Raw genomic sequence first — 144179 nt, 5'->3', positions numbered from 1 at the left:
ATTAGTCATATATATGCAAATTTTAGTCGTCATTTAAAACAAATTAATGACCAAAGAAATATAACTAAATTTTAGTCGTGTTATAAGATACTGTAAATTAGCTACTAATAGATGTATATATGTAAAATTTAGTGATCATTTTAATAAAAAATTTATCATTTGCAGTTGTCATTTATCTTTTTTTAGTATTTTCATATTCATTATGTAAACGGTTGATTTAGTAGTTTCTATTCACTTCATTTAAGTTCATTCATAATCATTATAAACACCTAATTCAATCATATATTCATTTTATTTGTGTTCATAATTAATCAATATAAACTACTAATTTAGTAGTTTTAGGTTGATTTTATGTCTTTATTATTAATCAACATAAATTAATTAGTATGATTTTGCGACTAAATTTTAAAAAAAATGTCATACAATGTGCATGTTCATCTAATATGATAATGCAAAGTTACATATGTTAATTACAAGACTAAATAATATCAAGTGCAAATAAAAATAATTTCAACCATATAAATTTTATTATATAAAATATCAAGTATTACAATATGAGTTTCCAACTTAATATCGGTTGGACTACAATTTACACATGAAATATTTTTTTATCATTTCAAAACATTATCACTGTGTTTCCAAAGCATTGCAAGTGAATTCAAAAAATTTGCAAGCTTGACCATCAATCTCTATGAGTGCATCTTATGCAAGATATTGGCTCTAAGGGTATCACTAGACAGATTCTCTTCTCTCTCTCATTTTTCATTTGTCACTCTAGTGTTATTGTTCTCCTCTTTCTTCAATTGCTGCTTCTTACCATCAATATTGAGTTCCTCTCCTGAAAATGAAAGAAGATACAATGCAGAGTATAAGACATGAAAGATGATGAATACTTGAATATAAAATAAAGTAGAATCTAAAATATTTATACAACATATACCTCAACATTCAATAGTGGCCACTATGTGGCTAGATGACTTGTATAATAAAAATAAATAAGATGTCACCTTAGAAAATAACACCTTAGGAACTTAGTATTCAACCTTCAACAAAACCTTAGGCACAATCATACCAACTAAGTTAGATGTTAAAATATCACAAAATAGATAACTTGTGAAAACAAATGGAAAAAAAAAGATCAGTATAAAAGATATCCTTATTGCTTGTTCTAAAACAGTCATGCTCCTTAAATTTGGATATTCTTTTTCCCATAGTAAAATTTCCTCACTATTATGACATGTGCTTTTAGGATAATGAGATTGATCCAACATCATATTGGATTGTGGAGACAAAGTGATTCAACTTTCCAAGATGAGTATCTCACTTGGTTGAATGAAGGTGCTAGCTGTGAGTAGTGTCAAAACATTAGGGAAGCAGAACACTAAGGCCTAAGAAAATATATCACCACTTTTCCATTGAAAGAAAAAATTTCAATCCCACAATGGCCTTTGGGAGTACATTTCGTTGGATGGATATCACACTCTGAGAGATGATTGTCTAATAGAATGAGAAGTGTACATATATTGTCAAAATGCCCATCATAGTCGAACCCTATAGTTTTGTCCAATAATATTAATCATATTATACTATTTAATTATAAATTATGCCTATCAGATAATTACTAGTTTTAATAATTATTATGAAATTTCATTTTTAGTATTTATGTATACATGAATATATTTGGAAAAACGATACTTTTTGTGACTAGTTAATTTCAAGTGAATCTAAATACACGGAAAATTATGGTGCCTCAGTATTTCTCTAACGTTATCCTCTCATTGTACCAATTTCTCCCATGTCCTCTACTGATTTTTCTGAATTCCTCTTTGATGATGTCCAATGCCATTGTAGTGGACATTTATACTCAATTTTTTTCTGTGCCAAAGGGAAGCTCCACATGTAACAACCAAAACATAACCTCAAATATATTATTGGGGGCCAAAATGCAGTAATTATACAACAAGCCAAGAAACATTGCATGTTAATCATCTTCCAATTAATATTGATTAATAATTTATTTGCATGATCATGTGATACTAAAGTGTCAAGTCGGGTCATTTAAAGTCAGTCATCCATTAATATCACCTTTGAGAGTGTTTAATATTTAATACTTCCTATTACACACACAGTAATTACCAAATTCAAGGAAAGCAATATAAACACAACAAAAATGAAATTAAAAGAAATTCTAGGAAGTCAAATGCGACTAATCTTGAGTCAAGAAAATACCAAGCCCTTCACATTAGCAAGGCATTCTTAGGCACTAAAACAAAAAATCCTTCCATTGCATCATTTCCACTTTTTCTTCAACTTCTTTAATTGAGAACACACTTTCAGAAAAAAATAAAAAAATAAAAAATAAAAAATAAATAAATAAAATAAAATAAAATAAATAAATAAATAAAATCAATAAATAAATAAATTAATTAAAAATAAAAAAATAAAAAATTAAAAATTAAAAATTAAAAATTAAAAATTAAGAAAATTAAAAATAAATAAATAAATAAAAATTAAAAATAAAATTAAAAATTAAAAAATTAAAAAATTAAAAAAAATTAAAAATAAATAAATAAATAAATATCATTGAAAAAGGTCTCAAAATCCTAACAAATTGTTGAGTGTTTGTCGTATCAATTAAATAAAAAAGCAATCATTCAATATGCTTTTAACTTGGGGAATATACTGAAGAATATGAAGCTTTGTCATCCCTTGCTCCTAATCAAATTGTAATCCGTGGGTTCCAATCAATTAGTAAATTTTTCTCCAAGATAGTTAAGAGTGTAGGTTTTAACCCCATACAAAAATTACCTGCATACGATTTCTAAACCATAGAAAATAAACAATGCGAGATCACAACGCATAAAACACATATATACAGATATTTTTTCCTGTGTCCCAAAACTGGGACTACCAGCTTGATTTTTCATTATGTTCCTTTCAATGTTACAATACATATTTAAACATGTTGAAGCATCCAATACCATAGACTGAAAAACCATCGCATCCAAAACCATGGACCGAAAACCATCCCGTCCAAAACCATGCACGAAAAACATGCACAAAACCATAGGTAGGTCCCAACCTAATATAGGGTCGAAACCAAAAATTTTCCAGGTTGTTGCCCCGAACCCCATAAATTGGGGTTACCTACACCCCTCAAACCCCCTTTGACTCCCTCTGCTACGCAATCGATGCAACGAAGGGGGGGCTCCGCCCCTTTCTAACCCCCCAATTAACTATGTGGGCTAGTCGTGGAAAGAATAGAACACAACCCAACATTCTCCCACTTGTTGTTTTCTTTCCACAAGGGGGCACAAGAGAGCTTAGTCATTTATCCAGCCTTGCAACACCCATTGTTTCTCTACACCAAGAGAACTCATCAGAGCTCAAATATTTTGTCAATGCATCGACAATATTCTTCAAAGTGTCCACCTTTACTAGCAACATATTTTTATCTTTTGTCATATCCCTCACAAAGTGATACTGAACATCAATGTGCTTTGTCTTTAAATGATATGCAGGGTTCTTTGACAAGAAAATTGCACTTTGGCTGTCACAGTCTACCCTTATGGCTCCCTGTACTAACCCCATATTTGAAGAAAATCTCTGTAACCAAATTGATTCCTTGCTTGCATGAGTGGCTGCCATGTATTGTAACTCTGTAGTTGATAGTGCCAAGACAAATTGTTTCTTACTCATCCAACTGACTGCATCTCCAAATAGGTTAAACAAATACCAACTTGTAGATCTTCTCTGATCCAAATCTACAGCCCAGTCTGCATCAACAAAGGAACGAATATCCAACACTTTGTCCAATTTTGGTCTTCCTTGGTAGCACAAACCATAATCACTAGTGCCATGAAAATACCTAAAAACCCGTTTCACTGTTGTCCAGTGCTCCTCCCTTGGTTTTGACGTAAACCTGCTCAATACTCCCACTGCATGTGCAATGTGTGGTCTCATCGCATACATCAAGCTACCAACTACACTTGTATATGGAACACGAGACATGTCCTCTTCCTCTTCTTGTGTCTTGGGACACTATTCAGCAGATAACTTTACACCTACAAGAATAGGAACCTTCATCGGTTTACTATCCTGCATATTAAACCTCTGGAATATTGTCTCGACATACTTCCTCTGGTTTAACCAGAGCTTCTTCTTTGTTCGATCTCTTTTAATTTCCATGCCCAAAATATAGTTTGTAGCACCAAGATCTTTCATGTCGAATTTGGATGATAAATGGGTCTTCAAATCTTGGATAATTTCTTTTTCATTTTCAACCAGCAACATATGATCCACATACAAGACCAGATAAATAACACGGTCACCAATTAATTTAAAATACACACAGTGATTTTCTTTTCTTCAGGTGAAGCCAAGTCCCCATATAAATGTATCAAATTTATGACACCACATCCTTGGTGTCTGTTTCAACCCATACAGAGACTTGTTTAACTTGTATATTAGTTCTTTCTTACCCTTCACCGCAAAGCCTTCAGGTTTCTTCATCTAGATCTCCTCTTCTAGATCCCTGTGAAGAAATTTTGTCTTCACATCCATCTATTATACCTCAAAGTAAAAAGTAGCAACAATAGATAAAAGTAATCTAATAGAATTTACCTTCGCAAAAGGAGAAAAAATATCAACAAAATCAATCCCTAGCACCTGGGAATAACCTTTGCTACCAACCGAGCTTTGTATTTCTCCACCTTTCCTTCTGCATTTGTCTTCTTCTTGAACACCCATTTGCTGCCAATGGGTTTCCTTCCAACCGACAACTCCACCAGATCCCAAGCCTCATTTTTGTGCAAAGGCTCCATTTCATCAACCGTGGCCTCTTTCCAGAGTTTTCCATCCTCTGAATCTACTGCTTCCTTCATAGTTCTGGGATCATCATCAGTAATAGATAAAGCAAAATTTGAACAGAAAGCAGATGGACTATACCTTTCTGGCTGCCTTCTTTCTCGAACTGATCTTCTCACACCCGAAGTTCATGGTTCTTCATACTCTGATTCCTCCTCTGTTGTAAAGTGTGATTCTTCCTCCTTTAGATCAAACTCTATCTTCTCAAGTTCCTGTGGTTGGACTTCATTTTTAATAACATCCTTCACCTCTCTGAACAACACTTCTCGGTTGTACACAACCTTCCCTTTTACTGGGTTCCAAAGCTTATAACCCTTTAAACCTTCCTTATACCCAATAAAGATGTACTTTTCAAATTTTCTATCCAAATTGGTTCGTTCCTCCTTTGGAACATGTACATATGCATCACATTCAAATACCCTCAAGTGTGAAATAGAGGGTTTCTTACCAGTCCATACCTCTTGTGGAGTCTTATCCCCCAACACTGATGAAGGTGATCTGTTGACCAGGTAGCATGTTGTCTCCACTGCCTCTGCCTAGAATTCCTGTCCTAACCCAGCACCACTGTGCATGCTTCTTTCCCTTTCCATCAACGTCTTGATCATTCTTTTTGCAACTCCATTTTTCTGAGGTGTATATGGAGTAGTCTTTTGTCATTTTATACCACACTTCTTACAAAATTCTTCAAATTCCTTACTACAAAACTCTCCACCATTATCTATCCTCAACACCTTTATCTTCTTCTTTTTCTGGCTTTCCACCAGAGCCTTAAATTCTTCAAACCTGTCAAAGACTTCAGGTTTCTTCTTAAGGAAATATATCCATATATTTCTTGAGAAGTCATCTATAAATGATACATAGTACACAGACTTACCCAGTGATGGAACCTTCACAGGTCCAAACACATCACTATGCACAAGCTCTAATATTTGTTTCGCCCTCTTACCACCAGAGGGGAAACTCACCCAATTCTGCTTCCCACATACACAATTTTCACAAAAATCAAAATCTAGAGAGCTATTGCTCATACCTTCTACCATACCTTTACTATGAAGTATTCGAAGGCCTTTCTCTCCAATATGTCCAAGCCTTTGATGCCATAACATGGTCTTCTCTCCAAAGACCACTAGATTTTCTGCTCCACTTTCAGGAACCACATAATTGTTCCACCCATCAACAAAAATGCTACCTTCCAGTTTGTACAGAGTTCCAGTCCGAACTCCCCGCATCAATACCAGTGCCCCCCAAACCATCTTGCAGGTATCCTTCTCAAACACTATTTTTACACGTGCATCATCCAGTTTGCTTATAGAAATCATATTTCTACCCAATGTAGGAATATGTAGAACACCCAGAAGTGTTCTAACCCTTCAACCTTGCAACTTCAACTTTACTTTTTCACAACCAACAATTCTAGCCTTCCTATCATCCCCTAAGAAGACATCACCACCATCGTATTTCTCATACTCGCAGAACCACTCTCTATGGGGAGTGAACTGAAAGGATGCACCTAAGTCAATCAACCATGACTCATGATCTACATGCGTACTTGAAGAAGCCAAGTACACATCCCCACCTTCATCTGGGGTGGTTTTCGCCTCTGCAGAAGGAGCATCATCAGATCCCTTTCCTCTATCATGAGCTTTAGATTTGTAGTCCCTTTTCTAGTGCCCTTCCTTTCCACATTTCCAGCACACCACCTTTATAGGTTTCCTAGAGATTTAGATCTCCCACTCGATGACTTATTTTTATTTCTATTTTGGGATTGTTCTCGTAAAGAAAAGGCATCACCATTCTGGCTATCCATATTTTTCCGTCTCATCTCCTTCATCGGCAAGGATGAGACTATTTCATCAAACTGCAAGGCAGTTGCATTGCTACCTATTGCAATAACCAAACTATCACACGAATCTAGAAGAGAACATGACAAACTAACACACTTATCTTCATTTGAAATTTTGATATCAACACATGATAAATGACTTACCATAGTATTAAATGCATTCAAATGCTCTGTCACCGAGTCTCCATCTTTCGTCCTCAGTTTATACAGCTTTTTCCCTAGGAACAATTTATTCACCAGAGACATAGATTGGTACAAAGTCCCTAACTTGTCCCACAAAGCCTTCATCATAGCTTCCCCTGATACATTCAACAATACTGAATTTGAGACACACAATCGTATTGTGCTCTTTGCCTTCTGATCCAACTTCTTCGATTCTTCATCGGACACTCCCATTGGTTTAGTACCTAAGACCTACCGCGATCCACTAATCTTTATCCACCAAAAGATCCTCCATCTTGAGTTTCCACAACTCAAAAGTATTACCATTAAATTTCTCGATCTCTATCTTTCCACTACTTGCCATCTTCCTTCACCACCAGAATCGATCGCGTAGATCTCTCACTGAATAAGGTCTACCATAGGTCCGAGTGAAACCCCTCAATAACAAAGGCATCCCTTTGAAGCCAAAACAACTCTGATACCAAATGTAGGTTTTAACCTTGTATATAAATTACCTGCATATGATTTCTAAACCATAGAAAATAAACAATGTGAGAGCATAACACATTAAACACATATACACAAAGATTTTTTCCTGGATCCCAAAACTAGTACTACTAGCTTGATTTTTCATTATGTTCCTTTCAATGTTACAATACATATTTATACATTCCAAAGCATCCAATACCATGGACCGAAAACCATCACATCCAAAACCATGTACTGAAAACCATCGCCTCCAAAACCATGTGCGAAAAACATGCACAAAACCATAGGTAGGTCTGCCCAACCTAATATAGGGTCCAAAACCAAAATTTTCCAGGGCGCTACCCTAGACCCCATAAAGTGGGGTTACATGCACCCCTCAAACCCCCTATGCTACATAATCAGTGCAACGAAGGGGGGGCTCTGCCCCCCTTCTAACCCACCGGTTAACTATGTGGGCTAGTCGTGGAAAGAATATAACACAACCCAACAAAGAGATCACTTTTGGAGAAGGACTTCTAGAAGCATTGGATAGTAGAAATGGAATTAACTAGGATGAAATTGGAGCACTTTAGTGGGTGCTCCAAAATATTTGAACGCAACTGAAAATGATTTTATACTCCCTCCACACATTTTAAAACAGAAACCATTCAGTTGCATCTGATTTATTTTCCACCTTTCTATAATATGTAGTTCTTTGAGAAAGAATAGAGCATTCATAAATATTTTCATGAAAGAGGACTCTTCATAATCCTAATAAGTTGGGATTTAACAGACAAACAATTTCATGTAGTCATTAAATTTTACATGGTATATTTGAGTGATTAAAATGATAACTCTATTCTTAATCTTATTACAACAAAAATAAATTCAACCCTAACTAGTTGGGATCTATCAAATCAAGAATTCCATGTATTAAAGTAAACTTACATGGTAGATCCAAATTATTTCCAATGAGAACTTTATTCTTGATCTTATGACAAGATAGATGAATTCAAGAGTATAGACATATTTCTGTATTGAACACATTCCGAAATTTCATAGAAATATAATGATACAATTTACTTGTAGGATTTTCCTCCATCACACAAACCTCTTCTCATAATAAAATTATAAATACCACGTCTAGATTCCTTGTACCTGACATGCCAATTATTTATAGTGGAATACTTTATCGTTGTTCCCTTGGTGCAATAGATATCCACTACTATGGCATGGACATGATTGGTGTCATAAAATGGTGCAATGCATCCTTCCATATTGTAGTAATTTACAGGGTAAGTTCATTAGATAGGACACCAAAGGACACTGCTCACAAACAGATCACAGATCAATACACTAGTATCGTTGACATGGATAAAACCCTCAAAGAGGGAAACAATCCATGGCTTGAGACAACGTGGCCACTTCATGCAATTTATTAATAAAAGAATGAAAATTTGCATAAGCTTCTCTCATGAATGGTTAACCTACAAATGACCCTCCATGCTGTTTAAATAGAGATCATGGAACAATCGAGTGTTAAGCCATGGATCAAGTGTCGGTAATACCGAGGAGAGAATGAACTATCTAATCACTTCATGTCTAGAACATATCATGACTATCTATTTGTAAGTTACAAAAGTACATAGTGAAGAAACACACTTTACCTAACTCTACACTAGACCAAGTTATACTTAACTATTTCCCATGTGTCAGAATATCCTAACATCCCCCCCTAAGAACAACTTGGGATATGATTGAAGGATGTACAAATATGACACAATAGGAGAAGTAAGGAGGCACTAGAGCCTATCCCCCCTTAGTGACAACTTCCTGAAATGCAACCATAAATCGAAGTTTAGTAAACTTCGCCTCTGTGAGAGCCTTTGTAAACATGTCTGCAACTTGATCATCTGTTGAACAATATTTAACTTCAAGAAAATGGTCATGAATGAGCTTTTTGATGAAGTGCATGTGTAGTTCAATGTGTTTTATACATTGATGTTGGACTCGATATTTGCATAGTTGAATGGCACTTTGATTATCACACTAAATTGTAGTCGGATGTTGCTGCTGAAATCCAAACTCTGACAAGATCTAACGAAGACACGAGGCCTCCTTACTAGCTTCTACGACACCAGGATATTATGATTTTGTTGAAGATAGAGAAATGGAACTTTGTTTCTTGCAAGCCCATGTAATAGGTCCTGAAACAAGAGTGAAAACATAACCTGCAGTAGACTTTTGATCATCAGGGTCACCAGCCGAATCGGAATTAGTGAAACCAACCAATAGAGGAGATGCTTTTGCACTGTAATGAATAGAAAACTGAATTGTACCTCAAACATAATGAAGTATTATTTTAGATACTTTCCAATGAATTTCATGTGGGTTTTGCATAAACTGAGCAATAAAGCCAACAACAAAGGAAAGGTCAGGACGAGTATGGGTCAGATACAAAATTTTTCCTACAAGTTGATGGTATAAGGTAGCATCAACTTTAGGGGAAGTACAAGTGACTGAAAGTTCAACTATAGACTAAAAGGGAGAAGGGGATAGCTTACAGTCTTCCATGTGAAAATATTGTAAAATATCACAGGCATACTTGGACTGGGAAAGGTAAATACCTTCCTTGGATTGCAAGACTTGAAGACCAAGAAAATAATACAAGTGTCCTAGGTCTGTCATTTCAAACTTATTTTTAAGGCTAGACTTCACATGGTTTATAAGGTTTGGATCACTACTAGTAAGGATAAGATCATCAACATAAAGAACAAAAATTATAAGAGACTTTCCCACTTTCTTGGTGTAGAGAGTATTGTCAGAATGACACCTAGAAAAGCCAGTTTCTAAAAGAAAGCTATACATTTTGGCTTACCAAGCTCGAGGGGCTTGCTTGAGACCATAAAGAGATTTCTTAAGCTGACATAGAAGGCTAGAGTATTTTTTTATAAAGCCAGTAGGTTGTTCAATATATATTTCTTCATGCAAGTATCCATGCAAGAAGGCATATTTAACATCCATCTGATGGACTTCCCATTTGAAAGAGGCAGCAAGGGAAAGAAAAAGGCGGATAGAGTTCATTTTGGCAATAGGGGAGAAGATTTCAGTATAGTAAATGTGTTCAACTTGTGAAAAAACCCTTAGCCACAAGACAGGCTTTATGTTTGTCAACTTTTCCATTTGGGCCATACTTGGTTCTGTAAACCCATTTTCATCTAACAACTTTTCGTCCCTTTGGAAGAGGAACAAGATCCCATTTATCATTTTCCAATAATGAACGATATTCTTCATTCATAGATGTGTCCCAATCTCGATGGCCTGAAGCTTCTGCAAAGGTGTTAGGATCATAATTCGTTGAAGCTTGAGCCAGTAAAGAAGAGGCTCTATCAAATTGAGAACATGTGCGATAATGATCTGTATGATCACCAGCAAGAGCACATGTTGCATCCTGAGTAGCATGGACCCACTTTGGAAGCTGAGGAGCTAAAGGAGGATCCTGAGAAGGTGGGGGAGGATTGTCATACTCGCTGTCATCACTTGAAGAAGAAATATTTTTAGAAGTAGAAGGGATAGAGAGAGGTGGCACATCCGCTACACTAGGCTCATAGGCCTATATATTTTAAACAAACTTTACATCTCTTCTAATGATAACTTTTTTGGACTTAAGTGGAATAAGTCTATATCCTTTGACATCTTCAGAATATCCAACAAAGATACATTTTTCACTCTTATGTTCTAAAGCTTTATGTTTCTCATCTGGAATATGGGCCCATGTTTCACTTCCAAAAAACGAAAGTGACTTACATCTGATTTAATTGAGCTCCATGCTTCTTCTTGAGTGATGTTCTTTAAAACCTTAGTAGGAGTGTGATTTACTATGTAATTTTCACAGTTAATTTCTTCTGCCCAAAAAATAAGACTAAGTCGTTTATAATGAAGCATACAATTAGCCATTTCCTTTAAGGTGTGATTCTTCCTTTTAGCTACACCATTTTGTTGGGGAGTATATGGAATAGTATGCTGCATTTGAATTCCATTCTCAATGCAAAAGTTGATGAATTTGTTAACGTATTCTCTGCCATTATCAGATCTTAGCTTAAGAATTTGATGTCCAGATTGTTTTTCAACAAAGGCCTTAAAGGCCAAGAACATGTTAAATACTTCACTCTTGAGTTTTAAGAAGTATACCCAAGTGCGTATGGAGAAATCATCAATGAAAGTTAAGAAATACTTGTAGCCAGAGAATGAAACAACTGGAATTGGACCACATTAATCACTATGCACAAGTTGTAAAGGGGCTGAGGTGTGCCAAGAGGCACGTTTTTCAAAACTATCCCGATGATGTTTTCCGAGTACACATCCAGAACAAACACCATCTCTGCAAGATACAATTGGAAGAACTGTCACCATATTTTCTTTACATAGATTCTGAAGGGAGCGATAGTTTAAGTGACCAAATCGATCATGCCAAAGTTTTCTCACTTCATCATTATGAGCAACAAATACCGAGGGAATATTTGATGACCCAAAGTTGTTAAACCTATACAACCTTGTAGAATCATCAGCAATGCGAGTAGCTAAAATCTGTCTAGGATCTCTTAGGTCCTTAATTACAACATTGTGAGGTGAAATTTCAATGATTTTACCTTCACTTGAATGAGTTATCTGATATACAAATAGAAGGTTACAGGATAAGGTTGGAACAAAAAATACATCATTAAATTTACCATTATCTATATGAACAGTTCCAGTCCCTACAACACTAAGAGATCTATCATCACCAACATATATATTTTTGGTGTTACAATCATTTAAAGGAGAAAACATGGCTTTGTTTTTGGCCATGTGATAAGAAGCTCCAGAATCAATGAGCCACTCATGAGAATGATAAGAAGAAGATACATTTAGTGCATAGCCAGACCGAGATGCTTGAAAACCACATGCAGAAAGTTCTATTCCTGAAGATGAAGTTGAATTTGAAGAGTGCTCCAAATGGATGTTATGCTTCTTCATTGCTACTTCCAAGGCTTCCATCTTCTTAAATAATTTGGATTTTAAGTGGCCATCTCGATTACAAAAGTGGCAATGTCTATCAATCTTCTTCCCTTCGTTTTTATTTTCCTTATCATTTTGTTGAAATGATTTTCCATTTTGAGACTGAAATTGCTTAGGACCATTCTTTTTAGGATATGGCTTCTTAGGATTCTTTGAATTTGGTTGCTACTGAGCGGCTAAGGCTTTCTTAGAAGAGTTTCCAAGATTAAGAAGACCATGTTGTAAGAGTTTTTCTTGCTCTCTTATTAAAAAAATCACAAAAGGCATCAAAGGAAGGGGACTTGTAGTCTTGTCATTAAGAAATGAAGGCTTCTCTTGTAGAATGGAAGGTGGAAACAAACACAGAGTAGACTGGTCCCAACTTAGTAAGAATGGAATAGATAAGGTTACCATCTTCTTTCTTAACCTTAATACCTTCCAAGAGAAGTCTAAGGGTCTTGAACTTGGAAAAAAAACTTCAATGGAAGAAAAATTATTGGGGTCCAATGTAAGCAACTCATTTTCGAGTTGATGGGCTCTAAGTTCATTTTTTAATTCCAAAAACTTTAGTGATCTGTTTCATTGCTTCATTGGGAATATCAAGTTCTGCGATATGGAATCTAAGGTCTGGAGAAATAGACATCCCTATCAACCCATGTGCTTGATCTTGCCTATTTTCCCATTTCGCTACCTTATCTTTATCTTTCAGTTTGATTTCTTGGCTTGAGGCTATTCTGTAAATACCTTTACTTCTAAGTAAATCCACAATGTAGGACCACAATTGGAAGTAGTTGGTGCTGTCAAGAATAACTTGGCATGGACTTTCCATTTAAACAGAAACTAAAGCTATAGGTGTTGAAACTAAGTGTTCCAATGGAAAAATCTTGAAAAAATAGGCTGATTAAAAAAAAGGCTCTAAAAATGACTTCCGGATGAAGAAGTTATGGATTTTTGAAGAAAAGTTGTTGAAGATGCTGACGAAGTGCGGGAATGTGCGGAAATGAATGATAATGTTATATTTAAAAAAATCCGCCCCCTTTTCAAGCTTAATCTAATTAGCTCAACAAAAAGAAAGACTTAAACTCAAGACCTCTACTCTCATAAAGTAGCTTTGGACCAAGTGAGCTAGATTAAAAGGTTAGTAACTTTTGGAAAAGAGGATAGGGTTTTTTATTTTGTATTTTTATTTATTTTTTTTGTCAGTGAAGCTTTGGGGTGCGTGCTTATTTGAGAAATGTCTTTTTTTTCCTACAAAACAAAAAGCACAAAACCCAACATGGACATACGAAAAAAAACAAACCTTACAACTTGAAGTTAACTTTAGCTAGAAAGTAATATTTTCCTCAATGTTCTTGATTTTCTGAGATCACACTAAGGCACGATAGAAAAGAGCATACGCATGAGAAAAATCCTTCCTTTCTATTTTTGATTTGCCCAGATCGCATAGAGTCACGGAGAAAAGAGCATACACAAAAATGAAAGGTGTATATCCGATCATAAAAAAAAAACAAAGATCTAAATAAACTGAAATAAACATAGAGAAAAGAACTAAAAACTGGAAATAAACACTGTATATCTCCACATCTTAAAAATGACGTAACTAGGGCTACCAAAAACCTTTTCACGTCAAACGAAAGGGGTTCCTCACTGGAACAAATGCTCCTAACTCAATAGAGTAGTCATCTCACCCTGGAAGTAGTTAGTAACAGTAGATCTAGGAAATGACAATGGATACAGTTCTACCGGCTTCAGATTTGGATCACCAATGGATGTAGCCCTCAAATAGCTCTGATACCATGTGGGAATTTATAGGGTAAGTTCCTCAAATGGAACACCGAAGGAAACCATTCACAAACAGATCACAGATCAATAAACCAGTATTGTTGATGTGGTTAAAACCCTCAAAGAGGGAAACAATCCACGGCTTGAGCCAATGCAACCTCTTTAAGAAATTTATTAATAAAATAATGAAAATTTACATAAGCTTCTCTCATGAATGATTAACCTAGAAATGAACCTCCATGCACTTCAAATAGAGATCATGGACCAATCGGGTGTTAAGCCACAGATCAAGTGTCGATAATATCGAGGAGAGAATGAACCATCGGATCACATCATGTCTAGAACATATCATGGCCATCGGATTGTAAGTTACAAAAGTACATAGTAAAGAAAAAAACTTTACCTAACTCTACACTAGACCAAGTTATACTTAACTATTTCATATGTGTCGGAATATCCTAACACATATATGTCATAGAACTCCTCTCTCTCACAGAACTCCTCTCATCTACAACTATAAGAATCCTCTCAAGATGCCTGGTCTCCATCTCATTCATCCTAAAATAAGTGGATATTTCCATGGGTGTCAAAGTGTGCTTGGGGATTTAATAGAAGGAACTATCACTAAAAAAAATACAATGCAGCATAATAGTTATCAGCAAGAGGAATAACCCTGCCAAGTTACTTCATAACTACATAAAGGTACTCTTGAATTACCTCTTATAAGGAACAAAAGATAACATCAACTACCTATGGAGTCTACCTATGCATGGTAGCAATGAAAAAAATATCAAAAAACACATCTACAATAACGCTGGTCAATCTCTTCTTCTAGTCAAGGGCATGCCCAACTTTTGAAAAGTATCAAGCAGGTCAGGGTCCACCTTATCCAGGATTCTCTTCTTCTTCTACTCTCTCTGTTTAGGTTTAGAAGAATAGGAAAGGTCTTGGAAATTTATGGGTGGGTAAAAGTTATCATACCATTTGGGTTCTTCTATTTTTAATCATTATCTGTAAGCATTGAATCTAAATTACAAAAGCCCTTCAGGTTCATTCTTTTTAGCTTAAATTAACCTAATCTTTGGAGATTTGTAAGGTTTAATGGATCTAAGTATATTCGACTTAAAATATAGTAACATGGTTTAAAACTGTAGGCATTGAGATCATAATCTAAGGATGAAACATAAAATATTTTATGTTCATGATTACAAGAAATTTTAATTTCATGTAACAAATTTTGATGGTCTACCATTTGCATCCTACAAGAAAATTTTCTTGCATCACTTGATCCCTTTGAATTTGGGCATGGTAGAGTCCATTACACAAACAATCAAACATTAAAATAAGGTGAAAATTAAAAAATAAAATTTCAAACATTCTGACCCTAGAAAAGTTAGGGAGGAGTGAACTAATCTGTACAATAAGGAGATGCAAAATGCTTACTTCTCCATTGTCCTTTGATGAATTGTTGGCCGCAATCAAGATCTACGTTATCATAATCATTAAACCCTTTGTACAATAAGGACATGCAAAATGCTTACTTGTGCATTGTCTTTTGATGAATTGTTGGCCGCAATCAAGATCTGCATTATCATAATCATTAAAACTTCAACTCTAGATAAAGTTTATGCTTTGATCATATAAACCATCGAAATTGTCTACCCATGATAACAAAAATTATCTTCAGTAAAAAGTAAGAACTCTTCATAGTCCAAATTCATGTCCATGTAAAAATTACCAAAATTTTAATAAGGGCATGCAAAATTCTTACTTGTGCATTGTCTTTTCATGAATTTCTTGCCGCAATCATTATCATAATCATTAAACCCCCAACTCTAGATAAAATTTATGCTTTGATATATAAACCCTTGAAATTGTTTACCCATAAGAACAAAAATCATCTTTAGTAAACAGGAAGAACTCTCGAGGGTCCAAATTCATACCCATGTAAAAATTACCAAAATCTTCAAGATCTGCATGATCATAATTATTAAACCCTCTTTTCATGAATTGTTCACCACAATCAAGATTTGCATTATCATAATCATTAAACTCTCAACTCTAGATAAAATTTATGCTTTGATCATATAAACATTCGAAATTGTTTACCCATAAGAACAAAAATCATCTTTAGTAAAATGGAAGAACTCTCCAGAGTCTAAATTCATACCCATGTAAAAATTACCAAAATCTTCAAGGTTTGCATTATCATAATCACTAAATGCTCAACTCATAAAATTTATGCTTTGATCATATAAACCCTTGAAATTGTTTACCCATAAGAACAAAAATCATCTTAAGTAAAAATGAAGAATTATCCAAAGTCCAAATTCATACCCATGTAAACATTAGCATAATATTCAAGATCTGCAATATCATAACCATTAAACTTGCAACTCTAGATAAAATCTATGCTTTGATAATATAAACCCTCGAAATTGTTTACCCATAATAACAAAAATCATTTGTTTACCCATAAGAACAAAAATCATCTTTAGTAAAAAGGAATAACTCTTAAAAATTACCAAATCTTCAAGATCTGCATTATCATAGTCATTAACCCTCAACTCTACATAAAATTTATGCTTTGATCATATAAACCCTCAAAATTGTTTACCCATAAGAACAAAAATCATCTTTAGTAAAAAGGAAGAACTCTCAAGAGTCCAAATTCATACCCATATAAAAATTACAAAAATATCCATGTCAAGTGACCTTGCCCTTATATAGATATATATATAGATATATATATATATATATATATATATATATATATATATATATATATATATATATATATATATATATATATATATATATATATATATAATACAAAATAAAATATATCAATTGAAATTGGGTTAAATGATTTAATTTTAAGAAGAATTTGTTATTTTTTGGTAAGATGCTAAGTTAAAAATTAAAAATGATATTGGGATGAGCGTAAACATTTAATATTGACCTCAATTAATAATAAAAAGTTAAATTAATAAAAATAACAAAATTCAATTTGTTATATTTTGATTTTTTTATTAACTCGTGAATAGGACTTGTTACAATACCATGGGCCAATATCATGACTTACCAATACTACAAGTCCAAACACCATAACTTATTTCACAACCAAAAAATATTTTATAACAATATGACAAGATTGTTAACCATGGATACTCACCCTCACTTTACCATGGATATTAACTTGTAAATAGGCTTTGTTACAATATCATGGGCCAATACCATGGCTTATCAATACCACATGCCAAAAAACCATAACTTATTTCATAGTAAAAATATTTTATCTAATTTAATTTTCCAACATTTTTTTAATTGAATCTAAAAGGGAAAACGTATTCCCATAGAAATTAAATTAAGGTTTTAATAAAATTAAGCTAAGATGGATCTATGTTGGTTATATATATATATATATATATATATATATATATATATATATATATATATATATATATATATATATATATATATATATATATATATATATATAGATATAGCACCAACTTATATACATCTTAGCTAAGGATCCAAGGGATGAGAGCAAGAAAATTGACTAATTTTAATAGATTAAATATGGTGCATGAATTTTTAAAGTTTTTCATTATTTTATTTTCTTTGACATGATTCATCCAAAATATAGGTTTAATATTTTACAACCAATTAAGCTTCTTTAATTTAGATAATTTCTTAAACAAAATACAATGTGATCAAATTTAAGAGAGAGTTGTGGAGGGGGTGGACAGACTGAGGAAGATAGTGAAAAGGTTGGAAGATAGAGAGAGATATAGAGAGAGTGATGGGGGGGAGAGAGGGGGAGGTGGGAGAGAGGGAGTAAGAGGAAATAAGAGAGAGAAGAGAGAGAGAGAAAAGTGGAGTTGGAGTGGGGGACAGAGGGAGGAAATAAAAAAGACATAGAGAGATAGAGGTGGAGAGATAGAGGAGTGAGAAGGGAGAGATGGAGAGAGAGTGAGGGAGAGAGGAGAGGAAGGAAGAGAAAGAAGAGGAGAGGATATAGAGAGGGAGATAATGGGAAAGGAGATACATGGAGACATAAATATGGAGAAGGGTAGGCAGGGGGGAGATAGTGATAGAGTTGGAAGGAAGAGAGAGAGGGGGGGGGGGGGGAGAATGATTTTGGGGCAGAGATAGAGGGAGGTCGAAGATAAGGGATAGAGAGGAAGGAAGAGAGAGATGGAATTGGAGGGGGTAGGAGATGGAGGGAACAAGAAAAATATAGAGGGAGAAAGGTGGAGCGAGAAAGGTGGTGAAAAGGGAGTCATGGAGAGAGAGTGAGGGAGAGAGGAGAGTAGGAGGGAATATAGAGAAGGATATAGATAGAGAGGGAGATAAGGGGAAGAGGGAGTTAGACAGAGCAGGGGAAGAGAGGGAGAGAGAGTATGTGTATGTTTGGGGCATGATATAGAAAGAGGGAATAACAAAGAGACACAAATACAAATATAGATATTATATAGTATTATATAACCAACCTAGATCCATATTAATTCTATAACTATCAAGTGTCGAGAGAGATCCAATCTCTCGAGGTGCAAACATTTCCTCCAGTTTTGCACTAAAAAAAAATTTGCACCTCAAGAGAATGGACCCCTCTCGGCACTTGATAGACCTGAGGTTAATATGGATATAGGTTGGTTAATATGAAATTAATGTAGTTTTTATTTGATATTATAGTCTTAAAAATTAAAATTTCCCTTCAAATTAATTTCAAATTGGAACTAGATGCAAGTAGATTCAATGAATATATTTTTAAAAAATACCTTAAATATATATTTTTATTAAAAATATATATTTTTAAAATTACGAATTATTAGAGATAAATAATGCAAATTTGGCTCACCTATAGACCATGTGAGGATGAAGAAGTGTTTAAGGAAGGATAACCTTTCGACCAATCTTTAACAACCTTTCAATCCCCTATCACTTGTAAGTTTAGATTGCTTGACACAATTAAGATGACTAACATAGAAAACTAATTCATATTATTGTAGTACTTGTTAGGTAGTTGTATTTTTGTTCTTAGACTAAATTAGTCATTCATGTTAGTCATTTTTAGTTGTATTAGTTATTAGCTAGTCACATATTTTAACCCGCGACTAAATTAGTGATTTATGCTAGTCGTTTTTAGTTTGGTCACTTAAGATTGCTCATTTTTGGTATTATTTCAATTGGAAAAGCTATGGTGACTAACTTTCTTAGTCACCTAGTCACAGATTGCATATTTTCTACTAGTGCTTATTTGATCAGTTGAAGGGAGAAATAGTGTTCTCGAAGATTTATCTGAGATTATGATATCATTAGGTACGCATCAAAGAATAGGACATCCACAAGACTTATTTCGGGACTAGTTATGGGAATTATGAGTTTGTTGTAGTTTCATTCGATTTGATTAATTCTCCAAATACTTTTATGTTCTTGATGAATAACGTATTGCATCCTTATTTGTACAAGTTTTTTATTGTATTCGTTGATGACATCTTCATATATTATAAGAATGAGGAAGAGCATGTTGAGCATTTAGAAACAGTGTTGAGATTGCGAAGAGAGTATCAATTGTATGCCAAGCTTAGCAAGCGCAGTTTATTTTAGACATAGGGGAATTACATGGGACATGTTGTTTCCAAGGAAGGCATAGTAGTGGATCTCGAAAACATAAGAGTAATCAAGGAATGGGAAGCTCCTATAAATGTGGATGAGGTAATATCGTTGATGGGGTTATCAAGTTATTATAGGAGGTTCATTAGGAAATTCTCTTTGATTTCCTCTCCCATTACATCTTTGCAGAGAAAAGGGAAGAAATTTGAATGGACAAAGGAATGTGCAACAAGTTTTGAGCAGTTGAAATAATTGTTGATAAATGATCTAGTTCTTAAGATTTCATATCTAGAAAAAGAGTTTGTGGTGTGCACAAATTCTTGCAAAAGATGACTAGGTGTGGTCTTGATGCGGGAGGGATAGGTGGTGTGCTATGATTCCAGGAAACTGAATGAGAAGGAGTAGAACTATGTGACTAGAAGGAGAAGTCAATAACTATGAGTTAAGGAGTTTGATGATGTTATTGATTGGTCTATATTGTAGGTAGAATCAAAATGAGAATTCTAATTGTAAACTCAATGCATATTGCATTGGAAACAACTCATGCTCCAGAACAGAGAAATCAAGCAAGATAAAGTGCAATGGAAGCACTTTGAGCCTAATGAAGCTACATGGGAGATGACTGAGCATATGCAGGCTATGTGTCCTCACATATTTTCTAGTTGAGGAAAAGTAGTTTCGGTATATGTAAATATTCATGTGTGGTTGTTATTTTCAATACCACAATGAGATATGTTATAAATCTCGAATAAGTGGTATGGTTTTCATGTTTCTCATGATGGTTTTCTTTTGAGCAAGTTATTCATTGTAAATACTGCAACAAGCTACCTGATAAAGCTCCATGGATAGTATGTTTTTATTTTCAGTGGTTTTCCTAGTTGTATGAGTCATAGAACACCAAGGATGGTGTTCCCCTAAGGGGGAGTAGTCTATAACATCCCCAAGTTAAAATTTCATGTAATAATGGTAATAAAGGAAAAATAAGACCAAGGTCAAGAGAAACTTATTCCAAGCTGAATGTTGGGAAAAATATCCTAGCAAGCATCGCTTGGTATGTTTGTGGCTAAAGGGAAATTAGCAAAGGCAATGGTAAAGGATTTAAAAAGGAAAAGAGGCATTAATTTAGAATTTATTTATGAAAATAATGGAAATTAGGAGAAAAGGGAGGTGAAAGGTCATAGGTTTCATGTGAGGAGGAAATTGAAGGAAAATAATGGAAAAATTAAGAAAATAGAGGCATTAATAGTAAAAAGACATCAGAGCATCAGTTGGTAGCATTTTGTGAGTTTATTTTCATGATTAGTCTTGGAGAAGAGAAGAGCACCAAGAGGAGAAGGAAGGAAAGAAAGAAAAGGAAGGAAAAGGAAAGAAAAGGAAGGAAAAGGAAGGAAAAGGAAGGAAAGATCAAGCTATAAGAGGTTATGTTATGCAACTTCAATAGAAATACTTGCAGGTAACAGATTGCATCGATGATTTCCTAGTTGGTTTTGGCATGCATGACATATGCATCTGTGTATTTTGGTTTCTTAGATGTTAGCTGTATGGATTTTTTCGAGTTTTAACAATGGTTTCAGATTTTCCTTGCCATTTACGGATAACCATGGTGTGATGGGATTCTTTCTTATTTGAGCTATGGATTGCCAGAATTTTTGGATTAGAGTGAGGTGATATTAAGAAAATACAAAGGGTAGAGGGTGGAGATAGTTTTCTCGGGAAGCCCTAAACAGGTGGGTGGAGACAGGAAAATTCCTCCAGGGATGGTGAAGGAATTCTGAGGCATCCAAGCTTGGTTTGTTTTTCTGATCTTAGGATCGTTTTAGGTGAGATCATGGTATGGTGAGAGTGTAGGTGGTTTAACCTCTAGATTCCCTTGGGCTTTTATTGATGGCTTCATCCCATGAGGTCCCACATCCATGCTTGGAATATGGCACACAGGTAATTGGCTGAAAGAATGATTTCATTCAGCACAATCTACGATCAAGTGGTTCATGGAAGTCCCTGACTTGGTTGGATTTTTCATATGGTTAATAATAGTTAAGTTCCTCTTGTTTTGATGAGTAAATGTACTTGTTATTATGTGGCTTAAATGGTTTTTCTATCATTGTTATTTATTTTGTTATATGATGGTTATAAGCATGGTTAATTGACATATTTAAGTATGGTTCTTATCACATTTCATTCCATGAATGTATGTTTAATGAATGTATGACGTAACTAGTATTATGACAACTATTGTAAGAAGGCATAAACCCTTCTTGTTAAATCTCATACAAGATTTCATATCCTTCTCTTCAAATATGCATTCATGACTTGTAGGTTACATGTTCACCATGTGATTGAAGGAATATAGGTCCCATTTAGGAGAGGTCAGGTCAAGTCCTAGTTCTAGTTTTGGTTTATAAGGTCTTTTTCTATGTCATTTATCATTTCTAGAAGTTTCACTGTGTTCTGGGCAAAGGCTTGAGTCCTAACCCTGAAAAAGTGGCTCAAAATTCTGGGTCGTTGGCATAGAACTAATTGGAAAAGTCTACAATCACATGAAGGCAGGATTATCAATGCAACTAGAGGGCTATAGTCACTTGCATTCCTTGTAAAGGGAGTGGATGAGGCTCTAGGTCAATGAAAAATACAATTATCTCAGGGGTTGGACACCTAAAGGGGTTGGTTTTCTCCTGGAGGTCCTGTAGAACCCGAGGGAAGTCAATAAGGTATTAAGCTATCAAATCCCTTTCCTTAAGGTCATATAGGAGGTTGAGTCTTATGATAGTGACCCTCAGCTCATGTTTACCCAGGAATACTAATGAAAGTGGGTAAATGTGGAAGGAGGCGGGTAACATATTCATAGTTCCCAAGAGGGTAATACTTTTCCTTACCGAAATATTGGAAAGAGTCCTAAGAGGGTGCAGCTGAAAATAGTCATGTTTCCTCCTCAACCCTTATCTAACAGTAAGTTTCTCACAAGTCCTTTACATGAGGGATCACCTTAAGGAGTGCAATATTTTCTCTATCAAAAAATTTGTGGACTGAAAAATATCATTCTAGTAGATTTAAGCATTTATCTAGAGCATATATGTCTATGTGGTCTTCAAATATAGGAATGTCAAAATTAAATTACACCTTAAAGGAAACAGAGCCTTCAGAGTGGTTGCTGGATGAAGATGTGTTGACCATTAGTATCCGCCAAAGGATCTAGGAAAAATTATCGATCATTTCATTCCTTTGTTAATCGATGACATCCTCAAACAACAATTGATAGGATCTCCTACTCCCTCATCTTTCTTTTCTTCCACCATGGGGGGTCATTGGGGTTAGTGAGGGTGGTCTTGCAAGGCCTCAAGCAATTGGAGTCTCTATTGCTTATACCCAGACCTTGTTTGTTGGAAATAATACTGAGAGCGGGGGGTGAATCAGTATTATCAACTCATATACTTTTCAATTCCATACTCAGAATCATATACGCGGCTTCAGTTCAGTATATCAGCGTATATACGCGACTGTGTTAAATGCAACTAGCGTACATGCAGTAATCTTATGAATTAGTTAGCTTATTTTCAGTAAATCCATCAGAACATTATTAACCATAATAACAATAATCAGGTGCAGTAAAACAGAACAGATCATCACACATAAGAAGCACACATGAACACAAGATATAAGGTGGAAACCCAATGTGGGTGAAAACCACCTACTGCAATTCGTCTCTTTCTTCCTTTAATAAGGAACTTCTTTTACAATGTACTGGTGCAGTCCTTTACTAGTACGCAAGCTTCAACCTGCAGAGGACTACAACCCTCTCTCGTTTTCTAGCTACTTCTGGAAGGGAGCTACAACCCCCTCAGCTCTTTTACTAGCTAATATATTAGTATGTAGGTGCTGACCTACAGAAGGCTACAACCTTCTTTTCTTCAGGGACCATGTTTCATTAATTTTCAGACTGGATCCATGAGTACACAACAATCACTGCTGCAATATAATCATCAACTTATACTTTCATCATAAATCTCTAAATCACCCAATACTGAATCACTGAAACCCTGTCATAAAAAACACAGAACACAAACCAGAGCCCAGAACTCTGCAACAACCACCAGAATCAACAGCAACCTGAAACACCAAATCTCATAATGCATACGCTACTTGACTACATCAAAACCGCGTGTGTACGTGCTTTCACCAGAGACAACCCGCGTATAGATCTAAAGATAATTACTTATACCTTCGATGTCAGATCCAACCTTAGCCAAGCATCACACACAGATAACCAGCAATACTATATCTTCCCACTTCGTCAGACATCCATTCATTGCATCTCCCTTTGCCTAATGATCTTCTCCTCCTTTTATAGTCTTAGGCCTTGCTCAATACCACGGTCCAAAACCATAATAAATCAATACCAAGAGCCCAATACTTGCGTTCAACACACTTGTCGAGATACCATGGTCCAAAACCATAGGTTCAAATACCGAGGACTAACTACCACAAACCAAGACATAAGTTTTCCCACCTGTACACGCTTTTCCTTGCGTGAAAGTGAGTGTATACGCATACGCATCTTCGGCACGTCCAACCCATGTGTATATGTTGATTTGTCACAATGAAGCTGCGTATATCTCTTTCTTGACCTGTTGTACTAAGATCTGTCCTCTGATTAAGTTTCCATCACCTGTAACAACCTCTGAGTGAGTTGCCATCAAGGACAACACTTGTATTATAATGCCAACAATCTCCCCCTTTGGACTTGATGGCAACCACCACACCAAGTCACTCTCCCCCTTTGACATCAAGGGCAAAGGGCGGATCAAGATATTCTCTTCCTTGGTATACCATTTGCTGTCCATACTCCCCCTGAGTACATGCTGAAGTTTCTGATTGAGCTCCCCTTTGTATATGCCAAGTTGTATCAAGCCATCCATGCTCCCCCTGAGCAGATACAAGTTCTAAGACCAGCAATTCATTCAAGACCATGGCTATCATTCACCATAAGCATCAGCATCCAAACCTGCAATACCATTCCTTTGATCAAACAGCAAATTGTATCATTTAGCTTTATCAACAACTTCTAACCATAATGCCAACAATGCATTATTTGAAGTATATGCTCCCCCTGAGCCTGAGCCAACCATGACCGAACCATTTCCTGAGTCTGTTCTGCTGCCCTTTCTTCTGATCTCCATATACGCGACTCTGCAGCCTATAACTCGTGTATATACACGACTTATCTTCATTATATCAGCGTATGCAAGATGGAATACTGAATTTCTTCACTTTCAGATTCCCCTGTGTCTGTTATGTCAGCTAACTGAGTTATGTCACACCTTTCTGTCTCTAATTCTTTCTTCTTCAATTCCCGGGACTGTGATGATGTATGGTCCTCTTGTTTTGAATTTTAAAATTTGTTGTTGCATTCCCTTGCTTTATGTCCAAGTTTGTGGCATGTATAACATCTTACATATTTCATGTTCCTTCTATTGCAATCAATTGCTTTGTGTCCATATGCATTGCAGGCAAACCAATATCCTCTGAAATACCTGGGATGCGATGATATTTTGTGATGGTCTTGAACCATTCTACTTCTACATATGGCTGCAACATGTCCAAGATTATGACATACATAACATTCAACATTATTCAGTGGAGGAAATAATCGTCTATCACTTCCATAGTTAGGAGTAAAGGATTTCCCTTGAGGAATTTCTTTCCTTGGTTGTTCCTTGTTGAGCATTTCAGATTTCTCATTAGAGTTTCTTGCCTCACCTTGTGAGCTAGATTCACCTTCAACGGATTCATAAAAACGAAGACCAGTTTTGATAATAGGGTATCTTTGACTACCAAGAATGTCATCCAAAATCTTAGTACTATCTTGAAATCGCAACAATTTATCCTTTTCTTCTAATTTACCTTTTAAGATATTTACCTCAACCTGATGTTGTTCTTCCTTTTCCAGATACTGATTCCTTAGGTCTTCTTCAACTTTTCTTCCTTCTTCCACTTGTTGCTTTAATTTGATCACTTCATGTTCTTGATCTTCAAGAGCTTCTCTGTTCTGCTCTCTTGATTTTCCAAGATCTTCTTTTAGAGAGAGGATCTCTGATTCAAGTCTCTGAATTGTTATGCTCTAATCATTTACTATATCCTGCAATTTCTCCCTTACCCTGGTTACTGTCTCCAATTGTTCGTTTAATTTGGTAACTTCCTCAGTTTCTGCATTCTTCTTTTCATATGCCATGAGACTTCTAATGTCTTCACTACCATTGAATGAGTCATTACTTTTAACATGGGTATAATAGCTTCTATTACCTTCTTCAGACATCTTTCCTTTGTTATGAGGGCATCTAGCAGCATAGTGACCAACTCTACCACATGAAAAACATTTGAAAGGTAGCTTACCTTTGAACTGTCCAGTTCCCCATTTAAGATTCTTGACAAAATTTACCTCATCTTCTTCCTCTGACATGTATCCTGACGTTTCGAATGCGGCTTCTGATGGTCCCTCTTTTCGCATTTCAAAAGCAGTTAAGATTTCGTGAAGCTGTGACATGGTGATTTTCTGCAGATTCTCCTTTTCTTCTATGGTAGACACTTTGGAATCAAATTTAGCAGACAGAGATCTAAAAACCTTTTCAACTAAGACAACTTCCTTAAATTCTTCACCCGGATCCCTCATACAATTTACAATATCATCCATACGCAAGAAGTAATTAGTTATGCTTTCATTACTATGCATCTTAAGATTTTCATACCGGATTCTGAGAGTTTGAAGCTTTTCTCTTTTTACCTGATCATCTCCTTCGTAGCTCAGAATGATTTTGTCCCATATTTCCTTAGCTGATTTGAAATGCATGACCTTCATAAATTCTGATTGTGTCAAACTTCCCAATAAGACAGTAACAGCTTTGGCATTGAGCTCATATTGGTTTCTCTCTGCTGCATCTGTAGGAGTTGCTGATTGTTATAGACATTTTTGTGCCTAACAGCATGGAGCATGAAATTTCAATAATCTGAGGGATCCAAAGACCCTAAACATGTTGTTCTTACCCTTAGAGGAACAAGGTCAGCAAACCACAACACTGAAAATCAGTTCTCCACCTGAAAACACTCAAAAACAAGCTGTTTCTGGATCATGTCAACTGCTCCACTGAGCATCTGCGTTGAATGTCAACTGCTCCACTCTGTACCTGCGCTGAATGTCAAAAGCAATGAAGGCTACCTGCGCTGGGCGAGATTGGCCAAGTGGCACAGTCATTCTGCAAGGTGTCAATTGCCCAGGAAGCTTCCAAACTGACACTTGGGTCAAGGAATTCGCCTTGTGATGAGTAAGAGGGTCTTGATCTCCAAGTGGAAGCAAGAATCTCCAAGTGGACTCAAGAATTGAAGTTTAACTAAAGTGGGAGAGGACACTAGTCAGCTTCATGCCAGTCTCAAGATTACTCATCCTTTCTCCAAATATCCTATATATAGAGCTCTCTCATGAGGTCTAAGGGGGCTGGAATTTTGTGCAAGCAAGGAAGTGCTGTTGGTTTGTGTATAGAACTATTGGGTGATTGCTTGAAGGAGGTGAAGAGGAGATTTCTTTCTGCTGGGAGGTGTTGCTGGATTGGGCCTATTATGGTTGTAACCCTCTCAGAACATTACTTCTTCCATTAATAAAGTATTTGAGGTTCTTCTATATGCATGTGTCTTTATGGTGAATAGATGCTTGTATATTTGATTTATGCTAATCCCTGAATCAATTATGGATGTATGCTTCTTGTAGTTTCCTTTTCTTGTGCTTTTACAGGATCTTTGTGTAGCTGGGCCGGTGAAAGAGCAAGGAGCTAGGAGCAAGCAGCAAGGAGTGAAGACTGGATCGACTATTAGCGCAAGATAACGGTTAGTAGATCATCCTTCTCTTCTCTCTCTCATCTTATAAAGAAGTAATCTTGAATAGCTTTGCATTCAGTTGTTGCTGAGGTACTATCACCCTTAGAGTGGGATAGGGTCATTCCGTATTGGATAATTTGCCCAACAACAAATTGGTGACTCCGCTGGGGATCGTATCTTGTTGGTTGATTGTGTTTTTTGCTATTAATTTCATAAACAAAGGGAGTACCGAATCGAACTGTGTTTGAATCTCTCAAATACAAAGTAGAGGGTAGCTACTCTAGCTCAGTTTCTGGGCAAGTTTATGATTTGAAGAGCTGATCCACAAGGACTCTAATAAGCTCTTAGTGATAGATTTTCATCCTCCTTTCCATCCCTTAGTGTGTCCTTTACTAATAGCTTCTGATTTGAGCAAAAACTGTGAATTTTTGAGCAATCTGTGACCCAGAAACCACCAGAAACGAAAGTTTCGTTCTTCAGTGCAGGCTGTACAAAGGCTGTTTGCATTTCAGCGCAGTTCCCGAAGGGGCTACCTGCGCTGAAGGTCAAACAGGCAGTGTTCCACCTGCGCTGGACCAGTGTTGTCTTGTGCTGCTGGGGTTTCCTGCTGTTTCTTGCCTTGTTTTCACTCTTGTTTTTGCTGTTTGTTACCAGTCAGTGGGCCTATCTGAAACCAGCTTTCCTTGTCACTATTCCGCCTCAGTTGTATAAAGAAACTGTGTTTGTTCTTTGTGTATTTCTTATACATTTAGAGTTTCCCATAACGAAAAGTGAACTAGTCTTGTTGTGACCTCTTAGATCTAGACCTGTGATAAAGTGTCGTTTTGATCTTAAGAGTTAGTTTATTTGTTGTTCATAGCTGATTGAGCTTTTTCTTTTGTCATTTGGTTTGAGTTTATATATTTCTAGTGTCGAAACAAGTAAATCTTAAGGTGTCTTTTGATTTTGGACAAGCTTGTTTGCTTTCACTTGAAATTGAATTCAAAATTATACAACAGCTTTCTTTTTGCATTTCACCAACATTAAGAAAGAGAAAAGAAATACTTGCATTGTGCATGTGCATTATGACAGTTTGCATGCTGATTTAAGGAAAATGCATTAGTGTGTGCTCTATGATCTGTGTGAAAAGGTGTTATCTTTCTTTTCCCTCAGTAGTTAAGGTTTTCAAAGTTGAAAGTTTGAAAAGCTTGCTTATCATCTTAGACTGCATTTAGGAGTGTTACTATACATCTCGTGGTGATCCATAAAGGCAAACTGCTAAACAAGATCAACCTTAAAATAAATTGAATTTACATAACAACGCATTGAAACATAACGCAAACATCTAGAGGTCTAAGCTAGAGACGTGTTCCGGCGTCGTTAAACGTGATATCTTAGCGTTGAGTGGTTGGGTGATTCCTCCACGGTGAAGCGATAAGTATCAATACGGACTTGTGCTCCCACGTACCGTCGCATATATATTGGGAGACCCCTATAGGAACAAAGCCTTTATCCAATAGGAAACCGTGTCGGCCGCCCTACTGATCGCAATGCAGTGAACACAGCATTCACGAAGATCGACCACTCGTACCGTAAAACGTATTCTGTGGTTTTGCGAAAAGTTTGGCACACCCTCTACCTAGAACTCCAGAGCAGTTTCTTTTGGCCTTTTTCAAACTCTATAACTGAAAAAGTCCATCCGAGCATTTGTCACTTCGGGCTCGTTAAAACATCGAAGGAGACTAGAGTCATCTTTAGCTTTTTCTCGACTCTTAAAAAGTGAAAAAGCAAGTTGTGTCTAAGCGTCGTTATAAAATTTATTTTAAATGGAACATAATCACCTCCTATTCCCGCGTTGATCTTAAGTTGAGAACATGGAACGCCCCAACCAAGGAACTCCACATGATGGAATTCCTAGTCCATTCTCCTCTTGGGGAGAAGTTGGTGCGCCCCACATGGCCACATTGTCGCTTCCAGGACTGACAATTGGCCTGCCTATTTGGCTATTCTCAACTAATGTAGTTCAAGCCACCATGGTTCCTGAGCAGTCGAGTCAACAGTCAGACCAGTCAAGAGCTGCCCACCAGCCTTCTACTTCTTATAACTCTTCCTCCAATCCTTCATCTTCGCAGGGTAGAGCCGGCAAAAGCCAAGCTCCCATGGAGAAGAAGGAGAAGAAGAAGAAGGAGCCTAAGGCGATTGGGAGCAAGCAAAAGACATATGAAAAAAACCCACACACAGCACAGACCAGGCCTAAATCGCCATGTGTCATATGTAGAGGAGACCACTTCCATAGAGATTGTCCCTGTATTCCCCGGATACTAAGGGACTGGTCACCTCGTTTGCACAATTCGGGGGCATCAACCTCTGATAACCATGTTGATTGCGTACCATCAACCAGCGAAAGTGAAGGTTCAAGACAAAGAGGGGGAGTAAGATCCCCATGCAGGCTGTGTGAAGGCGGTCACGCCATCCACCGTTGTCCCTTCTTAGATGAAGCGAAGAGAGTTTTGGAAGATCATCCGGTTTCACTGGTAATACTTCCTCCTGGATACAAAAAACTCGTGCCGAGTCCTTCGTTGGTTGAAAATACAACTGGCCTGCTCAAGTGGTCAGCTGAAGCGTCAGTCATTGAAAATGAACCTACTGAATCTAGACCAGACGAAAGTCTAAAGGTCAATACGGCAGTTGACCCGGTTCTTCCTTCAGAGGTTTCATCCTCAAATGACATCGTCACTAAAGATTCATCTTCAAATGACACCCTCACTGAAGAGAATAAGGATGACACCATCCAGATTCTTTTCATCAACACAGATTCTGATGAGCATCAGGGCAATGCGCCCATTCCTTTATCGTAGGAAGGAAAATCATCAGGATCGTATCCGGCCTTGTATTTGGTCCCACCACCAAGCAACCTGGTTGTGTCCTTTGATTGGAATCAACTAGGCAGACCCCGGTTACCAGCCAGTATACCATTCAAAATCATAGTCCAAATCTACAGAATGGTAATGGCTGGAACTATCATTGATGAAGGGGCATCTGTGAGTATCCTTTCCTCTATTGCTTGGAAAGCACTGGGTTCCCCAGAGCTTTTGCCTGAGATAAGAAATCTCTCGGGTTTTGATAAAGGGACCAGTCAACCATTAGGGATCCTCCCCAATGTGCCTGTTACATTGAAAGGGAAGACCGTTCAAATGAACGTGATGGTCGTTGAAGGACCCTTGGATTATAACCTACTCCTTGGACGAGACTATATATATTGCATGGGAGCTATAGTCTCCTCACTCTTTAGAGTAATGTGTTTTCCACACGAAGGAAGAATGGTCAAGCTCGTAGGCCAACTTTCATTTCCGGGATCACGCATCGCAAATAGTCAAATACCAACCCTGAATGGTCTATTCACCCAAGAAATGTCTCCACCCCCAGTCCTCCTTCCCGATGAGTGCGAGTGATTCGGAAAGATGGGACTGGAACCCAGGGGGCATGCATCCTGGTCTGCTTCGGGCAGAGGAAACCTTGGGTATAAAGTAGAATTTCCGCGAAAGAATATGACTAGTCCGTACCTCGTCCGTGGAAGGAAAAGGGGTTGTTCTGGAACATGATTCTTTTGTCAAAGTTATGTGTTTGAGGATTTCTAGTCATTCACGTTTGTCTAAATAGGTAGGCAATACCAAAGAAAGAGATTCCTTTGCGGTAGCAAATTGTAACCATCTTTGGGTAAAAGGCAAGCCTCACCCATTAAAACAAATGTTTTAAAGGATAAGTAGGGGCAACCTCCAAAGAAAGAGATTCCTTTGCTACAACAAATTGTAACCATCTTTGAGTAACCTAATGATAGACATCGCCAGAAAAAGAGTTTCATTTGCGGCAGAAAATAAGACCATTTTTTTTGGATAACCTGAAAGAGGCAAGCCTCACCCATCAAAACAAATGTTTTGAAGGATAAGTAGGGGCAGCCTTGAAATTGTACCTTATACCTGGGGGCATGCAAACCTTTTGGAGTGTAAGCAAAGAGCGGTCATTGATCGTTTCCTAACTTAGATAAAGAAAGGATGGGGGGAAAAGGTCAAAATTTGCCAAATTATGGAGCATAGCTTATGTGAGGTGCAAGCTCTATAAAAATTGGAATCTTGCAGGAAGACATTTCTTATCCTATGAATTGTATATCGAGCAGTTTTACCGCGAAATTTATGCTCGTTAAAAAATAGAAAAGTGAGATCCGAGCAGTTTTAGCGTCATAGTTCATGCTCGTTAAAAAATAAACATAAGCTTTTGAGCAGTGTTTTGGCGTATTCAAGCTCTTTAAAAAAATGAACCCAGTACCGGTAAATAACCATTGTGATCGTAAATTTATTAGCCATAAAAGCCTTGGTCGTGTTTTACACCTACCACCTCCATTCCATTTGGCCAATCGTTCACCTCCATATGATTGTTTATCCATTTTGAGGAATAGCTGCAAAGAGTGATTTCACTTAGCCATCCTTGTGACACTGCCGTGATTGGAGAATTCCAACCTCTACCTGGAATCTGCTGCTATCCCTGTTTATCACTCATTCCTCAAAAGATGAGTCTTCTTTGAGCTCTTTTCTCCTGACTCGTAAAATATGAAAAGTTTGCCGAATTTTGGCCTTCCAGCTCGTTAAAAGGACCGGAAGAGCTATCCCTCCTCTAGATTTTAATCTTTTTGGACCTGAGGGATTATTGCACAAAAAGGTCGAGCGCTTGTTTTATTCGGCTAGTTAAAGTAATCGAAAACTCATCCCTTCTGTATTGTTTTATACCTTTTCAGACTTAAGGGATTAGATGACGAAAAAGGAATTTTGGAGTTAACTTTATGTACCTTTTCAGACTCTCTAAAAATGAAAAGGACCGAGTTTTCCTTGTCGTTAGACTCGTTAAAATGATTAAATAGTGACAAACTTGTCTTTAGACGAGAACGAGTTTCCCTATCGCTAGGCTCGTTAAAACATAGCGATGGGCTTGCCCGAAGGGCAGGTTATAGAACAAGCATATGTTATCCTCCTCAAGCTTGACAAAAATAAAGAGGTACTGGTCAGAAATGACTGGGGAAAAATTGGGAGAACCCCAAAACTTTAATGGTAGCAAGTCGCTCTTGAACATGACACTTTGTCCTCCGTATCACATCGGGTTGGGTTGTTTCATTCACCGGTCTCATCACCATGGTCCTCGCCAAATCATCCACATTTGGGGTAATGCTACCGATCCATCACATCAGTGTCGTTATATGTTCAAGAGATGTTGTTCAGAAAGAGTCAACCGTGTCCCATCCACTGCCATACATTATCCTTCGTCCACCCATGATCGCCACCCTGAATCATATTTCACAGATTGTTTTCACCTCCACTAAAATCATTAACTCCGTTCCATGTCACTGATGTGGGATTCATTAAGGCCCTCCTTTGACGGATCGCTTCTTGTCGACTTCAGCTCATTATCCAGGAAGTTGATCTAGGAGCAACCCCCCCAGTACTTTGAAGCTTGCATGCCTCAATGGCAAGTTTCTCACTTCCGGCGACAGGTATACATCAATGACCTTCGACCAGAAGATTTTGCGTGGTGTTCGATGCCAAGTCCTTTATTCACACCACGTGAATTGTACTGCAGTACCTTGAGGGTCATTATCATTATTGGTGATTCCTCTCGTGCTTGTTAACGGTTTACATTATTGACCGGTAATCAAGCGATGTCTTTGCATGTTAGACTTCAGCGTAATTCTCACATGGATCGACTTGTACTTAGAGTGAAGATCGAACGAGTTTGAAGACCCCGGATCTAGTTCCATCCATCCGGGCTGTGATATATATTCAGGATATAAAGACATTTGTTATGTACATCATTGCAACAGATGATCATCCTACTAAAAGGATGATAATTTCAGCAGAGAATTATCAGTCTACCACCAGACGATCGTTTGTTCTATGTACCAAAATGAATTTATAAAGCTGAGCATGGGAATGCCCGCCTCAGCTAGATCATGAAAGCAGAATGAAAAATAATGTATTGTATTGTATTTTTATTACAGGGCACCTCTCAGCGATTGAATGAACTTCAGATCCTCCTGATAAAGCATTTCACCCGATAAACGACCTCATACTTTAGGGGGCAACTGTTATAGACATTTTTGTGCCTAACAGCATGGAGCATGAAATGTCAATAATCTGAGGGATCCGAAGTCCCTAAACATGTTGTTCTTACCCTTAGAGGAACAAGGTCAGCAAACCACAGCACTGAAAATCAGTTCTCCACCTAAAAACAATCAAAAACAAGTTGTTTCTGGATCATGTCAACTGCTCCACTAAGCATCTGCGCTGAATGTCAACTGCTCCACTCTGTACCTGCGCTGAATGTCAAAAGCAATGAAGACTACCTGCGCTGGGTGAGATTGGCCAAGTGGCACAGTCATTCTGCAAGGTGTCAATTGCCCAGGAAGCTTCCAAACTGACACTTGGGTCAAGGAATTCGCCTTGTGATGAGTAAGAGGGTCTTGATCTCCAAGTGGACTCAAGAACTGAAGTTTAACTAAAGTGGGAGAGGACACTAGTCAGCTTCATGCCAGTCTCAAGATGACTCATCCTTTCTCCAAATATCCTATATATAGAGCTCTCTCATGAGGTCTAAGGGGGCTAGAATTTTGTGCAAGCAAGGAAGTGCTGTTGGTTTGTGTATAGAACTATTGGGTGATTGCTTGAAGGAGGTGAAGAGGAGATTTCTTTCTGCTGGGAGGTGTTGCTGGATTGGGCCTATTATGGTTGTAACCCTCTCAGAACTTTACTTCTTCCATTAATAAAGTATTTGAGGTTCTTCTATATGCATGTGTCTTTATGGTGAATAGATGCTTGTATATTTGATTTATGCTAATCCCTGAATCGATTATGGATGTATGCTTCTTGTAGTTTCCTTTTCTTGTGCTTTTACAGGATCTTTGTGTAGCTGGGCCGGTGAAAGAGCAAGGAGCTAGGAGCAAGCAGCAAGGAGTGAAGACTGGATCGACTATTAGCGCAAGATAACGGTTAGTAGATCATCCTTCTCTTCTCTCTCTCATCTTATAAAGAAGTAATCTTGAATAGCTTTGCATTCAGTTGTTGCTTAGGTACTATCACCCTTAGAGTGGGATAGGGTCATTCCGTATTGGATACTTTTCCCAACAACACTGATGGGAATTTGTATCCTCCTTCTACGATTCCCCAAACTTCTGCTCCTAGAGATTGTAGATATGCAGTGGTTCTTATCTTCCAGTGGAAAAAAATTGTTCCCGTCAAAGATTGGTGGCCTGATGTGTGCCTCTCTTTCTGGATTAGTCATTTTGATGGATCCTTTCCTTCAAGCGATCAAGCTACCTCTAAAGGACCTGCTCTGATACCAATTGTTGGAAATAATACTGAGGGGGGGGGGGGTGAATCAGTATTATCAACTCAGATACTTTTCAATTTCATACTCAAAATCATATACGCGGCTTCAGTTGAGTATATCAGTGTATATACGCGACTGTGTTAAATGCAACTAGAGTACATGCAGTAATCTTGTGAATCAGTTAGCTTATCTTCAGTAAATTCATCAGAACATTATTAACCATAATAACAATAATCAGGTGCAGTAAAACAGAACGGATCATCACACATAAGAAGCACACATGAACACAAGATATAAGTTGGAAACCCAATGTGGGTGAAAACCACCTGCTGCAATTCATCTCTTTCTTCCTTTAATAAGAAACTTCTTTTACAATGTACTGGTGCAGTCCTTTACTAGTACGCAGGCTTCAACCTGCAGAGGGCTACAACCCTCTCTCATTTTCCATCTACTTCTAGAAGGGAGCTACAACCCCCTCAGCTCTTGTACTACCTAGTATACTAGTACGTAGGTGCTGAGCTACAGAAGGCTACAACCTTCTTTTCTTCAAGGACCACGTTTCATTATTTTTCAGATTGGATCCATGAATACAAAACAATCACTGCTGCAATACAATCATCAACTTATACTTGCATCATAAATCTCTAAATCACCCAATACTGAATCACTGAAACCCTGTCATCAAAAACAGAGAACACAAACCAGAGCCCAGAACTCTGCAAGAACCACTAGAATCAACATCAACTTGAAACACCAAATCTCATAATGCATACGCTACTTGACTACATCAAAACCGCGTGTGTACGCGATTTCACCAGAGACAACCCGCGTACAGATCTAAAGATAATTACTTATACCTTCGCTGTCAAATCCAACCTTAGCCAAGCGTCACACATAGATAACCAGCAATACTAGATCTTCCCACTTCGTCAGACATCCATTCCTTGCATCTCCCTTTACCTAATGATCTTCTCCTCCTTTTATAGTCTTATGCCTTGCTCAATACCATGGTCCAAAACCATAATAAATCAATACCAAGAGCCCAATACTTGGGTTCAACACACTTGTCGAGATACCATGGTCCAAAACCACAGGTTCAAATACCGAGGACTAACTACCACGGACCAAGACATAAGTTTTCCAACCTGTACGCGCTTTTCCTTGCGTGAAAGTGCGTGTATACGCATACGCATCTTCGGCACGTCCAAACCACGTGTATACGCTGATTTGTCACACTGAACCTGTGTATATCTCTTTCTTGACCTGTTGTACTAAGATTTGTCCTCTGATTAAGTTGCCATCACCTGTAACAACCTCTGAGTGAGTTGCCATCAAGGACAACACTTGTATTATAATGCCAACATTGTTGGGAACATGCATAGGAAAATAGAGAAAGAGAAAATCACTCTCATACCAATCATATATTTTTATGTTGGAATGAAATTAAATACAAATTTAAACAGAAACATAGAGTTCAAAGGAAATGAGACTTCAATTAATACATAGAAATTGCTGAAAATTGTTTAAATGTGGAATAAAAGAAAACTAGCATGGGTGATGGTAGCTTATCTCTAATAAGGTATGTGACAGTTATGTGCCTTCTCATATGTGTTACAATGACACTTTGAGGCAAATTTATCATGAAGAAAAAATGGGAAACACTAAGAATCCAAAACCCTAACCCTAGGAGATGAAGTGCAAAAAGCTTGTGGGCCCCGATGGGGTTAGTTGGAATGTCATATTTAAGGATTAGTAACTTTGGCATACGATCTCCGTTCAGCACACATGACAACCTATTAGGAAGGTTTATCCCAGGAAAACAACTTTTGACTTCAAAAATAAGACTTGTCTTTTGTTTTCACATTTCTCCAAAAAATGTCATTTAGGGCCTCAAAACGGCTCTAGAAGTTCAAGACGTGAAAAATTACCAAAAATAGAAAACTAATGAAATAATAAACTATGTTAAAAAATATGAAACTGAGAAAAAATAGGGAACTGAATGGTGGAGCGAAGGCGAATGGAAACCAGGAAATCGGCGGGCTAGGGTTTGCAGGTGGAATAGAAGGGAGCGCTGGAAGAAGCGAGTGAAGGGGAAAAGAGCAGGGGAAGTCGGGGCGGAGCGGTGGGAATAACAAGAAACCACACACAGGAACGGAAATTTCTCAAGCAGCTGGTGCTGAGCGCAAAAAAGGAAAACCGGCAAGGGAGGGGAGAGATCCCCTCCTATAAAAACATAGTTGCAGTAGAGGCAAGCGGCAGCGGCATCCAGAATGAGGCCAGGGAGAATAATAAAGAAGCACTAGTGATGGGCAAGCTGTGGAAAATGAAGACCGAAGGAAAGTGCTTACCTAGGGCACAGAAGAAACCCATATACGTCATACCCAACAACAAGCTGGAGGAGTACAACAGTTATATGAAAGATCATGCACTGATCTACAAGTTCGTCGGGTATTGGCCCACTGAAAAGAACTATACAGGTGGATTTACCAAAGGTGGAGACCAAAAGGGCATGTAGAGTTAAAATTGGGAGCATAAGGGTTTTTTACAGCAATATTTACGAATCTGGGGGATAAAGAAAGGGTTTTTGAGGAAGGGCCATATTTCATGAACAACATAGGACTGTTCATGAAATACTGGGAAGAAAGATACAATCCTGACAATGAAAAGATGCTGGAAGCCTCGATCTAGGTCAGATTGTTTGGATTACCAGTGGAATTTTGGGACCCTGAGATTATGGAAGGGATAGGTAATACGATTGGTGCCTTTGTCAAGGTAGCGGAAGCAACGAAGAAAGGTAAGTATACATCTTACGCAAGATTGTGTGTATACATGAATATAGCTGAACCTCTGCCGGAATTCATAGAACTGGAATACCACGATGAAGTTTGGCAACAACCATTAGATTATGAGCATATCCCCTTCAGATGCAGAAGATTTCATGAGTATGGCCATCTATATAGACAATGCCCTTTAATCAAGGAGGAAGAATACACAAGGAAAAGAGAAGAACAACAAAGGGAAGCAGAGAGAATCGAGGAGACGGACAAGGGCTTCCAACAGGTTACCAGAAAGAAGAAAGCAGGTAAAGAAGGAATAAGGGTGCAGACACAAACGGAATCACTGAGCATTGAAAGTAAAAACAAGTTCAAAATCCTCCAGGAAAACAGTGAAGAGGGCGAGGACAAAGTGGTAGAGGAAGAAGATCCAGAAAATGAACCCATGGAAATAATCAAGGAAACCAGAGAAAAAGATACAGGAACAAGAGAAATGAATGAAAGGAAAACAGCTGAAAAGATAGAAATACTAACGGACCAATCCCAAATGGAAACGGAAAGTCAGAAAGAAAACGAGGTAGAGGAAGAAAGAATTATGAGACAACTAATTCAGGAGTGGAAAAACTTAGACGAAAGATTCATACCAGACAACCAAAAACAACTATATAAGGAGACTTTTCAAAAATATAAAGAAAGGAATGGGGAGAATATGGAAAAACAGGATACCATATCAGGAGAATAGGAAAAAGGTCAGATTGGAATAGGCGGGACTGGCAAAAGCAGCAGGAAAAGAGGGAGGAAAACAATGAATGAAATGATACAAGCAGTTGGCGAAATATTGATAAACTCAGGTAAAGTGATACCACTTTCCGAGGTATTTTTCCACTCCTCTAAGAGTTTAAAATGATTATTATCAACTGGAATATTAGGGGTCTGAATAGTAAGGGTAAATAGAGATATATGAAAGAGAAACTAAAAAAAGACAGACCAAGCATCATGATCCTACAAGAAACAAAGATCACCATGCAGCAGATGGAAGGAATAATCAAAAATAGTAAACTCCAATACGAAGTCATGGGACAAGATGCAATCGGTTCAGCGGGAGGCATTGCAATATTGTGGAACCCAAACGAGATAATTTTTTAGAGTTGGACCAGTATGACCAGAATCCTTATAGGCATGGGAAGAATAGCGGGGACGAAGGAAAGGGTTATCATCTCAGGGGTGTATGGACCTCATACTTCGGGAGACAGAGAAAACTTCATTAAAAATTTGCAAGAAAATCGAAGACTACACCTGGAGACAACATGGATTGTAGGAGGGGATTTCAATGTAATCCGATCCCTAAAAGAGAAAAAGGGAGGTATAAGGAAAACAGGCCAAGATATGGAAATGTTCAATGATATGATAGATGGTCTGAGGCTGGTTGATTTACCAACTATCAATGGAGTCTACACATGGAACAATAGGAGAGGGGGAAAAAATCATATAGCATCTAGATTAGATCGGTTCTTAGTATCAAAAACAATTATGAACAAAGATGTATTCGTAGAAGCAAAGATCATGACATCTCTTGGCTCTGATCAATGGCCGATCATACTGGAAGTGGATATTAAGGCTAATCTTGGCAAGAAGCCCTTCAGATTTGAAGCCTTTTGGCTTAGACACCTGGAATTCTTAGAAAAAATGGAAGAATGGTGGTCGCAAAGCACAGTACAGGGAAAAGGAAAAATGCATACCTTCCAACTTAAACTTAAGGAACTAAAAGGAAGGATGAAGAAATGGAACAAGGAAGAATTTGGAAATATCATGGAGGAAAAGCAGAAGCTGGAAGAAGAAATGGAAGCTTTGCAACAAAGGATAATAAATGAAGGGAGAACAGAGGAAAGCAACAGAAAAGAAGGGATAATCTTCGGAAAACTTGAGGAGAGGAGAAAGCAGGAAGAAGTCTTATGGAGACAGAAATCTAGAATAAAATGGCTCAGGGAGGGGGAAAGGAACACTAGATTTTTTCATCAAGCAATGGTACAACACAGGCAAAGGAACAGAATATTTTCTATCAAAAACGAGAGTGGAGAGAGGATTATTGATCAGGAAGGGATTGAAAAAGTGTTGATGGAATATCACAAAGGAATATTGACTGAACCTCAAATAGACAGGTCTGAAGCTATAAAGGAAGTTTGCATGACAATTTCAAGAGTTGTAACTGAAGAATAGAATAGAGCCCTAATGAGAGCAGCTAGTATGGAAGAGGTGGAGGAAGTAGTGATGAACATGAAGAAGGGAACAATTCCAAGACCGGATGGCTTTACGGTCGATTTCTATCAAGTGGGCTGGCACTTTATGGGAAAGGAAATTCTGGATCTGATAGAAGAATCTCGTATAAACCAAAAGGTATGGCCAGCTCTTAACTCCACTTATTTCACTTTGATTCCTAAAAATGATAATTCAGAGGATGCCAAGGGATTTAGACCCATTGCCCTATGTAATGTTATCTACAAAATAATTGCATCTCTGATGGCCAAAAGACTGAAACCCCTGCTAGACAGTCTGATATCTCCTGAAGAAACTGGGTTCGTAGAAGGTCGACAAATTCTAGATGGTCTAGTGGTCACTCAAGAAGTAATCCATTCTCTGAAGGCAAAGAAGCAAAAAGGAATGATGATTAAATTAGACTTGTCGAAAGCTTATGATAAAATCATTTGGCAATACTTGGAAGAAATTTTGGGAAGTTTCGGTTTTAGGAATAGGTGGATAAAGTGGGTTCACAGTCTTATATCAACTCCAAACTTCTCAATTTTAATCAATGGAACCCCCTCGAAAACCTTTAAGGCTTTTAGAGGAATAAGACAAGGCGATCCCCTATCTCCTTTCCTCTTTATTCTTGCAGCAGAAGGTCTGGGCAAATACCTTAAAAAAGAAAGAGCAGCAAATAAAATCAAAGGGCTAAGACTATGGGGTAATGAACTGCCAATAACCCATCAGCAATTCGTTGATGATATCATGTTATTTGGGGAACCAACCGTAAAAGAAGTGAGAAATCTGAAGAAGGTCTTTGACTTATTTGCGGAAGCATCTGGGATGGAAATCAATAAGGAAAAATCCTGCACCTTCATATTCAATACCATAGAGCCAGTTAAAAGCCACTTGACCAGGATGCTAGGTTTTAAGCAAGGGAAACTCCCAACCAAATACTTGGGAAACGTATTGGACTTCAACTCTAAAAGACAGAAAAACTAGCAAGGAGTCCTAGAGAAACTAAAAAACAGAGTGGCTAAGTGGGCCTTCAGAACCTTAAACATTGCTGGAAGGATTTTTCTAGTAAAATCAGTTCTGCAGGCAATCCCCATATATCCACTATCGATTATGGCAGTGCCTCAAGGGGTTTGCACTAAGATCAGAGAAATCTTGAGGAAGTTCATATGGGTAGGTTCATCCCAACAGAAGATGTGGGCCTTAGTATCATGGAAACATATGACAAAACGAAAGGAGGAGGGAGGATTGGGTCTGCGCGATCCGGACAAACTCCACAAGGTGCTCGGTGCAAAACTTTGGTGGTGATGGCTGAGAGGGGGAAATGATCTATGGAAGCAACTATGGAGGCACAAGTACAATATGCCAGATACTACGGAGAGTATTTACCGAATGCAGGAAACCCCGAAGGACTCGGAAATCTAGGATCTAGCCCGTCAAAATCAAGATATAGTAGATAAGAACATTTTCTGGGAAATTAGAGGAGGAGGGGAGGCCAAATTTTGGGACGAGAATTGGCAACAAAGGGGGAAAATGTGCAGAATACAAAAAATCTAGATCATACAGGATAGGATAGGAGACAATCGTATATACGTCAAAAATTATTGGAAAGAAAACGAACTGGATGGAATATGGCGGAAATGGACAACACCAGAGGAATGGGGCATTGAGATAAATCAAGAACAACAGGAAGCGTTCATGGAAGAGGTAGAGTCCAGGAAAGTAAAAGCGCGAACGGGTAGGGATATCCTCAAATGGGGGAATTCAATGAAAGGATCCTTTACGGTCAAGGAGGCATACTATCTGGAAGACCATCAGGGAACCACTGAAGAAAACCAAGACTGGAAGGTCATCTGGGGCAAAAACTGGTGGCCGAAAATTACCCTGTTCGCATGGTTAGTAGCTAAGGATAAGATCCTGACATGGGATAAACTTCAAAAGGAAGGTTTCAGTGGGCCTTCAAAATGCTACTTGTGTAATAAAGAAGCCGAAACTCAAGAGCACCTGCTAATCAAGTGTGTTTATGCCAGGAACCTGTGGATGGAAATCGGGAAATTATTCCAGAAACCTGAGAGGTCTCCGAGAGAAACAAATGAAGTGATTTTCCAATGGCAGAAAGAAAAATTTCAATGTAAAGCAATCCGAAAGGCCTGGGATCTCATTGCCGGTTTTGTGATTTGGATGGTATGGAAAGAAAGGAACTGCAGAGTTTTCCAAGACAAATCTAAAAACATGGTAACAATATGGAACAGAGTAGTGAACTTAACTAGAGAATCAATTCTGGTAGAGAAGTGGGATGCGGAAGACTGGAAATCAGATCAGCGAGAGGAGAAAATTCTAAAGAACCTAAATTTGAATTATGAAATGGTGCATAACAAAAAAATTTATAGATTTAGTACGAGACTTCAAAGCTATGACAAGTTTGCATACCCCAAAGACAACTTTATGAAGTTAAACTTTGACGGGGCTTCAAAGGGGAACCCAGGTAATGTTGGATTTGGAGGAATCTTCCGAGATAGCCAAAGAAACACCAGATGGATCTATGCAGAGTGGGGTGGCGAGATGACAAATAATGAGGCAGAATTATGGGCGATTCACCAGGGTTTGAGAATTGCGATCCGAAACGGCTATAGAAACCTAGAAATAGAAGGAGATTCTCAGATGGCAATTGAAATCCTAAAGAAACTGAATAACGGGAAGAACTGGGAGCAGGTCACCAATAGTTGGCGCACGGCAGGGATCGTTCAAGAAATAGCGGATCGTCTTAAAAAAATTGAATATAAAATCTTCAATCATGTGAAAAGGAGTGGAGACCGAGCGGCAGATTTCCTTGCGAATTGGGGTTGCAAGGATCGAAATGGCAAGATTAACAATCAGTGGAGAACGTTGCGGCCCAACAGAGAGTGGGAGGAATTGGCCAGTATCATTAATTATGACCATGAACAAGCAATGAATGAAAACAATGAACAAGCAACAAACGAGAATCATAGCATTCGTGCGACGGGCAAGTGAGATGGATCGGCAAGCCCAGAAATTTAATGAATGTCAGATAAGGCGAAGAAAGGATATCATGGACAGGCATGTTGTAGTACAGCAGGAGTGTGCAACGATAGGAATGAAGAAACCACCTTGCAGCAAGACAGTTAACGCAAGTGATCGGAGAGGAGGAAAAAGAGATATGTCAGAATCCATAAATGGAAATGAAGTAAGTCGGATAATTGATAGGAAAGGCAGAGGGCGAAGCAACAGGTGGTAGCGGAAGGCCAAGTTGATAGGTCAGAGGAGTAGGGAAAGAAGGATTATAAATGATCGGCAACAAAGGATTCGACAACGAGAAAATTGCCTAGGAACTCAGAGAGCGAGGAGAGGAAAGGTGGTGGTGAGCTGTTACAGAGAGAGGTTGCGCCGAAATCCTACTGAGGTTGCCATGGAAACCAGAAAGAGAGCAAGGATTGCAGAAGAAATGGAAGCCGAGGTACACAGAGAAAGGGACAGAAAAGGCAAAGTGGTTGCGAAGGAAGAGACAGTTGAGGAGATATATGAAGTTTACAAGGATTATGAGGAGGAAGAGGACTGACAAGATAAGTACATGCGGGATAAGGAGTGAAGCCGAACTGTAGAAGGATGGGAGAACCAGCAAACCAACGACGAGTAGCTGGGACAACGGGGACGAAGGGTAAGGCAGAGTGGTAGACAGAGGGGAAGTAGACATTCGGGAAGAGGGATGGAACCGAGTAGCACGAGAGGCAGAGGAGCGAGCAGATATCGAGGAGAAAGGGGAGGACGACGAGGGCAGAGGGGGAGACCGGGCAAAAGGACAAGCCGGTCGCTTGACAGGAAAATTCAGCAAGCAGAGAAGGCATATAACCAGAACACGAGCCCCAGAATTAGAAGAATTATCTAGAATATGGAGGAAGACGCCATTCAAGCTCAGTCGGACTCCAAGATGGAGGACTGGGAGTTCCTTCTCCACGACCCTGGTAACACTAGGGGTAGAATGTCATTATTTAAACAGTCCCTTCATATATACTGGGTGATGAAAAGATTGCTAGCTAAAGCTCTGGAGCAAGCTGCAACAGAGATGGCTGAACTTGCGTAGGGAGTTCCCAACCTGAGGAGGGAGCTCCGAATTATCCAGATTACCTTGGGGGTGCAGGACAAGAAGCTGGATGAGATCTATCAATTGATAAAGGAAGGAAATCAGAATGCAAACAAGGAGACTACCTAGCGTCCAGAGGCAGAAGCTGAGTAATTTTCGATATGTATTAATTTTGATGAAACTGCATAGTATAGATAATTTCAGTGTGTTTCAAGTATTAGATGTAGAAAATTGTTATATGCAAGCAAGTAGGATTAGAAACCTGAAAGACTGCTTAGTGTATTTAACTTGGATAACCAGACTATGGATCTTTTATTTTTGGTCGGCTATTAAGAACTTCAGGTGGCTTAAATACTCGGTCTCCACAAGAGGGCGAGTGGAAGGCAACCTTATTTTGATGTGTATTTTGATTTGAAGTAATAGAAAAAAGAGAGCAACACCTTAGCCTACAAAAATATATATATATATATATGAAACTGATGGGAGACAATGTTGGGGGTCTAAGTGGAATAGGTGAGCAACCACAAATATCCACATGGATCAGCCCGACAACCCGAAATGGAGAATGTATTTGATACGAGGGGTGGCGTGGTCACCCCGTCCCATGTATAAGCATATGAATTGATTTTTCTCCTAGTTTGATGAGTTACTGCCTAATGCTAAGACTAGAGAGTTGGTTTTGTTTTCATATGTGAGTAGAGGGCTACCATCCAAACCCTCTGCCTTAGGAGAGAAAGTAGGTTGGGAGTTACAAGTGTAGCTAGCTAAATATTATTTAGTTGTGGGTTGATTGATACTATTGGAGGATAATTTGAAAATTAATTGTCTTCTTATTGGTCTAACTATTTCATGACTATGAGATCTGGTGAAGCATCCATGGGGACAAAATAGTTGTGTAGACAAAAGGTAACAATCGGGGCCTCTTAGTGAGCTTGGCACTGTGAGCCTCATCCAAATGAATCCAACTCTAGGAATGTCTCTTTTATTTTTATGTGATATTTGGGTACCCCCTTTTATTGATTCCATCATATATAATTTGCACACTTTTCGCCCACATGTGTCTAGGTACATTAGAACGAAAGTGTTTATTGTTAAAGGGGTTCTTATTTTTGCTCATACTGGTTGGAACAACACTTCGAGTTAGAAACCCTATGTATGTTTGGATATAGTGACCCAAGCCCATCCCTCTCATGATTTATATTTTGTTTGTGGTTAATCTCCCATAGTTTGTGACTCTAAATATTTATTCTTATTTTTCCATTTTCTGGTCTACATATTATTTGGAGTTTGTTTTTGATGTTTGATATTCATTGTACCCCTCTTCGGTTGATATTATTATTTGGGGTTTCATGTTGATCTCTTCCTATTGGGGAGTGGACCTATTGGGGTTCATGTTATTCCTCTTCATCTGTGAGGTCACCCAGTTCTGGTCTGCACTTAACCTGTGTATTGTGGATTCCCTGTTTTGGGATGTTAGATATCATTGGCTTGGTGGTGTCTGTCATGAGAACATATGCTAGGGATTATATTGATTTTCCTTCCATGCATGGTCATTGCATGCATAGCAGGGGGAACAACAGTACCTATATTTGTGATCACGCCCAAAAACATGCCAAAGAAGCCATTGATAATTACTACCCACACATCAGTGTTCATATTGAGATTCGAATTCTAGAGTTTCGTGTGGTCCATGAAAGATAGGTATTCTAAGATTATGAGATACTTGAAGACATATATCATTTTATTCCTAAACCGAGTCCAACCTGAGGGAGAAGAAAACAATATTATAGTGCCTTAAGTATTTATTGACATATGAATACCCTGCCAGGCAGGATTTTGATGGAAAAATAGGGTGAAGCATCTAATATCATTGTGAGTTTAGAGTATATTAAATGGGATTAAGAAAACCAAATATTCCTTCCAGGGCGGATGGATAAGAGACTAGCTCATATTGAACGTCATTTCAAGTGTGGACTTGTTTCTCATGACCCTTTAGGTCCCAGTACTATAGATCCATCTCTTGATCCATCTCTTGTTACTTCATCTGACATTTCAGTCTAAGTGCTTGTTTTTAACTTTTCCTTTATAGTACAAATTTAGATACTCTACTTGTCCTTGAAATTATTGGATAAACTATTCTATTTATAAGTGGTCAAAAACATCAATAGCTAGATTGAAACCACCTGCAACAACATGTTGATGAAGGCTTGAACCTAGTAACTTGGGGAAACAAATTTTTCACCAAACCACTTGAGCAAATACCCTTTAACAAACGTTCTTCTCATTACTCTTATTAGAAGGTAAGTAATTTGTTTCTACTTTCAATTACTTTTAATATATAGACATTTGAATATTTTATTATGGTCAACATTAAAAATAATTTTATTTATTTATTTACTTTATTTCTGTATATGAAGTTAATAACTTTTTTTAAAAAGAATAAGAAAAATAGAAAAAAAATTATTTTTCGCGACTTTATCTCAATTTAAACTTGATATAAAATTCTATTATTATTGACTACTATTACTTAGCACTGAGAAATGCCAATTATAATGTTTAACTTTGAAAAAACCAATTTCCACACAATTGATTGGACTTGATTGGACTGTAACATGAAAGTCTTATTGCAGCCTATGCACAATGTAATGCCATGTGGATAATTATCTCACATGTTTTAAGCCATAAATTATGGATATAGTTGCAATGTTCACCCATGAATTTTAGATATTTTTGTGGTGGTATTTTTTCTTTAACTTTGTAAGATAACCATCCAAAAGTAAAATATTTAAAAATAATTCATTAATTTTTATTCAAAAAATGCTTCAGTTTTATTTAATATATATGTATATATATAGAGGATGGAAGGAATTGGACTCTGGAATGCTCCACTTTACATAGATAAATAAGAAAAATCATTTTAATAAAAAAATATTACAAATGAATTTTAATCATCTTATTATTTAGATTAAATAATATTTTCTAAATATAATTTTATATAATCATTATAAAATTAAAGTTAAATGTTATTATATACAAGGAAAATTTTAAGAACCCCCTAAACTTATAAATATAATAAATGGGCGAATCTCCATGGTATATAGGAAAAATGGAAGGTGATTTTATCAATAATATAATATGTATATATAATTTTTTGGCGAATCTCTCACTAGGCATGGCGAATATTTTACTCAATTATAAAATCTTGTAAGATCTTAGCGAGTCTTTCACTGAATAATAAAACTTTGTAAAGTCCTAGTGAATCTTAGCATAGGCTACATGCTGGTTTAATTCCCCCATTTAAATAGGCTACATTCTAGGTGAATACCATGGGTCAATACCATGTGCCATTTTGGTGAATAACATACCATGTGCCATTTTTATTTTTATTAAAATATTTTACTCAATTATAAAATCTTGTAAGATCTTGGTGAGTCTTTCACTAAATAATAAAACTTTGTAAAGTCCTAGTGAATCTTAGCATAGGCTACATGCTGGTTTAATTCCCCCATTTAAATAGGCTACATTCCAGGTGAATACCATGGGTCAATACCATGTGCCATTTTGGTGAATACCATGGGTCAATACCATGTGCCATTTTTATTTTTATTAATTCTAATATTAGGGTTAATAATGGTTTTTTACATGGTATTAATAACAATCTAGTCCATGGTATTTGTCCCATAGTATTTTGGCCATAGGTTTCACCTAAATATAACCCATTTTTTGAGTGTTCGTAAATATAAGGTGACTTATGGAGTAAATATAAAAAAATGTTTTATTTGTTTACCATACCTCTCGTTTATTTATATTTTTATTAATTTACCATACCTCTTTTATAAATATGGTATTTGGCCCATAGGATTCACTTAAACAAAACCTCTTTCCTGAGCCTTCATAAATAGAACGAGGGTTATGGACTAAATATAAAAAGAGGTTTTATTTATTTACAATACGTCTAGTTTATTTATATTTTTATTTATTTACCATACCTTTTGACTAAGTATAAAAAGACGTTTTATTTATTTACCATACCTCTCATTTATTTATATTTTTATTAATTTACGATACCTCTTTTATAAATATGGTATTTGGCTCATAGGATTCACTTAAATAAAACCTATTCTTGACAATGGGCGAATGGATTCACTTAAATAAAACCTATTCTTGAAAATGGGCGAATTGAAGGTTGTAAGTCCTAATTTCAAGGGCTAAATTTACCTTTTTTACCCTCTCCCTTAAAATAAGGTGGGCTATTTGAGGTGATTTGTAAAAATGTACTATGATACAAAATATTCGCCCACTAAAAATTTAAAACCCCTTAATTCCCCCAAAGGGCGAACATTCGCCCCTAAAATTATCCTTGATTATATATTTATTCTATAGATAAATATAATTATAATTAGTGTGAATCAGAGGAAAAATAATTATTATCTTTTCCATAGAGTCAAGTTTTGATATATCAATTTTAAGAAATTAAAAAATAACCATTTTAATTTCTTTATGGAATAAAATTGTAAAAATATATATTATAAATATGGAGATTTCTAAGTTAGTTTTCAACTGCATATTACACCACCTATTTTTTTTTCAATACAGTTTTCTTTCTCTTATCATAATTTTAGTTTGGTTTCCACTTGAATTTCTTTCAATTTACAAGAGAGGATGATATAGGAGGTTGACAAATTAAATATGGGAGGTTGGTATTTATGTGAAAAATAAATTAAAAAAAAAATAAACAAAATTATCACTTTAAAATAAAACATTTTCTGATACAAAGTCACTAGTTTAGTTTCCTGCTGCGATCGAGGTGATATATTGGACATGATGAAAATGTAGTTATGCCAAGCTTAAAAAAAAAGTCTGCTTTGGGTAGCTCAATTGGCAATGGCCGTGGAAACGAAGTCTCACTGAACCAAAAGACTTGGGTTCAAATATTGTGTTATCCCCCCGATCAAGGTGAGAATTTGGAAATGAGGAAGATGTAGTCCTACCAAGTTTACAAAAAAATAAAATTCAATGAGGTCTTGGATAGACGGTGATTGGGTGCTCTCTGATCATGGATAGATGGTGATCTGGTGCTCCATTATAACACTCCTGGATAGATGGTCATCGGGTGCTCTGTTAAGACACTACTTGATGTGGAGTCACCTGTTCAATTCCCTGCCCCAATCGGGGTGATAAATTAGACATGATGAAGATCTAGACTTGCCAAGGTTACAAAAAATAAAATCTTGGATAGGCGGTGATTAGGTTCAGGGCGATATATTGGATGTGATGAAGACGTAGACTTGCCAATCTTACAAAAAATAAAATCTTGGATAGACAATTATCGGGTGCTCTGTTAAGTCACACTCCTAGATAGACGGTGATCGAGTGCTTTGTTAAGTCACACTCCTAGATAGACGGTGATCGGGTGCTCTGTAAAGACAGTCCTTGATGTGAAGTCACCGGTTCAATTCCCAACCCCAATCAGGTTGATATATTAGACATGATGAAGATGTAGACTTGTCAAACTTAGAACAAATAAAATTTTGGATAGACAGTGATCGAGTGCTCTGTTAAGACACTCCTTGATGTTGTTAAAATAGTTGACTAACTCGTGCACAAAGATTTATTTAAAATTAGAGAGTAAGTTAACATAGCGTTGAGTCAAGTCAAGTTAAGCCATAATCAAATTTAGTGTATTTGCATGTCAAGTTAGCATAGGCAAGTCGCTATTTGGAAAATGTTAAATAAACTTCACCGGGTTCATTGTAATAATCAAGTTTTGTGTGATCAATAGAGAAGAGTTGTAGCTCCTATGGTTTGTATCTGTTAATTATTGTTTTTCTCTTCTCTTCCTTTCCAACAAATTGGTATTAGAACTAAGTTCACAAAGCCAAAAAATTCACAAAGAGGAGAGTATAAGGGGCAACATGTAGAGCCCCACCATCTAAGTGATAAAAAGTCAAAAGTTTCTCTGCTGCACTGCGTGAGCGATAAGTCACGTGGAGAGTTGCCGTGAGAGCACAAAGCTACTACTAGCATCGATCTGTAAGAAAATTCCAGCCATCATCCACAGAGAATCGCATTCCAAAGAAAACCAACCGCATTACCAGTCACCAACTGAAAACTTCACATGAAGAGTCAAAGGTTTAATATGTGGTCAAGAAATCAACTAAAAGTTTCAACAACAAGTTTCATGATTAAGGTGTGCAAGTCTAAATCCAACTATGGGAAAATATAAAAAACATATCAAAAATTCTCTAGTTTTTAGAAGGTGATTAAGAGGCAATTTTTTTAAGAAATCAATCCACAAAGTTTTTTCAAGAGTCCTTTTTCGATATATTAAAAAAGGTAAGGTTTTAAAGGGGTGTTTTGGTAAAAGGTTTTTGAAATGGGTTTTATAGACAAGAAAATTTAGGGTTTTGTAAACTCTGTTGAAATACAATATTTTTGTTCTGGTGTTTTGTCAAGTATGACAGTGTTTTTTGGGTGAAGCTTGTGTCTTATGAGGGTGCATATTGAAAACCATATTTTTTTCAGAGGCGATATGGAAGATAGCCTCATACAATTAGGAAAACAACTATATGACAAAGAAAAGACATTAATCATGGGTAGAAAAGTGCGACTGAAGAAGATTAAGAAAAAAAATTGAAAAGAAGAGGAAGATTTTGTTGGCATGTTTAGAGAGGTTCAAGCTGCAGTTGAGGAACTGAGAAGTCTAGTAAAAGCCAATGAAGAAATTGAGGCTGACTAGTGTAGCTCTGATCTGCTACCACCTCCTATGTTTATAAGTAAATATTTTAATCATTGGGTTACCAAGATGTTAACTTTTCTTTGAGCAAGAGAGTTAATTGAATATGAGTCTAATAACCCATATGATGAAGTATGCGATGCTTTAGCATTGAATTTTATAAAACAAGAATTGGATGAGAAGTGTTTATGCAAATTAGAAAAAACTACAACTTCCAAGGAAGCATGGAAGTTCCTTGAACAATAATTTTCACAAAGGAGAGTGACATGTAGAGACAATATGTGTCACAATTTGTTGGGAGAGCCGCAAATCTAGGAGTAGATGAGTGTTGGCTTGTATGAGCCTAACCCAAGTTCAGAGGTGATTTAGCCAAGAAAATCCCTATACTACTGGCCCTTTCGGCAATAGTTAGTGGAGTGCAGACTGAGGTCTCACCTGAAGTAGTATGGGAGGGTGCTAGAACCAGGTTTCCACACACTTGGGATGTTTGATGGGATTCTGGATGTCCACGGTCTAACCTATCGATACGTGCACTTACGATCCCTTCACGACCTGTGGTGCGGATTTTGCGCAGGCCTACTCGGGGCACAACCCATATAATACCCAAGGTCCTTGCTAATTAATAGATTACTTAATATGTGTGTGTAAGATTTATGGTTATTACATCATATTTAACAACCATATCAGTGTGCACAATACATAAACGAATACAAAAATGAAGAAGATAATACACAGTAAATACACAAGAATAGGAATCAACTTCTCTTTTTTAAATCTTCAATCTTGCTTACAAACTCGACACCGCCCTGCATACTCAGCTGCAAGGGTTCACGCACTCAGTTGTGGACTTTACTGGGCCTCTGCGCACTTAGCTACAGAGCCTCTTCCTACTACTACAACCCAAGACACTTAGAAGTCTACTCTAAGATAGAACCATTCCTTTGTTTCTCTCTCTATCATCATCTTTACAACTTAGAGCCTCACTCTATCTATACAATCCCATGGTCCGTGGACCATGGGTAGGCCTACATGACTTTACATTACATACATTACTTTAGGGCGGACAACTCTATGACTTGAACTCTACTTTGCGCTTCACACTTGCAATTCACAGAGTCTTACAAAATCCTTGACCAAAACTTGGGTTTTGAGCCCCAAAACCTACTGTGGGTGGATTCCATGCCCAACAGGCCCCCAACACAATCATCGTGACTCGTCCCAAGTCACTCTGCTAGTGCGGTGATCTTGGCACGGAGCCCTTCCAATCAATCTTGTGCTGCGTGTAGGTCTGCAGTGCACTATTCTACAGTCTGTTGGATCTGCTCCACTCTTTTAGCCGAACTCTCATTGTCAGGGGAGAATCCATATCTTAAGGCGTTCATCGCCTTCATCTGTGTGAGCTTTCCTTCGGTGTCTACAGTGATGAGGAAGGCCTCATCAATCCAAGGCTGCACGCGCGCTTTAAGGACTACCTCTTTCTGCCACGTGACATCCACCTGTTCCTTCAATGCCTTTGCCTATTGTAGCTTCGCAAGCCCTTAGGTCAGGACAATTGTCTCTGTCATTCTACACACACTATGATACTGCACCTGAAGCTCCCGCGCCTCTATTTCTAGGTGTTGTATGTTGGGGTCCTCTTGTAATGAAGTGAGGACCGTGAAAGATTCTTCCAACATAGAGGTGCAGTTCTGTACTGCCTGGCTTATTTCCTCCGGCCCTTTTTTAATAGCACCAACGTGATGTTCCCTAACTTCTGGGGGCATAGAGGGTTGTGCCTTTAATCACAGCTCTACAATCTGAAGGTTGAGGTCCAGCTGTACCCTCGTTCCTTCCTCCTTTGCCTCATGGAATCCACTGGCTAATTTGTGGATAAGCACTCCAACTGGTAGGTTTGTCACGATTTCTAGCTCTGGAGTGTGGCAACATGATTCCTTGACCATTTTCTCCAACTGCTAATTCTATGCAAGTACTTCATCATGTTGTAGACTAAGTTGCTCAGTGTTAATTCTCTGTTCGTTGAGCATATGTACTGCGCATCCTTCCCTAGCGCGAAGTTCTACTGTCTCTCTGTCCTATAGTTGATATAATGTATCCCATGGAAGGGAAACCAATTTTAGGCCAAGTCCCTTGATCCTACCCACCGCGGCTCTATCCTCCTCACTTTCTACTATTAGCACTCCTTCCGGTAGCACTGTGGTGTTGGCAATTTTTGTGTGCAATAGTTGCTTCACTGCTAATGTACTTGTGGCACAGTAGGTGGCTATTGTTCCTTCCTATGGGGCCGACACCTAAGGTTTTCAAAACTATGCCCTTAGGGCCCCCAACACATTATTTTGATCCATAATCGCTTCTTGTAGTGCTTCCCGGGTGACCTCGCGAATTGTGTCACCAATGTCATAGAGGTCACCCTCTCTCAATGTAATTGGCTCGATGTCTAGTTGGAAGCCTTGGCCTTCTTTCATGGACCTGATTACTCTGTGACGTGCAGCCATTTTAGTTGGATGGATGGTTTGCTCAGGTCCGCGCCTTTTGATGTATCTGTTCCCTATCCTATGGACAAGTTCTGGCCCCCTTCCTCATGCATCGCAGTGGCCCCTATTGCTTGTGTTGCTGCTACTGTTTCGATGACCTTTGTCTATTCTGCGGCTGCCTTTGCTACTTTGCGGGTAGCCCTTACCTCCACGACTGCTTGCTAATTGCGCCTCTGTTGGGCCAACTTCGTGGCATGCAACTTGGTTGCCTCCTTTTGCTTTTTTGCTACTATTCTATCCCATTCTGCCAGATCCGGGGTGCACCACTCGGGAGGCCATGATTCGAGCACAGATAATATGGCATCATCGATTGTGATGAAAGGAAGCTTGGTCCAGTTCTGCGTCGGATCCTTACGTGCCTTGATATACACATTATGCATATCCACCTTGAAGTTCGCAAAGCTCAGCAAACTGTTGTACACTGTGGGGGATAGGCATGGCCTCCTGTTAATCCACATCCGGATGCTTACCTCTATGAGAACCCAAAAGATTTTAGTCTCGCGGATCCGTGTGGCATCCTTCGCAGCCCAGAGCGACACATATTTTCCTACCTCTAGCAAGTCCTATTCAAGATGAGGGAACTGATTGTCCTCAGGTAGTTCCTATGTTACCAATAAAATGGACAAGAGAAACCATGGGTAGTGGAAGTTCTTGCCCTGCTCTTGAGCTTTGTTGTAGTTGGTGAGGAATTCTTCACAGAGGAATTCGGCCCAGTTGAATTGGACCCCCTTTGTGCATTGTTCTACCAGTGCAACTACCGGTCCTGGTACCTCATCTCCTTGGCATTTTCTCATCACCTTCCCGACCAGTAGTTGGGTGGCGATGCACACCCCTTTGTCTTTAATGATATTGTTTGTGTAGCCTCTCTTCTTTTTTTCCAATTTATACTTCTTCTTCATGGCCTATGCGAGCACCAAATCTCCGCTTTTGCCAGCTTTCTTTGCAGGGTCTTGTCCCTTACAGGGAAGCCAGGTAATCCTGTAGATAAGCTCCATCTTGATGGGAATAGGCTCCTCCAGCCATAAGTAACCCATCGTGCACTAGGAAAAGTAGCTGCCTAATGACAAAGATCATGATCAGTGTGTGGTGAAAGTGTAGAATCCATAGTAGGTGGAGTAGCCTAGCCTTCTCCACACTACACAACCATTTCTGTGGCCATATCACTGTAAATGACCCCTCCTTGCTCTGTTTCATGAGGTTCTTAGTCTCCAAATGTGGAAACTTTTCACTGTCCGCGAGGTCCCAGTCTTCAAATTTCATCATGGGCATGCGGCCCAGGAGTGAACCTTCAAATAGAATTCCATTTAGGAGGAGCAAGGTTTGGAGCACTCTCTTAGCGACATCCAAATCCTTAGGTACTTTAGCTTTCCCTTTCCAGGGAGTAATGTACTCAGGCAGTTTTACTGCAGTGCGCACCGACTGGATGTCTTCTTCCATTCCTTCATCCACATCTAACTCATCTACGAGAGTCTGGAGGTCCTCCTCCTCGTCATCTATCTCAAGGTTGATAACCTTTCCCTTTTCTTCCATGGAAAGTTTACCAAACCATGGATTTCGTGGGGACATGCAGACTGGTACCGCTGCCTATTTATCCTTCTTGGGCCTCGGTGTCGAAGGTGATTTCTGAATTTCCTGTGCATCCCCCACCTGCACCATAGGGATCTACGCAGCTTCCTCGGTAGTGATCTATATAAAACCAACACCTCTCCTGGTAGTTGTCATCTTGTTCGAACTGTAAGCGGTTGTTCGCGAACTTGGGCTCTCAAGTACCGCTTGGCACTCAACACTCTGTGCTCTTCATAATAGCTCAAATCTCAAATGAACAAGTGTTGTGTCATGGCTATCCTTGGGAGTTTTATAGCATCGTTTAAATTTGAATTTGATGGTTTCCCCCACTTCTGAGTCATTAGCTACTATTAGTCATATATATGCAAATTTTAGTCATCATTTAAAACCAATTAATGACCAAAGAAATATAACTAAATTTTAGTCATGTTATAAGATATTGTAAATTAGCTACTAACAGTCGTATATATGCAAAATTTAGTGATCATTTTAATAAAAAAATTTATCATTTGCAGTTGTCATTTATCTTTTTTTGGTACTTTCATATTCATTATATAAATGGCTGATTTAGTAGTTTCTATTCATTTCATTTAATTTCATTCATAATCATTATAAGCAACTAATTCAATCATATATTCATTTTATTTGTGTTCATCATTAATTAATATAAACTACTAATTTAGTAGTTTTAGATTGATTTTATATGTTTATTATTAATCAACATAAATTAGTTAATATGATTTTCAGACTAAATTTTAAAAAGATGTCATACAATGGCATGTTCATCTAATATGATAACGCAAAGTTATATATGTTAATTACAAGACTAAATAATATCAAGTGCAAATACAAATAATTTCAACCATATAAATTTTATTATATAAAATATCAAGTATTACAATATGAGTTTCCAACTTAGTAGCAGTTGGACTACAATTTACACATAAAATATTTTTTTATCATTTCAAAACATTATCACTGTGTTTCCAAAGCATTGCAAGTGAATTCACAAACTCTGCAGGCTTGACCATCAGTCTCTATGAGTGTGTCTTATGCATGATATTGGCTCTAAGGGTATCACTAGACAGATTATCTTCTCTCTCATTTTGCATTTGTCACTCCAGTGTTATTGTTCTCCTCTTTCTACAATTGTTGCTTCTTACCATCAATATTGAGTTCCTCTCCTAAAAATTAAAGAAGATACAATGCAAAGTATAAGACATGAATGACGATGAATACTTGAATATAAAATAAAGTAGAATCTAAAATATTTATACAACATATACCTCAACATTCAATAGTGGCCACTATGTGGCTAGATGACCTGTATAAGCAAAAAAAATAAAATGTCACCATAGAAAATAACACCTTAGGAACTTAGTATTAAACCTTCAACAAAACGTTAGGCACAATCATACCAACTAGGCAATAAATAACTTGTGAAAGCAAATGGAAAAAAAAAAATATCAGTGTAAAAAAATATCCTTATTGCTTGTTCTAAAAGAGTCATGTTCCTTAAATTTGGATATTCTTTTGCCCACAACAAAAGTTCCTCGCTATTATGACATGTGCTTTTAGGATAATGAGATTCATCCAACATCATATTGGATTATGGCGACAAAATGATTCAACTTTCCAAGATGAGTACCTCACTTGGTTGAATGAAGGTGCTAGTTGTGAGTAGTGTCAAAACCTTAGGGAAGCAGAACACTAAGGCCTAAGAAAATATATCACCACTTTTCCACTGAAAGAAAAAATTTCAATCCCACAATGGCCTTTGAGAGTACATTTCGTTGGATGGATATCACACTCTGAGAGATGATTGTCTAATACAATGATAAGTGTACATATATTGTCACAACGCCCCTCACAGTTGAACCCTATATATTTTCCAATAATATTAATCATATTATACTATTTAATTATAAATTATGACTATCAGATAATTATTAGTTTTAATAATTAGTCTGAAATTGCATTTTTAGTATTTATGTATACATGAATATATTCGAGAAAAGGGTACCTTTTGTGACTAGTCAATTTCAAGTGAATCTAAATACACAAAAAATGATGGTGCCTCAGTGTTTCTCTAATGTTATCCACTCATTGTACTAATTGCTCCCATGTCCTCTACTGATTTTGGTGAATTCCTCTTTGATGATGTCCAATGCCAATGTAGTGGACATTTATACTCGATGTTTGTCTGAGCCAGAGGGAAGCTCCACATGTAACAACCAAAACATAGCCTCAAATATATTATTGGGGGCCTAAATGCAGTAATTATATGACAAGCCAAGAAACATTGCACGTTAATAATCTTCCATTTAATATTGATTAATAATTTATTTGCATGATCATGTAATACTAAAGTGTCAAGTAGGGTAATTTAAAGTCAGTCATCGATTAATATCACCTTTGAAAGTGTTTAGTATTTAATATTTTCTATTACACACATAGCACATTACCAACATCAAGGATAGCAATATAAATAGAACAAAAATGAAATTAAAAGAAATTCTAGGAAGTCAAATGCGACTAATCTTGAGTCAAGAAAATACCAAGCCCTTCACATTAGCAAGGAATTCTTAGGCACTAAAACAGAAAGTCCTTCCATTTCATCATTTCCATTTTTTCTTTAATTTCTTTAAATGAGAACATAACTTTCAAAAAAAAAAAAATCATTGAAAAAGGTCTCAAAATCCTAACAAATTTTCAAGTGATTGTCGTATCAATTAAATAGAAATGCAATCGTTCAATATGATTTTAACTTGCGTAATATATTGAAGAATATGAATGTTTTTCATCCCTTGATCCTAATCAAATTGTAATCCATGGGTTCCAATCAATTAATGAGTTTCCCTCCAAGATAGTTAAGAGTGTAGGTTTTAACCCCATACAAAAATTACCTGCATACGATTTCTAAACCATAGAAAATAAACAATGCGAGAGCATAACACATAAAACACATATACACAAAGATTTTTTCCTGGATCCCAAAACCAGGACTACCAGCTTTATTTTTCATTATGTTCCTTTCAATGTTACAATACATATTTATATATGTCGAAGCATCCAATACCATGGACTGAAAAACCATCGCATCCAAAACCATGGACCGAAAACCATCGCGTCCAAAACCATGTGCAAAAAACATGCAAAAAACCATAGGTAGGTTCACCCAACCTAATATAGGTTCCAAAACCAAAATCTTCCAGGGCGCTGCCCTGGACCCCATAAAGTGGGGTTACTTGCACCCCTCAAACCCCCTGTGACTCCCCCCACTACATAAATGGTGCAACGAAGGGGGGGCTCCACCCCCTTCTAATCCCCTGGTTAACAATGTGGGCTAGTCATGGAGAGAATATAACACAGCCCAACATTCTCCCACTTGTTGTTTTCTTTCCACAAGGGGCCACAGGAGAGCTTAGTCATTTATCCAGCCCTGCAATACCCATTGTTTCTCTACACCAAGAGAACTTATCAAAGCACAAAGGTTTTGTCAATGCATCTGCAGTATTCTTCAAAGTGTCCACCTTTACCAACAACACCTTTTCGTCTTCTAACATATCTCTCACAAAGTGATACTGAACATCAACATGCTTCATATTTGAATGATATGTAGGGTTCTTTGCCAAAAAAATTTCACTTTGTCTGTCACAGTCTATCCTTATAGCTCCCTGTACTAACCCCATATTTGAACACAATCTCTGTAACAAAACTGCTTCCTTGCTTGCATGAGTGGCTGCCATGTATTCTACCTCTGTGGTTGATAGTGCCACTACAGATTGTTTCTTACTCATCCAACTGACTGCACCTCCAAATAGTTTAAACACATACCCACTTATAGATCTTCTCTAATCCAGATCTCCATCCCAGTCTGCATCAACAAAGCCATGAATATCCAACACTCTGTCCAATCCTGGTCTTCCTTGGTAGCACAAACCATAATCATTAGTGCCACACAAATACCTGAAAACCTGCTTCACTGTTGTCCAGTGCTCCTTGCTTGGTTTTGACATAAACTTGTTCAATACTCCCACTGCATGTGAAATGTCTAGTCTAGTACAGACCATCACATACATCAAGCTACCGACTGCACTTGCATATGGAACATGGGACATGTCCTCTTCCTCTTCTTATGTCTTGGTACAATGTTCAGTAGATAACTTTACACCTACAGGAATAGGAACCTTCATTGGTTTACTATCCTGCATATTAAACCTCTGCAATATTTTCTCGACATACTTCCTCTGGTTTAACGAGAGCTTCCTCTTTGTTTGATCTCTTAATTTCCATGCCCAAAATATAGTTTGCAGCACCAATATCTTTCATGTCGAATTTGGAGGACAAATAGGTCTTTAAATCCCGGATAATTTCTTTTTCATTTCCAACTAGCAACATATCATCCACATACAAGACTAGATAAATAACAAGGTCACCAATTAATTTAAAATATATATAGTGATCTCCTTTTCTTCTGGTGAAGCCAAGTCCCCATATAAATGTATCACATTTCTGGTACCACATCCTTGGTGTCTATTTTAACCCATACAGAGACTTCTTTAATGCATACCAATTATTTCTTACTACTCACAACAAAGCCTTCAGGTTGCTTCATGTAGATCTCTTCTTCCATATCCCCGTGAATAAATGTTGTCTTCACATCCATCTATTCTACCTCAAAATCAAAAGTAGTAGCAATAGATAAAAGTAATCTAATAGAATTTACCTTGGCAATAGGAGAAAAAATATCACCAAAATCAATTCCTCACACCTAGGAATAACCTTTTGCTACCAACTGAGCTTTGTATTTCTCCACATTTCCTTCTGCATTTGTCTTCTTCTTGAACACCCATTTGTTGCCAATGGGTTTCCTTCCAGCCGGCAACTCCACCAGATCCCAAACCTCATTTTTGTGCAAAGATGTTATTTCATCAACCATGGCCTCTTTCCAGAGTTTTCCATCCTCTGAATCTATTACTTCCTTCACGGTTTTGGGATCATCATCTGTAATAGATAAAGAAAAATTTGAATAGAAAACAGATGGAATATACCTTTCTGGCTTCCTTCTTTTTCGAACTGATCTTATAACACCCGAAGTTTGTGGCTCTTCATATTTTGATTCCTCCTCTATTGTAGAGTCTAATTCTTCCTACTTTAGATCAAACTCTATCTTCTCAGGTTCCTTTGGTTGGACTTCATGTTTAATAACATCTTTCATCTCTCTGAACACCACATATCGATTGTACACAACCTTCCTTGTTAGCGGGTTCCAAAGCTTATAACCCTTTAAGCCATCCTTATACCCAATAAAGATGCACTTTTCAGATTTACTATCCAACTTAGTTCATTTCTCCTTTGGAACATGTACATATGCGTCACATCCAAATACCCTCAGGTGTGAAAGAGAGGGTTTCTTACCAGTCCATACCTTTTGTGGAGTCTTATCCTCCAACACTGATGAAGGTGATTTTTTGACCATGTAACATGCTGTCTCCACCGCCTCTACCCAGAATTCATGTCCTAACCTGGCACCACTGAGCATGCTTCTTGTCCTTTCTATCAATGTCTTGTTCATTCTTTTTGCAAATCCCATTTGCTGAGGTGTATATGGAGTAGTCTTCTATCGTGCTATACCACACTTCTTACAGAATTCTTCAAATTCCTTAACAAAACTCTCCATCGTTATCTATCCTCAACACCTTTATCTTCTTCTCTGTCTAGTTTTCCACCAGAGCCTTAAATTCTTTAAAACTATCAAAGACTTTAGATTTATTATTAAGGAAATATATCCATGTATTCCTTGAGAATTCATCTATAAATGATACATAATACACAGACTTACCTAGTGATGGAACCTTCATAGGTCCAAACACATCACTGTGCACAAGCTCTAATATATGTTTCGCCTTCTTACCACCAGAGGGGAAACTCACCCAATTCTTCTTGCCATATACAAAATTTTCACAAAAATCAAAATCTACAGAGCTATTACTCATACCTTCTACCATACCTTTACCATGAAGTATTCAAAGGCCTTTCTCTCCAATATGTCCAAGCCTTTGATGCCACAACATGGTCTTCTCTCTAGAGACCACTAGGTTTTCTGCTCCACTTTCAAGAACCACATAATTGTTGCACCCATCAACAACAACACTACCTTGCAGTTTGTACAGAGTTCCAATCTAAACTCCCCACATCAATACCAGTGCCCCCCGAACAATCTTGTTGGTATCCTTCTCGAACATTGTTTTTACACCTACATCCTCCAATTTGCTTACAAAAATCAGATTTCTAGCCAATGCATGAATATGTAGAACACCCGGAAGTGTTCTAACCCTTCCACCTTGCAACTTCAATTTTACTTTTCCGCGACCAAAAATTCTAGCCTTCCTATCATCCCCTAAGAAGACATCACCACCATCATATTTCTAATACTCATAGAGCCACTCTCTATGGGGAGTGAAGTGAAAGGATGCACCTAAGTCAATCAACCATGCCTCATGATCTACATGTGTACTTGAATAAGCCAAGTACACATCCCCACCTTCATCTGGGGTGGTCTGCAGAAGGAGCATCATCAAATCCCTTTCCTTTATTAGGAGCTTTAGATTTACAGTCCCTTTTGTAGTGCCCTTCCTTTCTGCATTTCCAGCACACCACATTTACAAGTTTTCTTGGAGATTTAGATCTCCCACTCGATGAATTTTTTTTTCTATTCTGGGACCATCTTCGTACAGACAAGGCATCACCATTATGTCTCTCCATATTTTTCTGTCTCATCTCCTCCATCAGCAAGGATGAGACTATTTCATCAAACTGCAAGGCAATTGCATTGCTACCTATTGCAATAACCCGACTATCCCATGAATCTGGTAAAGAACACAACAAACTAATGCACTTATCTTCATCTGAAATTTTGATATCAACACACGATAACTGACTTGCCACAATGTTAAATGCATTCAGATGCTCTGTCACTGAGTCTCCATCTTGCATCCTTACGTGATACAACTTTTTCCCTAGGAATAGTTTATTCACCAGAGATTTCGATTGGTACAAAGTCCCTAACTTGTCCCACAAATCCTTCGTCATAGCTTCCCCTGATACATTCAACAATACTGAATCTGAGACACAAAATCGCATTGTGCTCTTTACCTTCTGATCCAACTTCTTCCATTCTTCATCGGACACTCTCGTTGGCTTAGTACCCATATCTACCACGATCCACTGATCTTTATCCACCAATAGATCATCCATATTGAGTTTTCACAACTCAAAACTCTGACCATTAAATTTCTTGATCTCTATCTTTCCACTGCCCGCCATCTTCTTTCACCACCAGAATCGATCTCACAGATCTCCCACTGAATTGGGTCTACCACAGGTCTAAGCGAAACCCCTCAGTAATAAAGGCTTCCCCTTGAAGCCAAAACAACTCTGATACCAAATGTAGGTTTTAGCCTCGTACAAAAATTACCTACATACGATTTCTAAACCATAGAAAATAAACAATGCAAGAGCATAACACATTAAACACATATACACAGAGATTATTTTCCTGGATCCCAAAACTAGGACTACCAGCTTGATTTTTCATTATGTTCCTTTCAAAGTTACAATACGTATTTATACATGCCGAAGCATCCAATACCATGGACCAAAAAATCATCACGTCCAAAACCATGGAACAAAAACCATCGCCTTCAAAACCATGTGCGAAAAACATGCACAAAACCATAGGTAGGTCCGCCCAACCTAATATATGGTCCAAAACCAAAATTTTCTGGGGCACTACCTTGGACCCCATAAAGTGGGGTTACATGCACTGCTCAAACCTGTTGTGGCTCCCCCCGCTACACAATAGGTGCAACAAAGAGGGGGCTTCGCCCCCCTTCTAACCCCCTGGTTAACTATGTGGGCTAGTCATGGAAAGAATATAACACAACCCAACAAAGAGATCACTTTGGAGAAGGACTTCTAGAAGCATTGGGATAGTAGAAATGGAATTAACTAGGATGAAATTGGAGCACTTTAGTGGGTGCTCCAAAATATTTGAATGCAACTGAAAATGATTCTATACTCCCTCCACACATTTTAAAACAGAAACCATTCAGTTTCATCTCATTTAATTTCCTCCTTTCTATAATATGTAATTATTTTAGAAAGAATAGAGCATTCATAAATGTTGTCATGAAAGAGGACTCTTCATAAACCTAATAAGTTTGGATTTAACAAATAAACAATTTCATGTGGTCATTAAATTTTACATGGTATATTTGAGTGATTAAAATGACAACTTTATTCTTAATATTATTAGAACAAAAATAAATAACCCTAACTAGTTGGGATCTAACAAATCAAGAATTCGATGTATTAAAGTAAACTTACATGGTAGATCCAAATTATTTCCAATGAGAACTTTATTCTCGATCTTATTACAAGATACATAAATTGAAGAGTACATACATATTTATGTATTGAACACATTCCGAGATTCCATAGAAATATAATGATACTATTTACCTGTAGGATTTGCCTCCATCACACAAACCTCCTTTCATATTAAAATTATAAATACCATGTCTGGATTCCTTGTACCTGACATGCCAATAATTTATAGTAGAATACTTTATCATTGTTCCCCCGGTGCAATAGATATCCACTACTATGGCATGGAATTGATTGGTGTCATAAAATGGTGTAGTGTATCCTTCCATGTTGTAGGAATTTACAGGGTAAGTTCCTTAGAACACCAAAGGACATCGCTCACAAACCAATCATAGATCAATACACCACTATTGTTGATGTGGTTAAAACCCTCGAGGGAAGCAATCCATGGCCTAAGCCAACGCAGCCACTTCAGACAATTTATTAATAAAAGAATGAAAATTTACATAAGCTTCTCTCATGAACGATTAACCTAGAAATGACCCTCCATGCTCTTTAAATAGAGATCATGGAACAATCGGGTGCTAAGCCACAGATCAAGTGTTGGTAATATCGAGGAGAGAATGAACCGTCATACCACTTCATGTCTAGAACATATCATGAATGTCGGATTGTAAGTTACAAAAGTACATATTAAAGAAACACACTTTACCTAACTCTACACTAGACCAAGTTATACTTAACTATTTCCCATGTGTCAGAATATCCTAACATCCCCCCTTAAGAACAACTTGGGATAGGATTGAAGGATGTACAAATATGACACAACAAGAGAAGGAAGGAGGCACTAGAGCCTATCCCCCCTTAGTGACAACTTCCTAAACTCCAACCATAAATTGAAGTTTAGTAAACTTCGCCTTTGTGAGAGCCTTTGTAAAGATGTCTGCAACTTGATCATTTATTTAACAATATTTCACTTCAAGAACATGGTCATGAATGAGATTTCTGATGAAGTGCATGTGCAGTTCAATGTGTTTGTTGTGTTGATGTTGGACTAGATCTTTGCATAGTTGAATGACACTTTGATTATCACACCAAAGTGTAGTCGGATGCTGCTACTGAAAGCCAAACTCTGACATGATCTGACGAAGCTACAGAGCCTCCTTACTAGCTTCTATGGCACCATGATATTCTGCTTCTGCTGAAGAAAGAGAAATGGCACTTTGTTTCTAGCAAGCCCATGTAATAGGCCTTGAACCAAGAGTGAGCACATAACTTGCAGTAGACTTTCGATCATTAGGGTCACCAGCCCAATCGGAATTAGTGAAACCAACCAATAGAGGAGATGCTTCTGCACTATAATGAATCCGAAACTGAACTGTACCTCAAACATAATGAAGTATTCTTTTTACTACTTTCCAATAAATTTCATGTGGGTTTTGCATAAACCGAGAAATAAGGCCAACAACGAAGGAATCTTCAGGATGAGTATGGGTCAAATACAAAATTTTTCCTACCAGCGGAGAATATAAGGTAGCATCAACTTTAGGGGAAGTACAAGTGACTGAAAGTTTGGCTCTAGAATGAAAGGGAGAAGGGGCTAGCTTATAGTCTTCCATGTGAAAATGGTGTAGAATATCACAGGCATACTTGGACTGGGAAAGGGAAATACCTTCCTTGGATTGCAAGACTTGAAGACCAAGAAAATAATGCAAGTGTCGTAAGTCTGTCATTTCAAACTTCTTTTTAAGGCTAGAATTCACATGGTTTATAAGGTTGGGATCACTACCAGTAAGGATAATATCATCAACATAAACAACAAGAATCATAAGAGACTTTCCCACTTTCTTGGTGTAGACAGTATTGTCAAAATGACACCTAGAAAAGCTAGTTTCTAAAAGAAATATAACCATTTTGGCATACCAAGCTCGAGGGGCTTGCTTGAGACCATAAAGGGACTTCTTAAGCTAACATACAAGGCTAGAGTATGTTTGTATAAATCCAGTAGGAGTGTAATTTACTATGTAATTTTCTCAGTTAATTGCTTCTACCCAAAAACTAAGACTAAGTCCTTTAGATTGAAGCATACAATTAGCCATTTCCTTTAAGGTGTGATTCTTCCTTTCAGTGAAACCATTTTGTTGTGGAGTATATGGAATAGTATGTTGCATTTGAATTCAATTCTTCGTGCAAAAGTTGATGAATTTGTTGTTAACATATTCTCCACCATTATCAGATCTTAGCTTAAGAATTTGATGTCCAGATTGTTTTTCAATAAAGGCCTTAAAGGCCAAGAACATGTTAAGTACTTCACTCTTGAGTTTTAAGAAGTATACCCAAGTGCATCTAGAGGAATCATCAATGAAAGTTAAGAAATACTTGTAGCCAGAGAATGAAACAACTGGAAGTGGACCACATAAATCACTATGCACAAGCTATAAACGGGTTGAGAAATGCCAAGAGGCATGTTTTTCAAAACTATCCCGATGATGTTTTCCGAGTAAACATCTGGAACAAACACCATCTCTGCAAGTAACCATTGGAATACGTTTCACCATATTTTCTTTACATAGATTTTGAATGGAGCGATAGTTTAAGTTACCAAATCACTCGTGCCAAAGTTTTCTCACTTCATCGTTATGAGAAAAAAATACCGAGGGAAGATTTCATGACCCAAAATTTTTAAAATTATACAACCTTGTAGAATCATTAGCAATTCCAGTAGCTAAAATCTATCTAGGGTCTCTTAGGTCCTTACTTACAACATCGTGAGGTGAAAATTCAACGATTTTACCTTCACCTGAATGAGTTATCTGATATATAGACCGAAGGTTGTAGGATAAGGTTGGAACACATAATACATCATTAAATTGACCATTGTCTATATGAACAGTTCCAGTCCCTACAACACTAAGAGATCTATCATCACCAACATATATATTTTTGGTGTTACAATCATTTAAAGAAGAACACATGGCTTTATTTTTGGCCATGTGACAAGAAGCTCCAAAATCAATGAGCCACTTATGAGAATGAGAAGAAGAAGATACATTTAGTGCATAAACAGACCGAGATGCTTGACAACCACATGCAAAAAGTGCTATTCCTGAAGATGAAGTTGAAGAGTGCTCCAAATGGATGTTATGCTTCTTCATTGTTGCTTCCAAGGCTTCCATCTTCTTAAATAATTTGGATTCTAAGTGGCCATCTCGATTACAAAAGTGGCAATGTCTATCAGTCTTCTTCCCTTTGTTTTTATTTGCCTTATCATTTTGTTGAAATAATATTTCATTTTGAGACTGAAATTTCTTAGGACCCGTGTTTGGTTTAGGACCATTGTTTTTAGGATATGGCTTCTTAGGATTCTTTGAATTTGGTTGCTACTGAGTAGTTAAGGCATTCTTAGAAGAGTTTCCAAGATTAAGAAGACCAAGTTGTAAGAGTTTTTCTTGTTCTCTTATTAAAAAGTAACAAAAGGGATCAATGGAAGGGGACTTGTAGTCTTTTCCTTGAGAAATGAAGGCTTCTCTTGTAGAATGGAAGGTGGAAACAAACACAGATTAGGCTGGTCCCAACTTAGTAAGAATGGAATAGATAAGGTTACCATCTTCTTTCTTAACCTTAACACCTTCCAAGAGAACTCTAAGGGTCTTGAACTTGGAAAAAAAATCTTCAATGGAAGAAAAATTATTGGGGTCCAATGTAAGCAACTCATTCTCGAGTTGATGGGCTCTAAGTTCATTTTTTAATTCCAAAAACTTTAGTGATCTGTTTCATTGCTTCATTAGGAGTATCAAGTTCTACGATATGGAATTTAAGGTCTGGAGAAATAGACATCTCTATCAACCCACGTGCTTGATCTTGCCTATTTTCCCTTTTTTCTACCTTATCTTTATCTTTCAGTTTGGTTTCTTGCCCTGAGGCTATTATGTAAAGACCTTTACTTCTAAGTAAATCCACAATGTAGGACCACAATTGGAAGTAGTTGGTGCTATCAAGAATAAGTTGGCATGGATTTTAATAGAAAATTAAGCTATAGGTGTTGAAACTAAGTGTTTCAATGGAAAGATCTCAAAAAATTAGGTTGATTAAAAAAAATGGCTCTGAAAACAGCTTCCGGATGAAGAAGTTATGGCTTTTTGAAGAAAAGTTGTTGAAGATGCCAACAAAGTGTGAGAATGTGCGGAAATGAATGATAATGTTATATTAAAAAAAATCTACCCACTTTTCAAACTTAATAGGATTAGCTCAACAAAAATAAAGACTTAAACTCAAGACCTCTACTCTCATAAAGTAGCTTTGGATCAAGTGAGCTAGATTAAAAGGTTAGTAACTCTTGGAAAAGAGGAAGGGTTTCTTTTTTTTCGTCAATAAAGCTTTGGGTGCATGCTTACTTGAGAAAGCTCTTTTTTTCCTACAAAACAAAAAAGACAAAACCCAACACGAACATACTAGAAAAGACAAACCTTACAGCTCCAAGTTAGCTTTAGCCAGAAACTAAATATTTTCCTCAATGTTTCTGATTTTCTGAGATCACACTAAGGCACGATGGAAAGGAGAATACACACGCGAAAAATCCTTCCTTTCTGTTTCTAATTTGCCGAGATCGCATAGAGTCTTGGGACAAAGAGCATATGCAAAAATGAAAGGTGTAGATTTGGTAATAATAAAAACAAACAGCTAAATAAACCGAAATAAACAGAGAGAAAATAACTAAAAACTAGAAATAAACATTGTATACATCCAGATCTTAAAAATGGCGTAACTAGGGCTATCAGAAACCTTTTCGCATCAAACGAAAGGGGTTACTCAATGGAACAGATGCTCCTAACACAATAGAGCAGTCCTCTCGGCCCAAAAGTAGTCAGTAATAGTAGATCTAGGAAATGACAATCGAATGCAGTTCTACCTGCTTCAGATTTAGATCACCAATGGATGCAACCCTTAAATAGCTCTGATACCATGTGGGAATTTACAGGGTAATTTCCTCAGACATAACACTAAAGGAAACCTTTCACAAATAGATCACAGATCAATACACTAGTATTGTTGATGTGGTTAAAACCCTCAAAGAGGGAAACAATCCACAACTCGAGCCAATGCGGCCACTTTAGGCAATTTATTAATAAAATAATGAAAACTTACATAAGCTTCTCTCAGGAATGGTTAACCTAAAAATGAACCTCCATGCTCCTTAAATAGAGATCATGGACCAATCGAGTGTTAAGCCATGGATCAAGTGTCGGTAATACCGAGGAGAGAATGAACTGTCAGATCACTTCATGTCTAGAACATATCACGACCATCGGATTGTAAGTTACAAAAGTACATAGCAAAGAAACACACTTTACCTAATTCTACACTAGAACCAAGTTATACTTAACTATTTCCTATGTGTCGGAATATCCTAACACATATATGTCATAGAACTCCTCTCCCTCACAGAACTCCTCTCATCTACAACTATAAGAGTCCTCTTAAGATGTCTGGTCTCCATCTCATTCATCCTGAAATAAGTGGATATTTCCATGGGTGACAAAGTGTGCTTGGGGATTTAAGAGAAGGAACTATCACTAAGAAAAAAGTACAATGCAACATAATAGTTATCAGCAAGAGGAATAACCCTGCCAAGCTACTTCCTAACTACATAAAGGTACTCTCGAATTACCTCTTATAACAAACAAAAGATAACATCAACTGCCTATAGAGTCTACCTATGCATGGTAGCAATGAAAGCACTGTCAAAAACAACATCTACAATAACGTTGGTCAATATTTTCTTCTAGTCAAGGGCATGCCCAACCTTTGAAAAGTATCAAGCAGGTCAGCATCCACCTCATCCAGGATTCTCTTCTTCTTCTACTCTCTCTGTTTATGTTCAGAATAATAGGAAAGGTCTTGGAAATTGATGGGAGGGTAAAAGTTATTATACCATTTGGGTTCTTCCATTTTTAATCATTCTCTGTAAGCATTGAATCTAAATTGAAAAAACCATTCAGATTCATTCTTTTTAGCTTAAATTAACCTAAGCTTTGGAGATTTGTAAGGTTTAATGGATCTAAGTATATTCAACTTAAAATATAGTAACATGCTTTAAAATTGTAGGCATTGAGATCATAATCTAAGGATGAAACATAAAATATTTTATGTTCATGATTACAAGAAATTTTAATTTCATGTAACAGAGTTTGACGGAGGTCTACCATTTGCATCCTACAAGAAAATTTTCTTGCATCACTTGATCACTTTGAATTTTGGCATGGTAGACTCCATTACATAAACAATCAAACACTAAAATAAGGTGAAAATAAAAAATAAAATTTCATGCATTCTAACCCTAGAAAATTTAGGGAGGAGTGAACTGATCTGTACAATAAGGAGATGCAAAATTCTTACTTCTTCATTGTCCTTTGATGAATTTTTGGCCTCAATCAAGATCTACGTTATCATAATCATTAAACCCTTTGTATAATAAGGACATGCAAAATGCTTACTTGTGCATTGTTTTTTGATGAGTTGTTGGAAGCAATCAAGATTTGCATTATCATAATCATTAAGCCTTCAACTCTAGATAAAATTTATGCTTTGATCGTATAAACCCTCGAAATTGTCTACCCATAATAACAAAAATTATCTTTAGTAAAAATGAAGAACTCTCCATAGTCCAAATTCATGCCCATGTAAAAATTACCAAAATCTTAATAAGGGCATGCAAACTGCTTACTTGTGCATTGTCTTTTCATGAATTTCTTGCCGCAATCAAGATTTGCATTATCATAATAATTAAACCCCCAACTCTAGATAAAGTTTCTACTTTGTTATATAAACCCTCGAAATTGTTTACCCATAAGAGAAAAAATCATCTTTAGTAGAAAGGATGAACTCTGGAGAGTCCAAATTCATACCCATGTAAAAATTACCAAAATCTTCATGATCATAATCATTAAACCCTCTTTTCATGAATTGTTCACCGCAATCAAGATCTGCATTATCATAATCATTAAACCCTCAACTCTAATAAAATTTATGCTTTGATCATATAAACATTCTAAATTGTTTACCCATAAGAACAAAATCATCTTTAGTAAAATGGAAGAAATTCATACCCGTGTAAAAATTACCAAAATATTCAAGGTCTGCATTATCATAATCACTAAACCCTCAACTCTAGATAAAATTTATGCTTTGATCATATAAACCCTTACCCATAAGAACAAAAATTAGCATTAGTAAAAATGAAGAACTCTCCAAAGTCCAAATTCATACCCATGTAAAAATCATAATCTTCAAGATCTGCAATATCATAATCATTAAACCCTCAACTCTAGATAAAATCTATGCTTTGATCATATAAACCATCGAAATTGTTTACCCAGAACAACAAAAATCATCTTTAGTAAGAAGGAATAACTCTCTAGAGTCCAAATGCATACCCATATAAAAATTACCAAAATCTTCAAGATTTGCATTATTATAATCATTAAACCCTCAACTCTAGATAAAATTTATGTTTTGATCATATCAACCTAAACTGTTTACCCATAATAACAAAAATCATCTTTAGTAAAAAGGAAGAACTCTCAACAGTCCAAATTCATACCCATGTAAAAATTACCAAAATCTCCATGTCAAATGACCTTGCCCTTCCTCCATCTAATTGTTGATGCTCTCCTCAGGTGTTTCTCATGAAAACTCCATACCCATTTCTAATCCCATTAAATCCATAGATGTCTTCCTTCTTTTACCTTGCCCTTCCTACATCTAATTGTTGATGCTCTCCTCATGAAAACTCCATCCCCATTTCTAATCCCATTAAATACATAGATGTCTTCTTTCTTCTGGCATTACCTTGCCGTTCCTACATCTAATTGTTGATGCTCTCCTCAGGTGTTTCCCATGCAAACTCCATCTGGGGTTCAAATCCCATTAAATCCATAGATGTCATCCTTCTTCTAGCATTTCCATATAGATAGAGACAAGGCAGAGAAAATGCATGTTTACAATGTGATGTTGTAATCTGTGAATATTTTATTTGAACCTAATGCTAAACTGAAAATGAAAAAGAAAACAAATATATATAATATAAAAAAATAAAATAAATATTTATAATACAAAATAAAATATATAAATTGAAATTGGGTTAAATGATTTATTTTTAATAAGAATTTGTTATTTTTTGGTAAGACACTAAGTTAAAAAGAAGAAGAAGAAGTTAAAAATGATATTGGGATGAGTGTAAACATTTAAATATGACCTCAATTAATAATAAAAAGTTAAATTAATAAAAATAACAAATTCAATTTGTTATATTTTGATTTTTTTATTAACTTGTGAAAAGGCTTTGTTACAATACCATGGGCCAATACCACGACTTATCAATACTACAAGTCCAAACACCATAACTTATTTCACAAACAAAATATTTTATAAAAATATGACAAGATTGTTAACCGTGGATATTCACCCCTACATTACGGTAGATATTATTAACTTACAAAAAATAGCATTTGTTACAATACCATGGGTCAATACCATGGAGTATCAATACCACATGCCCAAAAAACATAAATTATTTCACAATCAAAATATTTTATAACAATATGACAAGATTGTTAACCTTTACCATGGATATTTACTTGTAAATAGGCTTTGTTACAATACCGTGGGCCAATACCATGGCTTATCAATACCACATGCCAAAAAACCCTAACTTATTTCATAGTAAAAATATTTAATTTAATTTAATTTTACAATATTTTTTTAATTGAATCTAAAAGGGAAAATGTATTCCCATAGAAATTAAATTAAGGTTTTAATAAAATTAAGCTAAGATGGATCTATCACGGTTCTTTATATATATATATATATATATATATATATATATATATATATATATATATATAGCATCTAAAGCACCGGCATACATTCATTTTAGCTAAGGATCCAAGGGATGAGAGCAAGCAAATTGACTAATTTTAATAGATTCAATATGGTGCATGACCTTTTAAAGTTTTTCACTATTTTATTTTCTTTGACATGATTGATCCAAAATATAGGTTTAATATTTTACAACCAGTTAAGTTTCTTTAATTTAGATAATTTCTTAAACAAAATACAACGTGATCAAATTTAAGAGAGAGTGGTGGAGGGGGTGGAGAGATGGAGGAAGATAGTGAAAAAATTGGAGGATAGAGAGAGAGATATAGAGAGAGTGATGGGGGGGAGAGAGGGGGAGGTGGGAGAGAGGGAGTAAGAGGAAAGAAGAGAGAGGGGAGAGAGAGAGAAATGGAGTTGGAGTGAGGGAGAGAGGGAGGAAATAAAAAAGACAGAGAGATAGAGGTGGAGAGAGAGAGGAGTGAGAAGGGAGAGATGGAGAGAGAGGGAGGGAGAGAGGAGAGGAAGGAAGAGAAAGAAGAGGAGAGGATATAGATAGGGAGAGAATGGGAAAGGAGATACATGGAGACATAAATATGGAGAAGGACAGGCAGGGGGGGAGATAGTGATAGAGTTTGAAGGAAGAGAGAGAGGGGGGGTGGAGAGAGAGAGAGGGAGAGTGATTTGGGGGGAGAGATAGAGGGAGGTGGAAGATAAGGGATAGAGAGGAAGGAAGAGAGAGATGGAATTGGAGGGGGTAGGAGAGGGAGGGAACAATAAGAATATAGAGGGAGAAAGCTGGAGAGAGAGGGGGTGAAAAGGGAGTCATGGAGAGAGAGTGAGAGAGAGAGAGGAGAGCAGGAGGGAATATAGATAAGGATATAGATAGAGAGGGAGATAAGGGGAAGAGAGAGTTAGAGAGGGCGGGGGAAGAGGGGCAGAGAGAGAGTGTGTGTGTTTGGGGCGTGAGATAGAAAGAGGGAATAACAAAGAGATGCAAATACAATTATAGATATTATATATTATATAACCAACTTAGATCCATATTAATTCTATAACTATCAAGTGTCGAGAGAGATCCAATCTCTCGAGGTGCAAACATTTCCTCAAGTTTTGCACTAGAAAAAAATGTTTGCACCTCGAGAGATTGGACCCCTCTCGGCACTTGATAGATCCAAGGTTAAGATGGATCTAGGTCAGTTAATATGAAATTAAAGTAGTTTTTATTTGATATTATAGTCTTAAAAATTAAAATTGCCCTTCAAATTAATTTCAAATTGGAACTAGATGCAATTACATTCAATGAATATATTTTAAAAAATACATAAAATAAATATTTTTATTAAAAATATATATTTTTAAAATTACATATTATTAGAGATAAATAATGCAAAGTTGGCTCACGACCATGTGAGGATGAAGAAGTGTTTAAGGAAGGATAACTTTTCAACCAATCTTTAACAACCTTTTAGTCCCCTATCACTTGTAAGTTTAGATTTCTTGACACAATTAAGATGACAAACATAAAAAACTAATTCATATGATTGTAGTACTTGTTAGGTAGTTGTAGTTTTGTTCTTAGACTAAATTAGTCATTCATGTCAGTCATTTTTAGTTGTATTAGTTATTAGCTAGTCACATATTTTAACCCGTGACTAAATTAGTGATTTATGCTAGTCGTTTTTAGTTTGGTCGCTTAAGATTGCTCATTTTTGGTAGTATTTCACTTGGAAAGGCTATGGTGACTAACTTTCTTAGTAACCTAGTCACTAATTGCTCATCTTCTACTAGTGCTTGTTTGATCAGTTGAAGGGAAAAATAGTGTTCTCGAAGATTTATCTGAGGTTATGATATCATTAGGTACACATCAAAGAAGAGGACATCTAAAAGACTTCTTTTAGGACTAGTTATGGGAATTATGAGTTTGTTGTAGTTTCATTCGATTTGATTAATTATCCAAATACTTTTATGTGCTTGATGAATAACGTATTTCATCCTTATCTGGGCAAGTTTGCTAATGTATTCATTGATAACATCTTCATATATTATAAGAATGAGGAAGAGCATGTTGAGCATTTAGCAACAGTGTTGAGATTTCTAAGAGAGAATGAATTGTATGCCAAGCTTAGCAAGTGCAGTTTATTTCAAACATAGGTGAATTACATGGGACATGTTGTTTCCATGGAAGGCATAGCAGTGGATCTCAAAAACATAAGAGTTATCATGGAATGGGAAATTCCTATAAATGTGGATGAGGTAATATCGTTCATGGGGTTATCAAGTTATTATAGGAGGTTCATTAAGAACCTCTCTCTGATTGCCTATCCCATTACATATTTGTAGAGAAAAGGGAAGAAATTTGAATGGACAAAGGAATGTGCAACAAGTTTTGAGTAGTTGAAATAATTATTGATCAATGATCTAGTTCTTAAGATTTCATATCTAGAAAGAGAGTTTGTGGTGTGCACAAATTCTTGCAAAAGAGGACTAGGTGTGGTCTTGATGCAGGAGGGATAGGTGGTGTGCTATTATTATAGGAACTGAATGAGCACGAGTAGAACTATGTGACCAGAAGGAGAATTCAATAACTATGAGTTAAGGAGTTTGATGATGTTTTTGATTGGTCTATATTGCAGGTAGAATTAGAAGGAGAATTCTAATTGTAACCTCAATGCATATTTTATTGGAAACAACTCATGCTCCGGAACAGAGAAATCGGGCAAGTTAAAGTGCAATGGAATCACTTTGGTCCCGATGAAGCTACATGGGAGATGACTGAGCATATGTTGGTTATGTATCCTTCATTATTTTCTGGTTGAGGAAAAGAAGTTTTGGTATATGTACATATTCATGTCTGGTTGTTATTGTAAATACCACAAGCTCCAATAAGTGGTATGATTGTCATGTTTCTCATGATGGTTTTCTTTTGAGCAGGTTTTTCATTGTAAATACTGCAACAAGCTATGTTATAAAGCTCCATGGATAGTATGCTTTTATTTTCAACGGTTTTCCTAGTTGTAAGTGTCATAGAACACCAAGGATGGTATTCCCCTAAGGGGGAGCGGTCTATAACATCCCCAAGTTAAAATTTCATGTATTAATGGTAATAAAGGAAAAATAATACCAAGGTCAAGAGAAATTTATTCCAAGCTGAATGTTGGGAAAAATATCCTAGTGTGCATCAGTTGGTATGTTTATGGCTAAAGGGAAATTGGAAAAGGAAACGGAAAAGGCTTTGAAAGGGAAAAGAGGAATTAATTGGCATTTATTTATGAAAATAATTGAAATTAGGAGAAAAGGGAGGTGAAAGGTCATAGGTTTCATGTGAGGAGGAAATTGAAGGAAAATAATGGAAAAATGAAGAAAATAGAGGCATCAATAATAAAAAGAATAATAAAAAGACATCCGAGCATCATTTGGTAGCATTTTGTGACTTTAGTTTCGTGATTAGTCTTGGAGAGGAGAAGAGCACCAAGAGGAGAAGGAAGGAAAAAAAGAAAAGGAAGGAAAAGGAAAGCAAAGGAAGCAAAAGGAAGGAAGGATCAATCTAGAAAAGGTTATGTTATGTAACTTCAACATAAATACTTGTAGGTAACAGATTGCATGAATGATTTCCTAGTTGGTTTTGGCATGCATGACATATGGATGTGTATATTTTGGTTTCTTAGATGTTAGTGGCATGGATTTTGTTGGGTTTTAACAGTGGTTCAAGATTCACCTTGCTATTTATGGATAACCATGGTATGATGGGATTCTTTCTCGATTGAAATATGGATTTCCGGAAGTTTTGGATTAGAGTGAGGTGGTATTATGAAAATACAAAGGGTTGAGGGTGGAGATGGTTTTCTTGGGAAGCCCTAAATAGGTGGGTGGAGATAAGAAAATTCCTCCAGGGATGGTGAAGGAATTTTGAGACATCCAAGCTTGGTTTTCTTTTGTGATCTCAGGATCATTTTAGGTGAGATCATGGTATGATGAGAGTGGAGGTGGTTTAACCTCTAGATTCCCTTGGGTTTTTATTGACGGATTTTTCCCATGAGGTCCCACATTCATGCTTGGAATATGGCATGTAGGTGATTGGCTGAAAGAAGGATTTGGTTCAACATAATCTATGATCAGGTGGTTCATGGAAGTCCCTGACTTGGTTGGATTTTTCATATGGTTAATAATAGTTAAGTTCCTCTTATTTTGATGAGTAAATGTACTTGTTATTATGTGGCTTAAATGGTTTTTCTATCATTGTTATTTATTTGGTTATATGCTGGTTATAAGCATGGTTAATTGAAATATCTAAGTATGTTTCTTATCACATTTCATTCCATGAATGTATAGTTAATGAATGTATGACCTAACTAGTATTATGATAGCTATTGTAAGAAGGCATAAACCCTTCTTGTTAAATCTCATATAAGTTTTCATATCCTTATGTTAAAATATGCACTCATGACTTGTAGGTTACATGTTCACCATGTGTTTGAAGGAATATTAGTCCCATTTACGAGAGGTCAGGTCAAGTCCTAGTTCCAGTTTTGGTTTATAAGCTTTGTTTCTATGTCATTTATCATTTCTGGAAGTTTCACTGAGTTATGGGAAAAGTCCTGAGTCTCGACCCTAAAAAAGTGGCTCAAAATTCTCAATCTTTGGCATAGAACTGACTGGAAAAGTCCATAGTCACACGAAGGTAAGTTTATCAATGTGACTAGAAGGTTGCAGTCGCTTGCATTCCTTGTAAAGTGAGCAGATGAGGCTCTAGGTCAATGAAAAATACAGTTATCTCAGGGGTTGGACACTTGGAGAGGTTGGTTTTCTCCTGGAGGTCCTATAGAGCCCAAGGGAAGTCAATAAGGTATTAAGTTATCAACTCCATTTCCTTAAGGTCATTTAGGAGGTTGAGTCTTATCATAGTGACCCTCAACTCATGTTTACCCTGGTCATACTGATGAAAGTGGGTAAATGTGGAAGGAGGCGGGTAACATAGTCATAGTTCCCAAGAGGGTAATACTTTTCCTTAGCAAAATATTGGAAAGAGTCCTAAGAGGGTGTAGCTAAAAATAGTCATGTTTCCTCCTCGACCCTTATCTCACAGTAAGTTTCTCACAAGTCCTTGACATGAGGGATCACCTTAAGGAATGCAAAAGTAATATTTTCACTATCAAAAAATTTGTGGACTGAAAAATATCATTCTAGTAGATTTAAGCATTTAGCTAGAGCATATGCCTCTATTTGGTCCTCAAATATAGGAATGTCAAAATTAAATTACACCTTAAAGGAAACAAAGCCTTCAGAGTGACTACTACATGAAGATTCATTGACCATTAGTATCTGCTGAAGGATCTAGGAAAACTTATCGACCATTTCATTCCTTTGTTACTCGAGGGCTTCCTCAAACAACAATTGATAGGATCTCCTACTCCCTCATCTTTCTTTTCTTCCACCATGGGAGGTTGTTGGGTTTAGTGAGGTCAGTGTTGCAAGGTCTCAAGCAATTTTAGTCTCTATTGCTTATACCCAGACCTTGTTGGGGATATGCATAGAAAAATAGAGAAAGAGAAAATCACTCTCATCCCAATGATATATTTTTATGTTGGAATGAAATTAAATACAAATTTAAACAGAAACGTAGAGTTCAAAGGAAATGAGACTTCAATTAATACCTAGAAAATGCTGAAAACCGTTTAAATGTGGAATGAAAGAAAACTAGCATGGGTGATGGCAACTTATCTCTAATAAGATATGTGACAGTTATGTGCCTTCTCATATGTGTTAAAATGACACTTTGAGGCATTTTTATCATGAATAAAAAATGGGAAACACTAAGAATCCAAAACCCTAACCCTGCGAGATGAAGTGCCAAAAGCTTGTGGGCCCCGATGGGGTTAGTTGGAATGTCATATTTCAGAATTCATAACTTTGGCATACGATCTACATTTGGCACACATGACAACCTATTAGGAAGGTTTATCCGAGGAAAGCAACTTTTGACTTCAAAAATAAGACTTTGTCTTTTGTTTTCCCATTTCTGCAAAAAATGTCATTTAGGGCCTGAAAACGGCTCTAGAAGTTCAAGACATGAAAAACTACCAAAAATAGAAAACTAATGAAATAAGAAACTATGTTGAAAAATATGAAATTGATAGGAGACAATGTTGGGGGTCCAAGTGGAATAGGTGAGAAACCACCAATATCCACTTGGATCAGCCCGCCACCCCGAAATGGAGAATGTATTTGATACCAGGGGTGGTGTGGTCACCCACTCACATGTATAAGCATATGAATCGATTTTTCTCCTAGTTTGATGAGTGAATTCCTAATGCTAAGATTGGAGAGTTGGTTTTGTTTTTATATGTGAGCAGAGGGCTAATCCAAACCCTCTGCCTTAGGAGATAAAGTAGGGTGGGAGTTACAAGTGCAGCAAGCTAAAAACTATTTAGTTGTGGGCTGATTGGTACTATTGGAGGATAATTTGAAAATTAATCGTCTTCTTATTGGTCTAATTATTGCATGACTATGAGATCTCGTGAATCATCCACGGGGAAAATATAGTTGTGTAGACAAAAGTAACAATCAGGGTCTCTTAGTGAGCTTGGCACTGTGAGCCTCATCAAAATGACTCCAACTATGGGCATGTCTCTTTTCCTTTTATGTGATAGTTGGGTACCCCCTTTTATTAATTCCATCATATATAATTCGCACGCATTTCACCCACATGTGTCTAGGTACATTAGAAAGAAAGTGTTTATTGTTAAAAGGGCTCTTTCTTTTGCTCACACTGGTTGGAACAAAACTTCGAGTTAGAAAACCTGTGTATGTTTGGATATAGTGACCCAAGCCCATCCCTCTCATGATTCATATTTTGTTTGTGGTTAATCTCCCATAGTTTGCGACTCTAAATATCTATTCTTATTTTTTCCATTTTCTGGTCTACATATTATTTGGATTTTGTTTTTGGTGTTTGATATTCATTGTGCCCCTCTTGGGTTGATATTATTATTTGGGGTTTCATGTTGATCTCTTCCTATTGGGGAGTGGCCCTGTCGGGCTTCATGTTATTCCTCTTTGTCTATGAGGTCACCCAGTTCTGGTCTGCACTTAACCTGTGTATTTTGGACTCCTTGTTTTGGGATGTATGATATCATTGACTTCGTGGTGTTTATCATGAGAACGTACGCTAGGGATTATACTGATTTTCCTTCCATGCAAGGTCATTGCATGCGTAGCAAGGGGGACCATAGTACCCATAGTTGTGATCGCACCCAACAACATGCCAAAGAGTACATTGATAATTTCTATCCAGACATCACTCTCAGTGCTCATATTGAGATTTAAATTCTGGAGTCTCGTATGGTCCATGAAAGGTAGGTATTCTAAGATTCTGAGATACTGGAAGACATATATCATTTTATTCCTAAACCAAGTCTAACCTGAGGAAGAAGAAAACAATATTACAGTGCCTTGAGTCTTTCTTGACATATGAAGGCCCTGCTAGGCAGGATTTTGATGGACAAATAGGGTGAAGCATCTAATATCATTGTGAGTTTAGAGTATATTAAATGGGATTAGGAAAACCAAATATTCCTTCTAGAGCGGATGGACAAGACACTAGCTCATATTGAACATCATTTCAAGTGCGGGCTTGCTTCTCAAGACCCTTTAGGTCCTAGTACTATAGATCCATCTCTTGTTACTTCATCTGACATTTGAGTCTAAGTGCTTGTTTTTAACTTTTATTTTATAGTACAAATTTAGATACTCTACTTGTCCTTGAAATTATTGGATAAACTATTCTATTTATAAGTGGTCAAAAAAATCGATGGCTAGATTGAGACCACCTGCCACAACATGTTTATGAAGGCTTGAACCCACTAACTTGGGGATATAGGTTTTAACCCTGTATAGAAATTACCTGCAGAGAAATTCTAAAACACAGAAAATAAATGATGCGAGAGCATACCACATAAAATACATATACACAAAGATTTTCCCCTAGATCCCAAAACCGGGACTACCAGCTTTATTTTTCATTATGTTCCTTTCAATGTTATAATACATCTTTATACATGCCGAAGCATCTAATACCATGGACCGAAAACCATCAAATCCAATACCATGGACCGAAAATGATTGCATCCAATACCATGGACCGAAAACCATTGCATCCAAAAAATATGTACAAAAATCATGCACAAAACCATAGGTGGGTCTGCCCAACCTAACATAGGGTCTAAAACCAAAATTTTCCAGGGCGCTACCCCATAACCCATAAATTGGGGTTACGGGTGCCCCTCAAACCCCTTGTTAACTATGTGGAAATAATATAACACAACCTAATAGAGGAAACATATTGTTCACCAAACCACTTGAGCGAAGATCCTTTAACAAACGTTCTTCTCATTACTCTTATTAGAAAGTAAGTAATTTGTTTCTACTTTCAATTACTTTTAATAGATAGACATTTGAATATTTTATTATGGTCAATATTAAAAATAATTTTATTTATTTATTTACTATATTTCTATATATGAAGTTAATAAATTTTTTTAAAGAATAAGAAAAATAGAAAAAAATATTTTATTTTTCACGACTTTATCTCACTTTAAACTTGATATAAAATTCTATTATTATTGACTGCTATTACTTAGCATTGAGAAATTCCAATTATAATGTTTAACTTTGAAAAAAAAAATTCCACACAATTGATTGGACTTGATTGAACTATAACTTGAAAGTCTTATTGCAGCCTATGCACAATGTAATGCCATGTGGATAATTATCTCACATGTTGTATGCCATAAATTATGGATATAGTTGCAATGTTCAACCATGATTTTAGATATTTGATGGTTTTTTTTTCAACTTTGTAAGATAACCATCCAAAAATAAAATATATAAAAATAATTCATTAATTTTTATTCTTATTTAATATATATATATATAGAGGAGGGAAGGAATTAGACTTTGGAATGCGCCACTTTACATAGATAAATAAGAAAAATCATTTTAATAAAAAAATATTACAAGTGAATTTTAATCCTCTTATTATTTAGATTAAATAATATTTTTTAAATATAATTTTATATAATCATTATAAAAGTAACGTTAAATGTTATTATATGTTTATTTTATAGACCAATATAATTATAATCAATGTGAATCCGAGGAAAGGAAAAATAATTATTATCTTTTCCACACAGTAAATTTTTGATATATCAACTTTCAGAAATTACAAAACAACCATTTTAATTTCTTTTTGGAATAAAATTGCAGAAATATATATTTTAAATATGGATATTTGTAAGTTAGTTTTCAATTGCATATTACAACACCTATTTTTTTTTCAATACTCTTATCATAATTTTAGTTTGGTTTCCACTTGAATTTCTTTCAATTTACAAGAGAGGATGATATGGGAGGTTGAGAAATTAAATATGGGAGGTTGGTATTTATGTGAAAAAATAATTTCAAAAAAAATAAACAAAATTATTCTTTTAAAATAAAATATTTTCTTATACGAAGGCATTAGTTCACTTCCCTACTGCGATCGAGGTGATATATTAGACATGATGAAGATGTAGTTATTCCAAACTTAAAAAAAATTCTGCTTTGGGTAGCTCAATTGGCAATGGCCGTGGAAATGAAGTCTCACCGAACCAAAAGTCTTGGGTTCAAATCTTGTGTTATCCCCCCGATCATGGTGAGAAGTTGGACATGAGGAAGATGTAGTCCTACCAAGTTTACAAAAAAAAACATAATATTTCCATGAGGTCTTGGATAGACGGTGATTGGGTGCTCTGTTATGACACTTGTGGATAGACGATGATTGGGTGCTCTGTTATGACACTCCTAGATAGACGGTCATCGGGTTCTCTGTTAAGGCACTACTTGAAGTGAAGTCACCGGTTCAATTCCCTGCCCTAATCGGGGTGATATATTGGACATGATGAAGATGTAGACTTGCCAAGATTACAAAAAATAAACTCTTAGATAGACGGTGATCAGGTTCAAGGTGATATATTGGACATGATGAAGATGTAGACTTTCCAAGCTTACAAAAAATAAAAACTTGGATAGATGGTGATCGGGTGCTCTATTAAGTCACACTCCTAGATAGACAGTGATCGAGTGCTTTGTTAAGGCACTCCTTGATGTGAATTCATCGATTCAATTCCCAGCCCCAATCAGGGTGATATATTAGACATGATGAAGATGTAGACTTGTCAAACTTACAACAAATAAAATATTGGATAGACGATGATCGGGTGCTCTGTTAAGACACCCCTTGATGTTTTTAATCTCTGTTAAGGCACTCCTTGATGTTGTTGAACTATTTGATTAACTTGCGCACAGAGATTTATTTAAAAGTAGAGATTCAGTTAACTCAGTGTTGAGTCAAGTCGAGTTAAGCCATAGTCGAATTTAGTGTGGTTGCATGTCAAGTTAGCTTAGGGGAGTTGCTAGTTGGAAAATGTTAAATGCACTTCACTAGGTTCGCTGTAATAATCAAGTTTTGTGTGATCAATATAGAAGAGTCATAACTCCTATGGTTTGTATCTGTTAATTATTGTTTTTCTCGTCTCTTCCTTTCCAACAAATTGGTATTAGAACTAAGTTCACAAAGCCAAAAAAAATCACAAAGAGGAGAGTCTGAGGGGCAACATGTAAAGCCCCACCATCTAAGTGATAAAAAGTGAAAAGTTTCTCCGCTGCACTGCATGAGTAATAAGTCATGTGGAGAGTCACCGTGAGAGCACAAAGCTACTACCAGCATCAATTTGTAAGAAAGGTCTAGTCATCATCCATAGAGAATTGCATTCCAAAGAAAACCAACCGCGTTACCGGTCACCAATTGAAAACTTCGCATGAAGAGTCAAATTTTTCTGCGATCGAGAAGTCAACCAAAAGTTTCGACAACAAGTTTCATGATTAAGATGTGCAAGTTTAAAGTCAACTATGGGAAAATATAAAAAGTATATCAAAAATTCTCTAGTGTTTAGAAGGCGATTAAGAAGCAATTTTTTTAAGAAATCAATCCACAAAGTTTTTTCAAGAGTCCTTTTTCGATATATTAAAAAAGGTAAGGTTTTAATGGGGTGTTTTGGTAAAAGGTTTTTGAAAAGGGGAATATCCTTTTAATTTGCAAAAAGTCTTATGAAAGTCTATGAGGGCACATTAAAGGTTTAATGTTTGAAGAATTGGAAACAAAGTTTATTTTATATATTAAAAAAATTAAAGGTGTAAGGTATTTAAAAAAATGGGTTTTATAGACAAGAAAATTTACGGTTTTGTAAACTCTGTTGATATACAATATTTTTGTTTTGGTGTTTTGTCAAGTATGATAGTGTTTTTTGGGTGAAGCTTGTGTCTTACGAGGGCGCATATTGAAAACAATGTTTTTTTCGGGGGCAATATGGTACATAGCCTCATACAATCAGGAAAACAACTATAAGACAAAGAAAAGACATCAGTCACGGGTCGCAAAGTGCGACTGAAGAATATTAAGAAAAATAACCGAAAGGAAGAGGCAAAGATTGTTGGCATGTTTAGAGAGGTTCAAGCTGCAACAGAGGAACTGAGAAGTCTAGCAAAAGACAAAGAAGAAATTGAGGTTGATTGGTGTAGCTTTGATTTGCTACCACCTCCTATGCTTACAAGTAAATATTTTGATCATTGGGTTACCAAGATGTTAAATTTTCTTTGAGCAAGAGAGTTAATTGAATATGAGTCTAATAACCCATATGATGAAGTATGCGATGCTTTAGCATTGAATTTTATAAAACAAGAATTGGATGAGAAGTGTTTATGCAAATTAGAAAAAACTACAACTTCCAAGGAAGCATGGAATATCCTCGAAGAATAATTTTCACAAAGGATAGTGACATGTAGCGACAATATGTGTCACAATTTGTTTAGAGAGCCACGAATTTGAGAGTAAATGAGTGTTGGCTTGCATGGGCCTGACCCAGGTTCAGAGGTGATTTAGCCAAGCAAATCTCAGTACTACTGGCCCTTTCGGAAACAATCTGTGGAGCGGAGACTGAGGTCTCACCCAAAATAGTACGGGAGGGTGCTAGAACTAGGTTTCCACACCCTTGGGATATCTTATGGGCTTCTGGAGGTCCACGGTCTGACCTATCGCTACACACACTTGTGATCCCTTCATGACCTGCGGTGTTGCTTCCGCGCAACCCTACTAGGGAGGTGACCCATAAAATAACCAAGATAATTGCTAATTAACGAATTACTTAATGTGTGTGTGTAAGATTTATGGTTATTACATCATATTCAACAATCATATCAGTGTGCACAATACATAAACGAATACAAACATGAAGAAGATAATACACAGTAAATACATAGGCATAGGAATCAACTTCTCTTTTATTAATCTTCAATCTTGCTTACAAACTTGATATTCCTAGGCCTCCGCGCACTCAGCTGCAGAGCCTCTTCCTACTACTACAACCTAAGACACTTATAATTCTACTCTAAGATAGAACCATTCCTTCGCTACTCTCTCTATCATCATCTATCTTTACAACTTAGAGCCTCGCTCTATTTATACAATCCCATGGTCCGCAGACCATGGGTAGGCTGACATGACTTTACATTACATATATTATTTTAGGGTGGACAACCCTATGACTTTACCTCTGCTTTGCACTCCATGCTTGCAATTCGTAGAGTCTTACAAAATACTTGACCAAAACTTGGGCTTTGAGCCCCAAAACCTATTGTGGGGGGATTCCATGCCCAACAGGCCCCCAACACAATCATCATGACTTGTCTCGAGTCACTCTGCTAGTGCAGGGATCTTGGCATGGAGCCCTTCCAACCGATCCTGTGCGGCACATAGGTCTGCAACGCACTATTCTATAGTCTGCTGGATCTATTCCACTCTTTCGGCTGAAGTCTCGCTGTTAGGGGCAAATCCCTATATTAAGGCATACATCGCCTTCATTTGTGTGAGCTTTCCTTCAATGTCTGCAGTGATGAGGAAGGCCTCATCATTCCAAGGCTTGACACACACTTTAAGGAATACCTCTTTCTGCCACGTGACATCCACCTCAATGTCTTTGCCTATTGTAGCTTCACAAGCCGTTAGGTCACGACAATTGTCTGTGTCATTCGGTGCACATTTTCATACTGCACTTGAAGCTCCCGCACCTCTGTTTCCAAGTGCTTTATGTTAGGGTGCTCCTATAATGAAGCGAGGACCGCGAAGGATTGTTCCAACATAATGATGCATTTCTGTACTGCCTGGCTTATTTCCTCCAGCCCTTTTTTAATAGCACCAATGCGATGTTCCCTAACTTTCTAGGGCATAGAGGGTTGTGCCTTTCATCGCAGCTCTGCAATCTAAAGGCTGAGGTCCAGTTGTACCATTGTTGCTTCCTCCTTTGCCTCACATAATCCACTGGCTAATTTGTGGATGCACACTCCAACTGGTAGGTTTGTCACAATTTCTAGCTCTAGAGCACGACGACATGCTTCCTCGACCATTTTCTCCAACTACTAATTCTACCCAAGTACTTCATCGTGTTGTAGACTATGTTTCTTAATGTTGATTGTCTATTTGCTGAGCATCTGTACTGCGAGTCCTCTCCTAGCACAGAGTTTTGCTCTCACTCCGTCCTACAATTGATATAATGTATCCCGTGGAAGGGTAGCCAAGTTTAGGCCAAGTATCTTGATCCTACCCACCGTGGCTCTGTCCTCCTCACTTTCTACTATTAACACTCCTTCCAGCAGCACTATGGTGTTAGCTATTTTTGCTCGCAGTAGCTTCTCCACTTCTGATGTACCTGTGATGCCGTAGCCGACTAATGTTCCTTCCTATGGAGCCCACATTTGAAGTTCCTGCAATTGTGCCCTTAGGGCCCCCAACACATCCTTTTGCTTCGTCATCGCTTCTTGGAGTGCTTCCTGGGTGACCTTGCGAACTGTGTCACCAATGTCATAGAGGTCACCCTCCCTCAACGTAATTGGCTCGATGTCCAGTTTGGAATACTTGGCCTTCTTTCATGGACATGTTCGCTCCATGACGTGCGACCATTTCTGTTGGGTGGACATTTTTCTCAGGTTCGTGCCTTCTGCTATATCTGGTCCCTATCCTGTGGACACGTTCTGGCCCCCTTCCTCCTGTGTCATGGTGGCCCCTATTTCTTGTGCTGCTGTTGCTCTTTCAGTGGCCTTTGCTTATTCTGCGGCTGCCTTTGCTACTGTTGGGTAGAACTTATGTTTAGTTTAGGTTTTTTGCCCTAGAATGCAACCCCTCTATTTGTATGAGGGTATTGTATTTGAGGCTGTGTGATAGATGTGTATTCTGTGAGCGAGAAACAGAGAGGTGAGACTGTGAGAGAAAACAGAGGATATTACAGTGGATTTGTTGTAGGTTGTGTCTCTTCATTTTGCTGGATAATAGAAAGGAAGGACTGGCTATTCGGGGTGGACATAGCCCAAATAGGGTGAACCGCGTATATCTGTCTCTCTTGTTTTGTGCATTTTCTGTGTTTATATTTCTACAATATTTTATGTGTTCCATTGCTCCCTAATATATAATTTTCTAACAACTGGTATCAGAGTCGAAGGTCTATTTGGCTGATAAACTCGCATGAAAGAAGGGTTCCTGGTTCGAGTGGGAGCAATGGCGGAAGATGGTAAGTTTAGGGTCGAGAAATTTAACGGCAAAAATTTCTCGCTGTGGAAGATGCAGATGGAAGATTATTTGTATCAAAAAGATCTATACCTACCATTGGGCGGAAAATCAAATATGCTGACGAGTATGACAGACGAAGAATGGAACCTTCTAGATAGAAAGGCACTCGGAACAATACGGTTGTGCCTTGCTGCGTCAATCGCCTTCAAAATTTCGAAGGAAACCACAACATAGGGTTTGATTCAGACACTGTCGAAACTATATGAAAAACCCTCGGCCTCAAACAAGGTATTTCTTATGAAACGGTTATTTAATATGAATATGTCAGAAGGTGGATCTGTTGCAGACCATTTAAATGATTTTAATACAGTTACAAGTCAGTAAAGTTCTGTAGGGGTAAACTTTGATGATGAAGTTAGAGCTCTGTTATTCTTGGTGCTCATTACCAGAAAGTTGGAATGGTTTGGTAATGGCCATTAGTAACTCCATTTCTGGATCTAGTACTTTAAAGTTTGATGATGTTGTCGGTGTTATCCTTAGCGAGGAAATGCGACGGAAAAGCTCCAGTGAGACATCGGGAAATGCTTTGAATGCAAAGTCTAGAGGAAGAAAAATGGAAGAGGAAAGAGCTCAGGATATCGCAGTAAATCAAGGAAAGGCAGATCCAAGTCCAGATCGGCGATAGTGTGCTAGAAATGTGGAAAGAAAGGACACTTAAAGAAAGACTGTAGATCTTGGAAGGGAGAAGAAGGAGATGCACAGCAAGAAAACAATCATGAAGCAAATGTGACAGGTGATGTGTTACAAGATGCTTTGATTCTTTCTTTCAAAAATATTATTGATTCTTGGGTGGTAGATTCAGGGGCTTCATTCCATGCCACACCTGATAAGAAATACTTTCATGACTATGTTCAAGGAGATTTTGGACAAGTTCGTCTGGGTGATGATAAACCCTATAAAATCGTTGGAATGGGTAAGGTTCTTGTAAAATAGCAGAATGGAAACCAATGGCTATTAGAGGAGGTAAGGCATGTTCTAGATCTAAAGAAAAATCTGATTTCAACAGGGCAGTTAGGCGGTGAAGGTTGTGTGACAACATTCACAGATAAAGCTTGGAAGGTCACCAAAGGAGCCCTGGTAATAGCAAAAGGCGAAAAGGTTGGTACATGTATTTATGCAATGGTATTTCTAACTATGTTAATGCTTTAACTTCCAAAGGAGTAGATGCAGCATTATGGCATCATAGGCTCAGACACATGAGTGAAAAGGGGATGCAGATTCTTCACTCAAGGAATATGTTGCCAGGATTGAAGAATGTTGATTTGGACTTCTGCGAGAATTGCATTTATGGAAAACAGAAGAGAGTCAGATTTCTCAGAGTTGGGAAAGAAAAGAAGAATGAAAAATTAGAGCTTGTGCATACAGATGTATGGGGACCTGCTCAGGTATCATCTCTCCGTAGCTCTCGTTATTATGTTACTTTTATTAATGATGCAACTAGAAAAACGTGGATTTATTGTATTAAGAATAAATTTGATGTATTTGATACTTTCAAGAAATGGAAAGCTTTGGTTGAGATTGAGACAGGAAAGAAATTGAAGTGTCTTAGATCAGACAATGGAGGTGAATATTGCAGCAAAGAGTTTAATAGGTACTGTTCAGAGCATGGAATTCATAGAGAGAAGACAATTCCAAGAACACCACAAGAAAATGGTGTGTCAGAAAGGATGAACAGAATAATCATGGAGTGTGCAAGGTGCATGAGATTGCATGCAAGATTGCCTTTACAGTTTTGGGCAGATGCTGTAGATACTGTTGTTTATCTAATAAATAGAAGGCCTTCAAGTTCCTTGGATGGTGGTGTTCTAGAGGAAGCATGGACAGGTAAAAAGGTAAACTACTCTATTTTAAAGCCTTTTGGTTGTGAGGCCTTTGTCTATATTGATAAAGAAAATAGAACAAAGCTTGAGGCGAAGTCAAAGAAATGTACCTTTATTGGATATAGTGTTAATGATTTTGGTTATCGCTTATATGATTACGAAAATCACAAAATAATTAGGAGCAGAGATGTAATATTCAATGAAAAGGTCTTGTATAAGAATCAGTTGCAGGAAAAGAAACAAGAAAAGAAAAATAAGGAATACGCAGTTCTTTATGAAATCACTGAAAAAGTAAAGGTGCCTGAAAATAATAATAATCAACAACCACAACAACAACAACCACCACAACAACAACAGGCACCCCAAACACCTGAAAGTGGTGTTAGAATATCTACCAAGATAAGGAGACCCCCTGAACGATACTATCCTTCATTATATTATTTATTGTTGACTGATTCTAGTGAACCTGAATGTTATGAAGAAGCAATGCAGGTTGAAAGCAGGAAGAAGTGGGAGGTAGCCATGGAAGAAGAGATGGACTCCTTAATGCATAACCAGACTTGGGATTTAGTCAGGTTGCCTGTAGGAAAAACTAAATTGAAGAATAAATGGGTTTACAGGCTGAAGGAAGAAGATGGAGGAAAACAGAGGTATAAAGCTAGACTTGTGGTGAAGGGATTTGCACAGAAGAAAGGTATTGATTTTGATGAAATATTTTCTCCTGTTGTTAAAATGACTTCAATCAGAACTATTTTAAGTCTTGTAGCAGCTGAAGATTTGCATCTTGAGGAGTTAGATGTAAAGACACCCTTTCTCCATGGGGATTTGGAGGAAGAGATATATATGCAGCAGCCACAAGGATATGAGGTGAAAGGGAAGGAGAAACTAGTGTGCAAGTTGAAGAAGAGCTTGTATGGCTTAAAACAGGCTCCAAGGTAGTGGTATCTAAAATTTGACAAGTTTATGTCTGAACAAGGTTATACTAGATGTCACTATGATCATTGTGTTTATTTGAAAAAGAAAATTGATGGAAGCTATATTATATTGTTATTGTATGTAGATGACATGCTTGTTTCAGGATCTAACATGCAGGAAATAAATGTGGTCAAAAGAAAATTGGCAAATTCATTTGCAATGAAGGATTTGGGAGCTGCAAAACAAATCCTTGGTATGAGAATAACTAGAGACAAGAAAAATCGTAAATTAACATTGTCTCAGAATGAGTACATACAAAAGGTGTTGAAAAGATTTAACATGCACAATGAAAAAACAGTTAGTACACCTTTTGCTAGCCATTTCAAACTTAGCAATGAAATGTGCCCAAAGACCCAAGAAGACATGGATTATATGTCTAAAGTTCCATATGCATCAGCAGTTGGAAACTTAATGTATGCAATGGTCTGCACAAGGCCTGATATTGCACATGGAGTGGGAGTTGTAAGCATGTACATGAACAATCCAGGAAAGGAACATTGGATGGCAGTGAAATGGATTCTCAGATATTTGAAAGGTACCACAAATCAAGCATTATGCTTTGGTGGTTCAAACATCTCCCTACAAGGATATGTTGATGCAGATATGGCAGGTGATAGAGATAACAAGAGGAACACTACATGATATGTATTTACTGTTGGAGGAACAACTCTCAGTTGGGTTTCAAAAATCCAAAGTGTTGTTGCACTTTCAACAACAGAAGCAGAGTATGTTGCTGCTACAGAGGCTAGTAAAGAAATGATTTGGTTACAAAGGTTTATGGGTGAATAGGGTAAGGAGCATGATATGGGCACGTTATACAGTGATAGCCAAAGTGCCATTCATCTTGCAAAGAACTCAGCATTTCATTCCAGGACTAAACACATACAGCTCAAGTACCATTTCATATGATCAGTGTTGGAAGATGGGGAGTTGAAGCTGGAAAAGATACACACTAGCCAGAATCTTGCAGATATGCTAACAAAAGTTGTAACCAGGGAGAGACTGAGAATATGCTCAGTTTCAGTTGGTCTTCAAGGATGACGATGAAGATGAGAAACAGCCAGGTCCAAAGAGGAGTCATTGTCCAGCAAACGGAGCAGCGGTGGAGCTGTTACAATCAGTCTCCAAGTGGGAGATTGTTGGGTGTGGAGCCTGATTATCTTCTATATTCAAAGGTATCGCCACATAGGACCCCAGCTCAAAATGGGGGCGGCAATGCCGCCCGTAAAATATTCGCTGTAGGCGGGGTCCAGGGGGGGCGGCTACACCACCGAAGCTAAAAACAACTGTAAAATTGCCTTGTAAAAGTATAGTAATTTCTAGTCAATTTGGGCTATTCATTAGGCGTATGATCTGACGGTAGAACTTATGTTTAGTTTAGGGTTTTTTTCCTTAGAAGGCAACCCCTCTCTTTGTATTAGGGTATTGTATTTGAGGTTGTGTGATAGATGTGTATTCTGTGAGCGAGAAACAAAGAGGTGAGACTGTGAGAGAAAACAGAGGATATTACAGCGGATTTGTTGTAGGTTGTGTCTCTTCATTTTGCTGGATAATAGAAAGGAAGGACTAGCTGATCGGGGTGGACGTAGCCCAAACTGGGTGAACCACATATATTTGTGTCTCTCTTGTTTTGTGCGTTTTCTGTGTTTATATTTCTGTAATATTTTATGTGTTCCATTGCTCCGTAATATATAATTTTCTAACAGCTGCTTTGCGGGCAGCCCTTACCTCCATGGCTGCTTGTTCATTGCACCTCTGCTGGGCCAACTTTGTGACATGCAACTTGGTTGCCTCCTTCTGCTTCTGTGCTACTATTCTATCCCATTCTACCAGATCCATGGCGCACCACTCGAGAGGCCATGATTCAAGCACAAAGAATATGGCATCATTGATTGCGATGAAAGGAAGATTGGTCCAGTTCTGAATCAGATCCTTATGCAACTTCATATACACATTGTTCATATCCACTTTGAAGTATGCAAATCTCTACAGACTGTTGTACACTGTGGGGGATAGGCATGGCCTCATATTAATCCACACTGGATGCTTGCCTCCATGAGCACCCAGAATATTTTAGTCTCGTAGATCTGTGTGGCATCCTTCATAGCCTAGAGCAACGCATATTTTTCTACCCCCTGGCAAGTCCTATTCAAGATGAGGGAACTGACTGTCTTCTAGCAGTTCCCCTGTCACCAATAAAATGGACAAGAGCAACCATGGGTAGTGGAAGGAGCTGCCCTGTGCCTGAGCTTCCTTACAGTTGGTGAGGAATTCTTCACAGAGGAATTCGGCCCAGTTGAATTGGAGCCCCTCCATGCATTGTTTTGCCAGCACAATGACTGGCACTGGTACCTCGTCTCCTCGGCATTTTCTCATCACCTTCTCGACCAGCAATTGGGTGGTGATGCACACCCCTTTGTCTTTAATGCTACTGATTGCGTAGCCTCTCTTGTTTTTTTCCAGTTTATACTTCTTCTTCATGGCCTACGCGAGCGCCAAATCTCCGCTTTTGCCAACTATCTCCGTGGGGTCCTGTCCCTTACAGGGAAGCCAGGAAATCCTGTGGATAAGCTCCATCATGATGGGAATAGGCTCCTCTAGCCATATTACCCATCGTGCACCAGGAAAAGCCATTGCCTGATGATAAAGATCATGACCAGTGCCTGGTGAAAGTGCAGAATCCATAGTAGGTGGAGTAGCCCGGCCTTCCCCACAGTGCATAGCCATTTCTGCAGCTTTAGCACTGTAACTGACCCCTCCTTTCTCTATTTCATGAGGTTCTTAGTCTCCAAATGTGGGAACTTTTCACTGTCCACGAGGTCCTAGTCTTCAAATTTCATCATGGGCATGCGGCCCAGGACCAAGCCTTCAAAAAAAATCCCATCTGGGAGGAGTGGGTCTGGAGTGCGCTCTTAGCGACATCCAAATCCTTGGGTACTTAACCTCTCCTTTTCTGTGGAGGAATGTACTCAGGCAGTTTTTCTGTAGCACGCACTCGCTAGATGTCTTCTTCCATTTCATCATATACCTCTATCTCATCTACTAGAGTCTGGAGGTCCTCCTCCTCATCATCTTTCTCAAGGTTGACAACCTTGCCTTTCTCTTCCATGGAAAGTTTACCAAACCATGGATTTCGCAGGGACATGCAGACTAGTCCCACTTCCTGTTTATCCTTCTTGGGCCTCGGCGTCCAAGGCTATTTCGGAATTTCTGGCACATCCCCCACCTGCATCATAGGGATTTACACTCCTTCCTCAATGGTACTCTCTATAAAACTGACACCTCTCATGGTAGTTGTGATCTTGTTCGAACTATCTGTGGTTGTTCGCGAATTCGGGGCCTTAAGTACTGCTTGGCGCTCAACACTCTGTGCTTTTCGTAATAGCTCAAATCTCAAATGAACAAGTGTTGTCTCGTAGCTAGCCTTGGGAGTTTTATAACGTCTTTTGAATTTGAATTTGATGGCTCCCCCCACTTCTGAGTCATTAATGCATCGTTGGCAGTAGATTTTCCCAAATCTAGCTCTTAATTTGTGTCTTAATTGCCCACCACCCACTCCGTTTTTCCTTAAATTAGACATCTCGTCATGAACAATGACAACAATGGTTACTTCCTAGTTTACCCACATGGCAACGCAACACCCCTTGCATGGGCGCGAACCTTGTACTATGTTGATTCTGCACGCACCTCCCTCATCGCGTAGTTCCCAAATAGACTCTCTTAGAATCACACGCTCTCTTTCAACTATCTGAAGCACTGAGACTATTCTCCCTACGGCTAGTCAAGTGGTCGCAACATTTATGCGAGACTTCAATTCGCCTTCCAGTCTAGTCCATGGACACTTCTCACTTACCCTCGCGATAATCTGCACCACGTATTCTACCTTATGCGATGCGCTCCCCTGGTTACTATGGTTGGTAAGGTGCGGTCACAGCCATGGTACTAGAGTCATAAATGCTCGGCGACAATCTTCCAATGTAGTGGTATGGCTATCCGTATCTTGCGCGATCTTGTTTTCCAGTTTTTTAATCTCAGTGTCCATCAACATGCTTTTCTTACTCAATCATACCTAACCTTCTTCGAGTTCGCAAAGTCTAAGGTTCCCTCACGAAGTGGCTTCATGAATCCTTATATGTTCGTCCTCATGTAGCCATGTGATTCCTTCATCCTAGTCTTCGTGCACTGTCCCAACTGTGGGAGCTATTACATGTGGATTCCTTTCTTTTGAAATTATGGTTGTGACTCGGTTCCGCATCTTTGGAATCATCTCCGTGCTTAGGATTTTGGACATGGTCCTGTAGGCCCATCGAACCACTGGCACGCATAGGTCCCAATCAGTCTGTCTCGCCTGGTGAACCTTGTTCAGTAATCTGCACACCCTATAGAATGCCTCGTTGTGGAGAATTGGTAATGCATGTCGCCTTTCTTGCTACTGTGGTTTATTCTGATTCTCTTGGTTGGAGGTGGTGTGTGCTTGTGCGGAATATATAGCATATGTTTGTACCCATCGGGAAAGGTGGGCACACACGTTGTTTTGCCCCAGTTGATTGGCTTTCATTCGAAGTTGGGGTTTTCTAAAATGTAGGCGCATCATCCTTCTGCATCCGTGCCAATCTTCAAAATTTCCTCGATTCATACCCCACCATCGTGCGGGTGTTGCACGCAGTGCCCACTTCAGTGCATCAAATCGCTATTGTTCTGGTACTACACTTTCGAATTTTCTCATAAATTCACCCACCACTAACAAGCCATCATATGTCGGCAGCTCCCTTGCTTCTATTGTTATGCAACGTAATGATCCGATCATCATGTTGTAGTTTAGTGTTGTTACTTTGTGTAGCTGATTCTGGCATCACTTTATCTCTTTGTGTGAATCCGAAGTGCAGGAGCTTTCGCACTGCCATGAAATCCTTCCATCTGCAGCCAGATTCACCTAATCTTCTCCTTGTGTAGTTATCTTATAGATATAGTCGAGATCATCATCACTATCATCGTTGCGCACCAGTTCAGTGTATTGCGCTCCTTCGGCTGGAACTAGCGTACTACCATGCGTAGTGACTTTTTCTCAAAGATAATTTTGTGCTTCTTTAGATTTATGACTCCGTTCATATCGGTAGCCCAGTCTATTCCTAGTAGTGCATGATAGGGATTGCTGTAATTGATGATCTCTATCACTTCAAAATCTGCCTGCGCGCTCGTGCCTTCAATATCGATTGTCACCTCCTGCATTCTTTCCATGGGAAAAATCTTCTGTTGGTTTTCCATTCGTAATTGAATAGGGGACCACCATAACACGAGTCTACCCATGCATTCCAATTTTTTCTTTGGTAGTAAATTCACGTCCGAACCCAAATCCAGGATTACCTGATCCATTTTGTACTTGCCTATTTGCGCAGTCAACCTCATCCCTGTAGCCCTTTGACTGCCTTGTTGTCATGCAACAGTTTCATTCATGTCTATAGAAAGGTAGTGAGCATTGAAGGATCCATCCCTGGTTCTAGTTGATCCTTACTACCTGAAGTGGAGGCCTCCGTGAAGCTCTTCTTAACTTCCATGAATGTCTCATTCGCACATTCTAAGTCAAACTCGGGCTCCTTTGTAGGAGCTTTGCGAACCCACGCGCTATCTTCTCACTACTTCCCTTTATCATCCCCCGTGGCCATATCACTCTTGAGAATCATGTTTATATTTGGGTCTTCTTCACATGGTTTAGACCTCATTATTTGTAGATTCTAGGTCGGAGGGGGATGGAGTACCCCCTTTTCATGCATCTTCGCTATCAGCGAAGGGTAATCTTCTGCCTCTTGATCAAACTAATTATAGTACCAACATGATATCCTAGTTGGATTCGTAGAATCGTGGGCATAATGCCCTAGCCCTCCGCAATTGTAACAAATTATCTGTCTACGACCCCTTCCTAGTCCCATTCCACCTCGACCATGACCGCGCTCATGAAATCTAGCATGTGCCATCTCTGCATTTGGGTTGAAGGTTCATGTTTCGGTCTGCACCCTCTAGGCATGAGTCCGATCCATAATTAGTTCATAGCTTCAGTAGGTGCGTTCATCATGGCCTACCGACCTGCAGAAATTACAAAACAATTGTTGGGACTTTTGTGTGTACTTGTACAACAGATGACAATTATCCACGGTATGTTTTCCTCCTATCTGGTAGATCACGCACCATAATGTAGATTCCGTGCTCGGACCTCCCTACACCTCTGGTCTTAATGGCATTGGCCCTCCCCCTGCCAAGTAGTTCGCAAACACTGGACAATGGTCCTTGTCATGTCCTTGGCCTTTGCATTTTATGGACCATACTTCCTCGCACACATCCAACCAAGTTGTCCTGTCTTGTTTCAAACTTTACATATCCAAACACAGATTCTCTAGTTGCGCATCGATTTGTTGGACTCCCAACCCAGGGTCTTGTATAGGGGTCTCATGAAATCTCATTGCCATCTCCAATGCTTCGGCCTGTGTGGAAAGGTTTTGCTGTGACAGCGCCATCCTTAAGTGTGGTGTACGTGAGGCCACAAACCATACGTGATGTTGTGCATCTGTTAATGTCATATTGGTTTCACGGTTCATACTTTTCAGCCTTTGATACAGAACCCAGGGGAGCTCACCAAGGAGCATCACGATCTCCTTAAACCCGATGATTGATTATGTCTCTGATTTTAGCCTGCTAAATTCCTTATTCAGCGTGGTCTGGATCTCTGTAATTCCTGCATTCAGGTGGTCATTAGAGTGCTTGATATACCACGTTAATGTGTGATTCTGCAGTGTGCTCACCAGTGTAGCCTTTTTAATATTATCATCCACAATGCCCTGTGCTTCCCATACTGCTCTTCCCACAAACCAGAATTGGTCCGTATCTTCATTTCCTACTCCTCTGAACATCAGCAGTTTGATCGCACTCGGCATACTAAATTGTGGTGGTGGAAAAGGTGGAGTGGGTGGAGATGGAGGTGAGGGGGGTGAAATGGGTGGCAGTGTGAGTGGAGGTGGTAAACGCGGAATTCTTTGTCTTATCAAACTGACTGCGCTTCTCGGAGAAACTTTCACGAGCGCCTCCTCACTTTCCCACGAGGGTGAAATTAAGGGATTGTTTTCCAGCTCCTCGCTACTTCCACTTCTATAGCTATTTTCACTTCACGTAGTCCCAAACATTAATTTATTCGCATAACCTACTTTTCACATAATAGAATCTTAATCCAAGTGTTCAAAGATTTAATGTACTTACCTCGCGGTCCTTGGAGAAAACATTCCTCTGCCTCACTGTAGTTGACGGTCGTGTCTACCGCAATCTCAGTGATAAATCCTCTTATTATGCAGTCGAGCCAATGGTCAACATCTCGTGCTACCTTCTCTTCTGAGTCTCCTAGTCTGCGCACTAGTTCCAGAGTCCACACTATTGGTTTGTCGAGCCGACACCTTCCCTGGCTGTCTGCTAACTTTGCGATCCACTCATACATCTCAAATGGAAAAAATGCAAAGAAAATTTCATGGATCTCAATGTACAAGTAGCAATCCAACCATTGTTCCTTAGATACTCGCGGATTTCTGTTTTCCTATGCTGCGAACTCATGAATCTTCTTGTCCAACCATTCTTTAATTTATTTCTTTGTAGGATTCCAATGGCACAACATCAGACATCCTTTATGTAGATCCCGGTCCTGGCAACAGAACCATTTTTTGGCTTGTATGGGCCTGACCAAGGTTCAGAGGTGATTTAGCCAACAAAATCCTGGTACTACTGGCCCTTTTAGCAATAGTACGTGGAGTGTGGACTGAGGTCTCACCCAAAGTAGTATGGGAGGGTGCTAGAACCAGGTTTCTGCACCCTTGGGATGTCTGCAGTCTGACCTGTCGCTACGCGCACTTGTGATTCCTTTGCAACCTACTGCGCAGCTTCCGCGCAGCCCCACTCGGGGCGCAACTCGTATCATACCCAAGATCCTTTCTAATTAACCGATTACTTAATGTGTATGTGTAAGACTTATGGTTGTTATAGCATATTCAGCAATCATATCAGTTCGCGCAATACATAAACTAATACAAAACGTAAAGAATATAATACACAACAAATACACAGGAATAGGAATCAACTTCTCTTTTAATAATCTTCAATCTTGCTTACAAACTCAACACCGCCCTATGCACTTAGCTGTAGGGGTCCGCGCACTTAGCTTCAGACTTTACTAAGCCTTTGCGCACTCAGTTGCAGAGCCTTTTCTTACTACTACAACCCAAGACACTTAGAATTCTACTCTAAGCTAAAACCATTCCTTTGCTACTCTCTCTATCATCATCTATCTTTACAACTTAGAGCCTCGCTCTATTTATACAATCCCATGTTCCGTGGACCATGGGTAGGCCGACATGACTTTACATTACATACATTACTTTAGGGCGGACAACCCTATGACTTGCCCTTTACTTCATGCTCCGTGCCCACAATTCGCGGAGTCTTACAAAATCTTTGGACAAAACTTGGGCTTTGAGCCCAAAACCTATTGTGGGGGGATTCCATGCCCAACAATGAGCAAGAATTTGAGAGGACAATAGAGCTTGGTGAATCTCACTCAAAAGTGGATGATGATTGTCAATACCATAAAATTGAAACCCATTATGCAAGCATGCATATGGTTGAAGAATATGCAACAAAGATTGCAAAGAGAATTACATACATTACTTTAGGGCAGACAACCCTATGACTTGCCCTCTACTTCATGCTTCGCGCCTACAATTCGCGGAGTCTTACAAAATCCTTGACTAAAACTTGGGCTTTGAGCCCAAAACCTATTGTGGGAGGATTCCATGCCCAACAATGAGCAAGAATCTGAGAGGACAATAGAGCTTGGTGAATCTCACTCAAAAGTGGATGATGATTGTCAAGACCATAAAATTGAAACCCATTATGCAAGTATGCATATGGTTGAAGAAGATGCAACAAGGATTGAAAAGAGAGAAGCTGAAGCCTCTGTGTGTGAAGAAAAGCAAGAGCATATAAATTCTCAAGGACCTCACTATAATGTAGATGATGAAAATGATGGTGAATCCCACAGTGATGAGACACATGTGGATGATGACTTCAAAGTGAGACATGAATTGATGAATCTAGTCGCAGTTGTTGGATTTGGTGAAGTTGAAATTGTTAATGAAATTAACAATGGGTACATGCATGCTTGGATATCCCTGCATAGTGTGGATGGAGATTATGGTGATGTTATGTGTGGTTTCTTTTTTGAAACAAGGATTTATTGTGGTAATATGGTTTGCACCATGTTTCAGGAAGAATTGAAGGTTGAAAATGCCATTGTAGCAACAAGATATGAAGCAGTTGGAACTACTCATGAAGCAATACATCATCTAACAGTAGCTGATGATCCAGAAAATGATAAAGTGATTGAAGAATGGATTCAGAAACCAATTGAAAAAATTGATGAGTCTTAAAGCAACATCATGAATAAAAGAATTGAATGAAATGGTGAATGATGATCTTGAGTGTGTAAATCCAAGAAAAAAACAGTAGTACCTGATGATGGAAGTGAAAAGAATGATATAGATATTTTTGAAGACAATTATGAATGCATTGAAACAATTTTTCAACAATGGAGTCAAGAGGAGATAAGATTTTTCTATCAAGAAATATGGCAGAAAGAAAGTGAGGAATATGAAGTGCAAGAAGTAAAGCAAAGAAAATAGTTTGAAGATGCAATTTTATGAGATAACTAATTAACTCCTGCATGGAAATTTATGTAAAATTAGAGAGTCCCTTACCTGAGGGTTGAGTCGAATCGAGTTAAGTCATAGTCGAATGTAGTGTGTGTTTACATGTCAAGCTTTTTGGTGAGTCACAAGTTAAAAAATGTTAATAACCCTTTCTCGCGTTCATTGTAATAATCAAATTTTGTGTGATCAATAGAGAAGAGCACCAACTAAGTCAATATTTCTTTTCAAAACACTTATATTAGTGTTTACTTTAATTGATATATTTTAGGTTAGTCAACATCATTTTCTTTATTATTTTTATACCAATACTTTAAGTTTTATATACATATAAAAATCAATTGTCAAATCAATAAAAATCAATGACTACTCTTCACCAATCATAGTTTAGGTAGTAACTCTTACTCAAAGAAAACCACACCACCTACTGATTAGTGCTCTCTCGGTGAAAGAGCAAACTTTCATTGCGAGATGTCTCATTGTTAATCATCAAACATCCCTGTTGGTCTATATAATCTTAGAGCGATCAATCTAGATATGGATCATAGTCCAAGCTGCTTCCTCACCACGACATATGATCCTCCCCGCGACATGTCATCGCAGTAACGTGCTGTCACGGGACTGAACACAGATTGTGGATGCGAAGACCTGCACGGGGGACCTGTCCCGTGAATTGGCGTGCGACAAATGAGTCTCAACATCTCTGCTGTGATCAAGGCAGTGTGAATAACGTTAACATTCGCAACACTTTTAAAACTCGGCATATTGTAAATATAATTTGCCATTAATATAATTGTTGATATAATAAAATGAATTGGTCGGCTCAGTTCTAAGTAAAGAGAATTAAAAGAAATCGTATTTTAATCCAAAATTGATATAAGTTCAATGATAACTATGGTTTGAAATACAAATCAAAATGGTAAATCAAAATGGTAGATTCGGTTTCCAATTTTGAAAATTTTAATTTAGTTGTTAAGTTTGACGACTTTCTAAAATTGTAAATATTTGATAAAATGGAAAATATTTTAAATAAAATAAATCAAATAAATAATAATTTAATATGATTTACATTCATATTAATTTTTATATATTTTTAAAATTTTAATTATTATTATTCTATTTATATTTTTTAAATCATTATTTAATTCTATTTTTTATTTTCATCTTACTTCTTGTTTGTTTACACTATTTTTAATTTTTATCTTACTTATTGTTCGTTTATTGAGAGTATTGGTTAAATATTAATTTGGTTTTATCTCTTTAACCCAATTCTCCTTTATCCTTTTTAATCTCTTTTTTCTCCTTTTTACTGGAATTAACATTGTTTAAAAAAAAAAATATTTTTTATTAACATTTACTTTAATTGATATATTTTGGGTTTGTCAAAAAACTTTCTCTTATTAATCTTTTCTTTGGATATTTATTTTAAATAAGTTTCATCTAACAATATTACTTTTAAAAATATTATAATACTAAATTGATAATTTTTAATGTTAATATTAATCTATTATAATGTAACTTTTTTATTTTTATTTTATTTTCGGTGGGGTGATGAAATCGAAATAACATGTCGAGAACAGGTGGCGTACAAAGCCCGCATGGCTTCCACGTGCCCATTGAATGCCCCTTAATGACTATGTGCATCGTTAATACTCAGCAGGTGGACATCTTTTCCGATGGTTGCATCGTTAAGTCTCCATCTCAGCCTAGTAAGGCTTTCACTGTATTGTGTTGGGCGATGAGGGGGGGGCGGGCGGCGGTTTGTAGAGAATTTGAGTTTCGAACTATGTTTTTCCCAGCACCGGTCATGGCCCATGTAAGCGAGGGATGTGAGGTATGGATTAACTGGGAGAAAGGTGAGGTCTCGTCTTGGGAAGGCCCATGAGATCCTGGCATGTCGAGGATGGTTGTGGCACTGTGGCTCCATCGGAGTCTTATGAGTTTGTTGTTTGTGTGTCTAGTCCTACCCACAGAGGACGAATTGTGCTCTAGGTCATGTCACTGGCTCCTAAGTCTACGTTTCGGCTCCAATTTGGTTTCGAGGTGGGAGCTTCTTCAAGTCATTTCCATCGGTATTGGAAGGGGAAATTCCGTGACTGTTGCTTCTTGTTGTCCCACTGACTTTGTGGATTGCGGAACTCTCATAAGGAGGGGGATTTCATGTGAGCTTGATTTGGGGTGGTGTGAAAAGCCTCAGAAAGCTGAAGTGTCGAGCCTCTAGTCTGGGGTTGGCAAGGTCTGGTAATTGATTATGTGATTTCCTGTTCACTGCTCATTTTATTTCAATTTTGTTTTTCTGTCAAATGGGAGGTTAAACTGGAGGATCATTGGAATGTAGATTTTTACTATGTAGATTCAACAATTTATGCGATATTCTAAAACACAAGTCAAGAATCTACTCTACTCTTCAGTGGAAACCAAAATTGATCGACGAAAAGAATAAGCAGAATTTCATTCGCACATAACACAATATTTCTCTAGGGAAATCTACTAGTAAAAACCCCGACTATCTATATTTCATTAACCAGAAGATCTGAGAACAAAATAAAAAACTTTTCCAACTCGAACAATCCTCTTACTAGTACAATCTAACTCTCTACCTCACAAGCCAAATCAAGCCAACACTTAGCCAATTTTGTTGCCTGCTAAGCCCCTACTTCATTTCTGAATTCCTAAGAGAATTAGCCCATATTTAATTGGGAAATCCACTCCCCATAACTACACAATCTAAACATATGCCCTCAACCGATTGCATGCACCATTTTTACAACTTGGAAAATTATACAAATAATAGTACAATGTCCTTGAACTCTAATCTCAATTGTGACTTCCTCTGAAATGACATGCATGAGTCATGTGCGAGTGAATATTCTGTTAACTGGTGTGGTAATGGTGATGCACTGGTGCACTACTCCACCACTAGGCCTCCTACTAGTTCCTCCAATAGTTAGAAATACTTTAACTTACTATAAATCAATTAGACCGAGTTATCTAGTTACAACTCCAAAGAACCAAAACTGGGCCCATAAAATTTAGGGATCACTCTACCTAAATCTAGATAGACTTCTAGCTGGAATTTCCTAATCCAATTAGGTCAAGTTAACTTAATTAACTATTGCAAGTTGCTATGAGAATAAAATAGCAATTTAGTTCAAGGACAAATTAAAATGGAATTTCTTGTTGCTATTTTTAACACTCCCTCTCAGCAAGAAAGGGATTATTTGCTACCCCAATCCTATCTCTGTTAAACTCAAATTTTCATCTTGAAAAAGCCTTTGTCAAAAAAATTTCATCCTACTCCTCTGTAGGAATGTACTCCAACAACATAATTCTCCTCGACACACAATCTCAAATATGATGATACTGTATATCAACATGCTTGGACCGATCATGAAAACTTGGATTTTCAGAGAGTTTGATACGACTCTGATTGTCACAGTAAATCACAGTTGGATCCATCTACTGACTAAATATACCAACAAAAATCTTCTTCATCTAGAAAGCCTCACAAGATTATTAACTAGTAGCCATGTACTCTACTTCTACTGAACTGAGTGCAACTGACCTCTGTTTCATGTTGTACGAAGAAATAATTTCTGACCCAATACTGAAGATCCCTCTTGATGTGCTCTTCCTATCGGATGGACTCCCTGCCCAAACTACATCGATGAAGCCTTGAAGCGTCATTCCCTCTATGTGCTTGTACCATAAACCATATTGCGTAGTGCCTCTAGGGTATCTCAACACATGTTTGGCTTCCTTCCTGTACAACTTGTTCGACTTAACCATCGCTTGACTAATCTAGTTAACTACAGAACACATGTCTGATCATGTGTTCAACAAATACATGAGTGAACCAACAAGTTGCTTGTAAATAGTAGTCTCCACTACTTCACCAGAAGTAGCATCCTCCTTCCTCCATTCACTGCTAGAGGAGTCTCCATCGTTTTGCTGCTCTCCATGTGGAACCTTTTGAGTATCTCATTCACATACTTTCCCTAAGAGAAAAAAATTCCTCATCACCTTGTCATACTTCCATATCCACAAAGTAGTGCATGAGCCCCAAGCCCATCATTTTGAACTCTCATTCAAGATCCTCTTTGATAAAATTGATCAAATTATCATCACCTGTTAGAATCAAATCATCGACATATAGAACAATAATCAACAATTTACCTTCAACAACAATATGGTAAAGGTTTGCATCTGCTTCAGTTTTGTTGAAGTCCAACATGGTGAAATAACTATTGATCCTGGTGTGCCAAGCACGGGGTACTTGTTTCAGTCCATACAACACTCACTTGATTCGGCACACATGCGACTCTTTGTTGAAGGTCTCGAATCCTAGAGGCTACTCAATGTACACCTCTTCCTCAATCTATGTCATTGAGGAATGTTGTCTTCACATCCATCTGATGTATCTTCCATCCCATTTGTGCTGGAAGTGCTAGAACGGATCTGATTAATGAGTACCTTGAAACATGAGCAAAAGTATCATAGTAATCAATCCCCCAACCTGAGAAAAACCTCTGGCCCCAAACCTGGCCTTGTGTTTCTCCACACTACCATCTCCTACTTGCTTTACCTTGTAAATCCATCTAGAACTCACCACTGACTTGCCTTCCGGCCTTGGGACCACATCCCAAACACTGTTCCTGACAATGGAGACATACTCCTCAACCATGGTATTAAACCAAAATCATTGCTACACTTCTTCCTCAAAAGAGGATGGATTAGTCTCAACACATCCATGCTTAAGATCCATGTATCCAGTGTACCTCTTTAGTGAACTCCTCTTCCTGCGCTGTGATGTGTGTGTTCCCACATTTTCTTTCGCATCATGCAATAACTTGTTAGCCTCTCTGGTGCTCTTTCTCCCATATTTGTATGAATATGTATGAGTGGGTGTCTCCACTCCTTGATCGTCTTCATGTGGTTGCTCCACATCAATATGGGGTTCCTCCTTAGGAGCTAAAATATCCTCAGCCACATGTAGCTGAAACTCCCTCTCAAGGGAACATCTCATGGCCTTCTCTTCATCGAATTTTACATCCTTGCAAACCACTATCATCATGTTGGTTGGTAGGAACAATTTGATAGTTCTGTGATGTATCAATGTACCTAAAAAGTATCCTCAACTATGTTGTTGGCTCAAGATTCTTCCATGTATCTTTGGTTACGTGGTAGTAGAATGATGAACAAAAAATCCTAAAGTGACCCACATCTAGTTTCTTTCCTGAAAAGCCCTCTTCTGGTGTACTCATCCCAAGAATTTGATGAGGGCTTCTATTATGAAAATAGACAATTGCATTGCATTCCTCAGCCCAAAAGTGTAGTGATAATAGTTGATCATGCAACATCACCCATGATGCCCGTACAATGCTTCTATTCTTCCTTTCAACCACCCCATTGTCCCATGGGTTATGAGGTGCTATCAACTCTCATTGAATTCCTTCTATTCCACAGAAGTTTTTTAACTCATTCAACACATACTCTCCACCATTATCACTCCTAAGAGATTTAACTTCCTTCCAGTATCTTTCTCGACTAATTCTTTAAATTCAAAAAAAATTAGCGAAAGTTTGATCTTTCTTCTCCATGAAGAATATCCAACATTTGCGAGAAAAATCATCAAAAAATATAACATAATACATGTGCTTAGCTATGAATGTCATCGAGAATGGTCCACACACATATGAGTGGACTCGATCGTGGATCACCTGTGCTCGACTGTATTTTTCATGACAGGAAGCCTTGGAGTACTTTGTGAATGCACACCCTTTGCATGTGTCAACCTGATCAAGTTTACCCTTAGGAAGACCTGTAGAAATTTGATTTTCAAAGTGCCATATTGCAAGTGACCCTACCTCCTATGCTACAACTCTCCTATGTCTCATCTCTAAACCTTCTCTACTTTCTAGCTCAAGTGAACACAATCCACTACCTATAACTTGTAGAGATTCTTCACTTGAACCCCTATCCTCTTCATTTTTCCCGTGGCTATGTGACGAAGGAATGCCTCACCCTTACTAAATATAAATGATAGCATCTGTCCTCCAACATGGAAACATATACCAAGTTCTTCTTTAAACCAGGAACACACATAACATCTCGCAAAGTGAAGGGAGAGCCTGACTCCCTCTGAAAGGTAACTGTACCGATCCCAATAGCACTATATACTAATAGTACGGTTAAATTTTACTATTTAATGTTAGTATATATATACATATAATATTACTATTAGTATTTAGTATTGTTGAAATTTAATATCCACTATTAGTATATATATATATATATATATATATATATACACATATAATATTATTATTGTTACTTAGTATTGTTAAAATTTAATATCTTCTATTAGTATATACATATATTTATATATAGTTATAATAATAATAGTAATTTTTAAATTAAATAAAAATTATTATTAAGTAAACCATGGGCAAATATAACTGTTGGGATTACTTAATAGAATATTAGTATATTTTTAAATAAGATCAAAACCTTTTTAAATATTATTATAACCCTAATCAAATATAGCTGTTAAGGAGTAGGTTGATAAAAAAATAAATTAAAAAATAAATAAATAGTTAAAGTCATTAAAAAATTATTTAAATTTTCCCCCTTTTCTCCCTCGGTAAAATATAGCCGTTTTCTCCTAGCTATTAGGTTGATTTTTTTTTTCTATTTAACCTCTTCCTTGAATTGTTTCTTCATCGTGTCCTGAAGACGAACCACACTTTCTGGTTCAAAATGCATTGACCAAAATCTTCAATGTGACTTTTCTAAAAAATATTTTATACATTACGTTATACCTCCTGTCATCGCCCATCGCCCATCTCAATATGTATCTGGAGATGCTTCTCCTCTAAGTTATTGAAGAGCTCTTTTTTACCGGTCATGTGGAAAGAATCTCCACTATCAAGGTACCATACACTACCCATCATTGATGACATGATACAAGCGATGAGGGTAAAGTCCAGTTTGAATTGTGAGGCAAGAGCCTCACTTGCTACTCCTCCCAAGGGCTTCTTACTGCCCTTCTTGAGCGGACACTTTGTGGAAAGATGTTTGAGCTCGTGATAGTGAAAGCAGTTGACTTTCAACATGTCCTTCTTCTTTCTGCCCTGACAAGAATCTAGTTTGGAATGGGATGAATTCCCCTTCCCTTTCTTTTCCTTACTCGCTAAGGTACAATTCTCATAATCATCAACCTTTGATGAGGATCTATCTGCAGTGTTCTGGTGAATCTCTTTGTGTACCAAATCAAACAACAACCACTCCTAATCTGGTAGCTTCTCCCTCCTATTAAATGAGTTCTGGTAATTTTGCCAGCTCTTAGGAAATCCTAGAAGATCTAGGCTCACCATATCATCTTCGAAAATAGTAATCCCGACACTTCCAAGCTCATCCTGACAACATTGGGTGAACTTGGTTAAGTACTTCGGAATTGAGTCATTGTTCTCCATCTTGATCTTTTCGAGTTTGTCCTTTAGTGCCAACTTCCTATGGTCACTACTATTTTGAAACAGGTCCATCAATGCCTTCCACATTGTGTATGGAGTGTCCTTACCATGGAGACTCAAGAAAATGTGATCTCGAACTCCTTCCAAGATAATCCTTCTCACTTTTGCCACACACTTTCTCCATTTAGCCATATCTTTAGCATTAGATGCTGAAGTCATAGGAATGTCATGATCTATTAATTTCTTGAGGCCATTTTCTTCTAGCACTAGCTCCATCCTATCCTTCCAAGCTACGTAAGTCGAGCTTCCCTCCAAGGCATACTCAAGTCTCAGGACGTAGAATGACATATTACTGACTTTGAAGTATGAACTTGCAAATTCAATTTCACCTACACACAAAACTTGAATTATCCTCTTCTATACCGTCTTCTGCTCCGATGCCATGTAGACTTTTACAATGTAGCTCCAACAACTTATGTGATATGCTAAAACACAAGAAAATAATCTAATCTACTCTTCAGTGGAAACCAAAATTGATCGATGCAAAATATAAGCAGAAAAGGAATAATATCAATCACACATAACACAATATTTCTATGGGGAATTTTGTCTTGTTGGGGCTTGACCCAGGTTCGAAGTTGATTTAGCCAAAAAAATATCGGTACTACTAGCCCTATCGACAATAGTCTATGGCGCGTGGACTGAGGTCTCACCCGAAGTAGTATGGGAGGGTGATAGAACCAGGTTTCTGCACCCTAGAGATGTCTGATGGTTTCAAGTGGTTTGCGGTTCGACCCTACGTGCACGTCGCTACGTGCACTTACCCATACCTCGCAGCTAGAGATGTTTCCTTCGCGCAGCCCTACTAGGGGGCCAAAAATTGTTATTATCCAAATAATTACTAGTAGATTGATATTAGTTGATTAACTTAGCTTACTTGTTTGCTTTCAGTTATACTTAACAGTGACCGTAATTCATACAAGTGCGTGTTGTAAATAAACAGTATAAATGAGATCAAACATATAATAACACAAGAAAAGATACACGAAATTCAGATAAAACTTCTCTTTATTATTCTCTTCCTTCGTTTATGGACTCTATTATGCCTTGCACACTCAGTTGCAGAGTTCCGTGCACTCAGCTGTGGACTCTACTAGGCCTATGCGCACTTAGCTGTAGAGCCTCTTCCTACTACTACGACCCAAGACGCACTTAGACTCTTCCTCTATACTTCATTATCTATCCATTCTATTATTTTATGATCTTCCCCCTTTACAACTTAGATCCTCACTTTGTTTATACAATCCCTATGGTTCGCGGACCATGGGTAGGTCGAAATTACACTCAAAATTAGGGCGGATAGCCCTATGACTCTAACGTACATTCTACGCCCACAATTCACTAGGCTTTACAATAATATTACTCAAAAATTGGGCTTTAAGCCCCAAAACATGTTATGGGGGGATTCCATGCCTAATAGGGACCCAACACAAACATCATGACTCATCCTCGAGACTCTGTCAGTGTGACGATCTTGGTGTGAAGTCCCTCCAACTAGTCATGAACGGTCCTGATGTCCATAGCACATTGAGCCGCTACTTGTTGAACCTACTGCGTCCTTTGTCCTCAGACCTCCATGGCTGCATTATTTCCTTACATTTGTACTGGATTCTACTGCGTGTGTTTACGGTCCTTCGCCCTTGTCCGGCTCCTTGGATCTTGAAGACTATGCTTCGGGTAGTTAGTCAGATAGTCATCCCACTAGTGTAGGGCTTCAAGTGGCTACCATTTACTTTACCTGGGAGGGGTTCCCCATTCAATTTGACTAGCTAGACCATGCCTCCATCTGTGACCTCCTTAACCATGTATGGTCCCAGCCAGTGCATTTTGAATTTTCCTGGAAATTTTTCAAACTTACTGTCATATAGCAGCACTAAGTAATTTACCTTGAAGGTGTGCAACTTCATATGGTAGTCGTGCTAGGATTTTTCACGCTTCTTTTGTACCTGTTGATGAAACCCAACCCAAAACCCTTCTTCCTCAAGTTCTTCCAATTGTGAGCCTTTAGAGCTTCGCGGTCCATCATCCCTGTGAGCACTGCTATTTGTAGACTAGGTACGATATACTCCATTGGCATGATAGCTTCCATGCCATAAACTAACCGGAAAGGTATCTGTCCTGTCAGTTTCTTGCACATTGTCCTATAAGCCCATAGCATGATAGGTATGCACATGTCCCAATTGTTTTGCTTCGTGTTGCACACTTTGGTTAGCGCATTCTCCAGTATTTTGTTGAATGCCTCTACTGTCCCATTAGCTTGTGGGTGGTATGATGTACTTTTATGATGATACAACTGGAACTCTTTTTTGAGCGTGCTGATGGTTTCATTTAAGAAATGTGTGCTGCGATCATTCATTAAGATTTTCAGATAGCCAAATCAAGTCAACACATTTTCGAATAAAAACTTCACAGCTGTAGCGGCCATGCAATCTTTGACCAGTTGCATTTTCATGCATCGTGTCAATTACTCTATCGCGGTGATGATGTAGGACGCACCCATCTTTCCCTAAGGTTTGATCAGTTCCACAAAGTCGATTGCCCATTTTTCAAACGATTGTAGTGTCATTTGTGGATTTAATGGCATCTCGCCCCTCTGCGATGGTTTTCCAGTCCTTTGACATATATGGTAGGCCTTACAGTGCGCTTTCAAATCCTGGTGTAGGGTTGGCCACCATAACCCTATGCGAAGAATCTTCTGTGTGATTGTATGTCCTGCATAGTGTCCTCCTGCAATGCCCCCATGTGCTTCTGCAAGGATCTGACTTTGTTCAAATTCAGGTACGTATCTTTGCAATATCTCATCATTTCCCATTTTGTATAGGTGCCCCGCGATGACAGAAAAATCTGTCGCGAGCACCATCAATTCTTTCTTCTATTGGATGGAGTACTCCTTCAGCGCAGTCCCTGTTGTCAGAAAATGGATTATATCTTCGAAGTTCCTGTCTGCGATGCGGACGACAAAAAGTTGTGCATCAGGTAGTCCCTCTTCCAAATTAGTGGGTTCCTCACCCATCTCAATTCGCGACAAGTGATCTGGTTGTGTATTCAAGCATCCCAGCTTTACTATGACCTCAAAATCATATTCTTGGAACAATAAGAGCCACCTACATATGTGTCCCCCAAAAACAGGCTAATTGACCAAGTATTTCAGCACGGAATGGTTGGTATACATCTTGAAATGTCCTCCGAGTAAATAGTGTCGGTATTTTTGGAGTGTGTACACCATCACCAACCCCTCGCACTCGGTGGCAGAATAGTTATTATCTACTTTGGACAACCTTGGACTTGCAAACATGATAGGGTGATCCAAGCCTTCCCTGCCCTCCTGTGTGAGCACTGCTCCCAACGCGATACACGATGCATCAACATGGACATGAAACTCCACATCCCATTTTGGGAAGACCAGGATTGGAGCGGAGGCCAATTTCCCCTTCAGGACATCCAAACTTTTCATACAATCATCATTCCAGCAAAATGTAACATCCTTTTTCAATAACTTTTCCATTGGCATGATGATTTCGGCATAGCTTTTGATAAACTTTCTATAGTATCTGGTGTGTCCCAAGGTAGCACGCAACTATGTAACACTTGGCGGTGCTTCCAAATTTAGAATAACAACAACCTTTGCAGGGTCCACCATCAGTCCTTGTTTGCAGACCACATGTCCTAGTAGGTGTCCAAAGGGAATGAGGAATGTGCACTTCTTAAGGTTGAGCGCAATCTAGTGTTGTCGGCAAGTATCCAGCATCAAGCGTAAGCTTGCTACATGATGCTTAACTAATCCGAAGATGGTCCAATCATCCAGAAAGACCTCCAAGAACTTGTGGATGTATTCTTTGAATGCAACAACAACGATGCGTGAAAAGATGGTTGGTGCCTTCTTCAATCCAAACAACATAACGATGTATTGAAAGCAACCCCATTCTGTTGTGAAGGTTGTTTTTCTCCTGTCTTCCGATGCGATATTGATCTAATTGTACCCTGAGAACCCACCGTAGATAAGTATGCTTCTTGGCCGCCAACATTTTCCAGTAATTCATCTGTGAACGGTGTTGGGAATGGATCATGTACACAGGTGTCATTCAACTTCCTAAGGTCCACACATATTCTTATTTCATCCTTCTACTTTTTCTTCTGTACTACCATAGGACTCACCCAGTCAGATTCTTCCACTGGCTCAATAATTCCGACCGCGAGAATTTTGTCTTGTTCTTCGCGGTCCTTTTCCTTATATTTCGGATTCATGCAGTAAGGCCTATGCTTAACCAGCTTCACGTCGGGTTTCACGGTGATATTCATCATTCCTAAGTCGCCAACGATCCCTTTTAAATCTGTAATTTTGGTCGGGAAAAAGTTTTGGTATTCACGGAGTAACTCAGCAACCTTATCCACCATGGCATAATCCCAATAGTCTCCAAGCGTGGCATACTTTGGTTTCACCTCTCTTCCAATGTTTACCTGCTTCGTTTTTAGTGGCGAGGTGATGTCGGGATCCGCATTCAATGGTCCTTGAACCTCACAGTAGCCTTCCATTTCTAAAATGTTAATATTTCATGGGTCCTCATCATCCTCCTTAACATTTACATTGTAACACTCCATTGCGTAGCTCAGCTATGTCGCCCATTCTGGCTGAAGCACTTCTATTGGCTATTGGGGTATTTTGAAGATAGCTGCTTTACTGCTTGTAGCACATCGCCAACAGTATCCCCCCAATGATCTTCAAACGTGAAAGTTAACAAAAATCCCTTGTGCAAGATATCCCATTTGCTTGTACCATGGTAGAGCTCTGTCTCAGTATACGAATTCATGGGTATGACATCCAAGGTATGATAGAACAAATGCACCCATTCAGGCTATGGTTCTTCCTCGCAGACCTTGGTCCATTTCATGACGTGTATACGTGGATCATCATGTCTGCCATACTTTTCTACTAGCCACATCTTCGGTTTCCTAAATCGTAGGCACACCATCCTTCTGCATCCACTCCAATCCTTAAATATTTTTTGATGTGTACCCAACCACCTCGTGGGCGTAGTGCGCAGTGCCCATTTCAAAGCGTCAAAATGTTGTTGTTCTGGCACTTCGCTCTCAAATTTGTTTAGGGATTCATCTACCACTATCAACCCATCGTACATAGGCAGACCCCTTATCTCTGTTGTCATGTAGCACAGTGATCTTACCGTCATGTTGCAATTAAGCATGGTTACCTCGTGTAACCAATTCTGCCATCGTTCTATTTCTTTTTCCAAATCTGAAGTGCAGGAGCTTTCGTGCTCCCATGCAATCCTACCATCTGCTGTTGGATTCACCCAATCTTGCTCTCGATTAGTTATCTTGTAGATACATTCGAGATTTTTATCACTATCATCGTCATGCACCGGTTCCGTGTAGTGCACCCCTTCCGTAGGGTCTTAAGGTACCACTATGCGTAGCGACTTTTTATGAATTTTTTTTTTCACTTCCTTATATTTATTACTCCATTCATATCAGTGGCCCAATCTATTCCCAGTAGTGTGGGATAGGGATTGCTATCATTGACAATATCTATCACTTCAAAATCTGCCAGCGCACTCACACCTTCGATGTCTACTATTATCCCTTGGAATCTTCCCATCGGTACAATCTTCTATTGGTTCGCCATTTGAAATTGAATAGGAGACCATTGTAACGTAGGCCTACCCATGTGTTCCCATGTTTTCTTTGGAAGTACATTTGTATCCGGTCCGAGATCCAGAATTACTTGATCCATTTCGTACTCTCTGATTTGTGCAGTCAATATCATTTCCCTTCCTATTTTCAATGCATTCTCTCCAAGTTTCGAGACTGCGCACGGTTCGCCTGACCCAACGCACCTAGTGATAAGTTCCTATAGTCATTTTACAGCCTTGCTATCACCCAACAGTTTCATGCATGTCTCCAGAAAGGTAGTGAGCATTAAAGCATCCATCCCGAGTTCTAGTTGATCCTTACTACCGGATGTGGAGGCCTGCATGAAGATCTTCTTAGCTTCCATGAATTTTTCCTTCGCACGCTCCGAACCAAATTAAGGTTCCTTTGTAGGAGCCTTGCGAACCCACACACTTTCTTCTGGCTGCTTAACTTTATCATCTCCAGTTGTGATACTGCTTTGAAGCACTATGTTTACATTCGGGTCCTCTTCGCATGGCTCAGACCTCATCATTTGTAGGTTCTGAGTTGGGGGAGGCTGGAGTACTCCATTATCACGCATCCTTGCTATCAATGTAGGGCAGTCCTCCGTCTCATGATCAAATTGGGTACAGTATAAACATGATGCTATCGTCAGATTCATACAATCGCGGGCATAGTGCCCTGGCTCTTCGCAACTGTAACAAATTTTTTGTTCGCGACCCCTTCCTGGTCCCATTCCACCTCGACCTCATCCACGCCCCTGAAATCTAGCACACGCTATCCCTACATTTGGATCGAGGGCTCACATTTTGGTCTGCACTCTATAGGTAGGAGTCTGATCCATCATCAGCTTGTAACTTCTGCAGGTGCACTCATCATGGCCTACCAACCTGTAGAAATTACAGAACAATTGTTGGGACATCTGCGTATACTTCTGTAATAGGTGACAATTATATGTAGTGTGTTTTTCTCCTATCTAACAAATCACGCACCATAATGCAGGCACCGCACTCAGTCATGTTTGTGCCTCTAGTATTAATGGCATTAGCCCTCCTCCCACCAAGTAGTTCATGAAGACTGGACAGTGGTCCTTGTCATGCCCCTGGCCCTTGCATTTTATGCACCATACATCCTCGAGCGCCTCTGGTTGAGTTGTCCTATCCTATTTCAAACTCTGCATTTCTAGACACAAATTTTATAGTTGCATGTGGATTTTCTAGACTCCCAGACAAGGATCTTGTATTGGGGTCTCGTGTAGTCTCATTGCAATCTCCGAAGCTTCAGTCTAGGTGGATAGCTTCTGTTGTGACAACGTTGTCCACAAATTGCAGTGTTAGTGATGCTACAAACCATGTGTAGTGCTATCATCTATCAAGGTCATGTTGGCTTCACGAATCATACTCTTCAGTCTCTAGGTCTAGATTCCATGGGGTCTCGCCTAGAGACATCACGATTTCCTTAAACCTGATAATCGATTGTGTCTCTGATTTTGGCTTGCTAAATTCCTTATTCAGCACGTCCTAGATATTTGCGATCCTCGCGTTCAGGTGGTAATTAGAATTCTTAATGTACCATGTTAGTGCCTGATCCTAGAACATGCTTACTAGCGTTGCTTTCTTTATATTGTCATCCACGACTCCTTGTCCTTCCCATAAAACTTTTACCACGAACCAAAATTGGTTTGGATCTTCGTTCCCTACTCCTCTGAATACTAGAAATTTTATCGCGCTCGCCATATTGAATTGTGGTGGTGGCAGAGCTGGTGTGGGAGGAGATGGAAGTGGAGATGGTGAGACTGGTGGTGGTGTAGGTGGAGGTGGTATGTGCGGAATTTGCTGCCTTATTAGACTGATCACACTTCTTGGAGAGACTGTCACGAGATCTTCCTCACTTTCCCCTCAAGGAAAAATCAAGGGGCTATTTTCTATCTCTGCATTACCTTTCGTTTCTATAGATCCTCCCACTTTGTGTAGTCCCAAACATAAATTTATTCACATAACCTGCTTTTCACACAATAGCATTTTAATCCAAGTGTTCAACGATTTAATGTACTTACCTTGCAGTTATTTGAGGAAGCATTGTTCCTCCTCGTTGTAGCTAACAGTCATATCTACCACGAACTCAATGATGAACCCTCCTATAATTCGATCGATCCAATGGTCCACAATACACACAATCTTATTTTTCAATTCTTCTATTCTGCGCACCAATTCTAGAGTCCACACAATCGATTTGTCAAGCCTACATCTTCCCTGACTGTCTGCTAGTGTCACGATTCACTCATGCAACTCAGAGGGGAAGGATGCAAAGAAAGTTTCATGGATTTCTATATATAAGTAGTGCTCCAACCACTATTCCTTTGATACTCATGGATTTCTATTTTCCTATGCCGCGAACTCATGAATCTTTTTTTCCAACCACCCTTCAATTTCTTTCTTTGTTGGATTCCAGTGACACAACATTAGACATCCCTTATGTGTATCCTAGTCTCGACAACGGAACCATTTTTTGGTTTGTTGGGGCTTGACCCAGGTTTGGAGGTGATGTAGCCAAAAAAATCTTGGTACTATTGGCCGTTTTGGCAACAATCAGTGGAGTGTGGACTGAGGTCTCAACTAAAGTAGTATGGGAGGGTTCTAGAACTAGGTTTCTGCACCCTGGATATGTTTGATGATTTCAAGTGGTTCGTGGTTCAACCCTGTGTGCACATCACTACATGCACTTACCTGTACCTCGTATCCTGAGATGTTTCCTTCGCACAACGCTACTCGGGGGCTGAACAGTGTTATTACCCAAGTCCTTACTAGTAGCCTAATATTAGTTGATTAACTTAGCTTACTTGCTCGCTTTCAGTTATACTTAACAATGATCATAATTCATACAAGTGCGTGTAGTAAATAAACAGTATAAATGAGATCAAACATATAATAACACATGAACAGATACATGAAATTTAGATAAAACTTCTCTTTATTATTCTCTTCCTTTGTTTATAGACTCTATTCTGCTTTTCACAATCAGTTGCAGGGGCTTGCGCACTCAGTTGCGGACTATACTAGGCCTCTACACACTCAGCTGCAGAGCCTCTTCCTACTACTACGACCCAAGACACACTTAGACTCTTCCTATATGCTTCACTATCTATCTATTCTATTATTTTATGATCTTCCCTATTTAGAACTTAGAGCCTCACTCTATTTATACAATCCCTATGGTCTGCAGACCATGGGTAGGCCAACATTACGTTCAAACTTAGGGCAGACAACCCTATCACTCTAACATACATTCTGCACCCGCAATTTACGGGGCTTTACAATAATATTACTCAAAACTTGGGCTTTAAGCCCCAAAACATGATGTTGGGGGATTCCATGCCCAAGAGGGAAAGAAACTACTAAAAACCCTAACTATCTATATTGTATTAACTAGAAGATTTGGGAAAAAAATACACTACTTGTTCAACCCGAATAATTCCTTCGCTAGTACAATCTAACTCTTTGCATCACAAGACAGCTCAAGCCAACACTTAGCCAATTCTTCTATCTTTCAAGCTCCCTAATTCCTTGTGCAATTCCTAAGTGAATTATCCCATATTTAATTGGGAAATCCACTCTCCATAATTGCGCAATCCAAACATAGGCCCTCAACAGTTTGCATGCACCATCTGTACAACTCGAAAAATTATATAACTGATAGTACATTGCCCCTAAAATCTAATCTCAACTAGGTCTTCCTTTGAAATGACATGCATGAGTTATTTATGAGTGAATCTTCAATTTAATAGTGTGGTACTGGTGATGCACTGGTACACTACTCCACTACTATACCTCCTACTAGTTCTTCCAATAGTTAGAAATAGCTTACTGGATATAACTCAGTTAGACTGAGTTATTTAGTTTCAACTCAAAAGAACTCAAGTTGGGACCAATTGACAGTGATGGACCTCCCAACATTGAGGGGATCTCCTCGAAATGAAGTCCCACCTAGAACTCACACCATTTGGTGTAGGAGTCCCATCCAGTATGATGTCCCAGTTTCCATTATCTTAAATATATGCCTTAGCTCTTACTTTTCAGTACATGAGTGTGGTATACACGTTTCCAAAGAATAGTCTTACAAATGAATAAAATACACGTGTGAAAATGTGTTGGCCTGTTAACAGGCTTCTGAATTAAGCAAATTTTCCAAGACACATCTGTACATCATACATCACTTACCTTGATAGTGGGGCATTGGAGCCACTGCTCACTCCTCAAAGAAAATACTACACACTCTCAAGCCTATGTTGGAGGAGCCAAGGTGAAAATTCTATTGCATGTACAAATGAGGGGTATATATAGCCAAGGGTGAAACTGACCCTTGTGATTGTTCGACTTCCCTCATGAGTATTCAACTTACATGAATTTTTGAATTACATCACTCTTTGAATTCATCTGTGGGTCTCTTGGAGTTCCATGTTACATTAAATTGATTACATAGTTATTACCTAAAGTAGTGATGTGGCAGAGGCGACTCATGACATGACTCGACATGATGCTGCAGTTATGCAGACACTAGTTGTGTTGTTCGTGTCGAGCTATTGAGATGCTGAATGATGAGTGTGCCTGTGGTGTACCATAGATTCACCTTCACATTGAAGAGTGCATGAAGTCTTCAATGGTCTTGGTGTTCACCTAATAGTTCATGCATACACATGTGTCTCCTTTGCTTGCTACTTGGTATGCTTTGTGTGTTCGTCCAACTGCGAGCAAGTATTCTAGCATGCACTCCTTGTTCATCCCATTCATTGTCATGCCATGTCTCATCCATGTACTCTTTTTGCAGTATCTCATGATGAGACATCATCAAATCCAGAAATACTCTATTCTACCATGATGCATTGTCTTTCATTTCCAGGTGCAGGTTATTGGGAGAGAGGAAAAGGCTCTGAAATATCACAGAGAACATGTTAGGTCGGCATACAAAGCTTTGGGGAATTACTGAGAAAAATTACGCAGAGCTCACTGAGAGGCTGGGTTGAGCAGTCTAGAATAAAAATTACATCTATAGGATCTAGCTCAGCTAGGAGGTAGAACTGCGTAATTTTTCCATGGAAGACAGTGCGGGGAATAGGAGGCACTAGAAATTAACACTACACAGATTTCTAGAGGAGGTTGGGAATTGGCTGTAAGTACTTGCTGGCCAAAACTATACAAATATGGAAGGCATTAATGTAGGACATGTATGCACAGTTTCCAAGTTGAGCGGGGTGTCAGGCAGTAGATGGACTATCCAAGAAAGCTGCACAATTTTTAGGAGGAGTGTCAAGTAGGCTGACAAGGGGATTAACTCACAAAAATGTGCAATTTCCAGAGATAGTGCAGTGACAGGCAGCAGGTGCCTGTCCGTCCTATCTACTCAATTTCCTCAGTCAGTGCTAGAAGGCAAGCTGACAACTTTTGTGCAAGTTTTGGGAGGAGTGGAGCCTGGGGTCACTACCTAGTCAAATTCTCTGATTAACCACTAGGAGGATTGATGGATCAGATTTTGGGAAGCAAAGATTGAGATGGATTATTGAGCAACTATTGTATTGTTCTCAGTGACACTAAGCCGTATTGATTCCAGAATTGTGCGGTGTAGACTTCCTCGAGGTCAGCATCAAGCTCTGCACAGTTCTGGGGAATAATGCTTGGTCACTGAGGGTTGAGACTGCATAGTACTATTTGAGTGGAGGTTCACCTAATGGAGGGTGGTCTGGTCGATATATTTTTAGAAAAATGGCTAAGTGTGTGAGCAAGTGAACTTGTGTATACATGACCTTGAGAACACATGCTCAACATAACTTGATGACAAGACACCTCAAACCAACAAGACAACCTATCTTAGTGCGACAAACTATGGGACTGTCAAATGGTGAAAGAAACAAGTATGACACTTTGGATAGACATTCAGACAACTATGAAAACACATGCACGATAGTACTTACAACATCGCGTGTGATTGTGATAGATGTTTACATATAGAACACATCTCATGCACACAAAGACAAATCTTTGATATCACTAGAACAAGGTTGCAAGAATGACATGACAATCAACATGCTAAAGATGACAGTTGTTCAAACAAGAGAAAAGGAAGCAAGAAATGTAGAGGAAATAGATGAAATGACATTTTGTGTTTTCACACATGCATGTTACTGAAGGCATGAAGATATGATACTGACAAGTAGTCCTACAAAATCAACTAAGAGGTGTACTTTGAAATGTGTTCTTTACTTACCATACTTACCCTCAAGATGATCATGCATCTGATGGAGTTTGCATGTAGACCTTTACCCTCACTTAGTATTCTTAGTCCTTTTCCTCAAATCCTTGGGAGTCATCTCAACATGTCATGTTTTCTTGTTGTTACTGAGAGATAGATCAAGATTGTTTCAGGGGGAAGTGACTGTTATCGGAATGAGGCCCTGGGCAAACCATATGCGAATTTTCTGCATGCAAGACAGACAGGGCGTCTTGGACAACACTGTGTAGTTTTGAGGCATATAACACCTATGTGGGATGGGGGTCCTGGGAGGACACCTTTGCGCAATTTCTAAGTGTAGTGCAACCCAGGCAACTGGGAGGAAATACTCTGTAGTTTTTGGATGCAAGGCACTGCTGCAATATGGCTTTGGGGAGGACACATCTACGTAGTTTCACGCTGCAAGGTAGAATAAGCAACTGAGGGGAAATATTGCACAATTTTTGATGATAGTGGGATGTTGGATTCTTTACACACTATGGGGTTTCAACATGCAAGGGAGGAATCTTGAGGGTTGCAAAAGAAAAGTGCACAGTTTTGGGATGCTGGATGAGGATAGGTTGCACAGGAAAATGGATAAGTGTGAGATCAGTGAAACATATGTAAACATCGATAACACTTCACTGTGATCACACACGAACACTTAGTGATGCCACATAGACCATCGATAATGTATAAAACATACCCTACTTGATGTAACAACCTTCTTGACAAGGGTGCATGCAGTGAGTGTGAAACATGTTTATGTGATGATAATAACTCTTGCGCGCATGCTTTCCCTTGAAGCAAAACAACATTCCCTTTGCATGAAAAACAAAAAACCCTATTTCCAAAGATGACACATTTCACATAAATATGAGAACATGAACAACCCTTCAGATTAGGGAGGGGAAGCTTGAGATCATCAACTTACCAACAAGTTACCAAGGATGATTGATCGTGGGATCCAAGGTAGGCTCCAAAATTTTCATGTGAGCAAAAATTTTGGAGCGTAGTTGTAGCCACTACAATAGGCCCCTAAAATTTAGGGACCACTCTACATGACTCTATATAGAATTCCGACACAGATTTCCTAATTCAATTTAACTTAATTAACTATAACAAGTTGCTATGAGAATACAATTTTAATTTAATTCAAGGAAAAATTAAATTGGGATTTCTTATTGTTATTTTGAACATGGAAAGTGTTTCTCTAGTCGGTGTGGGTTTGTCTCTCTTTCATTGGTTGTTTGCAATTCCCCTTGGCTCGCCTCAATGCATCACAAGAGGGGTCCTCCACACCAAGGGGGAGTTGGTCCTCATACAGAAGTGAATCAACAACATAATGAGGTAAACCACTCATCCTCCGAGGATGCCACCAATCGGGATACGAAGGAGGATTCGACCATTTCTCCTGCTCGCTCTCCAGGGAAAGCTTTAGCTCTAGTCACCCTAAATATGAATACAATCCAGCCACACCATTTCCAACTGGATATAGATCTTATGAGGATCCATCACTAAGAGGACCAAAATGAACTGGTGGCTTACATCAATGATGTACAACTTGTCCACAATGAGATCCTCGACAATTTGGAAATGCTTCGACGAAAACATCGATGCACCAACGATCACCTTCACACTCTCGAGGTGAGGATAGAACACATTGAATTCCATGTGCATGATCATGCCACTCTCTTTGCTTCCCCTCCTTTATTTACACCCAATCCATCTCCTTGAGAGGCTATTTCTTATTGTAGATGTCGCTCAATTTTGGTAAATGTATGGTATGGCTAGTAAGCGAAGTGGAAATAAATTCTGGTACTAGGTGTAACTATTTTCCTCCATGCCCTATGTGTTGTGAGGAAAAATGCCTATGCAGGACGATCCTATCCACTTAAGGTGTGACATTACCTTAGCAACAAACAAGTACAACTACACTGGTTTCTTCCTTTATGAAATGTGAAAGAGGGAAGATCGATAGACTTACCGTTGTCTTCCGTTTGTCCCTCGATCTAAATCCTCTTCTCTTTGGGTGTTCACAGCTACTTGCCTCCTCGCTTGCTCAAGAGAACAGCTACTTGATTTCCACGAGGTCACAAGAGAACAGTACCTATGACAAGAGAACAGCTACTTGTGACAAGAGAAGAACACAACACAAAGGCAAATATTCATATTCATAAATGATTCAGGATTAGAAGTAAATCAAATACACTAATGCAATCATACAAAATACACCAGCATATAGGAAAGAACCAAGATAACTTTATTGATTGATAACAGGGTTCAGGAAGAGATACAACCCAAAGGGCTCCAATCCAGCATCTCCTTCCCAGCAGAATGGAATTCCTTCTTCAGCTCCCTTCAAAGCATTAAGCACCCAATGTTTCCAGTCTCAAACCAACAACAATTCTTTGCAATAACCAAATTCGTGCCTCTAGATCTCATGGAGGAGAGATCTATATATAGTTATTTTGGAGAGAGGATGAGTCAGCTTGAGATCTGACTAGTGTCCTCTCCCTCTCTCAGTTCTTGAGTCCACTTGGAGGTTCTTGCTTCCACTTGGAGATTTGGAACCTCTTACTCATCACCAGTCGAATTCCTTGATGCAAGTGTCATTTTGGAAGCTTCCTGGGCATTGACACATTGAGGAATGAGCCTGCCACTTGTCCAATTACGCTCAGCGTAGGTAGCCTTTGTTGGAGTTGACATTCAATGCAGGTAGATAGTGGAGCAGTTGACATTCAACGCAGATGCTCAGTGGAGCAGTTGACATGATCCAGAATTGGCTTGTTTTTGAGTGTTTTCAGGTGGAGAACTTCTGTGAATTGCTGTGGTTGGTTTGCCTTGTTCCTCTAGGGGTAGGAACAACATGTTTAGGGACTTTGGATCCCTTAGATTATGGACATTTCATGCTCCATGATATAAGGCACAAAAATGTCTATAATAGTTGCCCCCTAAAGTATGAGGCCGTTCATCGGGTGAAATGCTTTATCCAGGAGGGTCCGAAGTTCATCCATTTGCTGGGAGGAGACTTGTAATAAGATACAATACAATACATTATGATTCATACTGCTTTCATGATCTAGCTGAGGTGAGCATTCCCATGCTCAGCTTTATAAATTCATTTTTGTACATAGAACAGATGATCGTCTGATGGTAGACTGATAATTTTGGCGAAATTATCATCCTTTGAGTAGGATGATCATCTGCTGCAATGATGTACATGTCAAATGCCTTTATTTTTCCTGAATATATATCACAGCCCGGATGGATGAAACTAGATCCGGGGTCTTCAAACTCGTTCGATCTTCACTCTAAGTACAAGTCGATCCATGTGAGAATTGCGCTGAAGTCGAACATGGAAAGACATCGCTTGATTACCGGTCAATGATGTAAACCGTTAACAAGCGCGAGAGGAATCACCGATAATGATAATGACCCTCAAGGTACTGCAGTACAATTCACGTGGTGTGAATAAAGGACTTGGCGTCGAACACCACGCAAAATCTTCTGGTCGAAGGTCATTGATGTATACCTGTCGCCGGAAGTGAGAAACTTGCCATTGATGCATGCAAGCTTCAAAGTACTGAAGGGGGTGTTCCTTGATCAACTTCTTGGATAATGAGCTGATGTCGACAAGAAGCGATCTGTCAAAGGAGGGCCTTGATGAATCCCACATCAGTGACACGGAGTGGAGCTAATGATTTTAATGGAGGTGAAAACGATCTGTGACATATGATTCAGGGTGGTGGTCATGAATGGATGAAGGATAATGTATGGCAGTGGATGGGACCCGGTTGACTCTTTCTGAACGAATTCTCTTGAACATATGGCGACACTGATGCGATGGATTGGTAGCATTACCTCAAATATGGATGGTATGGCGAGACCATGGTGATGTGACCGGTGAATGAGACAACCCAGCCCGATTGTGGTACGGAGGAAAAGTGTCATGTTCAAGAGCAACCTGCTACCATCAAAGTTTTCTCGATTTTCTCCCAATTTTTCCCTAGTCATTGCTGACCAGTACCTCTTTATTTTTGTCAAGCTTGAGGAGGATAAAATATGCTTGTTCTATAACCTGCCCTTCGGGCAAGCCCATCGCTATATTTTAACGAGCCTAGCGATAGTGAAACTCGTTCTCGTCTAAAGACAAGTTTGTCGCTATTTAATAATTTTAACGAGTCTAACGACAAGGATAACTTGGTCCTTTTCATTTTTAGAGGGTCTAAAAAGGTACATAAAGTTAACTCCAAAATTCCTTTTTCGTCATCTAATCCCTTGATTCCAAAAAAGTATAAAACAATACAGAAGGGATGAGTTTTCGATATCTTTAACGAGCCGAACAAAACAAGCGCTCGATCTTTTTGTGCAATAATCCCTCAGGTCCAAAAAGATTAAAATCTAGAGGAGGGATAGATCTTCCTGTCCTTTAACGAGCTGGAAGGCCAAAAATCGGCAATATTTTCATATTTTACGAGTCAATTGAAAAGAGCTTAAAGAAGACTCGTCTTTTGAGGAACGAGTGATAAACAGGGATAGCAGCAGATTCCAGGTACAGGTTGGAATTTTCCAATCACGGCAGCGTCACAAGGATGGCTAGGTGAAATCACTCTTCACAGTTGTTCCTCAAAATGGGTAAACAATCATATGGAGGTGAACGATCGGCCAAATGAAAAGTGGAGGTGGCAAGTGCAAACACGACCAAGGCTTTAACGGTTGATAATATTACATTCACAGTGGTTATTTACCGGGATAGGTTCATTTTTTAGTTAAAAATGAGCTTAAACACTGGAGGAAACTCTGCTCACTGCTTATATTTATTTTTTAACGAGCATGAAGACCGCGTTAAAACTGCTCGGATCTTGCGTTTATTTTTTAACGAGCATGAACTTTATGCTAAAACTGCTTGATTATATAGTCAAATTTTGATTTTTTACCATAACTAGCTTTTCTTTTTTCAAGGATAGTACTGCATCCTCAATCGCTGCATCAAACTTAGTTAGAAATGAATAACATTTGCATGGAAATGAGATTATAACCCTAATATTTTGCTTTGAACTACATAAAAAGCCATTAAAAGGTGTTTTTATCTCTCATTTTACCGTTTCATTTGAACTTGGTTTGTTGGAGCTCTGAAGGTGCCTCTTCCCCCTTGATTTTCACCAGTTGATTCCGGGAGATTCTGCAGACGATTTTTAGCGCCGTCTGGACCAAGTAGGAGCTAAACCCTAGCTCTTTCTTTTCATGGTTTCCTTTTTCAATTCTGTGCCTGTTTTCTTGTTCCCATGAGCCCCTGGGGTTTTGCTAGGGTGCTCTGCCATCAACGCAGGCAGTCCATTCGAAACCCGCGCTGAATGTCAAGCTGCCTTAAGGCAGTTTGACCTTCAATGCAGGTAGGACACTTGCCAACTGCGTTGATCTCAAAAAAGCAGTTCTATACACAGTTTTTTGATGAAATTTTTCCAGTTTTTCATCAAATCCAGGAACTTACTCTTCCTCTTGTCTGTTTTGCAGGGATATTTGAGCAAAATGTCCCTTACATGGCGAGAACGAGAACATGAAGAGGAGGACATGATTGCCCTCCATGACCCTGACACGTTGAACGTGCTGCGGAACTGTGGCCTGCTGAAGTTCTTTCGTATCTCTAGTATGAGAGCACAGATCTCTTTACTGCAGTATATGCTTGATGCTTGGGACCCTATTAACCAAGTATTCTAGATTAGGGGAAAATCCATCCCCTTGACCATAGTGGACATTTACTTCTTGACTGGGTTGTCAAGGCGGGGTGCCCCCATTTCTTTGTCAGGTTCGGCCCAGGGGAATGACTCCGTGAGAGATTATGTCTGCTAGTATTGCAGGGAAGGTTCCCAGCCAAGCAGAGACGACAAGGTTGTTATCCGTGAGATTACTGACAGGTCTCTCAGGTCCATTATGTATACTATTGGTAGGATGGCCGGTAGCGCATCTCTACATGTTGCCAACAGATCTTATGTGCAGCACGCCTTGGAGTGTCTCCAACCGAAAGTATTCAACTGGTGTGATGCAGTACTTGTTCAGATGAAAAGTCAATTGACCAAGGTAAAGGACGGGAAGCTGAAGAACTTTGGGTATGGTTCTATTCTGACTGCCTTTGCCTTGGAGAAAATACCACTGATGCAGCCTCAGTATATCGCACTCGACTTGCCTTCTCCTACCAAGCCACGCATGCAGAGATGGGTTGATCACATGTCTAGGCATGCTGGTCAATCTCAGATTACTTTCACTGATACCTTCTTCAGGTGGTTCGAGCACCAGGAGATGGTCTATTCCGAGTACCCATATGTTGGCATGGATTTCCGAGGTGATCCGAATTTGGTGTTACCGGATGGCGAACAGTGGGGCGCTATTGGTAAAATCTTCGACCATATCACTGTTTACTGTTCTTATTTATAATGTCCTTGTACTTTATTCTATCAAGACTTTAATCAAACTCATGTGTGCATGCAGATGTTGGTCCTGTTCGTCCAGCAGCTCGCCCGAAAGTGCCAGTTGCTGCCCCAGCAGGGGAGACTGCTGGGAGGGTTATTCTCCGCGACCTTGATGTGGCAGAGACTCTTACAGCTGTGCAGGAGCAGGTTGAGAGTCTTACTCTCGGCATTCCCGATGTGAGGATTGATGAGTTACCTTTACAGTTGCAGCGACATACTACTGGTGTGCCTAGACGATGGACTCGTCTCTTGCGCATGATTGCACAGGCCGTGACGTGCTATCATGAGCACCACTAGGCTAGGGTGCCCCCTAGCATTTTTGAGTTTTTGGGTCATATGACCGATTTTGTCTTGGTTACAGAACATTATGTATGAACGATAAACAACTTATATATATTTTGATTTTCGAGTTTTATTCTGGTTGATTTATATGATCCATATGTACAATCATTGATGATGTGTCCCTTTTTATAAATGTCACGAATGTCTATCTAACACATAATTTGCTAATGAGTCGGTTAATGTGTTTAAGTTTCTAGAAATATGCTGGTATTGAATTGAATCAAATTGTCTTTCCAAAATCTTAACCCTTAGGAACATGTGATAAATAGCTGGATTGTGAACGGAATATATACCATTGAGTTGTAGTATTACGAGTTGTGAGTCTAGCCTGACAATTAGTCGGCGTATACCATGGGTGATGGCATCAGAGAGTAGTTCTATCAATGCGCTATACTCACCGATGTTATTCGTTTATTGCCCAATACACACACCTCTGAAACTTACTAATTTGTCGCTTGGATAAAAAATGGCCCAGGCTGCGGAGGATAGGTTCCGCGAACTAGGACTCGCTCCGTCGGCATATCCAACACATGTCTCCAGAAGGTTTGACATCTGCAACAAATGAAAAAGGTGGATCACTCGACCAGAACAAATACTTTAGCGAAAACAAAATACAACAAAAGCATGCAGGTTACTATTTAAGCATAGTAACGCTTGAGGTACAACCCATTGCGGGGTTGCGCCAGTGGAATTTCGTCATAATCCATTAACTCATAGGCTCCTTTTGCTAACACCCTTTTAAGAATATAGGGGCCCATCCATAAGGAATTAAATTTACCTACTCCCAATATATCGGATTCTTGGTCATAAAGCAAGACCAAGTCACCTTCTGAGAAGACACGGGGTTTGACATTTTTGTCGAACTGCGCCTTGACTCGTTTCTTATGGGCTTCATTAGCCAAAGCGGCATCACGACAGGTTTCATCCAATTGGATTAATTCCAAGAAACGAGCCTCTTCTTCCGAAGTTCCGGGGAGGAGATCAATTGCGAGTTTAAGCGACGAAATTTCGCACTGGATTGGCAAGACTGCTTCCAGGCCATACACTAGTTGGAAAGGTGTGAACCCGGTTGCGTTCTTTACCGATGTTCGGTAAGCCCACAAGGCTGAGTACAGGATTAGGTGCCACCTTCTTTTATGAACCCCGATCATCCTTTGCAACATACGCTTCAGGATCTTGATGATTTCTTCAACTTGTCCGTTGGCTTGCGGATAATACGGGGTAGAGCTGTCATGAGATAGCCCTAGCTTGGCAGCTAATTCAACCATCATGTGATTGCGAAAATGCGATCCATGATCTGTCACTATAGCCTGTGGTACACCGAACTTGGCGACTACATGATTGAGAAAGAAAAGGGCAGTTGTTTCACCAGTGTTATCCAATGTAGGCATCACCTTGGCCCATTTGGTAAAATAGTCAACAGCGACTATAATATACCCATGCCCCCTGGTCGAGGTGGGGTTACATTGCATGAAATCGATTCCCCATTTGGCGAAAGGCCCAACAGCAACTATTGGCCGTAAAGGTGCGGGCGGTCTTCTGGTTTTCCTATCAAAAATTTGACAAGCATGGCAACTTCTGACTGCGATTATGCAATCTTTGAACATGGTTGGCCAGAAGTATCCTGCTCGTAAGATTTTTTGTGTTGTTGCATATCCAGATTGATGCCCCCCACACGCGCCTGAATGACACTCATTCAGGGCTTTTTCGGCCTCCTCATGGGTAAGGCAGCTTCTCAGAACTGTATCAATACCACGATGGTAAAGCGTATCACCGGCGATCATGTAGTCTTTAGCTTGGTATCGTATACGTTTCTGTTCAGAGTGAGAGGTGTCAGGCCTGAACTTTTGTGTTTGGAGATAAATTATGATATCTCCATACCACTCATTGCTTGCAGATATCAGAAACAAACTTTCGTCCATGATTGACTCTTCTGATGTTTCATCATTGGACCACGATGGGAGATCACACAATAATTCTGCGAAAACTAAAGCTTTCTTTGATTTGGATTTTACAAATTCCAGATCAAACTCTTGAAGGATCGCTATCCATTTTGAATACTTGCCCCCCAGCAACTGTCGCGACAGTATATAAGTCATGGGGTTGCAATCTGATAAAATGGTAGTTTTCCGAAAGAGGACATAATGTCAAAATCTTTGAATCGCTTGAACAACTGCAAGTGCTAGTTTTTCAACATAAGAATATTTTTTTTCTGTATCATTCAAGTTTTTACTTAAATAATATATAGGATTTTCAATTCCATCGACTTCTTGAATTAAAACCATCGTAATAGTCGTATCCGCTGCAGCCAGATACAGGTTAAAATCTCTTTGATAGTCCGGGGCGTACATTAATGATGCTTTTTAGACCATCTTTTAGAGCATCAAAGGAAGCTTGCACCACCTGGTCCCAGACGAAAGGTACATCCTTTTTCAAAAGACGAGTATAACCTTTAGCAAGTTCTGCGTAATTTGGAATGAACCTCCTCAGAAAGTTTGCTTTCCCTTGGAGTTTCTGAATCTGAAGCAAATTTGAAGGTGGAGGAAAATTAATGATTGCCTGAACCTTACAAGGGTCGAGACGGATCCCATCCTTAGAGACTACAAAGCCAAGTAAACGACCAGAACCGACATAAAACACACATTTGTGCAGATTGAGTCTTATCTTGTAGTGTCGGCAACGTAGAAATATCGCTCTTAAATGCTCTGGATGATCAGTCCGCTTTTGCGAATGAGCCGGAAGGTCGTCGAGATATGGTTGAATGATGTTCTTGATGTCATGGAAGGCATAATTCATTGCCCTCTGAAACGTCGCCCCTACGTTCTTTAAACCAAAGGGTAATTTTTGATAAGCGAATGTGCCCCACGGACAAATAAATGCAGTCTTTGACTGGTCCTGTGGGCGGATATTTATTTGATTATACCCGGAGAATCCATCCATAAATGAAAAGATTTCACATCCGGCGCATTCATCAATTATCTAGTAAATGAAGGGTGTAGGGTAGTTGTCCTTTGGACAAGCTTGATTTACATCCCTATAGTCGACACACACTCTAATCATCCATTGCTTTTTCATAACAGGGACAATATTCGATACCCAATCGGTTAGAGGAACCGGGTAGATGAAATCAGCATGGAGGAGCTTTTCAACTTCTGCTTTAATGGCAGTGGCTTTCTTGGGGTGCACCTGCCGAAGCCGCTGTCTTACTGGTTTGACATCAGGATACATTTTAATTTCATGTTCAACAATACTCGAGTCGATGCCTGGCATTTCATCATATGACCAAGCAAAGACATCTCTGAATTCGCGAAAAAGAGCGTTATATATTTCCAATTCTGAAGGGGAACAACCTTTGCCGACATAAATATTCTCTACAACATTTGTTTTAGTCGAGATATTTATGGCCATAGTCTCTTCAATATTGGATAAGTTTCACTCAGAATCCACCGAATTTACAGTATTTGATAGGAATTCAAAAACTGAAGGGTGATAAAGGTCATGTTGAGTATCTTCTTCATATTCCTGAAGAAGGGAACGATGGTGGCAATCATTCCATGGTGCTCCCTCAATCAACATTGATTGTAGAATTCCTTCGTCAGTCCCATGTACTTTCGACCAAGGATCTAATGGGGTACCATATTCTCTAGACCTATCTACCCAAACGCTTGACGAGCGTTGATTCGGGTTCGCCTCCCATGCCCGAAACATTGATTGCTACAATATTTCTATAGGGCTTTGGCACGAAACCATTGCATGATCCATGTCGACATCGTCTTTTGCGACCTTCGTGGAAGATATCATGTTGCAGGTTGCTACTAATGATATATTTCCTATGTATATAGGAGGTGGAAGCGCGAAAGTCCCCATCATTGTGGGGTCTTTCAGTAGGCCTACTCCGATATCTTGAAGCGAATGGTTGCTCTCATGGATCATGGGAATGCTTCCTGTAACTTGTGAACCATTAGGGACGAAGTTTTGTTGGTCGACGACCGTAATCCCTCCTTCAAACGGGAATGCAATCTTCCTAAAATAAGTCGACACAACAGCTGCCATGGCATAGATCCATGGTCTACCCAGTAGGATGTTGTAGTCAAGATTCCCATCAATGACTTCAACATCTATTTCTACTATTTTTCCTCCCAGTTCAACCTTCAAGTTATTAAGGATACCGTACGGGGTATAAGTCCTTCCGTCGAAAGCTTTTGATGTTGTCGAAGATTGTGACAAGGTTGGAGATCCTAAAGTTTTCTAGCAACTCATCAACATAATACATGTAGATGCCCCCTCATCAATAATTGTTCGGTGAATAGTTTTGTTGAGGGATTTCACTTGAATAAGGAAAGCTAGTTGAGCTGGTAACTGAGGATCGTATCCTTTGTGATCAAAAGATACAAGATTGGAATCCTTAGGATCAACCCCACCAATAGCCGATAACAAAGCCTACCTTTGGGATGGGCAATTCTGTAGTACTTCAAGAGTCGACATAGCGGATGGCGATTGGGCCAAATCTTCCACTATGTTATAATGCTGCGTCGCCCTGGTGCGAGGATTAAATGTCGACTTGTGTACTACTCCCTTTGGCAGTTTTATTGTTAATTCAGGAATGATGGGTGGTACAAATTCTGTCGAAGTTGTTGTCAAACTACTTGGTTGATCTTTACCTTTGTCGTTCGACAGCTGCGGATTTCCATAATCTTTGTTCCTTGTCGAAATCAAAGCATCATTATGCTGTTTTGAAACCGACAACATAAGCACTTGCGACGGGGAAGCATTTCCACTATCAACCAGATTTTGACCTGGTTTGGGAAATGGATCAGTTAAAACAGCTGAGGTTTGTGAACTTTTAAAGAACCTTTTAAGCTCAGCTTTATAGGGACAATTCCTTGTCCAATGATCCTCCTCATCACATATGTGACATGGATTATTTTGTTTCCCTTTCCCAAGAGGGTTTGAAGAATTTTTTCCAGGAGACGACTCACCCTATTTCTTCTTCTTCCCTTTGTTTTGCTTCTTCTTGCTTCCTGGTTGATTGGTTTCTTTGCCTTTATCTGCTGATACGTCATTTACTTCCGAAGCAAGAATTTCTTCTTTTGCATTTTGATTCGAATTTTTACGGGCTTTCTTAGATGAAGCCTTTATCGATTTCGCGTTTGTCGTGCCAATCACGCCATCACCAGCATGGGAGTCACTATTGGATTTAGGAGGAGGAGGAATTGAAAATTCCGGTCTAGGGGCGTCAGGTATTTTGTCGTAGAGCGTGCCAAACTAAGTATAAACTAAGTCTAGGTATTGTGCATGAGCAATAACTTGCTCCTCTGTTACGACTCCCCCCTTTGCCACATCTTCTGTTATAGCAGGAAGTAATGACTTTATAAACCATTCAACTAACAGCTGATCAGGAACGTATGTTTTCACCATCCTACGACGACGACACCACTCATGTATATGATCATATATATGAGTGGCAGTTGTCTGTTTGAAGTTGGTTAATATTTCGGTTCCCGTTTCATACCTTATCGGTAATTGAAAATGGGTTAAGAAAGTCGTGGCTAGGGAGCTAAAATTGTCGAACGAGGCTCTAGGTAATTCAATATACCATTTTTCCGCTGGACCCGTTAATGTCCTCTGGAAAAGGTGAAGCCTTATCGAATCATCATTCAGGGTGTTTGATGAACACCACAGATGAAAAGTCATCACGCGATTCGATGGGTCTTCACCTGGATTTCCATTGAATTTAGGAATGTCAGATGGAAGTTTGTGAGGAATCGCTGGCCACCAAGGGGCGTAAGGAATCGGATCGTTGGTTAACCGGTGCAAATCGGGTAACTCTAAAGTTGCCACGAATGGTAACTGTTGATTCAGGTTAGGCAAAGCATAACTAGGGTACGACAGAATCGCTTGAGTAGTGGGCCTTTGCATACCAGCATAATGTAATTGATGTTGGTACGACTGATACGGTTGGTGGACTTGACCACTGTAAAGCAGTTAGTTTTGACCGTTTTGAATATACGGTTGTCCACTGTTCGCAAAGATCTGCTGCTCAGAACCTTGGTACACTTGCTGGAATTGTGGTTGTTGGTATTGCACCAGCCATGGTTGTGAAGCCATGTTGTGTTGTGCTATGCTAACCGTTGGACCAAGGTGTGGGGTAATTGTACCCGTTTGGACCTGTGTCACCCCACCAGTTGGCGATTGTGGTTGTGACCCATGGTCAAGGGGGTGTTGCATTACACCCTGAGAAATCTGAGGTTGACATGCAACAGGCATCGCTTGAACTTGTGACACTGTTACAATAGCCGGTGTGGTTGGGATGTTCGTCATAGGTACACACTGTTGCATAGAATATACAACCCTTGGTTGTTGAGGTAGCATAGGTACCCAACCACTTGATGTAATTCCAGTATAACCTGAATACTGTTGTGAACTCCCGTATGGATACCCTCCCGGAGGGGGTAATGAAAGGGCATAGTGCCCCCCATACGGTAGCAATCCAGAACTCAAAGGATCAATCTGTCGAGTCTCAACATAAGAGTTGCTGGATATTATTCCAGATGAACAAAATGGAACAGACCACACTGTCGAAATAGTCCCTTGGTGGACTCCTTCTAGCGGTTGTGAGCTAGTCGGGACAGATGGTATGCCGGCAAACATTGTCGGAGTGACAACAGGGGCTTCTGCTGTCGCTGTGTCGTTCGACACAGTCCTAGATGTTGACGGTTGTTCAGACATTTTAAGTATATCCAATAGATTGCCTAGCGATTCTACAGGAACTTCCACTTGTGATGGATTAACTTCTGATGAAGGAAATAGAGTGACCCTGATTCCAAAATGGGTTGGAGTACTTGCTTGTGGATCCTCTACAATTTCCTCTATCGCAATCAAACCTGGTGGAAGAGGAAGACCGTCAGGTCCGTAAAATATTTTGGTGCCGAAGAAGGGGTTGAATCGACAGCGACAGTTGTTTGGGGAGCAAGACTCTCTAAACCGGCTACAGATGTAACTGGTTCAGTAATGCAAGTATTTGCCCCCAGACTAGGATCAGTATTACCGTCCCTCTGTGGCTATTGAACTTCTTCTATAGAGGCAGGGTTTCCAGAAATGTTTGTAGTAACCGGAATCTCGGATGTAGTTGGAACACTTGTTCTAACTTTGATAGGATATTTCGAACCGGTTAAACGAGTTCGCTTTGTCCGTACTGTTTTCGATTCCGGAGACAAAGACGGTTGACTCGTAAGCCTCCGCGAACGACGGGGTTTCAATTGACTTTCTTCAACGATTGCGGATTACTCGATCAACCAAAATACAAACAGGGGAAATTGGTGTTTCCGAATTGAATTAATTTTATTAGACGCTTTAGACACAACTTGCTTTTTCACTTTTAAAGAGTCGAGAAAAAGCTAAAGATGACTCTAGTCTCCTTCGATGTTTTAACGAGCCCGAAGTGACAAATGCTCGGATGGAATTTTTCTGTTATAGAGTCTGAAAAAGGCCAAAAGAAACTGCTCTGGAGTTCTAGGCAGAGGGTGTGCCAAACTTTTCGCAAAACCGTAGAATACTTTTTAAGGTACGGGCGGTCAATCTTCGTGAATGCTGTGTTCACTGCATTGCGATCAGTAGGGCGGCCGACACGGCTTCCTAAGGATAAAAGATATATGCCTATAGGGGTCTCCCAATATATACGCGAAGGTACGTGGGAGCACAATCTGTACTAGCGCTATCGTCCCTCAGGAGGAATCACCCACCTTCCACGAGATCGACAGTCACTAGGCTTAACGACGCCGAAACACGTCTCTAGCCTAGACCTCTATGTTGTGCGTTATGTTACAAAGCGTTGTTAGGTTCATTCAGTTTATTTTAGGTTGATCTTTTTAAAGTTTTCCTTTCAAGGTTCACCACGAGATGTATGATACAACTTCCTAAATGTAGTCTAAGATGATAAGCAAGCTTTAATATCTTTTCAACTTTGAAAATCCTAGCTACTAAGGGAAAAGAAAAACACTATCTTTTCTCAAAGAGCAATCAACACACTCTAATGCACTTTCCCTAAATCCAACATGCAAACTATCAAATGCAAAATGTACAATGCAGGTGTTTGTTTTCCACTATCTTAGTATAAATGCCTACAAAGAAAGCTTTTTGCACAACTTTGAATTTGCTTTTAAAATGATCAATACAAACAAGTTTACTTTTTCGAAAACAACAAGGGTAGAAGAGATTACAATCACTTTGCGATTTTCGAAATAAAGACTTGTTTTGACACTTTGAAAGAGACAAATTCAAACCAATAAGAAAAAGTAAATCTATAATCAATCTGAAAACAGCCAATGAACTCTCTTCTAAGATCACTATCAATCAGATCTGAATCAAAGGCTACATGATGACTACTTTACTTATGCAAAGGAAAACTGTAAATCATGCCAAAAACACATAAAAACATTCACAGTCTTTTTGTACAAAAGGAGGCGGAATCTAAGCAAAGAAAATGAGTTATCTGACTGGTACCTATGCTGGTTAAAGGCCACAAAAAAAACAGAGATCAAAACAGGGCAATAGACAACAAAGAACCCTAGCTGCACAAGGCTAAACTGGTTCAGCGCAAGTCCAACACTATGGAGTTGACATTCAGTGCAGGTAGCCTTCACGGGCCCTGCGTTGAAATGCAGACTGCCTTCACAGTGCCTGCACTGAAGGAGAAACTCTCGTTTCCCCTGGGTTTTGGGTCACAAAATGCTCAAAAATCAACTGTTTCAGGCCAAATCAGAAACACAAGCAAGGTATAAACAGAGGGATGCTTTGAGAGGGTACTAAAGACTATCACAAGGATCATCAAATCATTTGTGGATCCATTGTTTAGATCATAGACAAGTCCAGCAACTGGATCAAAGCAACAACTTTCTACTTTGCATCCGGGAAAGATGCAGTTCGATAGTTGCTGTCAAGTCTATGAAGTAAACAAATGACTGAAACACAAATGAAATGAATAAACAAGTTCTCCCCAGCGGAGTCGCCAATTTTTTGTGGGGAAAAATGCCTATGCAGGACGATCCTATCCACCTAAGGTGTGACAGTACCTTAGCAACAGACAAGTACAACTACACTGGTTTCTTCCTTTATGAAATGTGAAAGAGGGGAGATCAATAGACTTACCGTTGTCTCCCGTTTGTCCCTCGATCTAAATCCTCTTCTCTTTGGGTGTTCACAGCTACTTGCCTCCTCGCTTGCTCAAGAGAATAGCTACTTGATTTCCACGAGGTCACGAGAGAACAGCTACCTGTGACAAGAGAACAACGACTTGCGACAAGAGAAGAACACAACACAAAGGCAAATATTCATATTCATAAATGATTCAGGATTAGAAGTAAATCAAATACACTAATGCAATCATACAAAATACACCAGCATATAGGAAAGAACCAAGATAACTTTATTGATTGATAAAATGGTTCAGGAAGAGATACAACCCAAAGGGCTCCAATCCAGCATCTCCTTCCCAGCAGAATGTAATTCCTTCTTCAACTCCCTTCAAAGCATTAAGCACCCAATGTTTCCAGTCTCAAACCAACAGCAATTCTTTGCAATAACCAAATTCCCGCCTCTAGATCTCATGGAGGAGAGATCTATATATAGTTATTTTGGAGAGAGGATGAGTCAGCTTGAGATCTGACTAGTGTCCTCTCCCTCTCTCAGTTTTTGAGTCCACTTGGAGCTTCTTGCTTCCACTTGGAGATTTGGAACCTCTTACTCATCACCAGTCGAATTCCTTGATGCAAGTGTCATTTTGGAAGCTTCCTGGGCATTGACACATTGAGGAATGAGCCTGCCACTTGTCCAATTATGCTCAGCGCAGGTAGCCTTTGTTGGAGTTGACATTCAACGCAGGTAGACAGTGGAGCAGTTGACATTCAGCGCAGATGCTCAGTGGAGCAGTTGACATGATCCAGAATTGGCTTGTTTTTGAGTGTTTTCAGGTGGAGAACTTCTGTGAATTGCTGTGGTTGGTTTGCCCTGTTCCTCTAGGGGTAGGAACAACATGTTTAGGGACTTTGGATCCCTTAGATTATGGACATTTCACGCTCCATGCTGTAAGGCACAAAAATGTCTATAACACTATGCTATCTAAATCTCGCTGGCATGAGAAGAAAAGGTCTTTGGATATTAACTTTGTACTTAGTTTCCTTTCGATAATATAATGCACACTTGTTGACCGAAAAAAAGATGTAGCATCGTCTTAAATGTTTTTTTGTAGATGATAGACATGCACACTCTTTTGATCTTTACAAATGAGAAAACATGCAGAAATATGAAAATTTCTACTTCGTAGCATGACTTGCTACATATTATTCCTCCAATTCATGAGCGATAGGATCATGAGATTTTGGTGGAGGAAGTAAAATTTGTGGATCATATTGATTTTCAATGTGAATGTGAGAATGATGAGGAGCTTGAGGTGGTTCAACATATTTCTAACGGGAGTGGAAGTGACCTCAAGATAGCAAGGACCTAATATAACCATCATCTCGGGCTGAAGTGCCTCAACAACTTGCAAGGTTTCCACTTCATCAACAGGTATATCATCAAAAACCGGTGGCTCCGTAAGATAAATAATGAGTGAAGCAATATCATGATCAAATGAAGTAGTGAAGAGATCATGACAACCATGATCAAAAATTTTTATATGTACATCGACATCTTAATGATCTGCCGAATCATATAGAGTGGTAAATGAGAAACATAAATTTTCACCCTCTAAATTTTCAAAAATGAAAGATGACAGATTGAGTGGATTTAGAAGGAAATATTTGTCCTCTCCATAATCAAATGATGGACTAACATCATTTACATCCATTAAATAATCAAAAGTAGAAACATCAGGGAACGAATTTTCACAAGACAAACCAAAAATGGTAGGATCACAGAAGATATCAGGATAGAGCAAACAAGGTGTGGACAAAAGGAGGTCATCCTTTACCGTGAGTTATTCTTTTGATTCCCACCCATACTCATAAAAAATGATAGTGTAGGTTGGTGGCTTACCACCAAATTTGTCACCAACTTGATCCTCCTGAGCATCACATGCAGAGTCTAGAATGGACGAACACAAGACACCATAATCTGGAGGATCAGCATAACGAGAGGATTGAGGTTGAGAAAACAAGTTCACATGACAAAAAATGGGCCTTCAATCCACATCTGTGCATATATCCAGAGTAGGTGGGGTTGGAGAGGTGATGGTTCAACAAATGGGTTCACAACTTCTCCCACCTCATCTTGGGAAGCTAGAGCTATTTGATGAGGAGTGGATGATGGGTCACCCATGACAACAACCTTTTCCTTCTTGTATTTGGTATCTCTAACACTGAGGTATGATGAGAAGGGTTCAAATGATCCTAACTCATGAGGTTTTTTAGATACATGAAGAAGATACTAAACTATTGCCTGATAAAATTCCAATCAATTTCATCCTCTGGGATTTGAAAGGAAATATTGTAGAGGCGATCCCTAAATGGCAAAATGATTCATCAGGTGCTTTTCGTAATTATAGATTTTTTTTTTGAGTGATTTATGGTCATAATGATAGAAATCATGACCTAACTCTCTGATCATGTGATCCAAAGACTGAATGGAGGTTGCGGGCAATGTGCGACACCATTGCCTAACGCACCTTTTGAACGTGTAACTGAAAAACCCACAGGAAATGTTATCTGAGGGGAATTCATTCCTATGATATAAGCCCGTGAACACAACTTTGTGCCTTATCAGGGTTGCTCCACCTTCACCATCATACTTAAATTGTGACAAGTCATCAAGAACGTCCTCTGACACTTCGAAATATTGTGCATGAGAAAAACATGTTCGAGGTATGATTGTAATGTAAGTCATGGATTATGTGGAGAGATCCAGGACAGACTTTGAGGACTCATATTGTCATCTATCCCTCCTTCTAGTGCCATAAATATTGATAGTGCTGGACCTGCCAACATGTTAGGGGATCTCCCCGATAAAAATTCCCAACTAGACCTCAGCCATTTGAAGTAGGAGTCCCAATAGTGGGTAGTACAATAGTGCATTGACTATGGTAGCACATAGAGGTAAGTAGGATAAATTTTTCAGAAGTAGAGTGTGACCTTGCAGTGATTCAAGTGAGATGCATTGGGGTTCTATCAGATAGAGGGGAAAAAGAAGTGTGTCCCTTAGAAGCCTGTAATAGTACGCAGCTTGAAAGGAACTCAAAAGACGAATTTCATCACAGGTTGGAAGTGGAATAGTCCACAATCCAAAGAGACAAGTTAATACAACAACACATGTTCAACAAGATTCATACAATTACATACAAAATATTTCATACACAGATGCGTAAGTGAAATAACATACATTGCTAAAGTAACCAGAATAGTTGAACTACAATAACAATGTATGCATGAAAATGTGTTGGCTCAGTTATATATATGTTAAGTGAAATTTCCATCCATACATACACCATTTACATCCACTAGCCCCAATAGTGGAACATTACAGTCAACACCACCTGCTCCTCCAAAGAGATATACTCTCTACGATGTGGAGAAGCCAAGTCTTTTCACAATACTCTCTAAGCCTTCTCTAAGCAATGCCTAGCCAAAAGCTTGGCTCCCAAAATCTTGTACTATGGGTTATGATGTTATATATATAGAAAAGGGTGGGGTGACCCTTAACATTCCCCTTTGACTCTTGTACTACCATCATGACTCTTCACATTACATAGTGAATGTTCACCTTCCACTAGTGACACCTGGGATTTCACTTACAACATATTTATAATAATACAAGTTCCACATATACCCATGTGGGACTATTTTAATAGCTACAACCACCCTCCAAAATTTTTCTTTAGCTTTGTTTTGGAGCCTCCCTACCAACCATCCTCAACAGCATGTCTTGCACTTTCAAGTACATGAGCTTCAGTGGTTTTCTAGCAACTTGCCAGCCTTTGCATGATAGCTTGCTTCACTAGACTTTGTCCAGTTTCTGGCTGAGCAACTCCCTCAAGAAATTGCATAATTATGGACGGGAACCAGCCTTCCCTCTACAAATTGCGAAAATCTGACTGGAAACCAACTGTGCTCAGAAACTGCACAATCTGGCCCAGTGGTGCTACTCAGCCCAGAAATTGTGAAATTCTGGGCAGTAGTCAATTGCTCCTCCTAGAAATTTCATAATCCCTCTAGGCAGCCAACCCATGTTCCTCCCAAAAACTACGCAAAATTTTCCCTTAGTCAAGCAAGCTATTGCATGTGCCCTTAAGTTGACCAGTTCCACCCGAGACTGAGAAAAAATGACTTGCATGCATGGGCTACATTTTCCCAAAATAGAAAAAAGCAACATGAAAAAGGAATCCCTAGATTTTAGGGAGCTATTTTAGCAGGTGGAGGTTACATGCAAATATCATTTTAGAAACTTTCATCCAAGTGTCGCTTTTTCCTAGATTTGTGGCATGCACGTCATGAGCCTCAAAATTATTTATTCGACGCTTTAAAGATCATTATTAACATCTATATTGGAGCATTGACATCCCACAACATATATAGGAGTCTTCGGCACATCCAACTCAACTATTTTCGAGTAAGTCTGCATAACTTGTCATCTGCAACATTTCTGTCACTTTTTTTGTTTTGGCTTGTGTGAGTGTTGTATGCTTGATTTCTATGAACACTTGCTATCGTTTGCGTGCATATTAGCTTGTACAAGCATCGTTTCGGTTTTCGTTAGCATCTCACTATTGCCGCATGCATGACACAGTTTTGCACGAACGGTCACCGATTCGGCGACTCATCTCACACACATGCATGTTGTTTTGTTTTCTAAATCTTGCATTCACTTTTTGCATGCATGACCATTCACCTCTACTTACACTCAGTATCGCCATGAATTCACATCTTCATTTTCTTTCAGCTGCCCGTCGGCGAGTTTGGGCAACCTTGGCCCAAACTCTGCCTCACCAAGACAACATTATGCAATTCCAAGATGGAAGGCTCCTCATTCCTCCCAGAATATGTGCAATTCTAGCCAGTGACTATCCTCTAGTCTTGGCTTGGGAAATTCTAAGATACAGTGACTAGTGGCCCAGAAAATTGTGCATTGCAGTCCCTGGGCCTACAACAATTGCTAGATGAAATTGTGCATTGCGCAATCCTAGCACCCAACAGGATAGTCTAGATTGCACATTTCACAATTCCAATAGTAAACCAACCTCTCGATAGTCTAGACTACCTTTTGCGCAGTTCCGACAGTTAGTCTCCCAGCTTCCTAGTGAATATTGTGCAATCCTTCCCATTCAATCTCAAGGTATGTAGCATGTCATCCCTAAAGTTTTCTTTGGTTTTAACTGACGTATTTCTTGCCATGCATGTCGCCCTGTCTCTAGATATCGCAGGTGTCCATCTGTCCCTTAGTAGTTCAAGATCAATATCCTCTAAGAGAGCAAGATCAAAGGACATCGATGGAAGCACAACTGGAGTATCAGTTGAGCGAGTGTCTACAAGTTTGCCGATTTATGAAGACACAAAGTTGATTGTAGACAAAGACATCAAACTGAAATTGCAAGAGGTCAAGGATGCATTCTCAGGCACATTTTGGGAAGATCTCTAAGACCACCAAGTCTATGTGAACATTCACAAATCTACCTTATATCAGATTGCATGCATGTATCCCGCGTTCCCATGCGCGAACATGATACATTAAATCATCTTGCATGCCGATTCCAAGACAATTACATTGGGAATTGTCAGTGCGACATAGATTTCTACCTTTAGGGCAGAATATTATTACCAAATGTATCATTTTCGAAGCCAGTGATTACCATGGAAACATCCTTCAGCATACCCAATAGCAATGCCAATTCCAGGGATTTCTTGAAGAACTAGGTAAAGGAGCCAACCAAGTTGAGGATGACACCCAACCAAATTTACAAGATGAAGATACTACGGAAGGCATATCAGTACTTGCTTCTCTTGTATGGCAAAGAGAGCACAGAAACCTTCTCATAGAGTTGGGTGATCGCATTGGACCAACTGGCTAGTGAAGGAAAAGCATGCAGCTGGTCTGATATGTTGTCTCATAGGTTGAAGGAACAGGTCATAGGAGCTCAGTGGCCACCCAAAGGTCAGCAAGAAGAAATATACATGTCTGCCTACATCTTGGATGTAATATATGCCTGTTAGGAGTTCCCAGGCATGAAGTGGCCATGGAAATTGGCAAAAACCTCTGTCAATACTTATTGTAAACTGTTTTCTGTATGCAGCTTTAGAGGAGCTATCACACAACTGTCAGATTATTTCGTCACCCTAGTGTACAAGATGATATTTGAGAAAGATCCACCTAGCATGTTGAAGGAATCAATGGAGGCACTAGTAGATATAGGAGATTGGTATGCCTCACCCTTCGGCACCTTCACACAGATGTACAACATGGAGAAGACTTTGCATGTTTTTCCGAAGTTTGCCATGGAAAAGCTCATCATGCAAGAAGTATCATACCACATCTCGATAGGACTGTCAGCTAAGTTGCATCTATAAAAGGTGCCTTGGCCCACTCTTCCATTGCATATTGAGTTGTATGAGATACAGAACCTCAAGCATGCGGATGTCGAAACAAAGGGGATCAAGAAATATCACTTTGACATCCAAAGCTTCAATCCGTATGACCCACACTATATTGTCAAACATCACTGTGTGAGAGTATAGTTTTAGTGGATCCACAGGGCATGTCATTGGGTGGAGGAAGACCCATGGAAATATCGTTACATATTCTCCTAGCCCAATGAACTGGTCGGCATCATTGTGGAATGGTTAGTAGAGCAACATGAAGCAACATCTAGGATAACACCAACAATAGAAGAAGAAAAGGTAAACATACCTCCATGCGACAAAGGCAAGAGAAATATTGTCGACATCATAGAGGCGGAACAAAGTTCCAAGTTAAAAGTAGACCCACTTGTGTAGAAAGCAGCTTTGGCAATAGAGGCAAAGAGGAAAGAATGCGATAGGAGGATGGCGCAAAGGTAGAGAGAAAGATAGAGGATGGAGGAGACAGTGAAGGAGTTGCATGAGTTGAAGGAGAAACTCCAGAAGGAATGGGAGCTGCATAGACAGGAGAAGGAAGTGAAACAAGAATAGGTACAACAAGAGGTGCAACATGTTCAGACTGATCAAACTATTCCCGTACAAGTAGTAGACTCATCCGAATAGATGGCACTATGTAGACAAGGTGAGAAGTCGCAGGAGTAGGACTTTGCTTAAGAGATTGAACAATCACTTGAGTAGATGGGTACACATATGGAGCAACAAGAGTTAGAGAAGGACATCGACCTCATGCCTTACCACCAAGAGGTTGACCCACTAGCTTAACCGAATCAGGAATCAGAGCAAGTCCCAAGAGACCAAGGAGATACTGAGATCCTTGGAAACAATCCAGAAGAAGAGATGCACAACATATCATTCAACGAGTCCCAACTTAGAGTTGTGAAATTGCGTAGATTTTCTACTTCGGATGATCACAAATCTCCTACACAGTTTGAGGAACATGTGATCGTGTGTGATGTGCACAAGCATCCTGCAACATTGGCTGATGCTACCAGAGAATATGCCAAAGTCATTAGCTTGAGTGTTCTATTATTCATAGTTGAGAACAAGAAAATGGGTAAGGAGTTATAGATAGACAAGCAAGGAGGAGAACTAGTTACAACATCCACTTGAGCTGAGCTGAAGAAGGCAATATTAGATGAAGTTTTGTCCCTTTAAACAGTCATGTGTTGTATTCCAAGTTTGGTATCATGCATAAAGAAGTTGTCCATCTCAACAGTTGGCAACAACGGTGTGCTAGGAGAGCACATATCTTGTCAAACGTGCATATTCTTGTTGATTACATGAAAACATGGACAATGAGATACAAGGGAGCCCCGTTACACTTGCCCAAGATGATGAAACCTAGAGGGGTCAAGATGAAGGCATGCATCCAGAGTCAGATATGGAACTATGAAGATCTCCCACATCATATCACTAGTTTGCAGGTTTCCTATGCAGGGGTATTTAGGAGTGTTGTTGTGCACACACATGCGATCCCATCTATTGGGACACTTACCGAGGCAAAGGAAAAGGCACAAGTCCGACTGGAGTTTGACTTGTACTTTGGCGAGTTGATGAGCATAGCCACCAATGTAGACTTGGTGATCAATGCAAACACTATTTGTGTCTAGGTATGAACAATTTATTCACCTCTTTTCCTACATTTATGTATCAATCTGGGTGTGTATTCTTTTCAAGGAAACACGCAAGGTATATGTAGGGGAAAGGTTACAATCTGTCATCGACCAAGGGTTCATGACTACCAAATCAAAGCATTGTTGAAATAGAAATAGAAACTCGACTGCAAAATATAAAAAGGTATTCACAGTGATCTAAAGAATCTGCAACAACAATCAAGAAATAAACACAACAATGAACAATACACACATAACAAGGAAACACGTAGCACCTAATCAGAAGAGAAGACCCAGCTCTCTGATCAGGGCTATGTTACTCACAGCAAAAGATATAACAACAAAAGGGATGTATTTTATTAATCTGAACAATGTTGTTACAATATAATGCAGGGTCTGGCTAACCCCTTGTATAGGAATGACCCATCTTTTATATAGTACAAAGGGGAGTAACATCTCTCCCCAAAACCAGGCTACTATATGCCCAAAGATATAAATCAGTTCACACATCACTAGCACCGAGAGAGCAAGAACAGGAATGATCCAAAATGGGTTGAGAATAGCTGCAAATCAATTATGTTGTTTCATCGTGGCCAATCAGCTGTTGTGGATCAAGGAATTGTTGCGATATGCCATGAGGTCAACACCTATGCTCCATAATCTGCAGTCATAACATGTTTTAGTGGTTTGCATAGGTAAAAACCCTCATGACTCTACTTCATTAATTAAATATCCCAAGAGATGATAAAGGGGAATTACCTCATAGTTTTACATACTTAATATATGCAAAGGAATACAAAAGCGATGAAAAGAGGAGTGGAAATGCAAGAAAAAGATAAGCCAATTTGGTGCCCAACATCTCCCCCCAACTAGCCTTCTTCATGCCGTCATGCAAGTCGACATCTCCGCAGGTCTGGGTTGGATAGGCTATGTGCTTCATGAAGCTGGGCGAGATCATATTCCTCAGCCATTTCCGTTCCTGGAACTTTAAACCCCTCTAAGAGAAGAACCTCCTTCCACCAATCATTTGGTACATTATATGTTGGGGTGTAGTGCTCTGCTGGCAACCAAAGGATAGGGTACTGAAATCGAATTCCCATCCACCGAACCCCACATGTTTGGATGCACGCCACGTATCTTGGCACCGTACTGAGTGCTCGTGCAAAATTTGGTGCTCCAAATGGTTCTCTGTTCCAGACAGATGTGGGTGACATCATCCACCTTTTCTGAAAACTA

Source organism: Pinus tabuliformis, chromosome 5_2, assembly GCF_031772625.1.
Source record: "Pinus tabuliformis cultivar Carrire ecotype Pingquan chromosome 5_2, CPIR1, whole genome shotgun sequence".
Lineage (NCBI taxonomy): Eukaryota > Viridiplantae > Streptophyta > Pinopsida > Pinales > Pinaceae > Pinus > Pinus tabuliformis.
Note: the sequence above shows the minus strand (reverse complement) of the source record.